This window comes from Hyperolius riggenbachi, chromosome 10 (assembly GCF_040937935.1).
Source record: "Hyperolius riggenbachi isolate aHypRig1 chromosome 10, aHypRig1.pri, whole genome shotgun sequence".
Classification (NCBI taxonomy): domain Eukaryota; kingdom Metazoa; phylum Chordata; class Amphibia; order Anura; family Hyperoliidae; genus Hyperolius; species Hyperolius riggenbachi.
The window spans coordinates 103839522-103978927 of record NC_090655.1 but is presented as its reverse complement, the minus strand read 5'-3'; the positions used below and the strand labels follow the sequence as shown (position 1 = coordinate 103978927).

The following is a 139406-nucleotide window of genomic DNA, read 5'->3' as shown; positions in this document are numbered from 1 at the left end:
GTCCGCTGCTCTTAGAGTATTATTATGTGGATGAATTACAGCTTATTTCCCAAACAGCAGACAAGGGATTCTGCTAATAGTGGAGAGAGGGGAAACCACTGAGATGTGAACACTATTCCTGTAACAGATGGATATCACTGAGACTCTAGGGGGAGCTGGGACAATGTACAGCAGTGCAATATTATAGTCAAAATGTCCTCTGCCTAAAAAAAAAAAGATTGGCCACATTACTAGGACTGCTAAAGCCCTGTATGCACCGGGGAATCTTCAGGGGATGTCTGTTGCTCGGCAGAGATTGGTACATGATCCCTTGGGTGAAAGAGCACTGCCAATGTTGTACAGATGCGTCACCAGCCTCCAGGCTAGCGACATGTCTGTTGCTATGCGGGGAGGTGGGTGAGTGGAGGGAAACAAAACATGATAGAGCGGATTCCTACATGTGGGGGAGAGGGATGAACAGTGCAATCGTGCAGTGCTCAGGCGTCAGAGATCGCTAAGGATCCAGTATGCTGGATCTTTAGCACACGTTGTGCAACAGCTGTGCGCGCTAGTCTGACTAATGATTTTTGGGCAAGGCGATCTTTATCATTAGCCACAGCTGAGGTCAAACCAGCGTGTGTACGTAGTTTACAAAATGGACTCCCTGGAGGCGGAGAGCGTTTCAGTGCTCATCTCCTCACAGAGGTTGTGACACCAGCAGATAAGACTGCAAACAATGCAGGAATGTTATCTGGATAACAGATGTTAGGCCTTGCACACACATACAAGACGTGTTACCCAGCAGGTAACAGGACTGGATCCCTCAGGCAACAGCTTGGGGGCTAGGCTGTACATACGCATTGCTAGCTCGCAAGTTAGCAATGCTTGTTGGCATAGAGGGAAGAGGAGGGATAACGTGCAATAGAGGACAGAGCGGTTTCCTGTGTGCGGAGTGAATGGGAAGAACAATGCACTTTGGGGTTGCTTGGGGATTGAAAAAGGTTCAGCATGCAATCCTCTTTTTACATGACAAGCAATGTAATGTCTCAGCGTGAATCTAGTCACACAGACAGAACAGGAAAAGTTGCATAGTGTGGTATGCATGCCCTGTGATGCATACAGTGAAGCATACAGCTGAAGGGGAACTGTAGTGAAAATAACGGAATGACTAAAATTGATTTTTAACAATATTAATTTATAGATTATTTAGTGTTTGCCCGCTGTGAAATCTTTAGTCACCCTAATTTAGATTCTGAAATGTATCACAGGTGGCAACATCTTCAGTCCTGTCAGGTGATGTCTGCGAAATGTTTGGTTACTGAGCCAGTACAAAATATACCTGGCATCCCAGAATGATCTAGTGGGGAAATTCCGCATAGCTAATCAGCCTAGGCTAAACATCACTAGGAGGGTGGTATACAGCAATATATAAATATAGGAAGGGTTTCTGATCCTGAAGGCAGAAAAATTCCCCTAAGTGGGTATCCTGAATAATTTACTGCATAATTGCATCAGGTTTGCTATGCTATTATATTGTCTGACAACGCACCACAAAACCCCAGTGTAAACCTAACGTTAAAGGATAATCTGCAGATTTACTTACATGGGGCTTCCTCTAGCCTCTAAAATTCTCAGTTTCCCTCGCCAGAGTTTTGCTGTCAGACACTCTTCTGGGTTCCCCACCACAGTGGCTGCCAACACAGTCGGCTTCTGCACATGCACGAGTGTGCCCATGCTCTGCCTGCGCTCCCGTGGGTGGGAGTGTTCCGCACAGGCAGCCGGGCCGGTGGCTGCTGCGGAGGGGACCCCATTAGATTGGCTGAGAGTCCAACTGCGGTGAGAGACAAGTACCCTCATGTATCCTTCAAATGTGGATAAAGCTGGTAATAGAGAACTCTTGTACTTATTTACTAGGTACAAGAGTATTAGTGCAACTTTTCCTCTCACCACTGTGTTATAAATAGATAATTTTATCTGTGATCTCAAGATGCCTGTATACCAGAAAGCAGGTGGCAAGCTAAAGGAAGCTCGCTTCCGCTTATAGCTTACTCCTCCCAGCCAGTAGTGGCACATTGCCATGGTAACAGCGGACGCATTATTTGGAAAATGACCCAAACTGTGTGACTTTCCACTGACCCGATATCAATGACAGTCACTGTGACGAAAGAGGTATCAGGCCAGTGGAAAGCCGCACAGTTTGGGTCCACTTCCAAATGAGGCATCAGCCATTGCTACGGCAACGCGTCACTATGAGCGAGAAAGCTGGGAGGAGTCAGCTATAAGTAGAAGACAGCTTCCTGTCGCTCGGAAGCTGTATTTATGACACAAAGTGGTGGGAGAGAAAAATGTTGCACTAATACTCTTGAACCTAGCAATAGGTAGAAGAGTTTTCGATAAGGGCCTTTTTACTTTTAATGTTTCAATGCATTGCTATGCGTTTTTTTCCCTCCATAACAGTGCATTGTGAAAAAGCTTCTGTTTTTCAGTGTGAAAGAGGCAATAAGGAAACATGGACACTACACATCAGTTGCCCTTTCAGTTACTACTGAGATCAACTGATATAGTGTAAAAGGACCCTAACTAGTTTCATCCCTCTGTAGAAGATGCCAGTGCTATCTAGATACACAATAATAATATTGGCTGCACACAAGAAAAGGGATGTGTGCTCAGACCAGTCAACTCCTGACTTAAATACTGGCTGCCTCAAGTCTGCTGACTAATTGAAATGGCAAAGCGTTTGCATATTGCATTCGCCTACCAGAATTTGCAGGATCTAAACTATCAACCTGCCTTCCTGCAGGAGTTGGCCTACGCAATATACATTGCATCTGAACAGGGGTGCCGCGTGTAGGCCTCCTTGTACCCCCAAGAAATGAAGGGCAGCGCAGACACCCCCACAAGGCATCCACTGCCCGGGAGCGCCGCAACTGCCCCCCTGGGAGGGGGGAGCGAGAGCACATGGCCAATTCACCCCCCAGACATGGCCTGGGTCCGGGAGGGACCACCCATGCAGCCCCCCAAAGGATAGATTCCCTACCTTGCGAATTTACTTACCTGTGGTGCAGATTGCATGTCCTGGGAGCAAACACACTGACAGTGGGGGCAGATGGGCTTACCCAGCGGTGGCAGCGTCTGGGAGGCTGGTCTGCGCCTCGCCCCCCCCCCCTCACCTTACCATTGGTGTGTTTGCTCCCAAACCATGCAATTGGCACCACAGGTAAGTAAATTTGCAAAGGTAGGGTAGCTATCCTTTGGGGGGACAGCATGGGTGGTCCCCCCTGGGCACAGGCCATGTCCGGGGGTGTGTGCTGGTCATGCTATCTCGCTCCCCCCTCCCTGAGGGGCAGTTGTGGCGCTCCCGGGCAGTGGATGCCTTGTGGGGGTGTCTGCACTGCCCTTCATTTCTTGGGGGTACAAGGAAGCCTACACGCGGCACCCCTGTTGAGATGCAAAATTTTGCGTGGGCCAACTCCTGCAGAAAGAATAGGTGGACAGGTTAGATCCTGCATATTCTGGTGGGCGAATGCAATTTGCAAACGCTTTGCCATTTTAATTCGTCAGATGACTTGAGCCAGCATTTAAGTCAGGAGTTGACTGGTCAGAGCACACATCTCTTTTTTTCTTCTGTGGAGCATACAATAATAATATTATTTAGAGATAGGAGAGCTAGTCTAGATTTACAGAACAATTCCAGTGTCCTATTCAGTCAAGCAGACGAGTATTTCTAGACAAATTGGGTGACATACAATCAAACACACAATATATTGGCAGATTCTAATTATTATTGATGCATTCCCTCAGATTCTATCAAACAGCATGAATTAAAATCAATGAGAACTCTCTGGATCTTTTATCTCCACTTCAAAAGAGTCACTGTCTTGCATAGGTCACACACAATGTCTTTTTTCACTTTTTGTTCAGTTCAGCAACAATTTAGTACATTTAGCCTTCAACATACATTGTATAACAAGTACGGTACACTTATGTTAAGTGATTCATCATCAGCACAGCTAACATCTGCACTGTTATAACCAATTTCAGCATCCACTGGCAATAAACATTAGGAGCGTGCCACTGTATTCTACTGTATATAACTGCAGTCCAGCAGAGATAGATGATCCTGGGTCCTGCCTAATAGCTTGTTTCCCCCTTGCTACCTCAGAGGCACTGACTGAGTCACAGGCTGGAGAGCAATTTCAGGTTATCCACACTGTTTTCAAAACCCTCCCTAAGGAGTTGCGCTACACACTTGTCTCATCCCCTACATGAAGTATTCTGTGTGCCTCCATGCAGTCACTGCATCGGCTTCATGTATTTATGCATCATTGCTCGACAACAGTGTCCACATTAGAAGGGAAATCTCCCGCGTCACACTGAGTGTGCAGCATCTGTTGTAATGTGTAAAGGGTGCCATAAAGAAGCAGTAGAATTTCACTAGTTTAATATATGACTGGGGAAAAAACATTCTACTACCAAACCACAGTCACTATACCTGCTAACTACAGAATTCCCTACAGCAGAGACAGAATATCATGAGCGTCCATTGCTTTCTTAAAGGGACTCCAAGCTCAAGTTAAAAAGGAAAATAGTACTCACCCGGGACTTTCTGCAGCCCAGTGCTGGTCGGGAGGTCCCACGACGGCGTCCTGGCTCCTCTCCTAGGCCCCGCTCCGGAATGGCTGCCCGGTGACACTGGGCCGAGTGTCGGGCTCCTTCTTCCGCGTATGACGCGGCTGACGTCACCACGCCGGCCACCTCGCGTCATCACGGCGGCCGGCGTGGTAGTACGGCGCATGCACGCTTTAATCGCGGATACGCAGTACTTTCACGCCGGCCGCCGTGATGACGCGAGGCGGCAGGCGTGGTGATGTCAGCCGCATCATACGCGGAAGAAGAAGCCCGACACTCGGCCCAGTGTCCCCGGGCTGCCGCCGGGCAGCCATTCCGGGGCAGGGCCTAGGAGAGGAGCCAGGACACCGTAGTGGGACCTCACCACCAGCACTGGGCTGCAGAAAGCCCCGGGTGAGTACTATTTTCCTTTTTAACTTGAGCTCGGAGTCCGAAGGACCACTGTCACAGAAATCTTACAATTTAAAATATATGTAAACACATACAAATAAGAAGCATGTTTCTGCCAGATTAAAACGAGCCATAAATTACTTTTCTCCTATGTTGCTGTCACTTACAGTAGGTAGTAGAAATCTGACATTACTGACAGGTTTTGGGTTAGTCCATCTCTCCATAGGCGATTCTCAGCATGGCTTTTATTCTTTATAAAGACATTCTGAACGGGATTTCCACTAGATCAGTGCGGAGCGTGGTGATCGGGCAGTACACGCAGCTAGCAAAGTGCTAGCTGTGTGTACAAAAAAAATTATGCAAATCGGCCCAGCAGGGCCTGAGAAATCCTCCTGCGCGGCATAGCCCGAGCTCAGCTCGGGCTTACCGCCAGGAAGGTTGAAGGCCCATTTACAGGGCACTGATCTACATACCGGTATCTATCCAGGCTACAGGAAACATGCCAGGTTGCTCCACTCATTAAAAAGGAACCTGAAGTGTGAGACCTATGGAAGCTGTCATATTTATTTCCTTTTAAACAATACCAGTTGCCTGGCAGTCCTGCTTATCTTTCTGGTCAGTAGGGTCTAAATCACACACCTGAAACAAGCATGCAGCAAATCTTGTCAGATCTGCATGGTTGTTCAGGGTCTGTGGCTTAAAGTATTGGCAAAGGATCAGCAGGACAGACAGGCAATGTGCATTATTAAAACTGAAATAAACGTGTCAGCCTCCATATCCCTCGCACCTCAGGTTCCATTTAAGACCACCTAACGCTCCTGTTATTGTTGCTCCTGTAATTCAGTCACCGGCTGTTGCCAGCGGCCAAATTACCTCGTTTTTTTTTTCTCATTTGGCAATCGCCGACACCCAAATTAGTTACAGAGCGCTGCTATAGCGTAATTCTCATTACGGCCCATGTCGGCACTCAAATGAGTGGCACAGTGCTGCACTGAAATTAGGTAACCTGCTTTGGTTTCCCTGAATTAACAGTACTTGCATGAGCACATAAGTGCATAGGCAGCATAGTCTATGCTACAGGTAACTTGTTCATTTACTCACCACAGTACTGTATCTGGTTGGAATATTTATCAAAATTACAAGCTGAGCAAAAAATTGCAGTGTTGAGATCTAGAAGGTTTAAATAATCTCACCCAGTATAGATGCTAAAGAAAAGGTGAGCAAGCCAGCTAGAAAAAGGCTGCACAGAGTAATACTATGAATATATTCACTATGTCAATAATAATATCAGAAAAAGGAATGAAACAACATTAAGAACTAAACACACACACCCTCTGCACATAATGGATGCGTCACAATAGAAGAAATGATAACCTGAACGAGCATAAACAAAGCTCCTCATCTCCTTATTTTACTGCCATTATAATAAGATGGAGGTTAATCAACTCCACAACAAAGAACTGAGAATCTACAGCGGCTGACAATTTAAATAGGGAATTGCATTACTAATATAATTATAAAAGGTTCAAGTGACAAACTTTATAACTAAAAAGAATAATTATAAAGCATCCAGGGCACTTCATATTTAACATTGTTAAAGCAAATCTATGTGTGAATCCTCCAGAGGGGGGAAAAACAATTATATTGCATTTGGTACTCTTTGCAATACCTGTGTGTGTTGCACATTTACTAATCATTTCCAACATTTTATGCAAATTAAAAAAATGATTAATCATCGTTGACACAGTCCCCTTTTCTGTTGCCTTTAATGGTGGCCACTAATGATCCAGCTTTTTTGTCCAATTTCACCAAATCTATGTAGTAGAAGGGTAAACAGAGTGAGTGTGTTGAATGGATACTTCAAGCAGTCCCTTATATTACATAGAAATGGTAAGATTGGACAAAAAACATTTGCATAATTAATGAGCAACTTTTAATCTTATTTCTTCCCCCGTGTTCCTAATGAGATACTGACAATTTCCATAAATGCTAAAAGGATTGAATAATCTCACCATATAGCACATTATCCTGAGCTGCAAAGCATTTTCCAGCCACTAGATGGTAATGTTGCACCATACACTACCCACTGTTTAAAGTGAACCTCCAGACTAAAAATCTACTCTGCAGCACTGAAAAGGCCTGGTGTTTCTTTAACAGTTTCTTTAACAGTTTCACAGCATCAGAACTTTGTTTCTCTCATACAAGCCTCATTTTTAGCTGCACAGAAGAATTTTCCCTCTGGTGCTGTGCAAAGCATGATGGGATTTCTGATGTTGTTCTCGTTCTGCTGTTTTGGTGCATTTTTTTTTCTTTTACATTTTGAATTTGACATTTGAAGCCTAGCGCATGCAGCTGGGAGGGGTGATCAGGACACAGGACAGTTGGAACTGTGTCTCCTGCTCCTTGTCACCTTCTTTCAACCAAAAAGATGGCTGCCCCCATGAAATCACAAACATTTGCCTGTTCTTTTAAAACAGGGTGGGTAAAAGATTATATTACCTATCTATTCTAATTAACATAACTAATGTAACTTAATAACAGTATGTTTGTTTAGGCTAAAGTTCCCCTTTAACGTGGACCTGAACTCTTGCGCAGGACAGAAGGAAAACATAGAGAAATGCACCCTGTATGTATTTAGAGCTTTTAGCCTGTCTAATAACGTATTTGATAACTCACTGAACTAGAAACTCCAGTGCATCCTTAGCTCTTGGATGTCTTAATGTTTTAAAGCTGTGCTCTTTTACAATGTTTGTCTGTCTCTGAAAGAAGCGGTCAAATAAGTCATGAAACTTGTGTCAGTGATTGAATGCACCAATATTATTAGACTTCATAGATGAATTACATGGTAAATGTGATTTCTATTGTTGTAATGAATCACTCTGTCTAAAGTGCCATTAAAAGTTATGTTTTAAAGTGAAAACAAGGTGAGAGGGATATGGAGGCTGCCATATTTATTTGCTTTTAAACCGTACCAGCAGCCCTGCTGATCTATGTGGCTACAGTAGTGTCTGAATTACACTAAAAACAAGCATGCAGCTAATATTGTCAGATCTGACAATAATGTCAGAAACACTTGATCTGATGCATGGTTGTTCGGGGTCTATGGCTGAAAGTATTAGAGGCAAAGGATCAGCAGGACTGCCAGGCAACTGGTATTGCTTAAAAGGACATAAATATGGCACTCTCACCTCAGGTTCACTTTAATGATAAATACTGGTTTTATCCCATAAACCCCCATTTCCTTTGCACGTGCAACCTGTCCCTTGGCTGGTATAGTAAGGGTGTAGATGTTACTGTAATACTTAAGTATAGAATTTAAACTTCCTTTCCAATCAAGTCAGCACCATCAGTAAATATAGCTCTTTATTGGTTTAAAATAGCAGCATGACAGTCATCCTGTTCAGCGACAGCCTCGCTGTTTCGGTCCTCAGACCTTTATCAAGCTGTGTAGAATCGTATCACACTTATACAATACACCACATGTTCTTATATAGTGGTCACTGAGCTCCAGCACCAATCAGGTGCAAGTGCCTTGTAGCCAATCAGCTCACAGCGGTGGTCAGGCGGACTGCATAGAAAACTGCAGTATCTAATATGTAAATGGGAAACATCCCATAATATTGCCAACCAGCCCCTATATGCATATAGACCACCCCCACAAAGCGGACCACGTAGGAAACCGCTCATTGTATATGTAGATATATGCGCAGTTGCGCAGCACTCACCAGGAGCCGACACTCTGCAAGACGGCAATGCGTCCTCCAACCCAGCCGCTTCCTGAATGAGTCATCATGACGTCTAGCGCCATGTGACTCCATCATGTGATGCCTGTGTCACCAGGGGGCGTCCACCCGACGCACCATCACCATGGTGACCATATACAAGCGCAGCCAGCTAGTAAGCCGGCTCTACGCTAAATAAATAAACATATATTAATAGCGAATGGGCTACAGAACTCACCACCGGCTCGCAGGTCCCACCACCTGTTAGAGTATCAAGAAGAGGGGGGGGGGGGGGGAAACATACAGACCACCGATGTTCGTCCCCAGCTCCCAAGGCACTAAAATAAAAGCATAAATACAATATTAGTTATAGATCCCACTCATTCCAATTTAAAGGCACAGCAAGTTCACCCTTATATTAAATACATGCTAGTAAGTCATATTCTTTATTCAGACCCCCCCTCCCCATGGTACCAAGTCTCCGAATCCAACTCGCTTCTTTCACTAGTAACGTTTTATTCCTATCCCCCCTTCTAGGATGTTGGGGTGCATGATCTATAACTTGCACCCTCAGCTGAGTGACAGAATGGCCATGTTGTTTAAAGTGCAAGGAAACTGCTTGATCCTCATCCCCCTTTCTAATTGCACTTTTGTGCGATGAAATTCTATCTTTTAATGGCTGCGTCGTTTTACCCACGTATCCAAGTCCACATGGACATTTTAAAAGGTATACGACAGACGTCGAGTCGCAATCAAAATAACCTCTCACATAGAATTTGCGTCCACTAGAGGGATGGGTAAAGCAGTTTCCTTTGTTTACTAGACTGCACATGTGACAATGGAGACAAGGGAAAGTACCACTTCTAATACCTCTCTCCCTAGGTTGTTCAAAGGTACTCATAACCTTGTCCCTAATAGTTGGGGGACGTTTGAAGGACATCAGGGGCGGGTGTCTAAACTCCTCAATATGAGGAAAGGCATCTTGCAGTAACTTCCAGTGTTTTCTAATAGCTGTACTAATTTGGTTACTCCAACTATTGTACATAGTAACAAACGGGATTCTCGGACCACTCGGTCGCCCATTATTTGGGGATTTTCGTTTTGTAAGGGTTTCTACTGGATACCCCCTTCTCTTAAATTTATCCTGCATTTGTTGGATCCTAATTCTTTTCTTCTCCGGATCAGCTACCAATCTCTCTACCCTAGTTAGTTGCCCACTAGGTATGTTATCTTTAATATGCCCTGGATGAAAACTGCCGTACTCCAAAATGGAATTACGGTCTGTTGGTTTGGTGTACAGGTCTGTGAGCAATCTATCACCAGACCTGTACACCACAGTATCTATTTCGATAAATTGACCACTAATTGTGTGTCTGTTGTGCCCTCTGGCGTAGATTCATCTTGTTTGTAGCTGCGTTGCCGGACTCTCTTTTTGCCTTTTATATTGGAACCTCTTTCCTCCTCTCCTTCTTGGTCTCCAGAATTAGGATCCAACAAATGCAGGATAAATTTAAGAGAAGGGGGTATCCAGTAGAAACCCTTACAAAGAGAAAATCCCCAAATAATGGGCGACCGAGTGGTCCGAGAATCCCGTTTGTTACTATGTACAATAGTTGGAGTAACCAAATTAGTACAGCTATTAGAAAACACTGGAAGTTACTGCAAGATGCCTTTCCTCATATTGAGGAGTTTAGACACCCGCCCCTGATGTCCTTCAAACGTCCCCCAACTATTAGGGACAAGGTTATGAACAACCTAGGGAGAGAGGTATTAGAAGTGGTACTTTCCCTTGTCTCCATTGTCACATGTGCAGTCTAGTAAACAAAGGAAACTGCTTTACCCATCCCTCTAGTGGACGCAAATTCTATGTGAGAGGTTATTTTGATTGCGACTCGACGTTTGTCGTATACCTTTTAAAATGTCCATGTGAACTTGGATACGTGGGTAAAACGACGCAGCCATTAAAAGATAGAATTTCATCGCACAAAAGTGCAATTAGAAAGGGGGATGAGGATCAAGCAGTTTCCTTGCACTTTAAACAACATGGCCATTCTGTCACTCAGCTGAGGGTGCAAGTTATAGATCATGCACCCCAACATCCTAGAAGGTGGGATAGGAATAAAACGTTACTAGTGAAAGAAGCGAGTTGGATTCGGAGACTTGGTACCATGGGGAGGGGGGGGTCTAAATAAAGAATATGACTTACTAGCATGTATTTAATATAAGGGTGAACTTGCTGTGCCTTTAAATTGGAATGAGCGGGATCTATAACTAATATTGTATTTATGCTTTTATTTTAGTGCCTTGGGAGCCGGGGACGAACATCGGTGGTCTGTATGTTTTTTCCCCCCCCCTCTTCTTGATACTCTAACAGGTGGTGGGACCTGCGAGCCGGTGGTGAGTTCTGTAGCCCATTCGCTATTAATATATGTTTATTTATTTAGCGCAGAGCCGGCTTACTAGCTGGCTGCGCTTGTATATGGTCACCATGGTGATGGTGCGTCGGGTGGACGCCCCCTGGTGACACAGGCATCACATGATGGAGTCACATGGCGCTAGACGTCACGATGACTCATTGAGGAAGCGGCTGGGTTGGAGGACGCATTGCAGTCTTGCAGAGTGTCGGCTCCTGGTGAGTGCTGCGCAACTGCGCATATATCTACATATACAATGAGCGGTTTCCTACGTGGTCCGCTTTGTGGGGGTGGTCTATATGCATATAGGGGCTGGTTGGCAATATTATGGGATGTTTCCCATTTACATATTAGATACTGCAGTTTTCTATGCAGTCCGCCTGACCACCGCTGTGAGCTGATTGGCTACAAGGCACTTGCACCTGATTGGTGCTGGAGCTCAGTGACCACTATATAAGAACATGTGGTGTATTGTATAAGTGTGATACGATTCTACACAGCTTGATAAAGGTCTGAGGACCGAAACAGCGAGGCTGTCGCTGAACAGGATGACTGTCATGCTGCTATTTTAAACCAATAAAGAGCTATATTTACTGATGGTGCTGACTTGATTGGAAAGGAAGTTTGGGAGCGTGTCCATTGGTGCAAGGCGCTGCAAGTCATAGCACATCGCAATTCCATTCCGTGGGTGCTTGCTTTACATTGAGATTAAGTATAGAATTTAAGAATTTATCACTCGTTTAATTCCACCAGACATTGGGATACATACAAATGAGAGCATGAATCTCCCCCTTTAACTCTTTGGGCTTGATTCACAAAGCCGTGCTAAACAGTTAGCACGTGAAGTGCCGTTCGCGGATATTTGCGCGCGCAAAGTGCCGCGATTGCGCTTATCGCGGCACTTTGCGTGCGCAAAAGTCTGCGTACGGCACTTCACGTGCTAACTGTTTAGCACGCCTGTGCTAAACAGTTAGCACGGCTTTGTGAATCAAGCCCTTTGTTTCTTTCATCTCACATCTGATGTGGGTGTAGGTTTGTATAGATATGCTTATTTATGGAAGGAACTGTATCTCACAGTACTTTCTTTAGAATAATAAAGGTGAGGGCTGAGCACTTTGACTCCGCCCATTGACTTCCCCCATAGCCATGTGGAGCAGCATGTTTGATGACAAGCAACCATATCCTGTGCAGCGGAAGTGTTATTATTCATCTCTCAGCACTGTCTCCTCCTCTATATCACTTTGATCGGTAACACACAGCAACCTGCAGTATCACTATACCCAAATGCAACATCAGCCTCAAAAATAGATACCAACCCTGCACACAGCTCTTTTTTATGACTGGGTTAAAACCAGGTGACCAGGTCAGAGAATAAGGTTACAGTCTTCTCACAAACGTGTGACTCCTCCCAGTCTGGTCCAAACAGCAGGATCATGCAAACAAAAACTAAAGTCCTGTCCATGGAGCCTGATGTTAACTCCTTCAGCTGGCTTAATTCAGGCCACCTAACTAAATTTTCCAAGCTTCAAAGACCACTTAAAAACACAGAAAACATCATAAGGAAATAGTAAAAAAAAAAAAAAAAATTAAGCCGTTTCCATGGGCAACAGTTATATGGCAGCTGTATCTTAAATTACAGCTGAAATATGTATTGATTTGCCACACTTATCAGAAAACCACACCAAACTTCCTCCCATAACGCACTACACACACACAAAAAAAAATCAAAAAAAAAATCAAGGTATTACTACCCCACGGCATTAGGACTATTCTCTTTCTCAATTCCTCATTTTACACTGGAAATCTGGTGAGTGCGTGCGTGCGTGTGTGTGTCTTGTGGAATACAGCTCACTCTGGCTGTTTTGAAGGATGCCCCGATGACTGCCTTACCGTTTCCATAATAATTTAAGAATATCAATACAGTATCAGTAACTATGGGAGTTCTGAGAGGCAGGTGATATAGCGGTTACCACTCCGGCTTGGGTACAGACACAGCATTGCGCAGTATCAGTAACTATGGGAGTTCTGAGAGGTAGATGATATAGCGGTTACCACTCCGGCTTGGTTACAGACACAGCATTGCGCAGTATCAGAAACTATGGGAGTTCTGAGAGGCAGGTGATATAGCGGTTACCACTCCAGCTTAGGTACAGACACAGCATTGCGCTGTATCAGTAACTATGGGAGTTCTGAGAGGCAGGTGATATAGCGGTTACCACTCCAGCTTAGGTACAGACACAGCATTGCGCTGTATCAGTAACTATGGGAGTTCTGAGAGGCAGGTGATATAGTGGTTACCACTCCAGCTTAGGTACAGACACAGCATTGCGCAGTATCAGTAACTATGGGAGTTCTGAGAGGCAGGTGATATAGCGGTTACCACTCCAGCTTAGGTACAGACACAGCATTGTGCAGTATCAGTAACTATGGGAGTTCTGAGAGGCAGGTGATATAGCGGTTACCACTCCAGCTTAGGTACAGACACAGCATTGCGCAGTATCAGTAACTATGGGAGTTCTGAGAGGCAGGTGATATAGCGGTTACCACTCCAGCTTAGGTACAGACACAGCATTGTGCAGTATCAGTAACTATGGGAGTTCTGAGAGGCAGGTGATATAGCGGTTACCACTCCAGCTTAGGTACAGACACAGCATTGCGCAGTATCAGTAACTATGGGAGTTCTGAGAGGCAGGTGATATAGCGGTTACCACTCCAGCTTGGGTACAGACACAGCATTGCGCAGTATCAGTAACTATGGGAGTTCTGAGAGGCAGGTGATATAGCGGTTACCACTCCAGCTTAGGTACAGACACAGCATTGTGCAGTATCAGTTACTATGGGAGTTCTGAGAGGCAGGTGATATAGCGGTTACCACTCCAGCTTAGGTACAGACACAGCATTGCGCAGTATCAGTAACTATGGGAGTTCTGAGAGGCAGGTGATATAGCGGTTACCACTCCAGCTTAGGTACAGACACAGCATTGCGCAGTATCAGTAACTATGGGAGTTCTGAGAGGCAGGTGATATAGCGGTTACCATTCCAGCTTAGGTACAGACACAGCATTGCGCTGAGGAATGATACCCCTGTGCTGGCTCATGTCCTCCAAATGACTGCTGCCAATCACATAAGTCAGAGTCCACCCCACAGCTGTGTGACATGTTCCATGCTTTCACAACATGTAATGTCCCTCTGCATATTTATACACAGGATGGAAGGATATTTTTACCTTAAAGGGGCACTACAGCGAAAAAAACTGTAAAATTTAATATATGTGCAAACATGTACATATAAGAAGTACGTTTCTTACAGAGTAAAATGAGCCATAAATTACTTTCCTCCTATGTTGCTGTCACTTACAGTAGGTAGTAGAAATCTGACAGAAGTGACAGGTTTTGGACTAGTCCATCTCTTTGTGGGGGCCACTAATGATACAATTTGCCGAACGATTGTTTATGAACGACTCTTCATATGAACGATCAGAAACGATCATTTGGGACCGCTGATGGACAAAACTCTTCTTACCAATCCGATTAGATTTCATTAATCTGATCATATTAGTTAGGAGATTTCCCATACGATCATTTCCGATCGTTTGGTAAATTGTATCGTTAGTGGCCACCTTAAATGTGAAAAACGGACAGTTCACATTTTTTAAAAGTTTTCCAAATAAGCCCTGTAGTGTTTCTGCTTAAACTTTACTTCTGAAAGCCTCTACAAGTGACCCAAACAAACAGCAGCGCACACATCCTACCCACCCTTTCAGCAATCCGAATCAAGCCATGCAGAGAAGGATAAACACAAACAGGGTGAACTTGATACTTTTTATATGTACGGTATATAAATAAACCATTTACAGCATAATTAACAATTAAAGTGCAAAATACTTACAACAAAGCTGAATATACAAACAAATAGCTAACTAAATACACACAAGTATAAAACAAGTCTTTCCCTTTCTCTCCACCAAATGCAGAGAGAGTAGTTTCTACTTCATATTTATAAACTGGGCATTTTTTCTAAAAGCAATTCCAAAAAACAAAATGACTCTTTCCCATTGCCATATCTTTCTATATTCACACAAACATATACATACTTCTAACCAGCTGTCTGACACATGCTATCTGAATGAGTAAGGCTAGAAGGATAAAAAGATTGCTTAGTCAGCAGCGCAAAAAATGTCAGGTTTATCCTTAAAGGAAAGCTGTAGTGAAAAAAGTGCACCAAATGGGTACATAAATATGTAGAGAGAAGCCTCTGGATCAGCTGGCTCCAGCATTGTAAAAACAGCGCAGGAGATATGGGCCCAGCTGGCGCCACCATAGGCCATGACAGGAATTACGGCTATAGCAGCGCTCAGTGAGTGATTTGGGCTCCATCAAAAGCCAGAGCACAAATTACTACAAAAACACTGTAATTCGACCGCCAGCAATAGCTAGAAGCAGAATTACATCTTTATCCCCACTATCCATGGCGGCCTGGAGGGGGAATAGTAATTAGCACCGCCAGGACTTGTGCAGGAGCAGGGTGAGCCGTATATCGGCTTTACCCTGCGCCCAAATCTTCCAAAGGCTGATTCATATCAGCCCCCGGACTGCCTCCACTTCATTCCAGCGCTGTATCCCTGAAAGCCTGTTGACAAAGGCTTGTCCATGGAGCTCAGTTGCACTGTGCAGACGGCTTGCACCCATGCACTAGCTCAAAGACAAGCCATCTCTGCTTTTTCCGCAGAGCGTTTAGCTGAGTTGAAATAAACTGATAGTCACAGAATCGAATGGATCCCATGCAAAGAAATAAGATCTGATCCTGTTGGTCAGTTTGGAATGGATCCACTCTTCAGACAAGCAGAATGCAAGTTGGGCTCCCGCACGACTTTTCCGCATTGGCTGAAGAAGGCGTTTAGATGAAGGAATTTGGTTCTGCATCTGATGTGTGCCACATTCTCTCCAAATTATTATTATTGTGACAAATCTGCCCCTTTATGTTATTTACATTTGGGAGGTCAGCGGCTGGTGGTCCATCACAATATCGCATGCCCCAGATTTTTCAGTGTACTCAATCAATACATTCAACCGAATTAGGCACGAAATCAGTCCAATCGCTGATTGGGCATGCTTGTTGCAGCAATGATTTTAATCCGGTTTAATAAAATGATCGACTCATCGATCGGGCTGCAAAATTGATGGAGGAAAATTAATAAAAGTATTTAAAGTGGCTACACATCTAACAGGACTGATAAAAAAAAAGAGCAGGGGAACGCTCTTTCCATATAATTACAAGCTGATGAGGTTACAGGAGAACAGCAGCAAGTTTAGCCCTTGTATAGGAGAAACTGCAAAGTAATTGGCTTTGCAAACAGCAACAATAAAAATGTGCGGCTTAAATAAAACTGAATGTAGCACATTACCTGTGAGAAAGAACAAGGGTACATTAGCAATATTTAGAAGGAAAAAACCCAAAACACAACATTCACACATTTCATTGCATACCATAACAAAATTACTTATCCAGTATTTACAAAAAAAAGTGCTATTGACTTATCAAAATATTAAGCTTTGGTATTAAACACACAGTCAGGAACTTGCATGGGTTCTGTAAGTGTTCCCATAAAACAAATGCTTTTAACAGTAAAGCTCCAGTATTTAAAGGTGCTCTGCAAGGATGAAGTAACAGAAAAGGCTACTACTAACATAAGGGGGCAGATTCAGCACAACTAGCGCAAGGAGAATTGGAGAGAATGTGGCACACATCAGGTGTAGTAGTGGAGCAGATGCTTACAGCAACCAGATTGCTTGATGTAAACATCTGCTGTATTTTTGCACCAATTCTGAGCCTGTTTTCCTTGCACTGGTTTTGATATCCTGTATCTGCCCCAGTGCCCTCTGACGCAGCCTTGCAATCCTCCCTTCATTGATCATCTACAAAATCAAGTTTGTAAGTTTGTAGTGAGCTGTACAGGATTTTGTATGTTATGTACTTCCTATTACAAGAGGAGGAAAATAGCATCAAACCCATCCAATCCAACTATACACTTATCACTGCACTGGAGCCATGGCTGGCTTAGTAATGTTATAAAAAAAAAAACAACAACACGAGACCTGATGCCACTCAAAGTGTATTTGATAATTTGTACCATAGCACGCCTCTAAATTGCAATACGACTCATATTCAGTTGCACAACCAGTTTAAAAATCCTGAACACTTGTTGCACGTAAGCCTGCTCTAGAGAGAACTTTCGTGCATCACAGTTCTTAGAATATTTATTTTGATAGAATATTACTCCAGTAGGAATGCATGTGGATATATAAATGTTGCACCTCAGCACCCCAAGGCATTAATGCAGACTTCAATTTGGGGGGATTCCTGTAGCCATTATCCCTGGATCCCTTCTAGTCATCACAGACTAATTTTAATAATGTCATGAAGATATTTGTAATATATGCATGGGGGCTGCTGAATTTTTTTCGGGGGGGAAGGGGGGTTCCCTGGGTCCCCCGTATCCAATGAGACAAGTCCAGGTTGAAATTATAATATGAGCTAAGTTTGGAGCGCAAGAAAATTTATAAAAATTGCACATTTATTGATATTCTGGAGGAAAATCAAGCTAATAGAGATTAGATTAAAAATCCACAAAATGGTGCTAGAGAGCAAAATGGTGTAAAATGACCTCAGAAATTAATATGCTTAAAGAGACTCTGAGGTGATTTTTTTGTTTTGCTTTGTCTACCTTTTAATTATCTTCAGAAGTCTCATCAGCGGTAAACCGCCGCATCCCCGCTGAAAAACGAGTGTTGCAGACCCCCAAATTCCCCGGGCAAACATCCACGACCAACTTGGTCGTGGATTGTGCTGCCCTGAGAGGCTGAGCTATGAGCTGTAGCTCAGCCTCTCCTGCCGTCAATCGCCATGCGGACTGCTGCCTCTCTCCGCCCCTATCTGTGAAGAAAGAGTGAGAGGGGCGGGGAGAGGCGGCGATCCGCCGCGATTGACATCAGAAGTGGCAGAGCTACAGCAGAGAGCTCTGCCTCTTCAGGAAGCGCCGGCCACATTCCCCCCGGGGATTTGGGGGGTCTGCAGCCCCCGTTTTTCAGCGGGGATGTGGCGTTTTGCGGCTGATGAGAGTTCTGAAGCGAATTAAAAGGTAAACATAGCAAAAAAAATTCACTTCAGACTCTCTTTAAGTGCAGAGTTTAAAAGCCCACAAGAGGGTGCTCAAGATGCAAAAGCCTTATGTCCTGATGAAACTTGCAACCAGCAAGTGAAATGCGTTAACTAATTTTCCAGGCAACAGGTCTGTGTTGGACCACGGAAGCCCGCAAATGCATGGATGCCACCCGCTGGAGCAGGTCGAAGCTTGAGGGTGTTTAACCAAGAGGTGGGGATGCCCATGATGGACTGTACTTTGCTCTGCAACAAGCATTAGAGGCTGGTATAGGGGTGCACTCAGGTTAGAGGCAGCAGCAACAGTGGCCCCACTGGAGATAGCGTGGAAGGGTCAGTGATGGGCGATGATGCAAGGACACTATCGGCTGGACATGTGAGTTGCGATTACAGGCTGGCCAGCGAAGTATATTGTAATGCGTACATATGGACACAGTTTCAGGACAAAACCTAGCAAAGGGAAAGGCAGTCCTTTCTAAGAACTGTGGTGAACAAAAGTTCTCTCTAGAGCAGGCTTGCATGCAACAAGTGCTCAATATTTTTAAACAGGGGTTGTGCAACTGAATATGGGTCATGTTGCAATTAAGAGGTGTGTGATGGTACAAAATATCCAATACACTTTATGGAATGGCATCAGGGCTCATGTTTTTTATAAGGTTCAATTACTGTGCTAGGCATTGAAATGTGGTTTTGATTATATGGCTTAATAATGTGCCAGGTGGGCTTAATTTGTAAACAAGCTGAGTTTTTGATCATCACTGCTCCTGAGTGATTACTCTACCTGGATACCAAAGTCTATTTAGTAATCCCGTCATTCACTCACAATGAATTCGGTGACATTGGAAGTCTTTTATGCTTGAAGAAATTACACTCTTTGTACATGGCTGGAACGTTCAAGCTGTGAGACAGAACCATGTCATTTGTTGTCAGTTAATAAAGCATTTTCCTGGGGGGCTTTGCTGATGCATTCTTGTGAACTTTGAGAGCTTGAGCTGTCGCACATAGGCTGCCAATAGTCGTGAAGCTTTCCCTGTATGAAATAACATATGCCATTAAAAGAGTAAGAAAAAAACCAAACTGATGCACAAAGCTTTCCTGTTGAATCATCTCACCTTACTTAACTCACAATTTATCTCTCTTCAAATGACTTAAAGTGGTCTGAAACTCAGCATTTCTACTTTGCTCTAAAATATTCCTTACAGCTTTAAAGCTACTATCACAGAAAAAAATTGTAGCAGATCATTATTCAATCAGTTAACCTCCTGGGGACCGCGTAATGTAAATCCTACCCCTATCACTTGTGGCTGTCCAACTCTGACGCAGCGAAGGACGTAGGATTTACGCCACCTGCTGCTTCCGCTCCAGACACCATCATGCGCACCCGAGAGAGGAGATTAAGCTGTCATATGACAGCTGACATCTCCCCCTCAGTGATCAGGAGCCATCGCGATTGGCTCCTGATCACGTGATTAATATAATCGCTGGCCGATCGTAGCGATCACTGTTGGCAGTGGCGGTCAGAGGGAAAGAAGAGGATGGAAACTCACCTTCCTGAAGTTCCCCCGCTCATTGCTTCCCCCTAGTTGGCATCCCCGCTCGCTCTGCCTTAAGTGTCGGGTTCCGATTCCGATTTCATGACGTCAAGCTGCGACCCGGAACTTAGCGGCAGTGCGAGCGGGGATGCCAGAGTGGAGGAGGCTAGAGCTGCTCATCGCTGGAGCCTGGGAGGTGAATAAAGGTTGCTGGCATTATGGGGGACACCTGGCAATACAGGGGACACCATGCCTAGCTATCTGTAGTGGGGATCCGGCTACCTGCCCCCCCCCATGCGCCCCCCTGTCCCCCCCCCCCACATGTAATATGGCCTGGTCCTTAAGGGTGAGTTAGGCAGCCGATCCCCAGAGGGTTACATTCCAATGTCAGATTTGTGTGTAACAACTGAAAACACTCTGAGAAGCTATCTGCTTCCAGTATACACACAGTGCAGAACAGCTCACTAGAAGATTTAATATATAATAAAAAGCAGCTGGAATAAAATGCAATGGCAGCTTTCAGGGCAGATAAACTACACTTTTGAAATGTGTAATTTGTAGACAGACAATATTACTTGTGCATAAAAGCAAATATGATAACTGTATGAGTAACAGAATGTAGGAAAACACATTTTTATTGAATTTTATGTCAGAGTTTCAGACCACTTTAACTCAGGATTTATCTCTCCTTATTTGTTATCTCATGCATTAGCTTTCCTTAGGTGAAGGCGCTGTACAAAGTAGGAAAACAAACAAATGGTACATAATGATAGAGACAATGATATACATAATGATAGAGACAATGATATACATAATATATGGCTACTGGTACTAAACACAGAACTGGTGATTACAATGACAGATGTAACATGATGAATAAAATGTATAACAGAGTGCAAGCTATAAAATGAATAACAAATTCCAAGACACAGGAGAGCCCTGCCCTTGCAAGCTGACAATGTAAAGGAATGGGGGGGGGACAAGGAACGTAGACAAGACAAGACAAATAATATTTATATTGCGCTTTTCTCCTTGCGGACTCAAAGCGCCAGAGCAGAGCAGCAGCCACTAGGGCGCTCTCTATTGGCAGTAGCAGTGTAAGGGAGACTTGCCAAAGGTCTCCTACTGAATTAGTGCTGGCTTACTGAACAGGCAGAGCCGAGATTCGAACCCTGGTCTCCTGTGTCAGAGGCAGAGCCCTTAACCATTACACCTTCAGCCAACTTAAGCTTTGTAAATCAACCACACAGAGTCATCTCAAGCTAACACACAAGGCCCTTATTCAATTCACTTTTTCTCCTAAGTTTTCTCCTAGGAGATAATTTTTTATCTGTTTTTCTGTTTAAATCTGTCAATTTAATGTGTAAAATATCTTTTCAGCACTCTGCAATTGAAAAAAAGTGCCAAAAAGTAGGTGAAAAAGTACTGTCAAAATTATTCTGAGAATTTTCTTCCTTGCAGTTGACTTAAAAGGCATTTTATTGCTAAGATGTGAAAATATCATCTAGGAGAAAACTCAGGAGAAAAAAGTGAATTGGATGGGGCCCACAGCACCCTCCCATTTATAAATCATAGTAGCAGAAGTGGAGTACTGTACCAGGTTAGCCATCTGTATAAGAAATACATTTTGAATCAGTGTGATACCATTTGTTGGCCAACTTATCCCGATTCCTGATGGTATTCAAAAATTATTAAATCATGAAATTGATTTGTATGTTTTGATGAAGGTTACATTTTTTTTTGTATTATATATTTGGCTACACTGCAAGGTAAAAAATAAAACTACATTTCACTCACCTGATTGGGACGAGAGTAAAGCAATAATTCTTGCCATCTGCCATGTATTCTGGCAACCAGATCCTTCACCTAGAAGAAAAATGGACATGTTAATCATGTTCCCATCTCTATGGCTTCCTGCAGGCTCAGCCATGACTAGCTTCATAAACTTCCTGATGATCAGCTTATCGACTGGTAGCACCTGGCCACAGCTTACGCTCTTAATCTCTATGTGAGCTGTAAGGGTGTACTTAAAATACCCCTGAACTGAGACTCAGTCTGTGCAGGCAAATATGTGTAAGTGATGGGAGAGTGTGACATATGTCACAGCACCCTTCTTACCTCTCTGCACCCCCCTCCCCCCAGATGCCCACAATTACTTTCCAAATTATTCAGTTGGGACCCCAGTGGGATATGGGTGAGGAGGATGAAGGCAGTCCTTCTCCTCTGTCTGCGCTCAGCCCCAGTCTGTCCTAACTAACTCCCCTTTCCTACCCAATTCACTTCCCCTTGCTGCCTAGTTGCCGCCCCTTCGCACTCACACCCAGTCATGAGCAAGCATTCAGTGCGTGTGAAAGCGCTGACCAGGAATCAGTTCTGAAGTCAGTGCCGTTTTTAAAAGGGAGGAGCCAGTTTTCTACCATGGACAGCAGCCGACCAGGACTAAGAAAGATTGGGACAGGATGCTGGGAACTCATTCTGCAGGAGGCGAGTATTTAGAAAAAAAAACAAAACTTTATTCCATAGATTTGTGTTTTGTTTTTCTTTGGTCAGGGGTTCTTTAATTGTTCAAATATTGCTCCTGTTAGATTTAGTCTTGGTTAAATAGATAAAAAAAAACCATGGTAGATATGTCATGTGCTTTTGTTCACCAAATTTTAAGACCTGCCAAGGACCACATTATCTTTTTATATCATTTTTTTATACACAAAACCTTGAAACTTAAGGAAGGTGTACTTTGTGTTCATCACAACTAATATTTAGAAGTTAAGTATTTAAACTTTTGAAGAAATTGCTCTGTTAAAGCGAGACTGAAGCGGAAAAAAATATATGATATAATGAATTGGTTGTGTAGTACGGACAATTACTAGAAGATTAGTAGCAAACAAAATATTCTCATATTTTTATTTTCAGTTATATAGTGTTTTTATAACATTGCATCATTCTCTAATATTTGCAGTTTACACACTACTCAGCATTCTAAATGTTTTTACAGAGCAGATTTGTGAACTATTGACCTCTCCTCTGAAGAGAAAAAGAAAATACTGTGACTGACAGTTGCGATAACAAGCTTTAGAAGACAGAACTCTCTGCGACATTGAAAGTCGTGGAGCTCAATGGCTTTTTTGCATACACAACAACTGGAGTTTCTTAACTATTCCCGTACTGGAAATATTAGACTTATGTCTCCGCTCCTAATGTTTTATTTTTTTAGCTGTACCACACATACAAATCATATCATTTTTTTTTGTTTCAGTGTCTCTTTAAAGAGACACTGAAGCGAAAAAAAAATATGATATAATGAATTGGTTGTGTACTATGAATAATTACTAGAAGATTAGCAGCAAAGAAAATATTCTCATATTTTTATTTTCAGGTATATAGTGTGTTTTCTAACATTGCATCATTCTCTAAGATGTGCAGATTACACAACACTCTGCATTCAAAATGATTCTTTCAGAGCAGTCTGTGAACTAATGACCTCTCCTCTGGCAGATAAAAAGAAAACTGTTTACTTACAGTTGAGATAATAAAAGTCAGAAGACAGCCCTCTCCACCACTTTGAAAGTCATAGAGATTAATGGCTTTTTTGCATAGAGATAACAGCTGGAGTTTCTTAACTCTTCCTGTACTGGAAACAATTACACTGATGTATCTGATCTTAATGTTTTATTTCTTAGCTGTGCTACACATACAAATCATATCATATTTTTTTTTTCGCTTCAGTGTCTCTTTAAATGTGATTTATGTAGACTTCTTTGGAGATGCTGCTTATTCACTGTCTACATTAAGGAAGTGAAAGTCAGAAAAAGCTGCACTTGGTAGTAAGACCATACCTTTGTCCGGTAGAAAAACCTTGCATCCTCCCGAATGTCACTCTTTATGTGCCTGTCCAGCTCACTGCATAGTTTCTGTAGGTATTTCTGTAAACAGAACATTGAAAGACATCCCAAGTTCAGGTTCTCTTTATGTTATGTTTCAACATTTATAACCCCCACAATTACCCTGAAATTAAATAAACGGGTAAGTAATTGCAAATACTGAAAACCTTACAGAATAGCAGAAGATTCATTTAATCTGCACTGCACTGTTTGCTTAATTCCCCAGTAGTAAGAAAACCACGGATGCCCCACAGACAGCCTTTGCATCTTAGGACTGAAGTGGTGAATCCAAGTATTTTCCATGTAGAGGTCATCTGGATTACACCAGGTTCTTGTGATAACCGACCACCAACCACCTGTTCTCATAGATTGTCAACATTTTTTACCTCTTTCCCCCCTCCCAAAACACCCCAATTGTATTGTGCCATATGCTTTTCTCCCTTGTATTTGACATCCCAATAGCCACAACCATGTCAAGGATCCTGCTGCCATTTTCGCTATTAGTCAATGAGTTTTTAAGGAACACTTAAGCCAGGAATAAAAAGGTCAGTTTAGACTTACCTGGTAATTATGTTTCTAAACATCTCAGTGTACGGCAGGAAAAGGAGAGACTCCATGCTCCTCCTCCAAGGGAAACACAATTGACAAGAAGTTTAAAAGGCCCCCACCCCCTGCTACCCTCAGTATATAGACAAGAAATCCGGCCAACGAGACACCCAAACGTGACCCAGACTCCTGTCTACGGCTCAATTCACACAAAAACAGTGCAAAAAAGTCAGGAAGAAAGGATAGAAGGCAGCATAGAGGGAGGGATGTAGTATGCCGTACACTGAGATGTTTAGAAACATAATTACCAGGTAAGTCTAAACTGACCTTTCTCTAACCATCTCAGTGTACGGCAGGAAAAGGAGAGATAGGCAAGTAACCCCCTACTCACATGAGGGAGGGACTGCTGCCTGAAGCACCTTTCGACCAAAAATGTTGGCCCTGACTGAAGAAGAGTCCCATCTATAATGCATATCTGGACCAATCAGTCTTTGGTTCTCCCAAAAAGCTTATTGCTTCAATTCTCTGTAGATTGAAGATTGAAAATAATGCAAGGCCTAACAAGCCCATGCGAAAGACGCAAGGCTACCAGGCCTCTGCGAAGGACCGCAAGGCTACCAGGCCTCTGCGAAGGACCGCAAGGCTACCAGGCCTCTGCGAAGGACCGCAAGGCTACCAGGCCTCTGCGAAGGACCGCAAGGCTACCAGGCCTCTGCGAAGGAACGCAAGGCTACCAGGCCTCTGCGAAGGAACGCAAGGCTACCAGGCCTCTGCGAAGGACCGCAAGGCTAACAGGCCTCTGCGAAGGACCGCAAGGCTACCAGGCCTCTGCGAAGGACCGCAAGGCTAACAGGCCTCTGCGAAGGAACGCAAGGCTACCAGGCCTCTGCGAAGGAACGCAAGGCTACCAGGCCTCTGCGAAGGAACGCAAGGCTACCAGGCCTCTGCGAAGGAACGCAAGGCTACCAGGCCTCTGCGAAGGAACGCAAGGCTACCAGGCCTCTGCGAAGGAACGCAAGGCTACCAGGCCTCTGCGAAGGAACGCAAGGCTACCAGGCCTCTGCGAAGGAACGCAAGGCTACCAGGCCTCTGCGAAGGAACGCAAGGCTACCAGGCCTCTGCGAAGGAACGCAAGGCTACCAGGCCTCTGCGAAGGAACGCAAGGCTACCAGGCCTCTGCGAAGGAACGCAAGGCTACCAGGCCTCTGCGAAGGAACGCAAGGCTACCAGGCCTCTGCGAAGGAACGCAAGGCTACCAGGCCTCTGCGAAGGAACGCAAGGCTACCAGGCCTCTGCGAAGGAACGCAAGGCTACCAGGCCTCTGCGAAGGAACGCAAGGCTACCAGGCCTCTGCGAAGGAACGCAAGGCTACCAGGCCTCTGCGAAGGAACGCAAGGCTACCAGGCCTCTGCGAAGGAACGCAAGGCTACCAGGCCTCTGCGAAGGAACGCAAGGCTACCAGGCCTCTGCGAAGGAACGCAAGGCTACCAGGCCTCTGCGAAGGAACGCAAGGCTACCAGGCCTCTGCGAAGGAACGCAAGGCTACCAGGCCTCTGCGAAGGAACGCAAGGCTACCAGGCCTCTGCGAAGGAACGCAAGGCTACCAGGCCTCTGCGAAGGAACGCAAGGCTCTCAGGCCTCTGCGAAGGAACGCAAGGCTCTCAGGCCTCTGCGAAGGAACGCAAGGCTCTCAGGCCTCTGCGAAGGAACGCAAGGCTCTCAGGCCTCTGCGAAGGAACGCAAGGCTCTCAGGCCTCTGCGAAGGAACGCAAGGCTCTCAGGCCTCTGCGAAGGAACGCAAGGCTCTCAGGCCTCTGCGAAGGAACGCAAGGCTCTCAGGCCTCTGCGAAGGAACGCAAGGCTCTCAGGCCTCTGCGAAGGAACGCAAGGCTCTCAGGCCTCTGCGAAGGAACGCAAGGCTCTCAGGCCTCTGCGAAGGAACGCAAGGCTCTCAGGCCTCTGCGAAGGAACGCAAGGCTCTCAGGCCTCTGCGAAGGAACGCAAGGCTCTCAGGCCTCTGCGAAGGAACGCAAGGCTCTCAGGCCTCTGCGAACGAAAGCAAAAGCTCTCAGGCCTCTGCGAACGAAAGCAAAAGCTCTCAAGCCTCTGCGAACGAAAGCAAAAGCTCTCAAGCCTCTGCGAACGAAAGCATCAAAAGCTCTCAAGCCTCTGCAAACGAAAGCATCAAAAGCTCTCAAGCCTCTGCAAATGAAAGCATCAAAAGCTCTCAAGCCTCTGCAAATGAAAGCAGCAAAAGCTCTCAAGCCTCTGCAAATGAAAGCAGCAAAAGCTCTCAAGCCTCTGCAAATGAAAGCAGCAAAAGCTCTCAAGCCTCTGCAAATGAAAGCAGCAAAAGCTCTCAAGCCTCTGCAAATGAAAGCAGCAAAAGCTCTCAAGCCTCTGCAAATGAAAGCAGCAAAAGCTCTCAAGCCTCTGCAAATGAAAGCAGCAAAAGCTCTCAAGCCTCTGCAAATGAAAGCAGCAAACGCTCTCAAGCCTCTGCAAATGAAAGCAGCAAACGCTCTCAAGCCTCTGCAAATGAAAGCAGCAAACGCTCTCAAGCCTCTGCAAATGAAAGCATCAAAAGCTCTCAAGCCTCTGCAAATGAAAGCATCAAAAGCTCTCAAGCCTCTGCAAATGAAAGCAGCAAAAGCTCTCAAGCCTCTGCAAATGAAAGCAGCAAAAGCTCTCAAGCCTCTGCAAATGAAAGCAGCAAAAGCTCTCAAGCCTCTGCAAATGAAAGCAGCAAAAGCTCTCAAGCCTCTGCAAATGAAAGCAAAGCTCTCAAGCCTCTGCAAATGAAAGCAAAGCTCTCAAGCCTCTGCAAATGAAAGCAAAGCTCTCAAGCCTCTGCAAATGAAAGCAAAGCTCTCAAGCCTCTGCAAATGAAAGCAAAGCTCTCAAGCCTCTGCAAATGAAAGCAAAGCTCTCAAGCCTCTGCAAATGAAAGCAAAGCTCTCAAGCCTCTGCAAATGAAAGCAAAGCTCTCAAGCCTCTGCAAATGAAAGCAAAGCTCTCAAGCCTCTGCAAATGAAAGTAAAGCTATCCAGCCTCTGCAAATGAAAGCAAAGCTATCAAGCCTCTGCAAATGAAAGCAAAGCTATCAAGCCTCTGCAAATGAAAGCAAGGCTAACAAGCCTCTGCAAATAAAAGCAAGGCTAACCAGCATATGCAAATGAATGCAAAGCTAGCAAGCATAGCAAAATAAATGGAAATGTTAACAAGCATATGCAAATAAATGCAGGGCTAACAGGCCTCTGCAAATGAAATCAAAACTAATAAGCGTATGCAAATGAAAGCAAGGCTATCAAGCATATGCAAATAAATGCTAATGAATGCAAATGAATGCAAGCCTCTGTAAATGAAAGCAAAGCTATCAAGCTTATGAAAATAAATGCAAAGCTGTCAAGCATATGCAAAACAATGCAAGGCTTAACAAGCTTCTGCAAAAGAAGTCAAGTCTTGTGAGCCTATGCACATGAAAGCAAGGTTAACAAGCATATGCAAATAAATGCTAATAAATGCAAATGAATGCAAGGCTGACAATCTTCTGTAAATTGAAGCAAAGCTATCATGCATATGAAAATAAAAGCAAAGCTGACAAATATATGCAAATAAATGCAAGGCTTAACAAGCCTCTGCAAAAGAAATCAAGTCTTGCAAGCCTATGCAAAATGAAAGCAAGGCTAACAAGCATATGCAAATAAAATCAAGGTTAACAAGCCTCAGCAAATAAATGCAGGGCTAACCAGCCTAAGCAAATTATAATCTGCACACAAATGCAAATCAGGGGACCACCTGAAATTATTCAGAGATTTGTTGGGTGAAAGTTTCTATATCCCTAATTCTGCCAATAAACTTTATTACTGTGCAGGCTTGACCAACTAATTTGTTATAATCCCGGGGAAGCCTATTGTTGCAATGGCAACATTCCACCTTCATCCAGTCCTGCATCTATTGCTTGCTTGTTTGGACACAGGAGAAGTAATAGAACAAAACATACAAGGGAAACCACTCTAATCTCAGTCCTGTGAATGCATTTCCCCAGCAAATAATTGTCAGTCCCCACAGCTAGCATGTAACAATCCTATGCAAATGCTAGCCTGAAAATTACTTCTGTAAACTCACAGGAATAGGATCAGGGGTAAGGGCTAGTAGCAATCCCTGAGCTCCATCTGGAGAAAGGAGAAACTTAGGGATTCTAATCTTTGTACTGTCCACCTCAGATCCCCCCCCCAAGCAAATACATGGTAAACGCTACATCACCGTGTTGTCTGCCGACAGAGGATCCGCCATGACTTGTAACAGCAACCGCTCAGCCGGCGTCTCTGTTTCCTCCATTATACTGGAGTAATCCGTAAGTACCACATCCTTAAGCTTCTGCTGTGATCACTTCCTACGGCTGCTGGAGGACGGCGTTGTCCATACACAAAAACTTGGCGCCGTCTCATCCTAGCCCTCTCCCCCTTGTCAGATGCTACTGTGCACCCGCGCGCACTCACCGCTCAAACTGCCCACCTGGCCGAGCTAAGTGAGATCATCAGCGACCCTTCAGGCTACCGAAGGGGGAGATTCCCAGCGTCATAACACACACAGACATGATGACCACCTGGGAACCGAAGCACTATGTCTAACTTTTGCAGGCTAGATAAACTTCCCAACGCCTGATCACAGGCCAGGATGGGATCTTATCCCAAACAAAACTGCTCTGCATAGCTACACAAAGTCGCCAAATAGATAAATAAACTACAGCTGTCAACTGTGTCCTCGGCAGGCCGGAAACACAAGATACTGAGGGTAGCAGGGGGTGGGGGCCTTTTAAACTTCTTGTCAATTGTGTTTCCCTTGGAGGAGGAGCCTGGAGTCTCTCCTTTTCCTGCCGTACACTGAGATGGTTAGAGAAAGTCAGTTTTACTTTCCTGAGGCTTCTACCAGCCCCCTCCAGCATAGTTGCTGCTATGTTATGCCTGAGACCTACTGATGCATCCTCATACACAGCAGTAGATTGAAAAAGCTACAACACAGCTTTATGGAGATCTAAGCTGAAGCGGCATAGTAACAACTCCTCCCCAATATAACAAAACAAAAAACTGCACCAGAGATTTAGCGAACACTTTCATTCCAGCGCAGGAGACTGGGCGCAGCAGTGAGTAACTTCAGCGCCGTCAGAAGACGGAGCTGAAGTTACTTATAAAACACTATAGTTCGGCCTCCAGCAATTGCTGGAAGCCAAATTATATCATTCCCCACCATCCATGGCGGCCTGGAGGGGGTATATTTAATTTAATTTATTTAATACGACCGGGACTTGTGCAGCGGCAGGATCAGCCATATACCGGCTGTATGCTGCGCCGATTCCTCTCGTACGCCGATTTAGGGCCCATTCACACCTAAGCGATTAGAAGGAGATTCCCGCTAATCGCTACAGCGCTTTTTAAAGTGCTAATATTGTATTACCCTATGGCAGTGTTCTCACTGCCACGATTGGCGCCGATCGCAAGCATTTTGCGATTATGCCAATCGCAAAATGTGTTTCCTGCAGCATTTTGCTGCGATGAAGGAGTGATCGCGGTGCAGTGCTTAAAAAAATGCTGACCGTGATCGCTCTAACTCGCGGAAGTGTCCAGTGATTTTACCGAGCTAAGCAAGGTAAAAATCACTTGTGCAAAATGTTAGCAATAAGCGCTAGTGTTTTGCTCTTTTTAGCTGTGAACGGGGCCTTTGGCATGCTGCTGCTGCTGCTACACACTTGACATAAGAATGCTAACATGACATAACTTTAAAAATAAATATTATTATCTGCACTTTAAATCAATTAAGTATTTATCAAACATTATTAAAAAAGTGTACTAGTGAATTTAAAAAGTACAAAAGATAGATCCCTTATTAGAAGGAAGCTTCTGGATAATTCAGCGGCTTGCTACATCCCCCTCAAGCACCATTCCAGCTCTGGGACCCCCTGATCCTATGCGACAATGTCTTGTGGAATAGGTTCGCCCGGCCGCGTTCCAGTCCATGTACAAGCGCGGGTGCACTGCGTAGGCACATGCGCAGTAGCATGCAGCCGCCCTTCCACAGGCAGCTCCGTGATATTGTGCTGCAACTCCTAATGTCTTCGCTTTAACGCACCACAATGTGCATTCCGTGCAATGGGAACGCATGTACGAAATTGCATTTGTGCAAGTTTTCTATAGAGTGTCATGCACGGCTTAGGATTCAGCTGCGTGTTGCATAAATCTGCAGTATGCCATAAAAATTTGCACTAAAGTTTGATTTGGATGGCAAGCCATGCTACAGATAGGCAGCATTTCCCCACGCTGATCGCATGCGGGGAAACACTGCGAATCTGTAGCTACTGGAAACGGGCTCTGAAAGCTAAAAAATTAAGTAGGTTTAAAGAGACTCTGTAACAAAAAAAAAGTTCCCCTGGGGGGTACTCACCTCGGGAGGGGGGAAGCCTCAGGGTCCCAATGAGGTTTCTCCCCTCTGCTGTAGCTGCAGTCAATCCAGCGCTGGCTCCCCCGTAGCGTCCCGTAATCCTGGCTCGACAAGCCTCACAAGGCTTGATATATTTACCTTCCCTGGCTCCGGCGGGTGACGCTGTTGCGACTCTCAGCATGGAGATAGGCGGAAATAGGCGATCTCTGTCTGGTCCGTTCTATTACGCAGGCGCAGGAGACTTGCACCTGCGCAGTGGAGCGGGCCAACAGCGATGGGCTATTTCCGCCCATCTCCTGCTGTTCGGAGGGGCACAACGAGACCGCCGTGGGACGGAGGAGGACTGGGGAAGCCTCGATAGGATCCGGAGGCTTTCCCCACCCGAGGTGAGTACCCCCCGGGGAACTTTTTTTACTTACAGGTTTTCTTTAATGTTTTACTGCCTCAGCTGAATGGCACAGTCTTACATTGTTCTAGAACCACAATCTCCTTTTTTTAAATCTATTACCTGCACTCAGCTGTTCTGTCAGGCAGGGAACACACTTGACTTTCAGTTTTCCGCGCGCGTTTTTCTGCATACTTTTTCTGCACACCAAGTGTGTTTCCATGCAGGAAAACGCACACGTTTTTTCATAGCAGCTGATGTAATGGATACAAAAAAACTGACAAAATGTGCAGAGTCATGATGCAGAATGTCAGTTTTTTTTCTGCGTGAACAAAATATTAAGTGTGTACTAGCCCATTGATTAACATGAGTTCTCAGTTTTTCTGTGCAGAAAACGCGCACGAAAACAGTGAAGTGTGCTCCCTGCCTCAGGCAAGAGTTGTATGGCTGCAGTTGGACATCAGTGAGAGTTATGCTGTAGCTGCTACAGTCTGACTAGCTCTAACTAGATTAACTGTCATTTGTATGCCTGAATTCTAAGGGTGGGTTTCCACTACTAAATGATGCGAATGCGCTACGTAGCCGCATCGCATCACTTCCGCATCTCCTGATGCAGAAGTCCATGGGGGAGATGGGACGCGGCTGCGGGCTGATGCGGCCCTGCGATAATCTGCAGCATGCAGATTCTCAGATCGCTTCTCACAACATGCACTCAGTGGAAACTCTTCCATTGCCGTGCATGTGTTTCAGGACTCCTAGTGGAAACGGGCCCTAATGCCTTTTGGCAGGAAAAAAAAAAAATACCACAACCCAGTTATATACAGGAATGACAAATCTTTATCTCATCAGGTCACATCAGTTCAGGTTCCCCTTGAAAACAACACTGATTCATGTAACTTCTCCCCTTGGAATTCCCTTTACAATCACTATTACAAAAATGTCTGTAGCGAAAATGTATTTACACTGATAGATGAACAAACTTACTCTCTGGGTGAAAGGAGACTCGTCAGAGGTACTTGCATCATTAACCAGGTGTAAAAGGCTGAAAGTCAAATAATATGCCTGAAAAGAAAAAAAAAAAATGTATAGAAAATAGCTAACTGATACATTTCATGCAGAGGTAACAGATATAAATTGTTCAGTAGCACATCCATGAGACAATAATCCAAGTTTATTCATTGGGAAGCCGTCTTCATTAGAATGCTGGTATCCTACAAGAGTCAAGTGTCTCATGGAAATCAAGTAATCAAATAGCGATAAGGAGGTGATTGTATAAATTTGCATACAATTAGCATAAAATCTATTTCAACCTGGAATTATTAGCATTTCATCGACTATCCCTAGCCACAATTCACTCTTAACGTTTAACTGTCAGGCATAAAATCAATTCTTTATTTTTATCTGGTAAACAAGTAATAAGGATGCTAACCAGGCAATCCAAAAGTTAAAAAATCACTATCGGATATTCCGGCGTATAAGACGACTTTTTAACACCTTAAAATCTTCTGAAAAGTCGGGGGTCGTCTTATACGCCGGGTGGCACTCCAAACTGATGGATGCTGGAATACGGAATTAGCCGATCGATTGCCTACCTATTGGTGCAGCAGCGGGGGGAGGTTGCACATGAAAGACCACTTTACTTACGGTAAAGTCTTTTCCAGTAGTCATGAGGACAGCACCCCTGGATGAGATGAGACCTGTCTCCCTCCCCACTGTGGACAGGAAACTGTTAAAAGAAGAATTTGCATAAGCAATAGGCACATATAAGATACTACACCTGACACAGTACCTCAGTTAATAAAAAGATGACACGGACATTTAATGATGCTTACACAAACTTATTTCTCTTTCCTACCCAAATAAGGGCGGGTTGCAGGGGTGCTGTCCTCATGACTACTGGAAAAGACTTTACCGTAAGTAAAGTGGTCTTTCCCAGAACGTCATTTCGGACAGCACCCCTGGATGAGACGATATACAAGAGTTAAAACCTTAGGGTGGGACCACAGCTTGCAAAACTTTCCTTCTGAAGGATAACCCTGCAGAGGCAGATACATTAAGGCGATAGTGCTTAACAAACGTATTGTGACTTGACCAGGTCGCAGCTCTGCAGATCTGATCTATAGAGGCCCCTGCCCTCTCTGCCCAGGAAGTCGAAATTCCTCTTGTGGAATGAGCCATGATAGAATTGAATTGCTTCCCCTGTGTCTGATATGCTAATGAAATAGCCCAAACAAATTTATAATCTGTGTAGGATTTAATTAAGGAAGATTTCTCCCAATTAATGATCCAACCTAGATCTTGTAGTAAGACTTGTCGTAACAATCTGATCTCTTACCGAATTGGGAGATGTCCACCAAAACAGAAAGTCAAGGTAACCCAAAATGTTAACCTTTCTCTGTCTAAGTGTAGCCAGAACCCCAGACATTACCTTCATAAACAACCCTGGAGCTGAGGATAATCGGAAGGGCAAAGCATTAAACTGATACATTCTTACCTCTTCCTCCATCTGGATGGCAAACCTTAAGCATTATTGAGAAGACAGATGCATCGGTAATTGAAGATACGCATCTTTTCAGTCTAGAAAGGCTAGGAAATCGTCCTTCTGTAAAAGATGAATAATAGATCAAATCCATCCTGAATTTTCTGTATTTTACCTTCTGGTTTAGACTCTTTAAATTTAGTATGAACCGATAATTTCCCTGTAGCTCCTTTACTAGAAAAAACACAGGGCAATAGAATCCCTGTCCTCTGACATTTCGGTACTTCTCGAATTACCCTTTTTTTCTAAACAGGGAAAGGACTTCCGATTGTAGGGCTGAAAACTTTATTTGGTCCTGCAAGCGGGGAGTAATGCAAAAGCTCTTAAAAGGAGGCTGGCTGCACTCTATTCTGTATCCCTCCAAAAAAAAACACCTTAAAGGCTCTTTCCCACTAAGACGTTGCGTTAGATGCGACGCTAAGGTCACATAACGTGCCCCCAGCGCAACGCATGTGAGCTTTGAAGTTGGATGCTATTTAGAGCCACGTTATGCGTCTCCTGATGGGTCTGTGATGCGTACTTTTTGACGCATACTATCGGACGAAAACGGCACATGCGGCAAAGACTGTGGAGACCACGTGATCGGAAAACTCCGCATCACGTGGTCCTGCCAGCCAATAAGCGGCCGCTCCAGGAAGTTAACACTGCAGTGCATATTAATAAGTCATGTGGATGGCCACAACAGCGGACTCTCCCCTCCTCTCCTGCAAGAAAAAACAAAAAACACACATTATTGAGCATATGCAAACAGTCTAATGCGGCTAAAACCGTGTATAACGCACAGCATGATGCACTTTCTTTAAACGTCCAGCGTTGGGGTGTAACACAACGTGGGCACTGTGAACAGCCCATTGATTTTTCATTACTGTGAGCTGGGCTGCGTTACAGGCTGCTCTAACCTGCGCCTGTAACGTCCCACTGTGAAAAGCCTAAATAACCAATATTTTGTGCACTGTAGTTGCCATGTTTTGAAATTTGCAATTCTCCATCTCACTGGAATACTAGCGTCATTGCTTATCTGACTTCTTAGTAAAAGTGAAGTTGGACTTAGGGCCGGTTCACATTACAAACGCGGACGGCCACGCATGCGGAACGCAACGCGTACGACGTTGCGTGGCTGATCCCATCACTGAAAAGTGAATGGGACAGCCGCGCGTTTTTTGCTAAATCTGCGTGCAGCATGCGTTCCCGGACCGCACAGGTCCGGAACTCATGCAGTGTGAACATCAGGCAGTGCACTCTATGCACTGTCTGATGTCGTGCGTGTTGGCCTTCTGCACGCGTTTCCAAAACGCAGCTGGAAACGTGTGCAGTCTGAACAGGCCCTTAGGCTTCTGTGACTTGTAGAGAGCCCATCTCCTGCCCTTAGAGGACTAGGGATCTGACTTATTCTTAGAAGGAGGGACGAAAGGACCGTTTACTTTGAAAAGGTCCTTTCTTAAAGGAATACTATCAATACCCAAGTGTTCTAAAATGACAGTGTGCAAATAATGTCTAAGTAGCTGTGTAAACATTTTCGTACTTTTCATGTTAAATATCAGAGGCAAAAGCTGTAATTTATTGAGGGTAGGATTTAGCTATATTGGGACAAATCAATTGCAGAAGGGATGTCTACTTCAATGCACAGCCAGAGTTGCATATCAGACTACAGGAAGCAAATATCAAACAAACTCTGAAAGTATTTTGCTAACAGTAAACAAAGAAGTTGCTACTAAAATGTATACACCAGTACTTAGCAACACTTCCCAAACAATTCCTGTGTCAATTGAAAATGTGAATCGATAGAATTCCTTTAACAGGAATCCTTTTTTTTTTTTTTTTAACATGTGTGTCTGCCGTTCTGTCTAGAGGGTTGTCTAACTGACTCAAACAGCAGACCCCCTTCACAAGGTACACCACATAACTTGATTTTGAAGAATTGTCATCATTCCAAGTTTTTACCCATACACCTCTTCTGGCCATAAGTTTAACCGTATCATCTGAAGCGTCCACTAGATAATTGGAAGCATTCCAAACTTTGGGGAAATCATTCAAAATTTCCCAGAAATCCTCAAAAAAGTAGGTCAGTTTTGTTTGATACCCTTGAAAAATATGGTTCTAATTTAGGTGGGGTTCCCAAAAACCCTGATCTTCAGGAGAAAAACAACATTTAGATAATGATCTGGGCCAAAAAAAAAAACCTTTTCCTAGGATTATCCCACTCCTTAATCCTAATCTTAAAAGTAGAATGGACTGGAATAAACCGAGAATGAGGATCCGCCAAACTCTCATACATTTGATCCAAAGGTGTCAAAGATTTCTGCTCAGACTTAATACCTATTAGTAAGTCTTTCATTAATTCAGGAAAAAACATTGCGGTTAGGGCTCTTTTCCACTATGAAATGCGATCGCAACAACATTTGCGATCCCAATCGTACTTCAATTTCCACTATGCGATTGCGCTATACTATACTTCTAGTACAGCTCAATTGCATACAATGCAGGAGGATGACGATTGTGCTTTGTCCAAATCGCATCGCAATCAGATTGCACTAATGGAAATTGCTGCTGCAGTTTCCATTAGTTTAACGTACCTCGTGATCAGAATCAAATCTTAACTCGCAGGGTAATGAAAAAAAGGCCCTTAGTCAGTTTTACTCAAATCTTCCTCCTAGTTTGATACATTTTCTCTGTGCAGAGAGAGTTACTATAAAGGAGGCAGCCCCAGCATTCCTTTACATGTGCATTTTTGTTTAAATTGCCTCTCCTTGCCCTGAATCTGTCTAGTTCTTTTAAACAATCTATTTAATTGCTGCAGCTTAGAAGAACTTCAAGAATGTTACACATGCAGGCTTTCTGATGTGAAATTTATCTGAAAACAGGTACCCAAGGGGTTAAAAACACAGCCTGGGTATTCTGGGATGCAGTTTGTTCTGCTCTCACTGCAGCTGCCCGGGAGGACTGTCTCTCTATTAGCTTGCCTGTTATTGCTGGCTTATCGCCTTCTCTAAACAGCCAGGGTTTCTCTGCTCACATTTGCCTGCTTTAATTTTTATGAATTAACCTTCAGTGACCTGTGTGATAATCTCCACACAAGGTGTTAATTTCCCGCACCTGCTCAGGAATTATAGATTTTCATGCGGACACAGGTTTTATGAATGCACACTTTACTAAATGGTGGGTAAAGTCAGCTGTTTTGAGCATTACCGCATGCAGGAATGCTCAATAAATAGAGGCCTATGTCTCTTGGAAGCAGGAGGCATAGTTAGAGGTGCAGACAACATAGGAGATGATGGATTAGCTATAACAGGTAGATAAGCCATAGCAGTACTAGTCCCAGGCCCATCTGAAGCAGCTGAGGCGGTAGAAGCAATAGCAGAATCTTTAATTTCCTATTGCTGTGGACCTTCTCTGTACAATACTGGCACCATTTCCATTCAGAGTTGCCAATCCATGCTGACTGGACTGAGTAGAAGATTTTTCAGACTTTTCAACCTTCTCAGTCTTATGTCTTTTGGGTATAAAACATAATAAACGATAGCCAGCCATTAGACAAATCCCTCTATATATAACATACATCCAGCCAAGCAGAAGAAACATAATCACATCTACTTGCCAGAGAGGGATCCTGGGCAGATTCAGCAGATTGTGCAGGAGCTGACCCAGAGGCGTCCTCCATGATCCCAGCCACAAACCAGAGTGCATCATGGACTCTACAAACTTATAGCTGTGCTGCTGATTTGATGCAGCTGATCCAATTATGCATGCGGCCCCTGCCGGCTAAGCATATGCTTAATCAGCTTCTTACCTTAAGGAATCAGCTGTATGCCGATTCCTAATCACCGCCGCGGCCCCTGCCGCCCGGCTCAGACTTCAGATCACGTGGGACGCCAGCGCGTGACTACTTCCGGTTCAACCGGAAGTGAACTCTCTCCAATGCACGCACATGCGCGCATAAAGTTGCTGCCTCCGATGGAGAAGCCTCCTCCACGCTGCAGGGCTCCTGACTGTTCACTGAACAGCGCTGCTTGGAGCCCTGGAAAACGCTGCCCCTGCCGCCTGACATGGATGGCACTCCTGGAGACCTCTCCCATGCATCCCGTCCGGGACAGGAAACTAAACTGAGGTACTGTGTCAGGTGTAGTATCTTATATGTGGCTGCCTATTGCTTATGCAAATTCTTCTTTTAACAGTTTCCTGTCCACAGTGGGGAGGGAGACAGGTCTCATCTCATCCAGGGGTGCTGTCCGAAATGACGTTCTGGGAAAAAATCCTTTAGCCAAAGCTTCCTGCACCACTAACCTCATGCGAGCAGCCGCTCGCAAGGGTAACACAGCAGCTTCCTGGTTCGGGGATCACATGACCGATGACGCGCACGCTGGTGACGTATGCATTCATGATGTAGATTGCCGGAGGAGGCACTCACTTCGCGCACTTGCGCTGGAGCACACCAGTCAGCGGTAATTGCGTTGGAGCGCACAAGTCATGTGACACAAAATCAGGAAGCTGCTCTGCTACTCACGCAAGCAGCTGCTGGCATAATGCTAATGCTTGTGCAGGAAACGTTGACTGTAAACGGATTTTTCTTTCCCCAATGGCTCCAGCACCGGTATGTGTAATAGCTAATGTGTAGGGATAACAGCGCTGCCAGTATGTGTCATATTGAAGTGTCGAGGGTGTTTACAAGGGTGTATCATGTTAAGTGCAGAGGGTGTTTAAAGGGTGTAAAAGAGGGGTGGTCTTATACGGCGAGTATACTTCAAACTCTATATTTTAAGTGGCAAAGTTGGGGGGTCGTCTTATACGCCCAGTCGCCTTATACGCCGGAATATACGGTATTACTTTTTTTTCTCCAAAAAACAACATTCCCCAGTTTTTCTGGCTCTTATTTGGTACATCTGCCGCACAAAGTTGCAGGGCATGCTAGGTTGTCTTTTTTTATTTCTTTACTTTCCCCTCAGACTTAACTAATTGCAGCCTGATTGGCTGAAGCCTCTTTTCCTCCCGTTTTCTACTCCCAAACCTCAGTTCCTCTCTGACTGGCCAAAATGTATCATACTGAGACAATGCACTTTGTATTGCAGAACTGGATGGGAGTGTCTGAAGACTGGGAGAAGGACGGGCAATGCATATATAATCACATAGAGGAGAGTAAGGGAGGAAATGACATCAGGATTGGCTTCAAGATAGACACAGTTAAAGGGACTCCGAGCTCAATAAAAAAAAAATGGCCTGATTACGTCACACGTGTCGTATGCGGAAGAGAGTGCCCGACACTCGGGCCAGTGTCGCCTGGAGCCGCCTGGAAGCCGCTGGCCAGCCATCTCTGGGAGAAGACCTGGGAGAAGAGCCAGGACGCCGTCGTGGGACCTCCCAACCTACACTGGGCTGCAGAAAGCCCAAGGTGAGTGCAATTTTCATTTTTTTTTTTTTTGAGCTCGGAGTCCCTTTAAAATGGAATCTTAAGAAGGATTTTCTTTCTTGACTATAGAAAAATCACTAAAATCAAAACATGGACAGTGCAATACATATGTTATGTAAGTAGAGCAAGTATTTATCTACTTACATATGTGTTTTTTTCTGAGTTAGTATGGGCTGACAGTTCCTCTTTAAAGTGTTGCTAGATGGGGGGCGTGGCCGGAGGCGCATGGAGTGAGGACGTGTGTTGGAGGAGCTCCCGCTCGGGCACTACATTATCCGACAAAAATACTTTTATTCTTTATCCGTGGGTGCACTAAATCATACCACAGACTGGTGCCTTCCCCCAGGAACGCCTAGAGCACAATATGTCCAAAAGACAATCGGAGGCAGTGGCAAAACTACAAAAGTTCCGTATGGAAACTCAGGAGCAAGATGGCGCTGAGGTGCAGACAGAAGAGGCACCGACTCCCACACTCGCACAAATCATGGAAGCTATCACTGGCTGCCAGAGTAGCTTAACCCTCATCACATCCAAGCTGGAGGAGGTAAAAACAGACGTTTCACTCCTAAGGCAAGACATGCACAACCTCCGGACCAGAGTCACGGCAGCTGAGTCACGCATTAGTACGCTGGAGGATGTAACCAGGCCCCTGCAACCTGCCCTTACCGTGGCTCAAACAGACATTAAACACATCAAAGAAAGGCAAGATGATCTGGAAAATCGCAATCGGCGATCAAACATCCGTATCGTGGGCCTTCCCGAGAAGCTTGAGGGGGACCACCCTGTGGAGTTTATTGAAGAACTACTTACAAACCTTTTTGGGCGCGAAACTTTTTCCGCTGTCTTTGTTGTGGAACGCGCACACCGAGTCTCTCCGAAAGTACCCCCTCCGGGTGCTCCACCCCGCACCTTTATCCTTAAGTTCCTTAACTATCGGGACAGGGATGCTCTACTGCAGGCCGCCCGCATCAAAGGAGACGTCACTTACCAAAATGCGCGCCTCTCCTTCTATCCTGATTATTCGCTTGAGGTCCAGAAACAGAGAGCGCACTTCATCGGAGTCAAGAAGCGCCTCCGTGATGCGGCCGTCCCATACTCCATGCTGTACCCGGCGAAACTCCGCGTTATCTCAGAGGGCCGCACTCACTTTTTCACCAGCCCTGCAGATGCCTCCAAGTGGCTAGATGAAAATCTTCCCGCTACCAGCAGGCGTAACTCTCCTAGTCGTGAAGACTCCTGAGAAGTTCCTAAATAATTTTTTTTTTTTTCTCTTTCTGCAATTTACTCCAATCTACACTACAGGTACTGTATAACTTGTTTTGCGAAAGCAGTGCTAGAGCTCCTATGTGACGATGGCTACATTAGCACTCGCCCATGAAAGACTCTGCTTGTCCCCACCTTAGTATTCGCCCGCGATGCTGCAATTTGTCATCACCCCCTCCCTTCTCACTATGCTATGTGTCTGGGCTGTATCTACGGTGTTTCAAGTCATGCGCCATGTTTTGCACGACCTTTCCCATCGAACTAGCGACTTTTGCAGCACCTTTATTTGCCTGTGTACTTTTGGAAAAGCTACTTTCACTTAGCTTCCAGGAGGTTGTTGTTCAGCTATGTGCACTCTCATACACGCATGCAGACAACTATGCTAACTCTCCACACTGATTCTAGTTACCGAATCCTATACTTGCTATCTACTTAGTATACGTGTGTATATGCTACATATGACTTGCCCCCTCCTTTTCTCTTTCCCCCCTCTCCCCTATCCCTTTCCCCTCTGGTTTCAATTATATGTTAACTATATGTACTGGGTCCAAATCGCTGATATTAGTCAGCGGTGTTCTGGCTTCTGTGTATACTGCTGGGTGGCGGGCCACGGTCACTACAATTCCATAAAACCCATATGTAAACCCTACATGCTCTGGCTCCCATAGCAAGATCCCCCTATGTCCAATAATTGTCATCACCACGCACCCTGTTCTCAATATAGTTTGGATGTGGCCGGCTGCCTGGGATGCGCAGAATCCGTACACCAGTTTTGCAGGTTGCACAATCTAAATATGTATAGAACCTTTAACTAAATGTGCCCGAGCGGTACGTTATCGAGCTACCCCTACACCTTAGTGGTGAATCCGCACTAACTGTGCTCTGTAAGTCTCTTTTTGTTCCCCTGGTTTCCCCCAAGTAGATGTGAATAACACTTTGGTGCACACATCTATTAACTACAATGGTGTTTATGTTGTTCTGGGTAAAAGTTCTGCTCGCTTTTGTAGCGGAACTGGGTGGGTTGGGTATTGGGTGTTTTAAGTTACAGTTTAAAGGCTTTATTGGTATAACTTATACACAATGCTTGATTGGTGTATCGCTGGAAGGTAGCTCTATGGTAAATGTATACTTTCTTAATATACTCTCCTTAAATTTAAATGGCGTCCCCACTTAAAATTATCTGCTGGAACGTTAGAGGTCTAAACGACAAAGTGAAACGTTCCACCACACTAAATTTTCTAAAGGGTTATAAACCTGATATAGTGTCCCTATCAGAAACTCATTTAACAGGTGGTAAGTTATTGGCTCTTCGTAGAAACTGGATTGGTTGGATGTACCACGCTCCCTATTCCCAGTACTCACGTGGGGTCTCCCTATTGATCAACAAAACTTTACAATTCAACCCACTTTTGGTAATAGCAGACACCATGGGCAGATATATATTTGTCCACTGTGAAGTAGCGGGCTTCCCTCTCCTAATACTAGCATTTTACATCCCGCCCCCCTACTCCTCTGCCCCGCTTAAGGAAGGCATTAAATTTATGTTACGCTTCCCAAACATCCCTTCGATTTGGTTGGGCGACTTCAACAACGTTTGTAACCCATTTTTTGATAGATATCCGCCGCAATTAAACAAACCCACTAACTTCTCAAATTTTATGGCACAGCTCCAACTGATTGACACATGGAGGCATGTTTACCCAGACACACAGGTATTCACCTGCACCTCTGGTACCCACAACACGATGTCTCGCATAGACCTCATCTTTACCTCTTCACATCTCCTCACACAGATTACGGACATTGTAACTCTCCCTAGACTCCTTTCAGACCATTCCCCTCTCCTCCTAACACTAAACTGGGGCCTTACTCCCCCTTTTAAATTCTGGAAATTTAATCCCTTCTGGTTAGAACTCATGAAAGCCGAAGACACCCTCCCCAAGCAAATTGAAGAGTTCTTCTTCAATCACAGAGAGGTGGAAAATAGGATGCTGGTTTGGGACACATTTAAGGCATACCTTAGAGGAGCCCTAATCAATGCAGTCGCAAAGCACAAGGGAGATACCAAAAACAGAGAACATGCACTTGCTGAAAAGATTAAAATTGCAGAGACCCAATATTTAAATAATCGTACAGAGGAGGCCGAGCAGCTTTGGAAGAAAACCCAATTAGAGCACCGCGAGATACTTGAAGAGGTAACCCTTAGCAAGCTCTTCTTTAATAAGCAACTGCAATATGAGCAAGGTGAGAAGGCGGGTACCTTGTTAGCGCACCTAGCTAAACCCTACACCTCTCCCCCAACCATAGCGAAAATAATGAATTCACAGGGGCAGATAGTCACTAAACCCCATGAAATCAACTCAGTGTTTCATGCATACTATGCTGACCTATACACTAGCAAAACGTTTGCTACACAAATAGACTCAGAAATCTACCTTTCCGAACTATCCTTGCCCCGTTTAACTGACTCTCAACGCTCCCAGTTAGAACAACCCATCTCCTTAGAAGAAATAGACTGCGCTATAGCAAGTTTTCCCAACAAAAAAGCGCCCGGCCTGGACGGTCTCCCTGCCGAAATATATAAAAAATACACGGATGAGCTGGCGCCTTCACTACTGGAAGTCTTCCAGCAGGCATTTGACCTTCAGGAACTCCCGCAGACAATGCGTGAGGCCCTGGTGGTGGTGCTACCCAAACCTGGCAAGGACCCTCTCCTCTGTGAGTCATATCGCCCAATCTCGCTACTTACTGCTGACGTTAAAATCTTAGCCAAAATACTTGCCATGCGTCTAAACACAGTTATCCTGTCCTTGGTACATGGGGACCAAACTGGTTTCATGCCAGGTAAAAACACCGCTATCAACATCAGGCGACTATTTTCCAATATACAATGCAATCACATAAATAAGGGTCAAAGAGTTATCGCCTCCCTAGATATGGCTAAGGCCTTTGACTCCGTGGAATGGCCCTTTTTATCCGCGGTCCTTGCCAGGTTTGGTTTTGGGGAAAATTTTTGTAAGTGGGTTAAAATTCTATATACAAACCCAACTGCACGCATATGCACAAACGCTTGGATATCAGATGCTTTTGTATTGGAACGTGGGACTAGGCAGGGCTGCCCTTTATCCCCTCTACTATACGCCCTAGTAGCAGAACCCTTGGCACACAGGCTTAGAATGCACCCTGATGTGATAGGCTTTCAAACTCAATGTACGGAAGATAAAGTCAGCATGTACGCGGACGACACAATTTTATACTTAGCAGATAGCGGTGCCTCTCTCTCCTCTGCACTAGAAATCATTGATGAGGCAAGCTATTATTCTGGCCTGTGTGTCAATAGATCTAAATCAGTATTAATGCTATTGGACACTCACCCCAACTCCTCCCCTCAAACTCACCTTCCTCTACAAACCGTAGAATCGTTTAAATATTTGGGCGTACAAGTAAATAGGGACCCTAAAAAATATCTTGCTCACAAAATCTATGGTCTAATCCCCCTTGTGCAGTCGCGATGTAAGGCCTGGTCTAAACTCCCCCTCTCTGTGATTGGTCGAACGAACCTAATTAAGATGGTACTGCTCCCAAAAATCTTATATATGCTACATCATTCACCCATATACATCCCACAGAGGTTCTTTAAACGCCTCAGGTCGGTGTTGCTCGCCTTCATCTGGAACAATGGCAGAGCCAAATTGCGTTGCTCCCTTCTACAAAACCCAAATGATCTGGGTGGGATATCTCTCCCGTCATTTCACAAATATTATCTAGCATCCCAACTACAACATATGGCTGCTTGGTTTGTGGTCCCCCATGCAGTTAATGCAGAGACGCTGAGCTATAACCCAGACCCCCATAAGGAAAGCCTGGTAATGGATATCCTAACGTCCTCATTTTCCAGGGAGAGACAGGGCAACACTATCCTGAGCCAAGCTAACGGAGTGTGGAAGTGTATACGCAAAGAATACAATCTTGAAGGATATGACTACCACACTCCCCTGTGGAACAACCCCTCCATGACAGAATTTCTTACTATACCGGATCCCAGATTCTGGATTAACAAAGGAATCATATTCCTAGGCCAGATCCTAATTAATGGTCAACTGCTTACCTTTGATTTAATGAAATCCAAATTCAAAGTCCCCCACAGACAGCAATTCAGATATATGCAGCTGCAGCATGCCTTCACGTGTCAATTCCAGCAATCCCCTCTCAGAACCTATACCCTCCCCATAATGGACATAATTTCAAAAGGGCCTAGCCCCCACCTTATAGGAACCCTATACAAAGAACTAATCAGTAATAAAGCTTTGGAGCGTACGGCTCCATCTAGACAAAGATGGGAGGCAATTGGCATTGAGATCACGGACGAAGACTGGGATGACGCCTTGATGGCAGTGAAAAAATCCACACCCTGTATACGTGACCGTGCTACACAGCTATATATCCTGCATCAAACATACCTCACACCAGCTAAGCTGCATAAATTCAATCCGTCCACGTCGGACACGTGTCCAAAGTGCTATTCTGCCTCTCCATCTTTTCTTCATTTAATTTGGAGTTGCCCACTCCTAACAAACTACTGGGCACAGGTCACAAAATTTCTTCATGACAAAATGGGTTGCCCTGTCCCGCTGGATCCTATACTGTGCTTACTGGGAGTCATACAAGATGAGGGTCTGGACCCTTCTTTAAAGACCCTCATGACTGAATCGCTGTTTATGGCTAGACAGGAGGTGGCGTGTAGATGGCTTTCGCCCGCGCCCCCTCTGGTCGCCAACTGGATTAAAAGAGTAAACAACTCCCTACCATACAAGAAACTTATTTATATCCACAGAGGCAGGGCTCCTAGGTTCCACCAAATTTGGGATAAATGGAAAAATTGATGTACCCTCATTCTCCCCCCCCGTATAACTACCTCACTGATACGTTGATACTCACTGATATCACTGCACAAGTACTTTGAACCTCTGCGTTATTTTACAACACCCATCAAGCACAAGCCTAATCGTCATGCCCTTACGGAACGCCTTCCAGTGTACACGGTTCTCCCCAAATACTGTATATGCTATACTGTTACCAGTAGTTAATCCCTCTGTGACACTTCTACATGTTGTGTTATTCTGTTAGTAGGTCAATTTGCAATGTTTAAACACATGACACTTCAGATCCACTCATATGTACATGTTATGCTACACCGCTGTATTACCTCCTTTGTATTCAATAAAGCCTTGTTTTGTTTAAAAAAAAAAAAAAAAAAAAAAAAAAAAAAAAAAAAAAAAGTGTTGCTAGATGGGGATATAAAAAAGATACATATCTGGGGCTTCCTCCAGCCCACTCCAGGCTTATCGCTCCCACGCCGTCCTCCTCCACCTCGTTTGCCCGCAACGGGGCCCAGTAAAATCGGCCAGTCGGCGCAATGTATGTTAACATTTGGCGGACACATTGATCCTTGTTTCTGTGGAGAGATACAGTATATCCCACATACTTATTTCCTAAACCTCATCTTCCATTAACCTGACAGGGTAACCATTAATTACCTCCTGATCCAAATCAAGGGCAGGTTTTGCTTCATTTTCTGGCAGTTGCTGCATTTTCTTCAGCAGTAATGACGGCTTCATTTGGGACATACACTTGCTCAGCAGCCTCATCTGTAATAATAATAATAATAATAATAAATTGTATTAGGCCAAATGAGACATCTCTCAACAGTAAATTGTGAGGTAACTAAACTGTGCAACTATGAAGAGCAATTCGGTACCCACCTGTTGTCCATAGTCCAGAGGAATTGTTTCACAGTCTCCATTCAGGATATTAGATATAAAAATGAGGCTGACGTGCCGTCTTACATCTCTAGAGTGAAAGGAAAATAAATGGTGAGAAATAACCCTTTCAGTATCTATTGGCTGCTCCATGACTTGGTTTAATGCATTGTATTGTCAAGTGAATGGGAAAATCAGAATCAACCTCTTCGAGTCAGGAGATGTACTAGCCATAAAACACTGCACCATTGTGTAGCAATATGGCTCTTTTTCGCAGTATCTTGACAAAGAACTTCCCCATACACAAACATTTCTAATAAAAACATCAAGAATGGACAGACTCTTAGGACATGTTGGTAATAGTAGCAGTGTGGTGTGGCACACGTTGCCCCACAACTAACATTGGTGTAAGTGGTGAAGTGGATCTATGAGATGTGAAACTGGGTGGTAATCTGCATCACGGCACATGTGAACAGACCCTTCGAGAATCAATTCTCCATTAAATCTATTGCATTGGCTCCCTATGAAGCAGTACACATTGGCTATCATTCATAAAGCGTTCCCGCATGCGGAAATGCTAAGAACAGCCGACTTTACTGAGCACTGAGCAAAATTTGTATTCATAAAGGCTGTTTTCGCATGCGAAGCGGACTTTTCCGAGCAGAGCGATAAATCACCGCATTATGCGGTGATTCTATGCAGAAATGTAACAAAATGTAAATTCATAAAAACTAACGCAGGCGGTATGCGGACGGGGATTACCGCTCCCCTGGATGTAATGATAAGCATGCGGAGTACATGCAAGTGAATGGGACAGACCTCCCAAGCAGCAGCAGAGAGAACACCGCACGGAGGGACTGGGCTAGCTTCTCCTGTTTCCGCATGCCTACCGACAGCCTACAGCGGGATATCTCCGCACTCCTATCGCAACAGGCAACATTTTTATGAATGACCACCCAGAAGGCTGAAATACCCACAGCGGTGTTTCCCCGCACGGATTTATTTTACAGCACTTTCATTAATGATAGCCATTGTATCAGTTTTTGTTTGTTTACTGTATATACTTGTCACAGGAGTCCTAGTGGCTGACCGCACTTAGCCTTCTAAACGGTGCCAGCGCACGGATCGTGCGAACTCTGGTCGCAGTCAATGCGCAGGAACCGTTAAGAATTAGCCGCAGACAACTCAGAAGGGAGCCTGTGAGACACGGGTAATTACAACGTCACCCACTGGTTCAGAGTAAACTGCCACCACCGCGGTTACCATGGGACCGTGGAGCCCACTAACTGACTGACTAGTCCTGCGAATAAAACGGTTAAACACACGGTATTCTGTCTAGCCAACAACAAACAAACAGTAGCGTATCTTCAGAGACCCGGGATCAGTTCTGTGTGTGCTGATAAGCAGGGTAGCGGACAGTGAATGACTTGGAGAAAGTCGTTTATTCACGCAATATAAATAATTAATATATACAGACAATTATTAAAATCACAATTATTAAGACAGTAATAGCCAGTATAAAAAATAAAAGAAGGGAGAAAAATACTTAGTTCCTGGAAAGATGTCCTTTTTGTGGGAAAATCAGAAAGTTCAAGCAAAACGGTTCAATCAAAGTTCAGCAGAATTCTTTGTTCCAGGTTACGGAAGATGGCCAATCAAGATGGCCGCCAGCACATGTTCCTTTGTTTCAGAGCTTCATTCAAAGTTCAGCAAAATGGCCACCAGCCCTATGTCCTCTGAGCTGGCAGCAGGATTTTCTCATATGGATGGAATGGGAGGACCCCTTTCCCAGGCAGCTTATTCACTTTTAATGGAGCTGAGATCAGAGGCGGGCTTCCAGAGTCGGCCCCCAGGCCGGACTATGGTAATCACATCTGGGCAGGGGCTTTAGCAACCTCATAATCATGACATGTTCCCTAGGCAGACCTGCGCGGCCGGCACACAAATAATAATTACATATTCTCGATCCCCAGAACCTACCGATTAATATGATATCAAACTTGGGCATGTTTGCATGCCCGGTTAAAAAACGGTGGAATTCCCAGAGTTCTGATTCTGCCAGTGGCCCCAATTTAATATCAAAATACTCACAAGATCCGGACCAGCAGAATGATATAACTTCCACAGCTCTCCGATGTATGGTACTTCTAAAACATGCATAAAGATCATAACTCTATGTTTCCCTATCCTGGCTGAATAGTTCCGCTAAGTCTGCCCCCTGCTGGGATTAGCTTCCTTGGCTTTGAAAAGACTCCTGGTTTGTTAATTAACATCTGAGTGTTACCCCTCTGGCTTCATTAGCAAGTCAAAAGAGCCATCCAGCCTTTAGGATGGTGCTCTCTCTCTCTCTGCTAAGAAAAGGACTTCAGCTGCCCCTACACACTCAACCCAGATTGTATCGATTTGAAGCGCAATCGATGCAGGGAATCGAGTGCGATCGCTTTTTCTTCACGGGCGGTTCCAAGACGCGCCTGCGGCCCCGCAACCGTCCGTGACAATACTCAACTATAAGTTTAGAAATTTAGGTCTGACTTGTCACCTGTTTTAGGAAAGCAAACTTTTGTTTTTCTTAACATCTTAGTAAGTCTGTATGCATGTTGGATTATTATGGCTCTGTACAAATTAACAAGCTGACACATCATTGCATTCCAGCGGTTCTGGAGGTGTGTTTAGCTTCTAAGGGTACAATGGTTAATTTGCATATTTTTAGCAGTGTTGCTCTGGGAGACATCTCAAGCTCACTCCAACCTGAATTATCGCAAATTCTTTTTGTTTTAGGAAAGCAAACTTTTGTTTTTCTTAACATCTTAGTAAGGGGGCTTTTAGGACCATTGTAGTCCCTTACACACTCCAATGAGTTCTGGGTCACCATGAGCTTGCTGGTTAGTCTGTACCCCTTGTTAAAGTAAATCATAGGAGGTGACTTAAACTTGGGTCAGACCTAAATTTATGACGTGTAGTCCTTTAAAATGCAGGTTCTACAGTGACAATTTGCACTAATAAACCCCTATTAGTGTGTCTTCTTGTCAGCGTTGTTGGTGCCCAAAGCATCTGACGGTTTCAGTGCAGGCAGAACAGCATAGCAGGTACCTTCATGTTCTGCTATATAGGGGTCTGCTTAAACAGTATTGTTAACTCAAACTGGTCATTTTTAGGCATCTAATTTGAGCACTGTTCTCGTTAACAGCACTGCTGCCACTCGTTTACGGCAGGATATACATGTCAGGGTTTGGTGAAGGGGAGAATGTGTTCCCCAAGCCAATCAAAGTGCCTGGAATGAATGAATTTGACCAAAATCTGGACCCATGTTCATCGATAATAATGAAAGTAAGACGTAAAGTAACAAAAAAAGATTGAACACTTCCTGGTAACCCAGGATAGTGTTTGCAGTGCCATCTAGTGGCCAAAAAGTGAAATCAAAATAAAAAAATAAAGTATTTCAATGTAATAGTTATTAATACCTTATTACAGTGTGCGGAGTAAATGGGTGACCAGTCTTTTCAGGATTAACCTTATAGTTTTCCTGTCCCGCGCATCGATCAATGGTTTTAGTAGGGTGGGATAGCTGGGTTGGTTTGGGAGCTCGTATTGACATGCAGCATGACTTTTGTAATCTTTCACACTTGCAGAGCATTTGTACAATTTTTCAGGAGACATTTTTTAACTCCCAGCCCATGCCTAACTATGTAAATGGGAAAAACGGACCACTCTGCTGTAAGTGGCAATAACTTTATATTTTTTTAGTGGCAGTCAGCACTAGGGTTGGAAAACCACTCCCAGAGAAAGGTCCATTAATTAACTATTTACTGCAAGGCAGATGGGCCGCCAATTGTGGAGGAGGGATATGCATATTTATCAGGGAGTGGCTTTACCAGTAACATTTTTAGAGTTAAATTTGTGCATTATAACAGAAGAAACTTACCTTCCCCGAGGATCAAATGTAGGAACGAGCTGTAGGACCTTAATGAAGTTATGATGGTGATCGGAAAGCTCACTCATTGCATACCATAGTTCCCGCATCTAAGATATAAACAAGCAGAGAAGAAATGACAACTATGCAGAAACAGAGCTCCATTGAGAGGGGCAGGCTTCAGTTTGTGCTATGTACTCACAATATTTCCCCAATCCTTGATGTTCTGAAGAAGACTTGCGACGAGGCAATGAAGATCCATGACAGGAAGGTCCTTCAGGTCTTTCTCCAGGTGTATTTTTAAAAGCATTACCAAAAGTGCCAAATTTTCACAGTCATGGAAAGTTTCTCTATAGATTGCAGTGCAGAAGTTCAGGAACTGTAGGTAGATAAAACATAAGCTGAAGACTAACTGATAAGTGTAATACAGAGGCTATTATATTGGTATACATCATAAGAAAAGTCATTTACTGGGCTGCTGTGCTGAAATATTGCACTAATGCCTGGCACACATCATGCAACTTCCCGTCAGATTTGGGATCAAATAGATAATTTCTGATAGGTCCGATCTGATTTCCGATTGATTATGTATAGAAGTGACTGGAAAATTGATCAGAATAACGATCAGAAATCACATAGGAACTGTCGGAAATTGTCTATTTCACCTATCTATCCGAAGGGAAATTGCATGGTATGCACCAGCCATTAGTGTTGTCTGAGTTGCACACCTGCAACAAGCATGCAGCTACAGGCATCAGACAGGTTTATAAACAAGATAAGTTTATAAAGTGGCTGTTTATTGCTGATTTATATGTCACAGCTTAGTATCTTGCCCCATATCACATTTATGGTAGGCTGATATTCTATTGTGAATTAAAGCACCGCGACATTGTACACTGTTGCTCCCATGACAGCTGCTTTTTCTGGTCACATGATGTTTGAAATCTCATGTGACCTAACAGACCAATGAGAGCGCAGGTGCACATAACACCCTCTTCTCTCTCTCTCTATGCATTCTCAGTGAGAAATGGCCAGGGAATTATCAAGGGAGGGGGGACTGTGTTCACTTGCCTCCACAAGCTTCTTTGCAGGCCTTTATATATGAATCGGGCTCTGTAAAGCTACTGTATATACTCGCATATAAGCCTAATTTTTCAGCACAAAACATGAGATGAAAAGTTACCCCCTCGGCTTATATGCAAGTCAGTGGAGCAGAACAGATAATGAAGCAGGTTTTGTTACTGGCAGAGGAGCATAAGGATCGTGCACTAGTGATCCTGCTCTTGCCAGCTGGCTTCTTGCTGTGTCTGTGCCCTCCATCCCCTGCAACATGGTGTGCAGAGTGCACTGCTCAAGACTTCTTGTGGAGCGGAGCATGCAAGCAATGTGTCAGAGGTGCAATGATTGGGGATTCTTCCTGTGTGTCAGTCTCATATCTATGACCCCATCTAGTGGCATCTTGAGACACAGCTTTATAATCCTTGGGGCACATCTGGCTATGGGGAGGGGGCTGACTTGTACTGGGGGCACACCTGGCTACTGTGGAGTGGGCTATACTGGGAAGGGGGCTTATACGCGAGTCAATCACTTTTTCTTGGTTTCTGAGGGTAAAGTGGGTACCTCGGCTTATACGTGGGTCGGCTTATATGCGAGTATATACGGTATTCTTGCAAGGACATGCAAAGCAGCAGAAAATATTTTATTTCTGACAAGTTTGGAAAAGATTCAGAACCTCCTTTGGGTTTTTACTGGTCTCCACACTCTTGTCTAGGACAGTTTACCTACAGTAAGTAAGTAAAACTATATAAGAGAAAAGGATATCCCGCTACACGTAGGGTTGATTGAAAGTCCAATGTTTATTGTGACAAACAGATTATAGCAATAATTCGTAAATATTTGTCTGTCTTGCGCTCAGCCACCAATCTTCATGCTGTTCTGTCCAAGTGCTGTGATTTTGCGGCTCGACGGCCTCCCATCCTTGGTTCTGGTCTTGCTCCAAGTCTTTTTCGATGGAAGGAAGGTTATACTCCTACCTGGCTTGCCACAAAGGGATCCTTCAGGTGTGGTTACATCAAAGGTAGGTACGGTCCTGTGCATGACCAGACGCAGGACATTGTTTCTCTGACCAACGGCAGGATTTTTAACATGAAACACCTTGTAAACTGCCAGACTAACAATGTTTATATGATTACATGCACTGTTTGCAATATGCAATAAATTGGCTGCACTACTCGTCCTTTACACAATCATATTTCCAAGCACTACAATGGCCCCAAGAGTCCTTTTCAGTAGTGCAAACATTACCAATCTTTCCAGTGTGTACAGACATTTTCTGCAGGTCCATAGTGGTGATATGATTTAATTTAGATTTCAAGGGGTGGAAAGGAAAATAAGGCCAGTTAGAGGGGGTGATCCATATAGAATTTTTCTCAAACGTGATGCTTTCTGGATCTTGCTATTAGGTACCCATGTACCTCTGGGGTTAAATAGGAGAAGGGGCCTGAGCCTCGTTTACAATAAATCCATATACCTTTTATTTTATGCCTCCCTTTTACTCCCCCTCCCCCCCCCGACTGATTTATAGCATTGTTTTATACATTATATATTACTGTTCCTTCATGGAGTGTACTCATAACTAGAGTGCTCTTTCTGCATATTTATTGTACAGAGACACTCCTTTTAATCTTATTCATAGGACGTCATTTTATATGTTTGTATTCATTTGTATCCATTTGTAAGCTGTATCACTTTAAGACAGGTGAGACCCCCCTTTCATGGCGGATCTCATCTATCTATATAAATGGTCAGTGTGCACTTATATGTAAGCTATGATTAAAGGGGCACTATGGCGAAAAATTATGTTTTATAGCCACTGTACTATGCCTAGCTGTTTGTAGAGCATAGTAGCTTACATGTAGTGAGGCACAGGGGCTTTTTTTTAAACACTGACATCACCTTGTATACATTTGCAGTCACGTCGGCAGAAGTACCTTTCCGACGCCACTTAGCCTGTTCCATGTAGTTGTAGGGAGGCATCTTTCCCTGTTGCTGTTACTGACGTTACAGTTTTCCCCTCTCTGCAGCGCTGGAAGGTTTGTTCTAAATTTCAACTGCATGATCGTGCAGTTATACTGATCCCCCATGCGCCGTAAAGAGTAGTAGCTGATGTGCTGTGCAGGGAGTAAAACGCACCCTCCCTCTTATGTGGGACGCAACTGCATGTGAGGAGGACTGTGGAGGAACGCATCATCATTACTGATGACGCTGCCCGGCAAGGACCCCTGTAGCGAAGCTGGCATTGAAACGGACACCTAATGTTGTCAGTTTCTATGGCTACCAGGCTTCGCTCTGTGAAGTGCGCAGACAGAGCGGCGGCGGCTTGCAGAGCAGACACAAGTGCTGTAGCTGTGTCCTGCTAATTGTACAGTAGTTGTGATTTTTGTTTTTTGTGGTGAATTTTTTTTTTTATAACCAATCGTTTTTTGTGCAAAGCTAATTGCAGGTAGTTATTCATTAACTACCTGCAATTAGCTTTACACAAAAAACTATTGGTTATAAAAAAAAAATTCACCACAAAAAACAAAAATCACAACTACTGTACAATTAGCAGGACACAGCTACAGCACTTGTGTCTGCTCTGCAAGCCACCACCGCTCTGTCTGCGCACTTCACAGAGCGAAGCCTGGTAGCCATAGAAACGGACAACATTAGGTGTCCGTTTCAATGCCAGCTTCGCTACAGGGGTCCTTGCCGGGCAGCGTCATCAGTAATGATGATGCGTTCCTCCACAGTCCTCCTCACATGCAGTTGCGTCCCACGTAAGAGGGAGGGTGCGTTCCACTCCCCGCACAGCACATCAGCTACTACTCTTTACGGCGCATGGGGGATCAGTATAACTGCACGATCATGCAGTTGAAATTTAGAACAAACCTTCCAGCGCTGCAGAGAGGGGAAAACTGTAACGTCAGTAACAGCAACAGGGAAAGATGCCTCCCTACAACTACATGGAACAGGCTAAGTGGCGTCGGAAAGGTACTTCTGCCGACGTGACTGCAAATGTTTACAAGGTGATGTCAGTGTTTAAAAAAAAAAGCCCCTGTGCCTCACTACATGTAAGCTACTATGCTCTACAAACAGCTAGGCATAGTACAGTGGCTATAAAACATAATTTTTCGCCATAGTGCCCCTTTAAGGAGCCATGTTTGCTCCGATACGCATTCGCTTTTTTTTCTGTGTTACCATAGATGTCACAATAAAAATTGAACTTTCAATCGACCCTACGGTGTAGCAGGATATCCTTTTGTCTACTAACAGTTGGTTGCAGATTCCCTGCTCCTGTATGGATAGTCGTTTGTATGGTGGTTGTATAGGGTCCCCTTTTCCATGTTTACACAATATAGGAGGAAACCAGTAAAAAATTAAAACTTGTTTTGAGAGCTGATCAGTACGCATCGAGTCATATGCATGCTTGGGGAGCCAAACAGGAGGATGCAGGAAAGCTGCTGGGAGCTGCAGGAAGTGTAGAAGATGGCGCCCAGTGGTTTGGTAAGTCGCTTTTGCTTCTGGGGGAGGATAGTGTTATTTTAGGGGTGGTTGGTTGACTTTTGAAGCTACTGGCAAAAACACATTTCCGGCATGAGGCAATCCCCGCCTGTGCCAGATATTAGGGATTCTATATGTAACGTCAAACAGATCACTAACTTAAATCCCATCAAATGACTTACCTTAATGACATGAGCTATATTAAATTCTGGAACATGAGAAAACAATGGTTGTGCACAAGCGGTCCCAGACACAGAAGATTGAATGGCAGATCTGTTAGTGTAACAGAATTAAATGGTCAGCTCAAGTTTACAAAAGGGACATGCTTAGCAATAATCTGTAATATTATCAATATTAGCAATATTATCCAAGGACTTAAACTGGCCATCACTTGAAGAAGACAGTACCTAGGAAGAGACAATACAAATCTAACTCTATAACACCACCCTCACAAGCTCTATATGGAGAGGCATTTCTAAACCATACTTTGCACTGATGAAGGTCAAAACAGCATGAAACAGCTGCTTGCGAGTTGGATTATATGATTTAAATAAATAGCTATAGGTGTGCTGCAAGCCAGTAGATCTGCCTTAAAAGGCACAAAGACATATTCCATGCACTGTGCTTAAATAATGTATTTTGGATGTAACTTCTTGTTATGGCCAGAACCCGAAGTCTGGCCACTTCGGGGTCTGGCTGGTCAGCGATCTGTGATAGCACCAGTTAGTCTTACCGGTAACGGTGTTTCTGTTCAGCAGCTGGGACACCCTCTGGAGGATTGGTCCCCGCCCAATCCTGGGGAAACACAAGAAACAAGTATAAAAAGCTCCCGCCCGCCCTCCCTTCAGCCTGCGCTCCAAGATCTCGCAGATCAAATCACTGAGGTGGAAAGGGAGTACCCAGATTCTTTTTTTATCATACTAGGGGATTTCAACAGTGCTAATCTTTCCAAAGAACTCCCCAAATACAGGCAACACGTCACAAGCGCAACTAGAGAAGGTAAGACACTTGATCACTGTTACACTACGACTAAGGACTCGTATCACTCTGTCAGCAGGGCAGCTTTGGGGAACTCTGATCATGCTGTTATACAGCTTATCCCAACATACATCCAAAGACTAAAAAACTGCCAAACCTGTAGTGACCACAGTTAAGAAATGGACTAGTGAAGCTGTAGAAAAACTGCAGAGCTGCTTTGATTTAACTGACTGGAATTTATTTGAAGAATCCTCCAGTGACCTAAATGAATACACTGACGCTGTGACATCATATATTACCTTTTGTGAAGAGTCCTGCATCCCCACAAAAAAGTGCACCAGGTACAATAACGATAAACCCTGGTTCACATCACATCTTAGAAAGCTGCGCCTCGATAAAGAAAGGGCATATCGTACAGGCGATAAAGTCCTCTACAAAGCTGCGAAATACAAACTGCAGAGAGCCATTATCCGCCCCAAAAAAATATTATTCTCAAAAACTTGAGGAAAATGTTTCTAACGCCGACTCATCCACAATATGGAAATCTCTACATGAAATTACCAGCTACAGGAAGAAATCTCCTCCCCCCTCACTACATAACCTGCAGCTTGCAGATGAACTGAATACATTTTATTGCAGGTTTGACACTACCAACAGAAGCCAAACACAACAAGTCAATTTGCATCTCTGCCACAGGCAAACTGAACACTCTTCCTGCCAGCCAACGTCTCCACCCCCTGCGGTGCCTCAGCAACTACGCAACACAGGAGGCCAGACACAATCTATTGACCTGTCCCCAGATGTGTATGCTCTAACAATATGCCAATCAGATGTAAATGGACTCTTTAAAAAACAAAACACCAGGAAAGCAATGGGACCAGACGTTGTGTCTGCGAAACGCTTGAATCTCTGTGCCGACCAATTAGCGCCTGTATTTACAGACATATTCAAAGCATCTCTAGAACTCTCAATTGTTCCTGCCTGTTTTAAAAGCGCAACTATTGTACCAATTCAAAAAAAAAAAAACCTACTTGTTTAAATGATTACAGGCCTGTTGCCCTGACATCACTGGTCATGAAAGCATTTGAAAAACTGATAATGACTTATCTGAAATCCATCACAGATCCCCTGCTGGACTCTTTGCAATTTGCCTACAGGCCTAACAGATCCGCAGACGATGCCGTGAACATGTGTATGCATTATGTACTACAGCATTTAGATATCCCAGGAACCTACACCAGGATTTTATTTATAGATTTCAGCTCTGCATTTAATACCATAATTCCATCACTGCTGCACAGCAAGCTCTCCCAGCTACACATACCTGAATCCCTCTGCAAATGGATAACCGACTTCTTAACCGACAGAAGACAGCGTGTTAGACTTGGTAAACTCACATCAAGCTCTCTGACAGTCAGTACTGGTGCACCCAAGGGCTGTGTGCTTTCCCCACTGCTGTACTCACTTTACACCAATGACTGCATCTCCACAGATCCATCTGTTAAGGTTCTGAAGTTTGCAGACAACACAACAGTTGTTGGTCTCATTCAAAATGGGGATGAGTCTGCATACAGGCATGTGGTGGGACAGCTTTCCTCCTGGTGCAGCAGCAACAACTTGGAACTAAATGCTCTCAAAACCATGGAGATGATAATAGACTTTAGGAGATCTCCCCCCCAGCACCTCCCCTTAACCATAAATGGATCCACAATAACCCAAGTAGAGTCATTCAAGTTTCTTGGGTCCACGATCTCAAACGACTTAAAATGGGACAACAACACCGCCACTATTGTCAAGAAAGCACAACAGAGAATGTACCATCTGCGGCAGCTGAAAAAGTTTGGCCTACCTCAAAATCTAATGGTGCAGTTCTACACTGCAATCATCAAATCCACCTTTAACATCATCCATGACTGTATGGTTCAGCTCCTGCTCAGCATTACAAAAGGGGAGGCTGCAGCGCATCATCCGATCAGCGGAAAGGATAATTGGCTGTAGCTTACCTTCCCTGCAGGATCTTTACACTAGCAGGTGCAGAAAGAGAGCATCCAAAATTGCCTCTGACCCCTCTCACCCAGCTCACTCCCTCTACCAGCGCATGCCTTCAGGAGTAAGATTCCGGTCAATCGCTACCAAAACCTCTAGACACAGGAACAGTTTTTTTCCTCAAGCGGTAGCCATACTTAATGCTGAACCACGTTAGAGCTGCTAGGACTGAAAGTAATCAGCACAGAACTAAACATGAACAATTCTCACATTGCTTACTGCCACTATACTTATAATGTCCATAACTTGTAATATTCACACTGTTTGTCCTTGTATTGTTTTTGTTTGTGTTTGTTAAGCAACTGCCAAGACAAATTCCTTGTAGGTGCAAACTTACTTGGCGAAAATAAATTGATTCTGATTCTGATTCATCCCCAGTGTATATAAAGTAAAAAGCCCGAACACTAAGGGAAAAAAAGGAAGAGCGAAGCACCTCCAAGTGACCCACTATATATAAAGAGATAGGTACAAGGAAATGCGACAGAATAGGGTAGGGTAATAGACGGTGTTCCAGCTGCTGAACAGAAACACCGTTACCGGTAAGACTAACTGGTGCTTTCTCCTATTCATCAGCTGGGACACCCTCTGGAGGGATACACAAGTAAATACCCACCTAGGGAGGGACTACAGCCTGAAGCACTTTCCTGCCAAAGGACAAATCCTGCTGCGAAAGAACGTCCACCCTGTAATGTTTGACGAAAGTGGAAGAACTCGCCCAAGTTGCCGCTTGACATATTTGCTGGACTGTAGCACCCGCTCTCTCCGCCCATGACGTTGACATCGATCGAGTGGAATGTGCTCTTATGTTGGTTGGTGGAGTGGAGTCTGAAGTCTTATAAGCTAGAGAAATAGCCTCACATATCCACCTAGCAATAGTTTGTTTTGAAGCTTGTTGTCCCTTATTCTTCCCCATAAATAAAACAAATAAATGAGAAGATTTTCTAAACTCTCTAGTTCTAGCTAGATAGGATAGAAGGGCTCTCCTGACGTCTACACAATGAAACTCTTGTTCCTTAGAAACAGGAAGGATTGTCACAAAACGAGGGAAGTACAATGTTTTGGGATCTATGAAAATCACTAGATACCTTTGGTAGGTAATAAGGGTCAAGCCGTAAAATGATTTTGTCTGGGAAAATAGTCAAAAACGGGTCCTTTATAGACAAAGCCTGTAGATCGCCCAACCTCCTGGCTGAAGTAATGGCGACTAAAAAGGCCACTTTAAGTGTCAAAAGTTTTAGATCAATTTCTTCAATAGGTTCAAAGGGGGTACCGGACAGAACATTGAGAACTAGTGACAAATCCCACTGAGGGACCACTTTTTGTTTCAGAGGAGTTGATCTCTGAACTGCCCGAAAAAAAATGCTTGACCAATTTTTCCTGTGCCAAGGGTATGTCTAAGAGAACTGATAGGGCCGAGCACTGCACCTTCAACGTACTTAAAGCCAGATTTATTTCGAGGCCTTCTTGTAAGATATCAAGAACAGCCCCGATCTCAGTCTGAATCAGATTATGTGTAGAACACCAAGATGTGTAAACTTTCCAAACCTTTCTATAGATCTTGTGCGTAATCGGTTTCCTGCACTTTAATAAAGTGTCAATGGTTTTGTCTGAAACTCCTTTACTCCTTAAAATCATCCTTTCAGGATCCAGGCCGCCAGATTGAATAGTTCTGGCTTGGGATGAAAAAGCGGCCCCTGACGAAGAAGGTCTGGCCTGATTGGAAGATTCAGAGGAGTTTGAACTGACAAATGTAGTAGAGTGGAGAACCAGATTATTTTGGGCCACGCAGGAGCTATGAGTATGAGACTTACTTTCTCCCTCTGAAGTTTGTCCAAGACATGAGGAATCAATTTGAGGGGTGGATATGTGTACCCCAGATTGAACGTCCACGGGACAGACAGTGCATCCAACCCCAGAGAACTCGCATTTCTGTGAAGAGAAAAACATTGAGGAATCTTGGCATTGACTGGTGAAGCAAAAAGATCGATGTCTGGGACACCCAATTTTTCTGTGACCCAGAGAAAAACCTCCTGGTTAAATTCCCATTCGGCATGGTCAAATTCGTGGCGGCTCAAAAAGTCCGCCTCCAGATTGAGAGATCCTTTTACATGAACAGCCTCGATTGACAAAAGATTGGCTTCTGCTCAAACAAAAATTTCCATCGACAGAAGAGAAAGACTCAGAGATCTGGAACCCCCCCCCCCCCCCCCGTTGAGATATGCTACCGTCGAAACATTGTCTGACAAAATCAGGACATGATTGAGTCAAATCAAGTCCTGAAACGCCAGAAGCGCCTCCTTCACTGCTGAAGGTCTCTGAAGTTGGAAGATTTTTGGGCAATCAACCTGGACCACCTCCCCTGGGAATGTTGGCCCATTGTTGTCGCCCCCCACCCCCAGGCGCTGGCGACCGTGTAAACTCTTATAGGGGATTCCTCTCTCCATACCCTGCCCTGTGTTAGATTGTGTGGTTGAAGCCACCAGTGAAAACTTCCTTTCACCTGCGCTGGAACATGAACCTGCGAGTCCAAAGACTCCTGGGTCTTGTCCCACACTTCCAATAACCAGTTTTGGAGAACTCGAGAGTGAAAATGTGCCCAAGTTACTGCTGAAATGGATGCTGTCATGAGACCTAAAATCCTCATAACTTCTCTTATTGACACTTCCTGGAGTAAAAGCAACTCTCTGACTTCCCTTTGTAATTTTTCTACTTTCCCTGGAGTCAAAAAAATCCTCTCCTGTATGGAATCTGTCACATACCCCAAAAACACAATCGACTGAGAGGGTACCAGACTTGATTTGGGGTAGTTTATGATCCATCCCATCCGAGAGAACCTGTATGACCATGTCCCTGTGGGCTCTGAGGTCCGTCTCTGTCCTGGAAAAAATAAGCAGATCGTCCAGGTATGGAATAATGCTTTTCTCAGTGGGACAGAAAATAAAGAAGTCTCCCCCCCACCGGCAACTCGTCATTTATTCCCTTTAGGGTCGGTTGGTTTCACAAGAGCAAATCCTCCGCGCCCTTTACCAGCTGGAAAGGACCATTTCCGCTGCTGGGCTGGTTGTTTGACCTGATTCTGTGCAGGCTTTTTGAACAACCCTGGTTTATTAGATTTAAATGATTTGCGTTTGTTAGGAAATTGCTTCCATCTTTCCACAAGACCTAGAGAGTACATTATGCAATTCTTTCCCAAATAATAAATTACCCTCAAAGGGAACTGCACATAGTCTGTTTTTAGAAGTCAAATCTCCATCCCAAGTCTTGAGCCAGAGAGCCCTTCACGCAGAATTAACTAAAGCGGTGGTACGTGCAGAAATGCGCACAAGCTCCACTGCTGCATCCGCTAAAAAGGCTACCGACTTCAAGACCACAAGCAGAGACCTAACATACATATTAAGATCAGAACCTGTTTTCACATGAGAAATTAAATTGTCCATCCAAACCCGTCAATTACGGGAAATGCAGGTGGCCGCTACTTCTGGTATAAACGCAAAAGAAGCGGATTCTTTAATAGAAGATCTATTTTCTTGTCCATTGCATCTTTCAATACCCCCGCGTCCTCAAAAGAGAGGTCCGCGTTTTTTGAATATTTGGATAAGGCTGCATCTAATTTTGGACATTTAGTAAACTCATCAATGTCAGAAGAAGAAAAAGGAAATGAACAATTTACGCTCCGGCTCCTGCCATTGTGACTTTATTATGTCCTTGATAGATTGATGGAAAGGAAACACTCTACCAGATTGTTGGGCCAAACCCGAATATACTTGGTCCTGAGCTGTAAGCTCTCTCTGAACCTCAGGGATCTGTTCCGTGGAATAAACTGCTTTCAGCAATTCATTTGTCTCCTCTGTACTAAAAAGGAATCTAGCCGCCTTTTTTAAATCGCTATCAGATTCCTCCTCTGAAGGAGCATTCTCCCCTTCTTTTATGTCCGAGACATCTTCTCTACCCTCCAATTCCTCCTCCTCCTCCCCTTCCTCCCCCAAGAGATCTACATTCAATGCATCCAGGGGCAACTGAACCTGAACCGAGTTGGAGACAGGGACAGAAATAGGGACAGAAGGATTTAAGGGAGGACCAACTGGTGCTGAAGAGGGACCTGGTACGGGACAGTCAGAAAAAAGAGATTCTTTAAATTTCCCTAGAGTCTCATCCATATCTTTCTTCACAGACCGCATTATATTTTTAAAAATGGAAGAGGATTCTGCAAAAATAACTGCATCAATACATGACTGACAAAGCGCTTTAGTATAGCTAGATGAAAGCTTAGCTAAACACTGACAGCATTTCTTTGATCTGGATCTACTACTAGAGGAAGAAGACCCAGACTCCACTCTAGCCTGTATAAACAAGAGAAGAGAAAAGACATACACAACCCAGTTAAAAAACCATATGCAATAAATCAACTGGGAGCATAACAGGGAGAACTCATCTCCCACTCACCACACCATCCGATTGCTGACTCTTAGTAGCAGATGCTGCAGCACTTGAGGAGGCAGTGGGAACAGTAGTGCCTTGACCCGCTGCTGCAGGAGCAGCAACAGCGGTGGCAGCACTCCGATTCTGTTCCTCCATCTTGCCGCCGCACGCACGCCCAATAGGCGCTTAAATCAGGAACCTCTCTGCACCTTCCGGTCTGCCTCCTCTGACGTCACCGGAAGTGACCTAAGCGCGCCGGCCAATAAGTTTAAGGCAGTGGCTCGCGCAGGAGGAAGGCGAAAGCTGAACAGCCCAATTCCACCCGTAGGCGTTCAGCAGTGATGACGGCAGCCTGCGTTACCAGGGACCCGGTGCTCTTGCGTCCTTCACCCCGCAAACTCCAGGTACTACCGCCGGACAAACACTCACCCTCTGGTGAGGATAAAAAATAACAAAATGGGAGCTGCATCTCCGTGTGTTCACCGGGCGGAAACACAAATAAAACTGGGGATGAAGGGAGGGCGGGAGCTTTTTATACTTGTTTCTTGTGTTTCCCCAGGATTGGGCAGGGACCAATCCTCCAGAGGGTGTCCCAGCTGATGAATGGGAGAAAAGATTATAAATATGTGCCAATGTCTACATCCACATATACTGTTAATATGTATAAAAAAAAACCTTAAGGGGCTGTGATGAAAGTAGGCCACCTCTCCAATAGCAACTACTAGGCCTTGTTTGTTTCTAGATGTCTCGTAAAAGTAGTGTGTCTTATACTCCAAATAATACATATTCGGACCAGTGTCATGTATGTAAAGCAGTCCCTTGTCCTCCTTCCTCGTGTGTCCTCTGTCCCTGTGCGCTCCAGTGTTCGGTGTCTCTGTGTCCTCTGTTCCTTGTCCCCTTGCTCTCTGTTCCCCAGTGTCCACCTACAGTCACGCTGCTCCGATCAATAGGAAGTAGCCGCACAGCTTTTAGGAGCCACCTACCGCCAATTACTGCACCAGACCACCAATCACGGCCGCTCACTACTCCCTGTCTTAAATAGAGCCAATGGTCTTGAGGGCGGGACCATGCTCCATCATTGGGGCCAATCACTGCACTCCCTGCCACTTATGGTCTTATAGTCCGAAAAATACGGTAAGGCACTTACACCAAATCAGCTGCAGTGAAGGAAGGCTGAATAAGTGGAAAAGGAAAAAGACTGCTAAAGTGAACTCCCATGTTAACAAACACAGTTGCTATATCCAGCAAAGTTGGAGTCCAGGGGGTTTCTTCTAGATTTGTAACTAGTAGAAAGAGGGGGGAAAAAAAAAAAAAAAAAAGATTTTTTTAAAATTTACTTCAACTGTTAAGACAACTGCCAAAACAATAAGAACTGCTAAATACTTACGATGGTTGCATGTTATTTCTATCAAGGTGTTAAGAAGTTTCATTGATATTGTATAAGACGGATGAACAGAAACCATCTGTAAGAAAATATTTTATATAAAAAAAAAATACAGTATGTTAAAATGATATATACATTTAAAGAGAAACACCAATGACATATAGTAGCTTGTAGTAAATAATTCAGGATATGCACTGCACGCATGCTGCAAAGCCACAGCCTTATTCGCTTAGCAGCGCCATGCACTGCTGTAGGGATTCAGATGTGCGCTGCGGGAAGCTGCAACATACCGCACAGAATCACACCGCAGTGCAATTCGGGCAGCAAGCTGTAGCAGGAATAGGAAGCATTTCCCACCCGAAATGCCTGCAGGGAAACACTGCAGATATGGGCCAGTTACAGCCTTAAAGGAAACAGGCCCCAAATGTCCTGTTGTGCAAGTATAGTTATGCTTTAATGCGCACCTAAAATGATATGATCATATAAACATAGATACATATAGTACTTGTCCTGCTAAGAAATTGTCTAAAGTTGCTTGATGTTTTCCTGTCCAAAACTAAAGCGCCTATCCATGCAAATAAGCTTGTTGAGCAGAGTGTCAATGCAGCCTGGTTTTCAGAAAAGTAAATAGAAGGCACATCATCTTTACCTGGCTGAGGAAAGGCTGCTGATAGAAGTAGTGGCTGTTTTCAGCACTGAAATGCTGTTTGTTTAGCAAATAAAAGACATCAGATTGTCATGGCTGCAGTTTACACCACGTTCCAAATGATATTTTCTCTGATTTTCCAAAATAGTAGATGCAAATAACAGTCAGCATCATTTTGAGTCATCAGCCATTAGTGCACGATTCAAATGTTACTGAACAAACATCCTAATGATAACAGTAGGTTTGTCAAAACCAGCTGTGCCCAACCTAAGGCCCGTGGGCCATTTGCAGCCCACGAAGCCAACTTTTGTGGCCCGCGGAAGTGTCCTGAGGAGGAGTATCGGGGACTGTGTCATACTATGTCATAGGTTTACACAGTAGTCACGTTCTCCGCAGTAGCGCTGTGATAGTAAGAGACCCTCGTCCATTGGTTGCTGCAGGAACCACCCTACAATAGGAATCAGCCTTATTCTTATTGGAGGGAGGTTCCTGCAGCAACCATTGGGCAAGAGTCTATCACAGCACTACTGCAAAGAACCAGAGAAACCTATAACGCAATCCCCGATCCTCCTCCTCAGCAAGAATTCTTGCTTTGGCTCTCCTCACGTGCTCCAGCTCTCCTTTCCCAGATGATTTGCCACTGCTCCGCCTCTCATCTCAGGGGACAGTGCGACATTACACCCTACCAGCCGGTCAAGCTACTAGGCCTTTCCTTTTCCAACACCATGTTAACTGTTACTAGAAAAATGTTAAAGCGTTTTATTTCAATTTTGTATGTATGTGTTCCGGTCCGCAAAATTTATCTTAACATGAAGTGCGGCCCTCGGGCAAAAAAAGGTTGGGCACCACTGGTCAAAACTAAAAAAAACAACTAAAAAATGCACTGTTTCAAATTATAATGGACAACAGAGTTTCAAAGCTTTCTGTTGGTAGGCTCTGATTGCTGCTGCCTTGTTTATTTTTATTTAAATAAATTTTGCTATTTTTACTTTTTTGTTAATCCCCTCCCTCCCCCCACCAGCCAATCAAAGCGATCGGCTCTTATAGGCATCAGCCTACAAGAGCCGATCGCTCCCTGTGCCTCCCAAGGGGACAGCCGAGTGACACGGCGGTCCCCAGTACAGCACTGCCGTAGAACGCAGCGCTGTACAATGTAAATACAGTAGACGGCTTAACAGTATCCTAAAGGCGATCGCCGCTGGGAGACTGATGACTGAGCGGAGCTCCGTCATTCAAGCAGGGATGCGTGTGCATCGGCACACGTGATCCCCTTCAAACCACGCCACCAGGACTTAACGCCAATTGGCGTTGCGTGGTCCTGGGGGAGCCACCGCGTTCACGCCAACTGGCGAGAGGCGGTCTTTAGGTAGTTAAAGGACACCCGTGGTGAAAATAAACTAATGAAATAAACAATTGGACCTATCCTCCTTCTCCTAAAACTGACTTTTTAAGATATTCCACAGTTTTATTTTATATTTAAATCTACTTTTTAAGTTGTTACTGTTTTATTGTTTTTGCTAGATGACACACTCATTGAACTATGCCAGAGCTAAAATCTATGAACTATTGGCCCTTTTTATCTCTTTCCTGCTCTCACAAGCCATTTTCTGTTAGGAAAGTGGTTTATAGTTGTAATTTCTTAACAGTTAATGGCACACTGAAGTCTGACCCAGTCCTGACTCAGACAGGAACTGCCACTTACATACCTGATGTTTAACTCTTTCAGGCAGAGAAAGAAAAAAAAGGAACACAGCAAAGTTATTTGTGTGCTAGGCACTGTACATACCCATGTCTATCTAATTTCACATGTCACCTCGGGTATCCTTTAAGTTTTCGTGAAATAAAAAGGTTTTCACACCTTGTCCAAGGCATTCAACAAATTTCACACTTTTCGGCAGCAAAGACATCATTTTTCTTTCTCATATTGCTTGAAAATGGTGGTCTGCCTAATAATGTGGAACACCTTTCTTTTTTTAGTAGTTTTTTCTTTAAATCGGGGTCACCTGGCAAACTAGTTATCAGAGGTGTCCAAGATTGATTTAAGTGATCAAAAGATCCTTGAGACACAATGCCATCCACAAGTTTAATTCAAAAACTAAATATTTAAATCTTTATGAGACTTAAATAAAAATGGGAAAATAATTTGGAACGCAGTGTAGAATTAAATCTTAAAATGAAGCCTTTATTTACGATAAATGCGGCACACGCAATTATCTCATCACTTTCTCATAAAATGTATTTTAACCTCAGGATTAAAGCACACTTGAATTGAGGTAACTTATTTTTTTTAAATTAGGTAGTTGGAATCTGAGGCTTCCAGAATCCAACAGTATGTGAGATATGTGGGGGTAAAGGACAGTTTTGTACCAATTTGTTTTTGAACTTGATGGACAGAAATATTTTTTTGGAGCCAAACTATGTTACAAATGTCTGAACTGCCCCCGATGAAGCCCGGCTCCAGGCATGAATAATGTTTCTTACCTGAAACATCCACTTCATTAATATCTCTGGGCATTTCTTGAACTGATACAAAGTAGTCACAAACCCTTCTGTGGCCAACATAAGCTGATTTTCTGGACTGCAGCTGCAAAAAAAAAATGTGCATTTAAAATTATTTAAAAACAATAAGTCAGGTAACTTTTCGCATTTCCTATGGTTACTTAAATCTCATGTAACTTCTTAAATTTCATCAACTTCTGGTCTGATTGATGGGAATAGGACGATTATTCCTGACCTGTCTGATGTGTTTCTGACTGATAAAGGGATCGATTTTGCTAAGTTATAATTGGAAAATTGACCCCATTATTGATGGGGAGCAGTTTGGACATGTGCACACTATACAACTTCCTATCATATAGTCAGTAGATTGGACAGGAAATTGCATTGTGTGTTCCTAGCATTAAGACTTTCTCCCAACATCCCCAAAAGATAAATCCCTCTTTGACATTTGTTCAGAGAGACACTTATCCGTGTTGCACATATATGACTTCCGCCCATAAATTGCTGCCACTCGCACAGTTGCAACCCCCAGGGCTTCTCCCCAGGGCCCTATGCGGATTATCAGCACAGCGAAGCGCTAAGACATTCACCTCTACAAGTGGTGTGCTCCTTTCCTCTGAGCTCCTGTCATCTCCCGGTGGCCATAGTGATCCACCGCCATTTACGCACTCACGTAATCCTGCGGGGGTCACTACAGGCAGTGGGAGAGGACGGTGGCAGAGAAGGGAGCGTGCCAGTTGGGGAGTCAAGTGTCAGAACGCTTCACTGTGCTACTGCTCATTTTAAACTGTATGGAGCACACCTTCATCTCGCATAGATACCACTGGGCCCAGCCCCTGATAAGGTATCAAAAAAAATGACATCCTGCTCGATCACTAATGTTGGTGGATTTCTTCTTCAATCAAAATTACAATTGGCCGACATGTTGGGGCAACAATTTTTTGGCAGTCGATCACAGTAATTGATATTGCCGAGGAACAGCTCAGTAGCTCTAGTGCAGGGGTGTCAAACTCAAATACAAAGTGGCTTGAAATTAAACACTGGGACCAAGCTGCAAGTCGACCTTAAATATCTAGTGTCCAACTCTCTCCTTTATAAAGTTCCCTGGTATCTAATGCCCCCCCCTCCCATACAGTTTCCTGGTGTCTAGTTATTCCCCTCCACTATAAAGTTCCCTGGTGTCTAGTGCTTTTCCCCTCCCTCCCCCATATGGCTTCCCTGGTAATCTAGGGCTTCACCTCCAATATAGCTTCTCTGGTGGTTTAGAGTGGGCAAAACAAAGCAAAGTAAGGAAACCGGGCCAGAGTTTGACATGTATGCTCTAGCAGTGTTCCCCAAGCCTGTCGGCAAGGCCCACCAACAGTGCATGTTTTGTGGAGATTCACAGAGGTAGTTAATCAGCTTTGCTGAGACACTAATTACTTCACCTGTGCATGTTTGTGGTTTTCTGACATGTACTGTGGTGGGCCTTGAGGACAGGGTTGGGGAACTCTGCTCTAGAGGATCTACAGTGTTGCTCCTGACATCACCATGGGGCAGCATTATTCTCAAATTTTCACAACTGTTCCCACTATCAAAGCTTTGCACAACTTTATAAAAGGCAATATTTTAATTCATTACGGACTACTGAGTTCCCTCCGATTCCATGTTTTCAGAGAAGAGCAGAAGGGAAACCATAAGCCCTCCTACTAAAAAGCAGCACACAGTGTAGTTTTCCTTCTTAAAGGGGTTCTGTGAAGCTTTAAAAACAAAAAAAAACAACCTGACACCTGAGGCTTCTATCGGCCCCCTTCAGCTGTCATGTCCCATGCAGTCCTCCAAAATCATCCGGTCCCCGCCGCCGGACCCGGTCTAATTATTCATCTAAGCAGACTGCAGCTGCGTGTCCTCGTGAGCTTACTGCGCAGGCGCAGTATGAGAAAACCTCGTACTGCGCCTGCGCAGTAAGCTCCCGGAGATGTGAGTGGGAGCAAGCATTATTCGCCTCGTTAGACGAATAATTAGACCAGACCGGTGGCGGGGAACGGAGGCTCATAGCAGGACATAACAGCTGCAGGGGGCTGATAGAAGCCCTAGGTAAGTGTTAGATTTGGGTTTTTTATGCCTTCACAGAACACCTTTAAAACAGAGGGCATTTGCAATGAGAGGAGGGCTTCTCTGTCTCTCTTAGGCCTCTATAATTTCCAAGTAGTTTTGGGTCACCCCGAGCTGCTTGGGCATTCTGTTGTAATGGTCCAAGCCTTCTGCCATAGAGCCATATCAATCCCTGCCATGCACTGAGGAGGACTAACAGTCCGAAACAGGCTGTCTGCATGTTGGGTTAATGTGGCTGTGTAAATTTTATAAGCTGTAGGTTTGCTGAACACCAGTGGTTCTGGATTGCAAATTTGGGAGTGATGCCTTGTAGGAGACCACAAGTCACTCACTTAAAACTGAATTATTGCAAATATCTTCTGTTTTAAAAAGGCAAACTACACCATACAACAGTAAATGACCGCAATTACTGAAGTCTAAAGATTATATTTTCGTTTTACTCAGATATGGTGGTTTTACTGAACACTATGCTTTTGGTGTATTACTGTACTGCAATCTTGATGTGTGCTGGCAGCAACTAGGTTTAAGTGCAGCCAGGATCAGAAGGTACATAAAAAAAAATAAAATTATATACCAACAGCCTAAACACTTTGAGAAGACCACGTTACTGTACTTAAGATACAAAATAGTGTTATTTACTTGAATAGGATTCTTTCTTGAGGGCTGTCAGCAGAGAAATTGGAATGCTGCAGGTTGAGGGTATGCTGGCTGAAGATTGCTCCTGATTCAGATAATTGAAAGATTGCTTCTCCAGGGGGGTGGTCCGGTATAGAATTTGTGTTGACTTTAAATTTATTTAAAAAGGCTCTATTAAATGGGGGGAAAAGAAAAAATGGATTTATTTTAATTTAATTGATTATCTGCGTAAAATTCTAGAAGAAAAAATAAAAGAAAAACGAGGAGATTTTATGTTAGTAAAAACAAAGTCTGCCACTGTAGCAGACATTCTTGTCCGACCCTGGCAGCTATAGCCGGCGCGACCCTGGCAGCTATAGCCGGCGCGACCCTGGCAGCTATAGCCGGCGCGACCCTGGCAGCTATAGCCGGCGCGACCCTGGCAGCTATAGCCGGCGCGACCCTGGCAGCTATAGCCGGCGCGACCCTGGCAGCTATAGCCGGCGCGACCCTGGCAGCTATAGCCAGCGCGACCCTGGCAGCTATAGCCAGCGCGACCCTGGCAGCTATAGCCAGCGCGACCCTGGCAGCTATAGCCAGCGCGATCCTGGCAGCTATAGCCAGCGCGATCCTGGCAGCTATAGCCAGCGCGACCCTGGCAACTATAGTCAGCGAGACCCTGGCAACTATAGTCAGCGAGACCCTGGCAGTTATAAACTCAGCAAATTACAGACAAAGCTTGAAGGAAGCTGCATGTTTGGAGCAAATGACACCATGTTGGCACTGTAATTACAGTAAATCTGTCTACCATGTTAACAAAATCTGCACGCTTATAAAGTTTTTTTTTTTTTTTTTAATATTTTGATCATGACCAAAGTAAACAACACAGTTGGCTTAAAGGGAAGGTTCAAGCAAAATAAAAAAAATGAGTTTCACTTACCTGGGGCTTCTACCAGCCCCATGCTGCCATCCTGTGCCCTTGTAGTCACTCACTGCTGCTCCAGTCCCCCGCTGGCAGCTTGCCGGCCTCGGAGGTCGGCAGGCCGCATTGCGTACATTTTTACGCATTCCCGCTATTGCAGGAACATTAACACATACATTTTTACGCATTACTGGTTCTATGACATATATTAAACCAGTAATGCGTAAAAATGTATGTTCCTGCACTAGCAAGAATGCGTAAAAATGTACGCAATGCGGCCCGCCAACCTCCGAGGTCGGCAAGCTGCCAGCGGGGGACTGGAGCAGCAGTGAGTGACTACGTGGGTACAGGATGGCTGCATGGGGCTGGTAGAAGCCCCAGGTAAGTGAAACTCATTTTTTTATTTTGCTTGAACCTTCCTTTTAAAGGCCTGAAGTGAGAATATGGAGGCTGACATTTTATAGTTAAATAGTTATTTGTGTTGAAAAAAGACATACGTCCATCGAGTTCAACCACAAAACAAAAATTTCCTTTTACACATTACCAGTTGCTTGGCTTCCTGCTGGTCTATCTGGCTGCAGTAGTGTCTGAATCACACCAGAAACAAGCATGCAGCCAAACGTATCAGATCTGACAATGTCAAAACATTCACTAAGAATTCCACACATGCAGTAATAGTAATTTACTGAAAAATATTGCTTCAAGTCCCACAGTTATAACCCCCCCCCCCCCCCCCCCCGAAAAAAAAAAATTCTTTGGTCTTTCACGATTAAAAGAAACCACACAGAGTATATGCCTTATTTCACTACTAGCTGGGCATGTGTCAAATCATTATCCCCAGCCTGTGCATCTATAGCGATTAGATGCAGAAGTTGGAGGGCCCCAGTGCTGTACAGATGCCCCACTAGGCCACGGCAAAGCAATGCATCTGTAGAGCATTGTGTCTCAGAACGATCTACAGGTGGCAATTATTAAAGGTGTATAGGTATTACATGGCCTCGATTCATAAATCTTGTCGGGAAAATACCGCACACGGTATTTTCCCGGTCTGTGTGCTAATTCATAAAGATTTCCCCAGCTGCCCTTGGAGGTTGGTAAATTACCGCAGCCCATTGAGCGGGAGAGTAGAGCAGTGTCTCGATTCTCTCTTTGCCCTGCAGAAATGAATCACACAGCCGCCTCTCTCCACTGATGACTCACACAGTCTTTCCCCTGCCTGCTAAATGACTCACACAGAGGGCTCTCTGGCTCTCTCCACTGATGACTCAAACAGACTTCGGATCTCTGCACTTTGGCATTCATCAGAGATGTCAGAGCTGTCGGTAACGTGTTAAGACCTCACTAGAGGTGTCGGTAACTACCGCCAGGCTTACCGCTTGTTGAAGGCTTTATGAATTGACATTTGATGACAATTTACTGACATGTGTTGTCGGTAACTGCAGCCAAGTCGGTAATTTAGCTCCCTGGTCGGTAATGTCAGCTTTTCATGCAGTAACAGCCTTTATGAATTGACATTTTGCTAAGTGGTCGGTAAAGTCTGCTGTTTTCAGCATTACCGCATGAGGTAATGCTTTATGAATCGAAGCCTATGTTTTATGATGACCTTACTGGCTAACTTAGTTAAGTGAAGGAGTAAGCTTTCGGGTAATACGCCTTCTTCATACTTTGTGCCTGATGGCTAACACGGTACAACAATATACAGATTCTACTTTGTAACCGTCTCACATAAATTTTTTTTAAACTTCTACTTTTTTTTTGCCTATTTTATTACCGTATATACTCACATATATGCCAGCCCACTTATAAGCCGAGATAACCACTTTTACTTCAGAAACCAGGAAAAAGTGATTGACTTGCGTATAATAATAATTGCAGTATTTGTATAGCGCCTTTCTCCTGTCGGACTCAAAGCGCTTGCGAGGCAACCACTAGAGCGCACTCAGTAGGCAGTAGCAGTGTTAGGGAGTCTCGCCCAAAGAACTCCTTACTGAATAGGTGCAGCTTACTGAATAGGAAGAGCATATAAGCCCCCTACCCAGTATAGCCCCTTCCACAGTAGCCAGATGTACCCCCAATACAAGCCATCCCCCCTCCCCATAGAAGTCTTGAGAAGCGCAGTCTGCATACCATTTTGCAGGGAGATGGACACAGTAAGGAGCTAGATGGGATCACTAGTGCACAATCCTTACGCTCCTCTGCCAGTAACAAAACCTACTCCACCATCCATTCTGCTCCACTGACTCGCATATAAGCAGAGGGGTAACTTTTCTTTTCAGCACATTTGTTGTGCTGAAAAATTAGGCTTATACTAATCTACATCCGAAAATGGGAAATAGTTAAAGCACTGGACGATCGGGGTGATGGATTTTTTCACAGATATAATACACAACTGGTTTCAATATTGGGAATACTGTACTTTGGATTCTTTAATACAGTGGATCTATTAAATACAACCTTTTCTTATGATCTAAATCATCTTATTCAACATTAACAGTCACACTGTAACAGCTTTTAGGTCTGGTTTACACTGCAGGAGCTTTATCAGCGCTAGTGATTTGAAAAAGCTCTTGCTAATGCAATGCTATGGAGGATTTTTATAAAATCAAATCACATCACTCCAGTGAGAACAAACTCACAGTGCAAGCGATTCAAAAAAGCTCTTGTAGTGCGCACCTACCTATAGTAGATAGGGGGACGTGCCAAGAACTTGGGGCCATAGGGGACGTGCCAAGAACTTGGGGCCATAGGGGACGTGCCAAGAACTTGGGGCCATAGGGGAAGTGCCAAGAACTTGGGGCCATAGGGGACGTGCCAAGAACTTGGGGCCATAGGGGACGTGCCAAGAACTTGGGGACATAGGGGACGTGCCAAGAACTTGGGCCCATAGGGGACGTGCCAAGAACTTGGGGACATACGGGACGTGCCAAGAACTTGGGGACATACGGGACGTGCCAAGAACTTGGGGACATAGGGGACGTGCCAAGAACTTGGGGACGTGCTAAGAACTTGGGGACATAGGGGATGTGCCAAGAACTTGGGGACATAGGGGACGTGCCAAGAACTTGGGGACATATCAAGAACTTGGGGACGTACCAAGAACTTAAAATGAGGCCAATATAAATATTGCCAGTATGATTCATAATTGATCAGAGCTTCATTTTAAGTTTAGCCTCTTTAAAGAAGATCAATTCTAACACTTAAATATCCCGATCCCCATTTGAAGAAAAAATATCTTGGAAGGCTGAACACAGATGAGAGGAGAATCGATCAGCCCTTGTAGTTACCTGTGCTCATCAGTGAGCTCTCCCTCCTCTCCACTGTCCATTACTTCATCAGCCATTCCCTTTCCCATCTCTAGGTCTCTCTGAAGTCGTCTCTCCATTTCATCTATTCTGTTATAGAATGAAAAGTCAATAATTTAAAATGCTTGCAGAGAAAAGAATGAGCTAGTCAGTGTGTGCCTCCCTATCAATAAACATGAAATGACCAGTCATATGCATGAGACATCATTGCTGACACTGGTTCACAGCCAGTTACACGATTACAACTGGATACAGCAACCTACACACTACACCGTATTCTGGATCACATGGGCCATAACATTGGTTGCTGCATGTTTTGCATTGGTTCGGGCTGCACAGGGGTGTGTTTATCACTGACTTACCTGTGTCTATATGGCTGTGCTCAATGGGTATGAACCCAGACTATACTGTATGCACTGCGGGGTATTATGGGAGAGGAGACGAATCCCAAATTTCCTTGAATCTTAATACAAAATTTTTTTTGATTTTCTCTAATCCTTCACATCTAAAAAATCCTGTACATAAGAATTGTGTGATCCGTGTATTATAAGTCTAACTATAATTCTTCCACGGATCACACAATTGTTATGTACAGGATTTGTTAGATTCAAAGGATTCCAGAAAATCGAGAATCTTTTTGGATTCAAATTTAAGGAAATTTGGGATTTGTCCCATTTTTAATTATTATTATTATTTATATTGCACCGACATCTTCCAAAGGAACTTAGAATACAGAGTATCCTAGCTAATAATATACAAGTGTCCTGCGTCCTGTCCATGTGTCAGTGCTTTTGCGCTACTGCGCATGTCCTGCACTGACAGCTGTTGGGACAGGAGGCAGGACAGTCCGGCCAGCCGTGTGCGCGTGCGGCGGTGACAGACCTACAACCAGTATTTAAACGGGCTTAGGTCACTAGTACGGTACATAATCATGTCACTAACTGTCCCTCAGAGGAACTTACAATCTAATCTCTACTACAGTCAAAAGTTCCAGTATATATCTATCATAGTCTAAGTCAATTTTATTTTTTTAAATGTGGGAGAACCCATGCAGACATGGGGAGAACACCTCTGTGCAGTTATTGTCCTGACTGGGAGTCAAACTGGTTCCCCAATGCTGCAAGCAGTGGCAAAGATGAGCAACTATGGGCCCCAGTGCAACTTTTACATAAGGAGTTTTTGGGCAAGGATCCCAATTGACCCTGGTTGCCTGTGGAGCGTGCCCTAAGTGGCTGCGTCCCTGAAGCGCTTTTGTTCTGTGTCTTGTCTCTGTTCACTCTGTTTATCCTTCTACTACTTAAGGTGATATCTATTTCGTAGTTGCGCTCCCCTGTTCCACCTTCACCCACTAACCATAGGTCTGCTGCAACTCTTTTCTACGCTACATGCATGTCCAGGTCAAACTCAAAGTTCTTTATAGAGTGCGCTACCCTTTCCCATAAAATATATATTAATCCTAAAAAAATCCCGGAACAGTGCTACTGTACTGATCCTCTGTATTGCGTCCTTTTCCACTTAGAAGCCACTGTTTATCCGGGTACTCTAACAGATCATCCAAGACACGGCACATAAAGGAGACAGAAAAGAAAAAACATAGTGCAATCTGTCTGGGTTAATTTCACACGGGGACCATCACCCTAGGGGGGCCCAGCAGTGCAGATTCTAGTTTGGGATCACCTCTGCCACCTCATACAATGAAACCGAATGGCCCGCTCACCTTGCTGCAAGGCTGCCCCGCTTCACAGACAGCAACTGCGCTTAAAGAGAACCTGTACTGAGTAAAAATATTTAAAACACATGAGGTAACTTCAAATGAACATTGCATAGTGACCTTGAATCAGTTCCTCTCAGAAGCTCACCATTTTCTTCTGACAATAATCCCTTCCAGTTCTGACAATATTTTGTCAGATCTGAAATATATCAGTTGCTGTCAGTAAAATATCAGTTGCGGTCAGTTATAGCTGAGAGGAAAACGGATGTACCAGGTAATGTCCATGTTTCCCTATGGCTCAAGTGGGCGATGTTACAGTTTAACTGTGTGCTGACCAGAAAGCTGTTATGGGTAATGGCTATTTTCAAAATGGAGGACGGAAAATTCCCTTGATCACAGTGAACAAATAGGACACGGGACAGGAGAAAGACACTGAGGAGTAGACTACATGGAAGTTAAGTATGACTTGTGTATGCTTATTTTGACTTTTAATTTTCAGTTCAGGTTTTCTTTAAGTTGTCACACTGGCTCCTCTCCCACACTCTGTGTGCATTCAATCTCAAACAAAACGATAATGAAACATCATGGTGCAGTATATCTTACAGCATAAAGTTCTCACAATCAACCACACCTATATATCTCCTGCTCACCCTCTAACTGCTGCCCACCCTTACAGACAGCTGTCTTAGCTTAAAGCCCCGTTCACACTTGCGGTTCGAGTCCGCAAGTGTCCGGGGGTCCGGTTCCCACAAAGAGACCGTACGGGTCTCTGCGGTGGCCACAAGGCGGCACAAGTTGAGGATCCGGAATGTATCACTTCCGGCTACAATAAAGTAGCCGGAACTAGATACATTGCAGTGCCAGAAAGGCACCGCAAGCATGGGGGATACCGGCGTGTAGTCCGGGCCCCCTAAGTGGCATAGGACCGGTGCTGGAAGCATAACGTGGGTCAGGATCCGGCCCGGGTGCATGGGCCGGATGACCGGACCCGAAAAATAGCGCATGTTGGAAAAGTGCCTGGAGTCCGGATCCGATCCGGCTCCGTTCTGTACGGAACAGACGCATGTGTATGTCCGCATAGACTTTGCATTGCTATGCGGAACGTACGTTCCGTTTGTACAGTAAACAAGTAAAGAGGATGCAGAGAGGCACACTTATCCTAGTTGCCACTTCGGGTGCATGACCTAGGATGTTAAGCGACATCCCACACAGTATCCAAGTAGTAGAAAGGTCGGTCAGCACACCAGCTTCTCAATGAGCATAGTTTAATCGATCACATGTCAACACTACGGTTAACAATTGTTTCGGGGCCACAAGGGGTCCCCTTCATCAGAACAGTGCAGACAAACAGTGTTATAGATAATGCACCAAATATATACACCTAGTGACATAACAGAACCACCCCTAATCATGATGAACACCCCCTCCCACATCACCATGTAAACATCACATACTTATCCCATAAGCAAGCAATCAGGGATCCCACGTATGCATATCAACAATATTCATAACACAGACAAATGAATGCCATAAAGCATAAGTAAATGTCAGAGCTTAACCCATACATATATCCCAATTGATGCTAAAGTATCACCTGTCAATCATATGTAGTTTTAAATCCATTGGCTTGCAGGATCGCGCCACACCGTCGTCTCCCACTCCTCCAGCCATTAACACCACCCGGTCTGCCTCCGTGAGTGGTTGCCAGCACAACCCATTACCCAGAAGGTCACGCACTACCTCTAAACCAATCGGCGCACCGCAAGCAGGAGACATCCCGCCCTACGTGTGCGTCACTGGCTGCGAGGACTATTCATGCGCACTATGGTTCGCGTCCGCATTGCTATAGAAACGACGCTATGCGAGTTGCAAAGGCAACTCATAAGTACTAAAATCCGCGTGGACACCGCCTCATAAGCGCGCAGCTAGCCGCATACCACGAACATTGTGCATTAAAAGTGCGCTCGGCTGTTGAACACAAAGCAGGGTGCTCCTTGGTGGCAACTTTGTGAGAGACTAGCAGGGAATTGCTGTTCTACTCACATTAAGGCTGGATGTAGTGGGTAAAGTTATATGTAGATCATATAGTGAGATAACCTATATAGGTCCATATGGACTCACCCTAGGGGGCAAAGGCCACTCCTGTGTAATGGTTATCTCAAAAGAGCCAATGGATGTAGCAAATACCTAGGGAAAAATTGTGATTAGTAGACACAGGAAGGGGAAAGGGGGGGGGGGGGGGGGGAGGAGGAGGATGGGGAGAAAAGGGAAGGTAAAATGGGCATAGGGAAGGGAAAGGAGGACAGGGGCATGATAAGCGGTGAGATAAATAATCGTGCAATTGCAAATATATGATTATGCATAATATAAGTAGAACCTATACTACAGTGATGAAGAAGACGAGTATCATACTCCTCAAGTTCATCCCATCCTAGTTATCAATCACCTATCTTCAAGATAACAGGAAAAGGAATTATATTGATTCAGCCCTCTGGGGGCAGCAGTGTCCAAGGTGTATATCTAAAAAGTCTCCTTGCGAAGCAATAGTTTATCTCGATTTCCACCTCTCCTTGGTTTTTTTACGTGGTCAATGACCAGGCCCCTCAGTTCGCTCACTCGGTGACCCATTTGAACAAAATGTACCGCTACTGGTTTAGATAAATCGAGTGGTTTACCTTCTCGTTCTGCTTCAATTGCTAATCGCACATCACTCCTATGTTTCTGGAATCTTACTTTAAACGCTCCAGTAGTCTTCCCTACATAGCCCCACGCACATGGACATTTAAGTAGGTAGACACAATATTCAGTGTTGCAATTAAAGTAATCCTTAATAGGAAATTTCTTACCAGTACTCGGGTGCACAAAGTGGGTACCTGAAATTAGAGAATTACATATAGTACAATTGTAGCATCTATAGCAGCCCTTCTTGTCAGAAAAAACAAATGGTTGTTTAATATATTTATCATATGGACCAGCTTGTACCAGAGTGTCTCTAAGGCTCCTACTTGATCTGTATGAAAACAGCGGTTTCTCTTTAAGCATCAGAATCAAATTTCTATCAGATTGTAAAATGGATATGTTTTTTTTCGACTGATTTCTTAATAGTTGTGGACATACAGTTAAAATCTTGAACAAAAGGGATTGCATGATTGCTTTTCTTAGATGCCTTGCCTTCAAAGATAGTATGTGCTCTCACAATTGCTTCTTGTAATATCTTATCCGGATACCCTCTCTCTTTAAACCTCTCGGACATAATATTAATCTCCATTTCTGCATCTCCAGAGTTCGTTCAAATCCTTAGCACTCTCAAAAATTGGGATATGGGTAGTCCATTCATCAGATGGTTCGGATGGGCACTGTTATACAAAAGTAAGGTGTTCCGATCTGTGGGTTTTCTATAGAGTGTAGTACTCAATTCCACATCAGTTATGTTCACCATCACATCCAGAAAAGGTACCGAGTGATCAAAGAGTGTCTTGAGGTAGTCAATACATTTTGTTAATGTGTCTCTGTCGCCCCTCCATATCAAGAATACGTCGTCAATGAACCTTGTCCACATGCTAACGTGTCCAAGAAACACTGACGATTTAAAGACAAATTCCTCCTCCAAATATCCAACAAATAGATTTGCATATGCAGGGGCAGCCGAGCTGCCCATAGCTGTTCCCCTGCATTGTCTATACCATTTCTGTTCAAATCTAAAACAGTTACATGTCAATATGAGTTCCATGCCTGCTATGATAAATTCTGATGGTAATATTTCACTATGTTGTTTTAACAAAAAATGTCTTACCGCTTTTAGACCATCACTGTTCGGAATGGACGTATATACAGATCCTATGTCCATGGTACACAACCATGTCTCTCCCTCTTCCATGGTGAATCCATTCAATTTGGTTAAGAAATGTTGTGTGTCCTTTAGGTAGGCTGGTAATGATTGAACTATTGGTTGGAGGTGGAAATCGATGAACTGTGTGATAGGCTGGGTCACCGAGTCAGTGCCTGAGATAATCGGGCGGTACTTCAATGGTGTAGTTCCCTTGTGTATCTTCGGCAATCCATACAAAACTGGTCTCTGAGGGTGGTCCGGTAGTAAAAAGTCGAATTCCTTTTCTGTAATTCACCTGCTTGATAGGGCTAATTGCAAAAGTTCCTTAAGTTTACCAGAGATGGATAGTGTGGGATCACCATGGATTTCGCTGTAGCTGCTCTGGTCACCAAGCATATCTTCCATTCCCCTTCTGTATTCAGAGTAATCCAGAACCACAATTGCTCCCCCTTTGTCCGCCGGCTTAATAATCATATTTTTGTTATTTCTCAATGATAACATCGCAGTCCTCTCCTTACTGGTAAGATTGTATTTCATAGGCACACCTTACTTTTGTATAACAGTGCCCATCCGAACCATCTGATGAATAAACTACCCATATCCCAATTTTTGAGAGTGCTAAGGATTTGCACGAACTCTGGAGATGCAGAAATGGAGATTAATATTATGTCCGAGAGGTTTAAAGAGAGAGGGTATCCGGATAAGATATTACAAGAAGCAATTGTGAGAGCACATACTATCTTTGAAGGCAAGGCATCTAAGAAAAGCAATCATGCAATCCCTTTTGTTCAAGATTTTAACTGTATGTCCACAACTATTAAGAAATCAGTCGAAAAAAACATCCATTTTACAATCTGATAGAAATTTGAATCTGATTCTTAAAGAGAAACCGCTGTTTTCATACAGATCAAGTAGGAGCCTTAGAGACACTCTGGTACAAGCTGATCCATATGATAAATATATTAAACAACCATTTGTTTTTTTCTGACAAGAAGGGCTGCTATAGATGCTACAATTGTAATATATGTAATTCTCTAATTTCAGATACCCACTTTGTGCACCCGAGTACTGGTAAGAAATTTCCTATTAAGGATTACTTTAATTGCAACACTGAATATTGTGTCTACCTACTTAAATGTCCATGTGCGTGGGGCTATGTAGGGAAGACTACTGGAGCGTTTAAAGTAAGATTCCAGAAACATAGGAGTGATGTGCGATTAGCAATTGAAGCAGAACGAGAAGGTAAACCACTCGATTTATCTAAACCAGTAGCGGTACATTTTGTTCAAATGGGTCACCGAGTGAGCGAACTGAGGGGCCTGGTCATTGACCACGTAAAAAAACCAAGGAGAGGTGGAAATCGAGATAAACTATTGCTTCGCAAGGAGACTTTTTAGATATACACCTTGGACACTGCTGCCCCCAGAGGGCTGAATCAATATAATTCCTTTTCCTGTTATCTTGAAGATAGGTGATTGATAACTAGGATGGGATGAACTTGAGGAGTATGATACTCTTGTCTTCTTCATCACTGTAGTATAGGTTCTACTTATATTATGCATAATCATATATTTGCAATTGCACGATTATTTATCTCACCGCTTATCATGCCCCTGTCCTCCTTTCCCTTCCCTATGCCCATTTTACCTTCCCTTTCCTCCCCATCCTCTTCCCCCCTTTCCCCTTCCTGTGTCTACTAATCACAATTTTTCCCTAGGTATTTGCTACATCCATTGGCTCTTTTGAGATAACCATTACACAGGAGTGGCCTTTGCCCCCCTAGGGTGAGTCCATGTGGACCTATATAGGTTATCTCACTATATGATATACATATAACTTTACCCACTACATCCAGTCTTAATGTGAGTAGAACAGCATTTTCCTGCTAGTCTCTCACAAAGTTGCCACCAAGGAGCACCCTGCTTTGTTTTCAGCAGCCGGGCGCACTTTTAATGCGCAATGCTCGCTTATGAGGCGGTGTCAACGCGGATTTTAGTACTTATGAGTTGCCTTTGCAACTCGCATAGCGTCGTTTCCATAGCAATGCGGACGCGAACCATAGTGCGCATGAAAAGTCCTCGCAGCCAGTGACGCACGCGTAGGGCGGGATGTCTCCTGCTTGCGGTGCGCCGATTGGTTTAGAGGTAGTGCGTGACCTTCTGGGTAATGGGTTGCGCTGGCAACCACTCACAGAGGCAGACCGGGTGGTGTTAACGGCTGGAGGAGTGGGAGACGGCGGTGTGGCGCGATCCTGGGAGCCAATGGATTTAAAACTACATATGATTGACAGGTGATACTTTAGCATCAATTGGGATATATGTATGGGTTAAGCTCTGACATTTACTTATGCTTTATGGCATTCATTTGTCTGTGTTATGAATATTGTTGATATGCATACGTGGGATCCCTGATTGCTTGCTTATGGGATAAGTATGTGATGTTTACATGGTGATGTGGGAGGGGGTGTTCATCATGATTAGGGGTGGTTCTGTTATGTCACTAGGTGTATATATTTGGTGCATTATCTATAACACTGTTTGTCTGCACTGTTCTGATGAAGGGGACCCCTTGTGGCCCCGAAACAACTGTTAACCTTAGTGTTGACATGTGATCGATTAAACTTTGCTCATTGAGAAGCTGGTGTGCTGACCGACCTTTCTACTACTTGGAGACCGTTTGTACAGTATACGGTCCGGATCCGATCAGGCGGATGCGGACAGCGAACGCTAATGTGAACCAGGCCTAACAGGTACACAGACCTCTCCACAATGCCTCCCGAGCAAGTGCTGCTGCTCCAAGGAATGTTTTTGTTTTAAAACAGAGTTGCTTGAAATTCTAGGGCTAAAAACACCTCCAATAGTGTAAAACCACTCCATTTATTCCATAAAAATCAGAAACGTACTCACAAACATGAGTTAAAAAGCGCATATCAAAGTTAAAAGGCTCAGGGGACGTCTCCTCCTGCTGCTGGTCGCTTCCCTTCCTTGCTTCGCCCCAACTTTCATTTCATTGTATGAGGTGGCAGAGGTGATCCCAAACTAGAATCTGCACTGCTGGGCCCCCCTAGGGCGATGGCCCCCGTGTGAAATTAACCCAGACAGATCGCATTACGTTTTTTCCTTTCTGTCTCCTTTATGTGCCGTGTCTTGGATGATCTTTTGGAGTACCCGGATAAACAGTGGCTTCTAAGTGGAAAAGGACACAATACAGAGGATCAGTACAGTCGAACTGTTCCGGGATTTTTTAGGATTAATATATGTTTTATGGGAAAGGGTAGCGCACTCTATAAAGAACTTTGAGTACTACTTAAGGTGGCCACACACCAAACAACTAAAAGATCCAATTTTACACCAATTTGATTATTACGATCAGTTGTCCACAAAAACAGCTTTTTTTTTTCATTGGTTTGAGAAATCTGATCAAATTTCCAGTTTTTGCTCAATAAAAAAGGTTGGGAGTGTTGGATTTTTTCATCAATTTTTATGAAAATTGTATGGTGTGCGGTAGATTGTCAATTACTTGTACAGACCTAAGCAATTTTTTCTGCGTTTTCAATCTTTTTTTTCATAATTGGGGAAAAATTGAACATGTGTGTAGTACATTGGTCAGATTCTTGAAATGTTGCAATCGGAGAGAAAAAAAAAAACACTGCTGCAATTTTCAGGCCATTATGACAGCACTCTTAAAGTGAACCAGAGATGGTTTACTAGCGCTTCTTTATGCTTACCCGGAGCTTCCTCCAGCCCCATTAGCAGCGCTGAGTCCCTCGCTGTCCGCCTCGGCCTCTCCATTAAGACGCTATGACTCCTAGTAATCCGCGGCATACTGCACATCTCGGCCGAGCGCACACCCCCCGTTGCGCTCCCGACCCCTGGAGCATTCTGCGCCTGCGAATTAATGCCCCAGGGGACAGGAACGCGGGCGAGGAGCACGGTGGGGGTGCGCAGGTAGCCAAACCACGCATGTGCAGAAGACCTTGACTGGCGGCGACTAACCGGATTATCGGCAGTCGTATCGGCAGAAGGGAGGGACAGAGGAGGGCGGTGAGAGACTCAGCGCTGCTCATGGAGCTGGAGAAAGTCCCAGGTAATTGTAAATTAAGCCTAGTGTACCATCTCTGGGCTTTTACTACCAGACAACTATGGAGGATAAAGGAAAAAAACTTCTTTACAAACTATCTCTGTCCTATAGTGCCCCCTACAGGCCCTCTTGATTAGTGAATTTTCTGAAAATCAACACAGATGAGCTGTTTATCTCAGGCATCATTTTAGGGTACATGATGAACCTTTTATTCTTACAGCTGTAATAGAAATAATCTGTTTCTCTACTTGTCTCCAGACTATAGGTCAAAAAGGTTAATTGGCCAGCTGGCTAGAGGGAAATAAGTAACTTTTGAAGGACAAATACATTTCCAACAGTTTTTCAATTTAATGACACTCCGTGGATTTCTAATCCACAGGTTCTATTGGTCACGTAGAGATGCCCCAGCTTTGGAGAACTCATGGAGAAGCACATCATCAGTTTGATCAGCTGACAGATTTGTAAGCCTCTGATTTGCTGAGATGACTTCCTGGTTTAACACATGATCATGACCAGCAAATCAGAGGCTTACAAATCTACCAGCTTATCAAACTGATCATGTGCTTCTCCATGAGTTCTCCAAGGCTGGGCCATCTCTATTGGTCATGGCCTGAAATAAAAATAAACTCCTGCTCCCTCCAGCCACTAGAGGTCCTTGCAGGATTGTGATGCAAACTGCCCTTTCAGAATGAAGTCCATCTTCTCAATAGCATACTGTAGAAGCCACAAAATCAAATTTCCATCAACAAGACTGGGATAAAACAGGTCTCACGCAATAGAACGTGATGCTGCTTCTCTGCCAATAACTAAAGGCTCTAATCTGGATATTGTTCCCCTCAACGTCTCAAGGGCTGGATTGATACTCAATTACTGTCTCCATGAACAAGAGATGCCGATTATTCTGGGTGACAGTGGTGGTTGTTTAACAATGGAGCACGATGAATCCGTAAAAGACGCTGTGAAACTCCTGTAATGACACTACATTTTCCCCATTTTCATGCGAGACAATAAGGAACAACCTCCTCGAGCAACAAAAACCAAGTATCTGTACATAGCATTAGTTGTAATTTGAACACATCATACATGCTGGTAGACAGTCACTGCCTGCACAAACCTTTCACTTTCCTCCTTTTCCTTTACAAGACACTCCAGGTTGTTATCATAAGAAGGAGTTGGTGGGAGCTGCTGTAATCTTTTGGCGACCTTGAAAATGAAAACAAAAAACAAAGTTAAACCATCTAATACTAAATATGCACATATAAACAAAGTCAGTCGCTAGTGTGACATCCCATAATGGATGGGCTTTTGAGCTGTGCTGTTTGATCCCTATTCTAAATGCAGATTTGGCTGCACACAAGCAAAATATATTGTGGAACCAACTAAATCAGAACTTAGATAACTTACAGAAACAAAAACTATAATCTTTCTACACACTTCCAAATGTTCACAATTTTAAGCATTCCTTCCTCACTTCAGGTTTGATACTTGCCCAAGCAGAAGGAGCATACACGTAATTGGCGCTATAAAATATTGCTAAATTTCGCAATATTCTACTACTGCATTTTGATAGTAAAACATTGGTTATGCATAATGATATTTTACTATGACTAAACCTAACCCAACTCTCCCACAGACCCCCTTCCCCTTGTAAAGTACATATACTGTTCTCCCCAGACTCTTTTATCCGGGTGCTCCACCAATCTAGTTTTGGGGAGCACCCGGCTGTCATAGGCTTACCTCCTATGCTGTAAGCAGAGTTGTGCAGAGAAGCGCCAACCCTGCATCCTCTCATCACGCCCCACCCCGGCTACTTTTTCATGCCACCCGGATGGAAAAACATTCTGTGGAGAACACTGACATAGGTTCTACAGCACTATGTAGTTGACAACTGCAGGAACTAACAAAAGCAAATACATGTAATAAGCAACTATGTTCACCCTGGCAACATGAGAACACTGCATGGGTCTATCTTTGTGACTGAATTTACACTTTAAACTTACAGGAGTATCAGGCAATGATGACTGGGATAAAGAAAGCATGGACAATTCTTCTTTCTGTGGAGTCGCTGGAAATGGCTGCTTTGCCATCTGTAGGATCTGATCTAGCGGTTGCAAAGTCTCCTCTGCTTCATCAGAAGATGAGTAACATATATGAAGCGATTCGTCATCACTGTCCAAGCTATCCCGCCACATTCGCTGTGATTTCTTCTTCTCAGACTTTTTTAAACCGTTGGTAGAAATATCCGGAGTGGAGAAGGCAGGGCTTGTATGGTCTGGAGGATTTGAAGTGACAAACCTTGGTAATTCATCGTTGCCTTCATCTTCTGAACCTGTCAATAGTGAGCAATGTCAGGGGAGAATATGGCTCTACCAAACAGTAACCCATATTCCCTTCTATAACAACAGGAGTGAGCTGTAATAGGAGTATTATATATGCATCAATAAATCTATAAACGGGAGAGGCTGTAAGTGGATCTAATCAGTTTCTGATTTTTCTACTTCTTATGTCATGTTGTCAGGAGGAAAGCAGGCCTTGTACTTTGCCAATACAACTGTGATGATGCCCTATGTTTTGCAGACAAGTACCTTTCCCTGTACTGAAAGCATTCTGCCCAGTCACTGGGCTTCTATACAGTGTCTGCTGCTTCTAACCTTGTGGACTTCAAGACTGCCAGGTAAACTGGCTGATGCATGGTGACTGCACAACCCTCTTCCTGAATGACTAGTGAGGATGGAATAATCTTCTGAGAAACAGCCTGACATCAAGGCAAGACCCGCAATGAGGCTCTTTTCAAAAGCATCAAGTACAGCTAGGAAAACAGTACACCTTGTATTAGAGAGCTGTGGAATCTGCCACCTTTACTGCCTTCCAAAAGCAAGTGCAACTTTCATTTTAATATATGTTTCTTATCCAACCAGACCACTCTGACTTCATATGCGTCTGTCTCTCGCACTACCTGAGTTACTGGCCCAGAATGATGCAGACTTCATATACAGTATACTATTGTTCTGCCTCTAGTACTACCTGAATTACTGACCCAGAATGATGCAAGGCACTTTGGCTTCATATGCACTGATGTTCTGCCTCTGGTACTACCTGAGTTACTGTCCAAGCTATCTTGCCACATTTGCTGTGATTTCTTCTTCTCAGACTTTTTTAAACCGTTGGTAGAAATATCCGGAGTGGAGCAGGCAGGGCTTGTATGGTCTGGAGGATTTGAAGTGACAAATCTTGGTAATTCATTGTTGCCTTCCTCTTCTGAACCTGTCAATAGTGAATAATATCAGGGGAGAATATGGCTCTACCCAACAGTAACCCATATTCCCCTCTCTGAGTGAGCTTTAATAGGAGTATTATATATGCATCAATAAATCTATAAACAGGAGAGGCTGTAAGTGGATCCGAGTAGTTTCTCAGAGGAAAGCAGGCCTTGTACTTTGCCAACACAACTGTGACAATGCCCTATGTTTTGCAGACAAGTACCTTTCCCTCTACTGAAAGCATTCTGCCCAGCCACATAGTGTCTGCTGCTTCTGACCTTGTGGACTGCCAGGAAAACTGGCTGTATGGTGACTGCACAACCCTCTTCCTGAATTACTAGCGAGGATGGAATAATCTGCTGAGTAACCGCCTGACTTCAAAGCAAGACCCACAATGAGGTGCTTTACAAAAGCACAAAGTACAGCTAGGAAAACAGTACACCTTGTATTAGAGAGCTGTGGAATCTGCCACCTTTACTGCCTTCCAAAAGCAAGTGCAACTTTCCTGGCTTTACTGCTGACCTTCTGGCTAGAATACTTCTGAGAATCATTCCCCTGCAGTCAGTGCTCTATATGGATCAGCTGTTCCAGCTTACCTTGCAAGCTTGTTTCAGGAGAATAACTGATTCTATGACTATGTATACAGTGTCATGCCACATTCTCAAAAAATAATCTGGTACACATGACTGATAAACCTTGTAATGTAATTTCATTTTAGTATATGTTTCTGTTTTCTTATCCAACCAGGCCACCCTTACTACATAGGAGTCTGCCTCTAGCACTGGCTGAGTTACTGACCCAAAATGATGCAGACTACACAGACTTCATATGTACTATTGCTATTACGACCCAGATTGATGCCGACCACTGTGACTTAGCTCTGCCTCTAGTACTACCTGAGTTACTGAACCAGAATGATGCAGACTTCATATACGGTATGTTATTGCTCTGCCTCTAGTACCACCTGAGTTACTGACCCAGAATGATGCAGACTTCATATACGGTATGTTATTGCTCTGCCTCTAGTACTACCTGAGTTACTGACCCAGAATGATGCAGACTTCATATACAGTATGTTATTGCTCTGCCTCTAGTACCACCTGAGTTACTGACCCAGAATGATGCAGACTTCATATACGGTATGTTATTGCTCTGCCTCTAGTACTACCTGAGTTACTGACCCAGAATGATGCAGACTTCATATACAGTATGTTATTGCTCTGCCTCTAGTACTACCTGAGTTACTGACCCAGAATGATGCAGACTTCATATACAGTATGTTATTGCTCTGCCTCTAGTACTACCTGAGTTACTGACCCAGAATGATGCAGACTTCATATACGGTATGTTATTGCTCTGCCTCTAGTACTACCTGAGTTACTGACCCAGAATGATGCAGACTTCATATACGGTATGTTATTGCTCTGCCTCTAGTACTACCTGAGTTACTGACCCAGAATGATGCAGACTTCATATACGGTATGTTATTGCTCTGCCTCTAGTACTACCTGAGTTACTGACCCAGAATGACGCAGACTACACAGACTTCATTTGCATTAATCTTCTGCTACCTAAGTAACTGCCCCAGAGAGTGTTCTGAATTTCTTATGTACTACTGCTCTGCCTCTGGTACTACCTGAGAAAGATGCAGAGTGCTCTGACCTCATATGCATGCACTATAATCTTCTACCTTTGGTACTACCCAAGTTACTGACCCAAAATGATGCACAGCACTCTGATATGCACTAATATTCTATCTCTAGTTCTTCTCGAGTTACTGACCCAGAATGACGCAGACTACGCAGACTTAATTTACGTTAAACTTCTGCCTCTAGTACCACCTGAGTAACTGACCCAGAATTATGCAGACCACTCAGACTTCATAAGTACTACCTGAGTTACTGACCAAGATTATGCGCAGCACTTACTCTATGTGCACATCTGGCAGATGTGTGACAATTACTGAAGCATAAACATCAGCACCACAGCCACATAATTAGCATTTTGTTTTCAAAGGAAATAAAGATGGCTGCCTTAACGTTCTGCCCACTTCAGATATTGTTAAACATATTCCCTAAGGTACAGGCAGGTACAGGTTGCTGAGGCACTAGGAATTCATGCAACAGGGATTGCTTTACTAATTTATGCTTGTGTTTTTATGGAATTCGGCAGATATAAACGGCATGATACCTGTGAGATCACTCAGGATTCATTCACCCTTCCCTGTGCTCCATTTCCCCTTCTTGTGGATAGAAGGAGTGCCAGGATAAATGTTATTATTATTATATGCTACAACCAGTTCTTCCTAATCACTCCCTACTACCCACAATTCCTCAATTATACTTTTCTGTACACCGTTTCCTCCAGAGATCCCCACTTGCAAGGGGGCACGTGGCATTCACAAATGCTTCCTTGTGTGCAAAACACTCATTTACATGATGCATGTAAGTGAGTGAGTGTGATAATAGCATGCTTACAGTCCAGCAGTCTGTATAAAGCCCAATCTACACGATACGATTCTTTATACGATTTTATTTACAATCCGATTAAATCCGACATGTCCGATTAGGATTCGATTCAATTCAATTCGAATTGCCATTGCAAAATAATGGCAAATTGAATTGAATCCTGATCGGACATGTCGGATTTAATCGGATCGTAAATAGAATCGTGTAAAGAATCGTATTGTGTAGATTGGGCTTAAAACCTAAATGGCCTAAGGGCAACATATGGTTCTGATATGGTTCTCAACACCAGTTCAGATACCTGGAATTAAATGTTTACTTACCTGAACTAGATAAGTCAACTGAAGTTACCTCATTTCTTACAGATGTTCCGTTTGTCTGTAAAAGTAATTAAACAGAGTCACCATGCATGTTCCCATATCAGTTATTAGACACAGATTAAGATGAAACAACGTAACACTGAACCCGCAAGCACACCAGCTAACACCGCAAATACTGAACTACTGACACGACATGAAATAAAACAAACCATTTTCAGCTATGTGGAGGTATTCTGGAACACAGGTGATTGTTAGTCTGGGTGAATTCCAGTAATAAAAGGAAAGGCTGAGTACAAAAGCCAAGCTGACACTCCTGTGAGGAAAACACCTCTTTCTGCTGTTATTTCCAAGAAAAGTCACCTGTCCGGGTCATTAGCCAATGAAAACACTGGTAACTAAGTGTCAGGAACGTAATCTCAGAAATCAGATGATAATTGGTTATTTTCAGAAATAATGGACAGAACGTCTCATATACAACTCACATAAGGCGATACTAATGCAATACCCAATCTGCCATGGATTCACAACCTGCGCTTGTTGATGTGATAGTTCACAACGATATGTAATGTAAGATGTGCCACACACAGCCTAAATAGCTGCTCTTTTAATTCACTTAATGGGGTGTACAGCCAAGCTCATTATACCTCAGCTGAAGAGGTGTATCTCAAGAAAGACACATTATGCAGGCAAATGCAAAGGCATTTTCTGACATGCTTTCCAGGTGCTACAAGAGATGCATCTTGGTGTTAGAACATAACATAGCACTTATCTGCCATGCACTTCATACAGGAATGGCTGGATTCAACTCAAATAATTACATTTTCTAATAGGCTGCTGGATTTCAGCCTGGCCATAAAGAAAGCTATGCAGTGCATGGCAATGAACTTTAATGTAGCATTAGTGAGTGCAGGTGCTTAAAACAAATCAGTTGTTGTCTTAGAGTGGCCACTAATGATACAATTTGCTGAACGATCGATTACGAACAATTCTTCCTGATCATTTGGGACCACTGATGGACAAAAATCTCCTAACCAATCCAATCAGATTCATAGAATAGATCCAAATTTCAGGTTGATTTCATTCCATCAATCTAATCAGATTATTATTTGTGGCCGCCTTTTTGTTCACTTTTCTATTTATTACTGGAATTATTAGCAGCCAAGGACCAATAGTTTGTTAATAGCTGTTGTAAACAGAAAATGGTTTCTAAGTACAAAAAACAACTCCAAATCTTTCCAAAAATAGTCAATCTAAAAAATAGAAGAAAAAAAAAAAAAAAAAGAGAAAAGAAAAACCACATCAGTCACAAAGCACACACACACAAAAAATAAAATGTAAAAAATGCCATGAGGCCACTAATACAACCATACCTTTGACCCATTTACAGTGGTTTGCCTTCTATTATTAAAACTTTTCTGATTACATGGAGATTTCCCAGACGCAGCCTGTGATCTCAAATGTCTAGACCGTAGACGGCGCTTTATGGATGGTGAACTTTCAATGGCTGCTTTTGTCTCATCAGAACATTTCTCAATCTCTCCTGTTAGGTTAAGCTGTGAGCTGATTGGCAATGTTAGTCTCTCAATCACCACCTTAGGAGACAGTAAACTCACGCCACACTTTGTACAAAAAACCTGCAAATTCCTTACAACTGCCTGATCATCGGTCATGCTCCGCTGAAAGACCTCCATGATGGGTCGGCCGCTGCTGGTTGAGGGCGACAAGCATGTTCTCCGGATCTTGGATGGGGGAGATCTCGGGGACGAGCTGGAGTTCACGTCTGCAGACTGTAGGCACTCCATGCCAACGGGAACTTTTGGTGCCAAGCTAAAAACATCTGAAAAGGTTTACGTAAGTACGCAGTAGTAAGAGGATATACATCATTTTGTGCAAACTGCTTAGTTGACAAATGAATCTAAAATACACACCTGGTTTGCAAGCTTGTTTGAAGAAATCAGTTATGTGATGGTTCCTGAAAGGAAAAGGAAACCTTGTTACACCCTAAAAAGAGAAGGATGTGATGCAGAAATCATAAGATTGTGTCACAAGTGATGTTTCATGATCTATTATGCTGCTTTAAACAAATTCACAAAACAAGATGAACCAGTTTATACATCACTGGTGGGTAAAGGGGGAGGGAGGGTCATACTAAAAAGCAAAAAGATAATTGATACAATAGCTGTCTCCCTATGGAAACGTGTAGAGAGCTTGCATCAGGGTAGGACCTGAGCCAAGATAATAATAATGAGAAATGAATATTACAATAGTACAGTGGAAAAATACTGTAATCCTATCTCTGCGTATAAGAAATTCTTGGTATTGCACAGCCAATAATCCTTACAGGTTCATAGCGGGTTTGAAGATACTTATGTAGAGTAGCTTGTGTTATTTGCAGGGCTGTGGAGTCGGTACAAAAATCTTCCGACTCCAACTCCAACTCCTCAGTTTATGAAAACACAGACTCAAACTCCGACTCCACAGCCCTGGTTATTTGAGTAAAGAGATTTTTTATTATGTGCTAGAGTCCCTTTAAAGTGAACTCCAAGGGACCAGGCAAGTAGTTTACTATACTATATAGTGCATCTTAATTCAGTCAATTTTTTCTTTTCAATGCTTCAGCAAGTGAGCACAGACCTTTGCCTAACCTAGCTCAAAACGTTCAGTGCTCAATATGCACGGATTTCGATGCAAAAAAAAATATCACAACGGCTTGTACAGAAAGCATAGGTCTCACCAGTTAATGCAGGTACATTTCTGTGCATCTTGGATGATACTTTAACGTTGCAGCCATGTACAAGCAAGTCACAGATAATAGGCAGTTCCCTCAGTAAAAAGGCTGCAACTTCCACAAGAAGCATAGGTCTCATTGGCTGGTGCTTTTTTTGGTAATGCATGCAGGCTCTGAGTAGTGTGCAGATAGCAAGCAGGCTACAAGTGGCTGCCAGCCTGCCCACCAACCACAGCTTACTGGTCTTCGACTGACGTATGACACATGCGATGGCCCACTTTCCACTATAGCCAGAATACTGCAGGGGCCCAAAAAAAAAAATCAGGTTTACTGTAACAGAAGTTCTTTTATATCCGGGTTTATTCCATGTGTTACTCCTGTTCAAGGAAAAGTATAATGGCACTTAGCCAGAACCTGGACATTTAGTTTACTATACCCGAAGTTTTACTATATCAGAATTTACTATAACAAGTATATACTGTAAATAGTGGTGAGGCTATCTAGTTACTGTATAGAACACCAAAACATTAAAAGAAATACAAGTTCAATAATGGGAGCAACCCACAAAATGGAGAACACAGGAGGAGAGAAGAACTCCGCAGAAAAGATACAAACCATTACATGGAAGTAGAGTAGAGAAACTGGGGGTTACAGGAGACCATGGGAAATGGGACTGTGGCTGTTTATTAATAACGGTTTAGGGCAGAATGAAAGTCAGGAAGGCCATTTTCAAGAGGTGAGTTTTGTAAGCATGTCTGAAGAGGTTAAAGTGACCCTGTAGTGCAATGAATATGAAAGCTGCCATATTCATTTCCTTTTAAACAATGCCAGTTGCCTGGCTGTCTTGCCTGAGCCACACACCACTTAAGACAAGCATGCTGAGAATGAGACCAGACTTTAAATCAGGACACAAGATCTGCACGCTAATTCCAAAACAAAATAAAAATGGTGATGCCTGTGTAACATACAATAATTTTTAACGAGCTTTTCTTCCATAGGACTAAGGGCCGGTTCACACTCGACGCTTTGCCCGCGATTGCGGGAAAAATCTTGCGGTTCAGAGCAATTTGCGCTTGTGATTCCTGTTCAGTAGAACGGGAATAAAAAAGCAATCGCCCCCAAAATGCTGCATGCAGCGCATTTGCGATTGATCGAAATCGCAACAACTGCAGTGTGAATGTATCCACAGGGATACATTGTAGCAGTGCTTTGCTGATCGCCGGCGATCAGCAAAGCACTGAAGAATCGCCCCAATGTGAACCAGCCCTTACCGGACATCCAAGGTGAAAAACCATTTGAGAAAAACAATTGTATCTATCCTCCTCCTAAAAATGACTTTTTTTTAGATATCCCTAAGTATTATTTTATATTTAAATCTAGTTGTTTCATTGTTTCTGCTCAATGACACCTTCACTGAAGTATGCTAGAGCACAAATCTATGAATTGTTTGTCCTTTGTATCTCTTTCCTGCTCTCAGAAGCCATTTACTGACAGGAAAGTATGTTATGGCTGTTACTACTTATCAGTGAGGGTTATGCTATAGCCTGATCCAGTCGGACCCGGTCAGAAACTGTCACTTTCATACCTGATGTTGAACTCTTTCAGGCTAAGAAAAAAAAAAGGAATACAGCCTAGTTATCTGTGTGCTTGGCACTGTACATACACATGTCTATCTCATCATGTCACATGTCACCTCAATTGTCCTTTAAACCTCATCATTGTAGAGATTTACTCTCAATTCCAGTCCTCTTGACTTTCATGGACCTTTGTATCTCTAATTAAAAAAAATAGTACCAGGTACTAGAATTGAAGTGTACACGTGGAATTAACATCCTTGTAATCTGTAAACATTACCAATGATCAGAATGTGTATAATATAATCCTATACGCTAAAGCTACATGCACACCTTGAATGTGCACAAGTTCATAATTGTTGGTGGCATAATTTCATGCAACTGGTTTATTCCAGACATGTCCAAGTCTGGCTTGGGGGCCAAATGTCACCCCTCCCCAGCAATTTCTGGTGGCCCCAAAAGCTCTCTACAGTTGTTAATTCCATTTGTTCCGCAGGCCATGGCTTCGGTGCCTCATGCAGGGGCCGGCAGCAGTAACAGCCACTGATTAGCAGCAGCCATTGTGCTAACTGCACACAGTATGTTGGTTATTTCCCGTGGAAATGTTTTATTTGACAAAATGTCACAGGCATAGTTTACCTAACAGCAATCAGTAAAAATTGTGTTTAATTTCCCTAGTTTGGCTTCCTGGCACTCTCGAGAATGATGCCATGGCCTGAAAAAGTTTGGACACCCCTGGTTTCTCCTGTAAATCCCCAGCGGATGTTACTGTTGTAGCCACAATGGAGCCCCTCTCTCTTTTGCACACTGCTCTGTTCACGGAACAAGGTTGCCGGGCCAGTAGTTGAGTTAATTGCAACAATCAACAACTTTCATGTGTCCTTAAAAAGGAACTCCAGTGAAATAATGTAATAAAAAAAAGTGCTTCATTTTTACAATAACTATGTATAAATGATTTAGTCAGTGTTTGCCCATTGTAAAAACTTTTAAATCCCTCATTTACATTCTGACATTTATTACATGGTGACATTTTTACTGTGGGCAGGTGATGTAGCTGCTGCATGCTTTTTTGGCAGTTGGAAACAGCTATAAACATCTATTTCCCACAATGCAGCAAGTTTCACAGACAGGAAACTGCCAAGAGTAAGTACTCAGAGTTTCTTGTGAGAGGGGTTTCACCACAATATCAGCCATACAGCACCCCCTGATGGTCTGTTTGTGAAAAGGAATAGATCTCATGTAAAAGGGGGTATCAGCTACTGATTGGGATAAAGTTCAATTCTTGGTCAGAGTTTCTCTTTAAGGGCTCTTTCACACTAAGACGTTGCGTTTGATGCGACATTAAAGTCGCATAACATGCCCCTAACGCAACGCATGTTAGCTTTAAAGTTGGACGTTACATTGAACTGCGCTATGCGTCTCTTAAAGCGTACTTTTTGACACATACTGATCGAACGAAAGCGGCGCATGCGGCTTTTTAAAAAATAAACAAACATTACTGAGCATGTGCAAACATTCTAACGCAGCGAAATACGAGTATAACGCACAGCATGCTGCACTTTCATTTAACGTGCTGAGTTATACTCCAACGCAACGTGGGCACTGTGAACAGCCAATTGATTTATCATTACTGTCAGTTGTTCTGCGTTAGGGGCTGCTGTAACGTGCAGCTGTAACGTCACACTGTGAAAGCAGCCTAAAAGTAAACATTTATTGGACAGTTTAAAAACAAACCACAGATTAAGAACATAACAAATAGCTGGCCATATGGCCAATACAAAACTATGACAATAATTAATACAATGTGCAATACCCAATGCCATCATTTACCTCTTAGTTATACCCTTGAGTTCTACAAAGGCATAAAAATTCCCTCCTGCACTTTAGCTTGAACAGTTATATAGAAGAGCAAACACTGTATTCCAGTGCTCAGACTTCAGTCAACTACTGTTATTTCTTTATAATGTACACCTACCTGAAACAGAGATGAATTACAGCAGTAGGATAAAGTAGAAGGAGCAGGGCGGGGGATGTTGAGAGGCACAAAATAAAGGTTAAGGAGTGGATGCAAAACACTATGTCGAAATAAAAATAGTCCACAAACAAGCTCTAATCCCAAAGGTCCAAAGTAATGACAGAACTGTAGAGGTAAAGCAGCTGTGCTAAACTGTAAAAGGCTGGGAGCAAGCTGTGCATTACCAAGAGACACCTTCAAGCACAGAAATGACAAGCATTCAAAATGTGATGTCAGAGAACAGGACATAACTTTCTAATCACCATCTTTCCTGATGTTTCACTTATAAGAAGTCTAGCTTCCAAAATGTTATTTCTAGCTTGGGCTGGGCTGGGCTCTGGACTTAGATGGACAAACTGTTTCAGCTGCAGTGCTTAATGGCATTTCCAATCAGAAAAAATGAACACTGTGCCTGCCCCCTTAATGCTGGGCATACACGGAGTTTCTTTTCCTTATCAATCGAGTCGCTGATAGCTCGATTGATAATATCCGACAGGTCAGATGACCCGCCTGATAGATTCCCCGCTCGATCCCCGCCGGCGGACAATAGCGGGGAATCGAGCGGCTGATATAGAGCGCCGGCGGATACGAGCGGGAATCGATGCACGCGCGGGGATGCGTCGGCATCAATCCGGCGCATAATTGCATCCGTGTATGCCCAGCATTAGGCTCTGTTCACAATGACAAACGAAACACAATCCCAACAGATGTGAACAGATCCTAGACTATTTAATAGGATCTGTTCACATTAGATAATTTAATCCGTTTGTTCTGTTTTGCTGAATGGAATGCAAATATAGGGAGCTTGTGATAATTCTAGATCAATGGATCCATCGCAATGGCCAATCGCAAACGTAATGGAAGTCACGGATCAAAAACTGATGCCCGATGTAAAAACTGACCCCACGGATGGACCAGTTTTTGATCCCTGAATTCCATTACGTTTGCGATCGGACGGCCAGTGCGATGGATCCCTTGATAAAGAATTATCGCAAATTCTCTATATTTGCGTCCCATTCTGCAAAATGGGGAAATAAAACAACACATACAGCACAAGCTGACAGTTCCCCCCTCAGTGTAGCAGCCTTGCTTGAGTTTTATAAGTGTTATCAATCACTTCTTATTTCAACGGCAGGTTATTATTGGATTTACACTGTTCTAACTGTACAACGGTTCTAGAAATTCATGCAATACTAGTGCAAAAGTCTTATTTTGTAACATGAGAATTTACTCTTAGAACACATGCAGATTACAACTGTGACAAAATAAGTAGGAATTAAGACAACTGCTTTGTTAAATCTGTCCCACTGACTTTAAGAACAGCCAGTGCCCTAAGGCCTTGTTCACATTATCACACGCAGATGGCCGTGCAATCGGAACGCAAAGCGTACGATCGCACGCCATCTGCGTTTGCATGCGTTGTGTGGCTGATCCCATTCACTTGTAGTGCAGTGTTCTCCCCAGGCTCTTTTAGCCGGGTGCTCCATCCGGCTAGTTTTGGTGAGCACCCAGCTCTCGTCAGCTCACCTCCTCCACTGCTGTAAGCAGCCCTGCATTCTCTCATCTCGCCCCACCCGGTACCTTTTTCATGCCACCCGGCTGGAAAAAAAATTCTGAGGAGAACACTGTAGTGAAAGGGTCAGCCACGCGTTTTGCTAAAAAAATGCATGCAGCATGCGATCGCGCACCGCACTGGTACGAAACACATGCAGTGTGAACATCTGATGTTCGTGCTATCTGCCTCCTACACGCGTAGCCAAAATACGGACAGCAACACGTGTAATGTAAGGCCTAAGGCAAGGTTTTCTTTCCTTCATTTTTTGTCACCTCAGAGTGCCTTTAAATTATATTTTATAGTATACCTGTTCATACTTCCTCCTACTGGTTTGACTGACACCCTCAGGAGGTAGAACAAAGGTGTTGTTTTTCTGCACCTGACATGGCTTTCAATAACAGCTGTTTGTAATTATCAGTTATCAAGTCTGGGGACTTCACTCTTGTTAGACACCTGTCCGATGTATAAGGGAGACTATGTTCATCTCACATTAACAGGTGCAAGTGCAGGTGTGACACCAAAGACTATTATTTCTAAATGTATTAAAGAGCATACTAAATATTTCTCACTGATCAGTCAGGCACAATATCTAATCCCCTTTCATTGCAGTTAATCAACCTATCAATATGTTTAGGATGTGGGTGATAACTGGACAGGACATCAAGTGCACAACTTTATCTAATGTTGCACACAGGGATAAGCTTATCAGGCAACAGTTCAGGGTAGTGTTCTGTACAAGCAAGTTGCTAACCTGTTGGGGGGGGGGGGGGGGGGGGGGGGGAGGAGAGAAAGGACACACAACACACAATGGCTATCATTCATAAAGGTGCAGTCGGTAGTGCGGGAAAACACCGTTCTTCTCCGCAATCGGTACTTAAAGGGAACCAGAGACGAAGCACCCTTGTGTATTTTACCATGTATATCAGTAAGAACATTAGAGAAAACACTTACCATGCTCTCTGTTTCCTCCTCACTGCTAAAAGTGTCTGTTAACAGCAGTCACAAGAATCCCAGACTGAGCAATTAAATCTGGCTTTGCTGGGAATGATTATAGCTGAGTCATTATAGCAAAGCCACAAGGGGGCAGGCTTGGGCTTGAAATAACACCACAGAATACAGACTTAGCTATAATCTTTCTGTAGCAAAGCTAGACGGAGCAGCCTGACTTCTCAGTCGGGGATTCTTATCAGACGTGATAACAGTCAGATTACACAGAGAACAATGAAACAAAGGGCAGATTAGGTGTTTACTGTCATGTTCCCACTGATTTATAAGGTAAAATACAAGAGGGTGCTTCATCTCTGGTTCTCTTTAAGACTTCAGGGTGGTCATTCATAAAAAACTTGCCTGTTGCGATACAAGTGCGGAGGTTTTCTGGAGAAAGCTGGCGGTAGCGTGGCGGAAGACATGCGGAAACATAAAAGATGCCCGATTCCCTCCGTGCGCTCCTCTGTCTGATGCTGCTTGGGAGGTCCGTCCCATTCATTCACAAGTAATCTGCCCGCCTATCGCTACTGTTGAGCAAGCGGTATTTTCCTTCCGCATACCGCTTGCTCTAATCTTTATGAATGGATGTGTTTGTTACTTTTTCTAGATTAATCTAGAAAAACTCCGCACAAGGCGGAAATGTATCGCTCTTCACGGGAATGTCAGCTTTTCATGCGGAAAGAGCCTTTATGAATGGGGATTTTGCTGAGTGTTCGGTAAAGTCAGCGGTATTAAGCATTTCCGCATGCGGAAATGCTTTATGAATGATAGCCAATGAAGCTGGAAAACAATGAGGTAGGCCAGGGTTCAAATGAGATAACCCAGCAGTCCAGACCTCTTAAGGTAGCCCATACACTGGTCGATTTGCCACCAGATCGACCAACAGATAGACCCCTCTCTGATCGAATCGGATCGTATGGCTGCCTTTACTGCAAACAGATTGTGAATCAATTTAAGCATGAAATCGGTTCACCATCTGTGAAGCCGATTGATTTCGGACGGACATTGATCGTTCTGTCAGCGTTTGCGCAACGATTTCACAGCAGGTTCGATCACAGTAATTAAATCTGCTGTATATCGGCGGGAATATAGTTAGGTGTATGGGCCCCTTTAAGGTGGCCATACATCAGGTGACTTGGCGGCCAACCGTTCAAAATCGATAATATTCAAATCCGATGAAAATCGGTGTCGCCAAGTCCATGCTCGATCGATGATGTGACCAATTGCGGGCCAAAAATTGGTTGCATTAATAAATCAGACATGCTGCAAGATGGTCGGATAGGTGTGCACCAGTAACATGCAATGTGCTCCCCAGTGCACTATGTTACCTGTCTGCCGCTGGCTCCGGGCACTGTCCTGCATCCATACACGCGCCCCACATGGCTGCCGAAGTTAACGCAGGTGCGTGTGACATCGCACACCTGGCCACGTTACTCTGGCAACCACGTGGGGTGCGTGTATCGATGGAGAAGCCTAGAGCCAGCGGCAGACGCGTTCAGGTAATGTATAGTGCACTGTGGCGATCACATTGACCATTAGGGGGACAACATCGGTCCGGCGAATGCTGCATCACACGGCCGATTCCGGATCAACTTCAGCATAAAAATTGATTGGAAATCGGCCTGTGGTGTATGGGCAGCTGACAGATCTCTCTCTAATCAGATTCGAATAGAGAGAGATTTGTCTCTTGGTCGATCTGCCCATACCTCATCTGATGTATGGGCACCTTTACTGATGCATCAGAGGGGATTGCTAAGAAAGCCTTACTGTGGAAGGGATCACAGTTCATTCTACTCCCGTTGCCAAGTAACTGTAGTTACTACTCACAAGCGTAGGTAGAGCTGGCACACTGTTGCAGATCTGGGTGCTTGCTAGTGTGATACAAGTAATATAATAATGTCACAAGAAAACACTAAGTACATGATAAAGGAGGACCCTGCTGGATTCTTGTGGTTCTAGGCACAATAAAGACTGTGCTTTAGGCTGCTTACACACCAAGACATTACAGGCGCACGTTAGTGCGCCTGTAACGCTCCCCCAACGCACAGCAATGTACACAAGTGGGCTGTTCACACAGCCCACGTTGCGTTACATGTAATGCTGCACGTTCTCCGCAAAGTGCAGCATGCTACGGCGTTGGAGCGGCTATAGCCGCGTTAGACTGTTTGCACATGCGCAGTGGGGGGCGGAGAGGAGGCGGGGAGAGCCAGCTACAGTAGCCGCGCACATGGCTACTTAATATTCACTGCACTGGCGGCAGCTGATTGGCCGGCGGGACCACGTGATGCGGAGTGTCTCGCTCCGCATCACGTGGTCCCGCTGGCCAATCAGCGCCACTCTGGGAGACATTATAGGAATCGAGCCGCCTAACGCGGCTCACTCTACCGTCGGCTCTTGCAACACCATACGTTGTGTTAGGTGCACGTTATGCGACCTTAACGTGGCACCTAACACAACGTCTTGGTGTGCAAGAAGCCTAAATGGAACAAAAACTGGTGTGCTGATGGACTTCAGACAAGGAACAAACATGACTGTTTCTTGCACATTTTATGCACAGAAAAACTAAGAACTCATGCTTATCAATGTGCTAGTTCACACTTAATGAGTTTTTCGCGTGCGCACAAAAAGAGCGGACATCCTGCAGGATAATTTTGCACATTTTGTCAGTTGTGTTTATCAATTACATTAGCTGCTTTGAAAAAATATACTTGTTTTCCTGCATACAAACAGAAATAGTGTGCAGAAAATTCATGCAGAAAAGCGTGCACAGAAAACCAAGGGTAGGAATACACTAGGCGGAAACGCTAATGTTGCAGAAAACGCTATGTTTGCGTTCTGCAATGTGTGTTTTTAAAGACGTTGAACTTGCTGCATATTTTTTCAAAACGCATCTAAAATGCACCTTATGTCAATGGTAATGCAGAGGTATAGCATTTTATTTTGTTTAGTATGAGGTTTTTTGTTTTTTTTTCTAAAACCAAGTTTGATGATGTATTTCTGCTTCCTGTTGATTTACTAGTAATTTGCATAAAATGCATATAAAAAGCGCACACATAACACACAAAAACACATGCAATTTTTATGTGCGAAATGCAAACGCAAGAAAAACACATGCGCAAAATGCAAACGCATATTCAGCAGAACGCAACCTTTCACGCAACACCTAGTGTGTTCCCAGCCTCAAAGACAAGTATGGTCTGCCTAAGGCCTCGTTCACATTAGGCAACGCGTATGGCCGTGCATTCGGGACACAAGCGCACACAATCACACACCATCTGCATTGCGCTGCTGATCCCATTCATTACAGTGAATGGGATCAGCAATGTGCTTTGGCAAAAATGCGTGCAGTAGTGCGATATCACTGAAATTTTTTTTTAAGCTTTCTTGACTCCTGTTGCGTGCAACAGGAGCCCGGAGTAAGCAGGGCTTTATGCCCATGCACGGAAAAAGTGGAAGTGCATAAACACCCCACAAAAACGTGCATGAGCAGCCCCGGGCCCTGCAAAAGCAGGGCTCTTTCCGGTGTTCCCCAAAGGGAACCTCCCCCTTTGCCTTCGGCGCAGGGGGCTTTTGGGTCCTTTAACACCCGAAGAATAGGAGGACCCCAACCTGCCCAGTGGTTACCCAAAGGGCCTGGCCATGTGGCCTCCTACATGGTCCAGGTGGCTCCCCCAAGAGGGAGCCGGGGTGGGGACCGAAGTCCCCGGTGCCAGCAAGCTGGCCCCGACCTTGCGGCTGGCGTTATAAAAATTCTGCACTCTCCCTAGCCAAAAGACCGGGGAGTTGCATTATTCGGCTATGCATATGGGCAGTACAGACCTAAGCACCTTACTCCACCATGGGGTTTTCCAGGCCCCAGGTTTTTCAGGTACTCCTGGGCAGTACGCCTAAGCAAAGCCCTCAGCCCTTCAGCTTCGATCATGGTAGATCCATTCAGTGAGCCTCTGGGGAGTTGATGAATCAGGACGGACACCTGTTATCGGAGGATCAGAGGTTCCCATCCCCCCTGATCTCTCCTTCCAGGTGTCCTTCACCCGGGTGACTAGGCCGGAGTTCCCAGTAACATGCCTCCCTGAGGGCCCTTTTCCACTAGCAATCGCTAGCGTTCACGCTGAACGCTAGCGATTGCTGAATCGAAAAAGCTAAAAATTTACCGGCGATTTCCCGACGTTTGCGGCCGCGATTTTGCTATGCTATGCACTGCATAGCAAAATCGCGGCAAAAGTCGCTCCGCGGCGCGATCGCGATCAAGTAAAAAACTAATCGCAGTAGTGGAAATTACCTACCGCGATTCCTATGTTAAAAAGCAAACCGTAGCGATTTTAAAATCACTAGCAGTTTGCGGTTTTGCGATTAAGCAGTCGCAAACGCCCTAGTGGAAAAGGGCCCTGAGACTGATAAGAACAGATACTACACTTGATCCTCCAGAGGCATTCCATGTCATCTTCAAGGCAACCACCACTCGGATCAGCTAAAAATAGCGCTAATAGATTTGGGGCGGCTATATTTCTAATGTTAATTATCGTTTTTGTAAATTTACACTCAATTTTGCATATGTTTGGGCGCAAGTGCCTAAAATCGATATTTTACGTAAATCGATAAAGTAAACTCGGTAATATTCGTAATTTTGTTGTGGAATTGGTAATATCGGTAATTTAAAGTTTATGATAATATATCAGAACGAATATCATAACGCTAAATAAAGAAAAACGATGTCAGTCATAATGATAACTTAAAAAGTCTTTTGGTGTAATAACGATAAATGAACATGTTTAATGATGGAATGTAAGCAAATTCTGTCCAAATACATATAATTTTGTAATTACGAAAATATAACATTCACTGTACAAATGTAATAACGATATTTGACATTTCTATTTACGATAATATATAAAGTAGTTACGATAATTTAGGGTTAGACATCACCAGGGGGTGGTTAGGGTTAGGCACCACCAGGGGAGTTTTAGAGTTAGGCACCACCAGGGGGGGGGGGGGGTGGTTAGGGTTAGGCACCACCAGGGGGGTGGTTAGGGTTAGGCACCACCAGGGGGGTGGTTAGGGTTAGGCACCACCAGGGGGGTGGTTAGGGTTAGGCACCACCAGGGGAGTTTTAAGGTTAGGCACCACCAGGGGGTAGGTTAGGATTAGGCACCACTAGGGGGGTCTAGGGGTTAGGGATAGGTACAGGGAGGGTTCTGTTTCAGAGTAGGGTTAGGTACATTTTGGGTTAGCCACCACCATGGGGGGTTAGGATTAGGCACCACCAGGGGAGTGGTTAGGGCTAGGCACCACCAAGGGAGGGTTCTGTGTGAGAGTAGGGTTGGGTTAAGCTGTGTTGTTGAATTACATTACGATATTTAACGTTATTATATTTTGGTTTTCATCTCACATCAGTTTAATACCTGTAATAATTATAATCAGAATTATCGATTTTACATTACAAATACGGTTAAATTATCGATATTTCTAAATTACGATATTTTTCTTTTCCCGATAAATCGCGCCTAAATTTGACCGCGACTTTTTTAAATGTACGCCCACCACTGCCCAGGACCCTGCAGCTTGCCCCGTTTCATGCAGTATGGCCTCACGTTTGTGCAAGTATGGCACGGCATGAAATTGCATAGGCGGCAAAGTGGTCACGCAAACACATGGCGGGAAGCTTAGCCACGTAAACGTATCCTCCGGGTGCGGCAACGATAAGGTTGAGGAGATGATAGGCAACCCATAAAAAAAAGGGAAAGTGTACCTGAGACGTAAAGATATAAAAGTTTTACACATACCTGGGACTCACTCCAGCCCCCTTCGCTCCCATGCTCATTAGGAGCCCCGATAGCTTGGCCAGTCGGTGCAGGCGCAGTTCGGCCATGCGTGCACCCCCTCTCGCTCCCGCGGCTGTGCAGGTGCTTCACTCTCCTGCCCACCGGAGCACGCGCATGTGGCCAGGCTGTGCATGCGCAGTGCACCCCGACTGGCCAAGCTAATGGGGCTTCTACCGGACAAACGAGGAGGCAGAGGAGGACGACGTGGAAGCGATTGGTGCGAAGGGTCTGGAGGAAGCCCTAAGTATGTGTAAAACTTATATTTTTACGTCTCAGGTTTCCTTTAAATTCTTACTTAGGTAGAGGCTTCTCTCTACCTAGGTGACTATCTTTCTCTATTTGTTTAGGTCAGTGTGTCAATTTATTCTTATCGAGGCAAGCTAAATCCCCATCTGCACATGTGCAATAACGTCCTGCTAATATCCCTCCACCGGCCTGTCGATAGGTATCCCATAGTAGGCAGGTTAGTGTTCGGAGGGCAGAGGTTAGTGTTAGCAGTTCAGGATTTTGTTTTAGGAGTGAAGAAGGGGGGAGGAGAGGTTAGCATCTGGCAGATGTCAGGAGGTAAGTTAGCAAAGGCGAGACCACAGGACCACCAAGGTATTCCCGTCACTACATCTAATCAGTAGTACTACCCGATAAGTAGTACTACCTGAGAATACTTTAACAAAGTATTACAACTAGACACATCACTGCCTTGGGTTCACTTTTAAAATTATTTCGGTACTTTTCAGTTAGCCGGGCGCATCCACTAGGTGGCGATAATTACTATTCCCCCTCCAGGCCGCCATGGATAGTAGGGAAAGATGTAATGCTGGTGGAGTTTTATCGCCACCTAGAGGATGCGCCCGGCTAACGGAAAAGTACCATTATTTATTTCGTATCAATTATTCGAGAAACTTCTATGCTAAAATAAACAAGCAATGTGACTACATGGACCTAGAAAAATATCTGAACCTGAACTGGGGAGAGCTCCCTCTGCTTTAAGATAAGCCCCAGCATAACATTCTTTAAAGAGAACCCGAGGTGGGTTTGAAGAATATTATCTGCATACAGAGGCTGGATCTGCCTATACAGCCCAGCCTCTGTTGCTATCCCAAACCCCCCTAAGGTCCCCCTGCACTCTGCAATCCCTCATAAATCACAGCCATGCTGCTGACAAACAGCTTGTCAGAGCTGGCTGTGTTTATCTCTATAGTGTCAGTCTGCTGCTCTCCCCGCCTCCTGCAGAACTCCAGTCCCCGCCTGCATCTCTTCCCTCCCTGCTGATTGGAGGGAAGGGACGGGGGCAGGGACCGGAGCTATGCAGGAGGCGGGGGAGCAGCTGAGACTGACACTACAGATGTAAACACAGCCTCACAGCACGGCTGTGATTTATGAGGGATTGCAGAGTGCAGGGGGACCTTAGTGGGGTTTGGGATAGCAACAGAGGCTGGGCTGTATAGGCAGATCCAGCCTCTGTATGCAGATAACATTCTTTAAACACACCTCGGGTTCTCTTTAAAGAAAATCAGGTACTATTCCGTTAGCCGGGCGCAATCACCAGGTGGCGTCAATTACTATTGCCCCTCCAGGCCACCATGGATAGTAGGGAAAGATGAAACTCTGGTGGAGTTTTATCGCCATCTAGTGGATGCGCCCGGCTAACGGAAAAGAACCGAAAATAATTTCTGTTACAGCTTAGAGAACTCTGGCAATAAGTCTGCAGTGTTTCTACTTCCTGGAAGCAGACATATTGTTAACATCCTATACTTTCAAATTAGCCGTGGCAGTCAGCTGACACAACTGAGGGATCAAATTACAACTTGTGATTGGGCACAGATGAGGGGGAATTAGACAGGCTAAACTCTCTAAATACATACAGGGTACATTTCTGTAAGTTTTCCTTCTGTACTGTGGTAAAGTTCAGGTGCACTTTATATAATACACGTGGGAGGACTACACTCACATATAACAGGAGGATGAACTAGGCTTTGAAGTCATAAACAGTCATTTATGAGCATCTACCCACAACTACCCTGACAGGCGCCCTCAGAATAGACAGCAGTCATCAGACAGCCCCTCTAGCTTCTCTATCCACCAGCTTGCTGACAGCTCACGTGACATGTTACCTATCGGCGGGTGCGGCTTCCAGCTGTCTGCGGTCGGCGCTCTCTTGAGGAGGGTGACACGGGAGCCTGCGCCGCGCCTTCCTCAGTTTCCCCACCATTCCCCGTGTTCTCTATCTCTCCTCAGTATTTCCCGCCATGTTTCCCCTGAGAGCTCCCTCAGCGTACTTCCTGCCCACAACACTGGCGCTCCAATCGCAAGAGCACAACACAGGCGCATCAATCGCACGCCTGCCGCATCCACCGCAAGGCTTTATAACACAGGCTGCTCAGTCGATCGCCTATCACATGGATCACGCCAGCAGATAATTGAAAGTACAGTCTGACGTCCAACGTAGTAGAGATGGGAAGTTCGGATCTTTTCAATGATCCGGATGATTCGAATCGGATCATTGAAGAGATCCGGATCTTTGATCCGAATCTCGGATCATTTTACTACCAGAAGCATTCGGGGGTGAAATGAACAGCAGGACAGGTCTGTGGACAGGAGAAGGGGAGGGGGGTGGACACACAGAGAAGGGGAGAAGATGGACAGAGGGCAGGGAGTGGACAGAGAAGGGAGGAGGGACGAGCAGAGAGCAGAAATGTTTGCACGTAATACCCACATGCTGAAGTCATATGCTTTACATATATTTCACCTATATGTTCATCTGTACACTTTGAAAGAAAAGGTCGCACAGTGAAAGAAAGCATTCTCAGAAGATAAGTGCAGCTGTTTAGTGCCGAGTGCAGGAGGATTATATTGCCTTTCAATCACAGTGTCTGCAAAGTTACTGAGCTGTGCTGAGCCAAAAGCTTCCAATGTGATCACTGTGCAGCACTACGGAACAGACAGCCTATAATGAGCAGCACATTTCAGCCAGTATGTGTGCTCTACACATATCTGGCAGAGGCACCCATGTCCCCTCTCTCTCATCTACCTGTCCCTGCAACGGCTGCCTCCCATCCAACAGAGCGATCCCTGCTTCCAGGACCGCCGCTGCCCGCTGAGAGGGGGCGTGTCGCTCCTGGCCCCGCCCCTTTTGCGATCCGAATCGTTCATTTTGATGATTCGGATGATCGACTCATAAAATAGATTCGGATCAAAGATCCGAATCGTTCATGATCCGGACAACACTACAACGTAGTACTGTACCATCCATTGTGCGCCACCTGGCTGTAACTGCCTGAGTGGGGTGTTTATTTATATTGGTATTGTATAGCAATACGTAAATAGCCATGCATAGATTGATTGATGCATTTTTCTATGTTTCTGCTTTTTTGTTTTACATTTATCTCTGAGCCCCTATAGTGCTTGTTCCCACAAAAATAGCCACTGCCTATTTCTAGGCACTTCTGTGCATTTGTCATTCGTCTTAGATTCGATGCCATTATTAATTATCATTTAGTATTTATATATGCTGACATCTTCTGCAGCACTTTATAAAGTATATACAGAGTATATATAGGCCTCGATTCATAAAACCTTTCCGCATGCGGTCAGGGACGGATCAAGACCAAGTTGCGCCTGGGCCAAGGTCAGGTTTTGGTGCCTAAAGGTCAGGTTTTGGCGCCTAAACTTCCATTCATTTTGCCGCCTTTTTAAGATTTCAACAAACTGCGCCTGGAGCAAGATACCCGCTTGCCCCCCCCCCCCCCCCCCCTAGATCCGTCCCTGCATGCGGTGTCATTATTTAGCGTATTTACCGCACGCGGATGTTGAAATTATCCATTCATAAAAATGTAAGCGCAGTTTATCCACTTGTTTTCCGCATGTGGAATTATGCGCGTAATTAAGGGCGGTATTTGGGTTGGTATGTATGTCGGTGAAATGCAGTGAAACAAATTCATAAAACTAAAAAGGGGGCGTAACCATGCGGAAATGTGCGCTCAGTTATCGGCTGCTTAGGGGCATGCGAAATGTATGTGAGGAGGAGATAAACAAGATGGAGCCTTTTGAGCTGAGCCTAATAGAATATTCAAGGATATAGAGGAGAAGAAGGGAAAGGAGAAGGGTGGTTATAATCTCTCCACGTTATTTTCAGCAGCGCACTGAGCTTGATAAGTTCAATGATCGAGAAGTGGTGGTGCGTTTTCGCCTGTCAAGAGAGATAATTATGCAGTTATACTCAGCAATAGAGCCACAATTACACAAGATAGATCAGCATGGCAGGCCTGTTTCTGGTTTGGTGAAGTTGCTATGTGCATTGCATTTCCTTGGAAAGGGTTCTTTTCAACAGGTGTGTGGCAAGATTATAGGTATTTCACAAGCCACCTGCTCCAGGTTTTTAACACAGGTAGATAAAACTATTTGTTCCATCGCACCGCAACATATCTACATGCCTAAAGAACGTTCAGAGTGGAACGAAGTAAAAACAAAATTCTACCATGTTGCAGGGATGCCTAATGTTTTGGGAGCAATAGATTGTACCCACACTCATCCCCCCTAAACTAAAAGAACACATCTACCGAAATCGTAAGAGCTATCATTCTACGAACATACAGGTAGTTGTTGATTCTGATATGCTCATAAGGAATGTGGTGACAGGATATCCTGGATGTGTCCACGACGCACATATCTTTCGCAACTGCCGCCTTTTCCAAGCATTTGAGGATGGAAGAATGCCTGCAGGTTGGCTCTTAGGTAAGGGTTTGACAGTGTATGGGTGGTGCTATGGAATATGTTACCGGTTTGTAACGTGTTGTTTTTTCACAGTCAACATGTTTTGTGTGTGACAGCACATACCCACATGTACAATTTTTATTGAAATAGATTGTGCACACTGCTGCTACCAGTGTGTTTGTGAAGTTATTTCAGCTGGGGCTATTAGTGGAATCACTATTATAGGCCTACATTATTTGTGGAGAGACCGTCTCCTTATACAAATACAGTGCCATCTGCAAATAAAGTGGTGATAACATTTGTTTCTGAAATGACGTATATGTTGTTAAAGTAGGTATTAGGCAATATTTACCTAAAGGAGTGGTACTTACCGGGTGCGTCCTTCAGCACCAAGCTCCCTGGACGTTCCTTGCTACAGCTCTGCCAGCAATCGTTCGTTGCAGCTACATTTCGCTCCACTACGATGAAGTCAGGGCGACCTAGGTATGTACCTGAATAGTCAGGTTCAGCCCACGTAGCGGTAATTCACAACGCTTAAAGCGAGGCTGCAGTATACGGCGACCAGGAGATCAACCTGACCTCATTGGCGAGTACTAGGTTGGAGCTGCAACGAACGGCTGCGGGCAGAGCTTCGGCAAAGAAACGTCCTAGTAGTTTTGGAATGAAGGAAGCACCTGGTAAGTAGGACTGATGTTTATAAATATTGCTTCATAACTACTTTCAATAAAACCTAGACTAGAATTTGGTGACCTCGATGCACGTAAGGTGTAAGTAGAACAATTGCAAGGTCCACCTAATGTTTAAACATCTAGCTGTTGATATTGTGCACGGGTGTGTTTCAATAAGCATTCAGTAATCATGTGCATTATTGCACACCTTTTGCAATGGTTGTCAGAAAGAACCGTCCTCAGATGAGAAAACAAACAGCAAGTAGCTGCTGCTTCTGCAACCTCCTGCTAGTTGGTCAGTGCCCTAGCCGCAGTCTCGCTGTAAGTTGTGCTGGCCAGTGGTAATGAAGTCGACTTTGGCCTTCGTGTTTTGTGTGTGATTCTGTGCATTTAACACCGGGTTGTTACGTTGTTCAAGTGTATTCATGTGGTCTGTACTGCGATTGTGCAGTAGTTCTGTGCCTGTGCATTACAGACGCAATGGCGTGCATACAATACGTGATCCCATGCCCTTCAATGCCCAAAAAAACCTCAATGCAGTCTACATGCGCAGTTACCTTCCTCACCGCTGGATGCTGGGAGGGTGAGGTGGTGCGGCTAGGACACCAATCGACTGCAAGGAGCTAAAAGAAGGAACAGTCACGTAGAGTTATTTTTCTATACTGTACACTGATCTGTTATTTAACCTATTATTCTTTATAATAAAAACAATAGTGCACAATGTGCATATAGCACCTTTAAAGTCAACAGGACCCCGTTACATAAAAAAAACAACCAAATATGACCTAATTACTTCAAAGTCTGAGGGTCCTAATGAGCCGTCCCTCTTCTCTCTCGTTGTCTGGTGCAGCGTTGATTTCCCTTTACCAGTTGTCGAGTACATCGGAGAAACACTGGTTTTTCAGCCGCCAAAAGGAGGGGTCATGACTTTTGTATGGTGTCTGAGTATTCAAGAACAAGGGCCACTGTACATTGCATACGCGTGATCGGTGCGTTCATACGTGTGCATTGTACATGCGCCCCATCGTCAGCAATGAAACGTCCTTTGGGCGGTTGAAATATCAGTATTTTCTCATATAATACTACTACTAGGGAGGCAGCCCTGCAATAGGCACTTGAACAGGAGAGGGACAGCTCAATAGGACTATCATACTTTGCATGTGATATGTAATATCTTGTTTTTCATATGTTAAACTGGATTCCATTTACATACTTACAACTTTCCTACAACTGTAGTAATACCAAAAATACGAGGACTGAACCATGCTAAGAATATTCTGAAGTACTTGAGCCACAGTTTGTAACGCTAGTGTAGGTTTTGAACACACAACATATAATTAAAAAATATGCGACAGCAATTATATATTGTGTTCCATTGTAAGCCTTGTCTAACTTTGAAGTGCATCAATTGCACTCATCTGAGACATTTTCTAAAATAACTTGCTGTTCTTCAACAACACGACAAGACGTAAAGCAAGAAATGAAGGTATTCAGCACTTCTTTCATTTCACTCATAAAAATAAGTAGTTGGTTGTTGTGCAATTGTAATGCAATGAATAATTGTCCTAAATTTTCATTGAGAGTCTTAAATTCCCGAGTGAGGCTATCCAATCTTTCCATCAGGGATTCACGATGAATTTTTTGAGCATTGTAAAACTTCTCTGACTGTTCTTTATCGAAAATAAATTGCTCCTGGTCTGCATTACGTGCACGACAAATTGTACGTGGACGTTTACCTGAAGTGCCACTGGGCCTGTTTCTTGTGTCACCTGTGCTTGAGTGTACATCTCTGGATTTTGGATGAGCAACAGCAGCAGTACTGGAATTATTATCCCCATTATCCTCAGTGCATTCATCAGAAACCACCTGTGAGTTATCCATATCTGGCATACTCACTAACTCATTAGTAGGGCTTTGTACGTCATCATTCTGTGTCAATTCCAAATCCTCTTCATTGGCAGGTTTGTCTGGGAAAAGCAGTAACGATTCAGCTGGTTCCTGCACCTGATACTCCGCAGCACCTGTTAAAAAACAAGCAGTCATCATTGATTATCAAAATCCATGCTGTTAACTAACTAAAACAATAAATTCAAATACAAGTAAACAGTCAATTGAAACGAAAAAAGGTCTGCACGATGCTCCTAAAATCCTATGTCTTTATTCATGGACGTATCCAAAAGGTCAACACATATCACCAGCTGACATGTTTCGGACCTACTGGTCCTTATTCATAGCTAGAATGCAAATAGCACAAGAGCCTCCTATATACCCTCCTTTGGTGGGGTGGGTGGTTCCCAAGGCCATGTCCAAGGAAACACCCCTAGCCCCACTCACAGGAAGGGATATGTACAATATAAAAAAGCAACACCTAGAAAAGCCAAACAGGCGATGCTAATTAATCCGTAACTAGATATAGAAACAAAAACAGGAGGCCTGCAGGCATAACGTACAAAAAAGATTATAAAAATATGTAGAAAATGTGAATTGTACAATTAAAACCATCAAAGAGCAGCATATATAGAGGAGCTATACACTAAGTTAGTAACGCCAGGTCCCAGCGGGAGTTCAGACCTTTTGGAAGTCTCGTACCCATTCTAAAAATCCACAGTGCCTCCCGGCTCTTTAGCCGTTTGGTTGTGTCTCCCCCTCTCTGTGCGGGCAAAACCTTTTCCAAGCCGTGGAAGGAAAAATAGGACATGTCACCTTGATGGACTTGGCGAAAATGTTTCGCCACGTTGGAGACGGTGCTAAGCCAGGCCGGACCGCAATAATGTTCCCCTATTCTAGCGCGTAACGGTCTTGTGGTGCATCCCACATACTGTAGGGCACAAGCCCCACAAGTAATGAGATACACCACATTCGACGTCCCGCAATTAATAAATTGCCTAATGGGGAAACTGCGTCCGTTCGCGGTCGACGTGGCAACCCGAGTTCGGGTATGGACCTTACAGTAGTGACATGTTCTCACTCCACACCTGTACGAGCCCAACAGATTCAACCAGGTAGAAGACCTGGTTCGGGACTCGTACAGACTAGGAGATAGTGATTGTGCCAAAGTGGGAGCACGCCTACTTGCAAAGCGCACCCCCTTTTGCAAGATACTGCGTAAATCCTCATCACCCTCCAAAACTGGGAGATACTTCTTGAGGATAGACACAATCTTATCAAATTCCTCACTATAAGTTGTTACAAAGGTGGGTTTGCAAACCCCCACATTCGCATCCAGGTCTCCTGTATTTTTGAGCAAAAGATCTCTGCTTTTAGAGTTGGCCCTGACCTGCGCTCTATTGATCATCCAGTCCGGGTACCCTCTCTCCTTCAATCTGGCCCCTACCGTTTTGAACTCCTCCCCAAGCCAAGACCCCCTCGAGCAGTTACGGCGGGCCCTGGTGAATTCCCCCACTGGGACCCCTCGTATAGTATGTTTCGGGTGACATCTAGTGGCCCGGAGGGTGGTATTCCCACTGCACGGCTTTCTGTAGGTCCTCGAATGCATCTTCCCCTCATCAGAATCTCCCACCAAAGTAACATCTAGATAATCTATAGAACCCAGCCCCCAATTGGAGGTAAACTGTAAATTTAGGGTATTGGTGTTCAATTCCCTCATGAATAAGGGGATGTCCTCTGGGTTGCCCCTCCACACCAGAAGAAGGTCATCAATGTACCTCCCGTTCCACGCAACATCCCCCAGACGGCGGCTCCCGCCCCCAAAGATGTGGCACTCCTCCCACCAGCCCATGTATAGGTTGGCTAGGGACGGAGAAAACTTAGCCCCCATGGAGGCGCCACACCTCTGGAGGTAGAAGCCGCCATCAAACATGAAATAATTGCGGGACAGGAGGTACTTGACGGCCAGACAAATGAAAGTTCTCAAATCCTCAGAATAGGCAGAATATTTTTCCAGATGATGTTCAATAGCCTGGATGGCTAAATTATGAGGTATACAAGAGTACAAAGCCTTAACATCAATTGTCACCCACACATAATGGTCATTCCAAGGTAAACCCTCTAAGCTTGCAAGTAAATGCTTGGTATCTCTGATAAAACCTGGAAGCCTCATCACAAGTGGCTGTAGAAGGGAATCAATCCACTCGCTCAGGCGCTCCCCCAGAGAGCCAATGCCAGCCACAATGGGCCTGCCCTCCGGGGGAGCGCCCGGCTTGTGGATTTTGGGAAGGTGGTGAAAAATCGGGGTAACAGGGTGGGTCACCGCCAAGTAGTCAAAGAGTTTCTGATCCAAAACCCCCAAATCTCGACCAAAAGACAGGAGATCAAAGAGCTCCATCTGGAAACCTCTCATGGGATCACCCTTGAGTCTTTGATAAACTGTGGGGTCCCCCAATTGTCTTAGAGCCTCCTTTTTGTAGCTATCGCTATCGAGAACGACAACGGCCCCCCCTTTATCTGCATTTCGAATAACAATGTTAGAATTATTCTTAAGATTCTGGAGGGCCTGTCGTTCACGATGCGACAAATTGGAGTTCCTGGAGCTACGAATACCCTCCAGTTCCACCAAGTCCCTCTCCACCAATTCCTGGAAGGTTTCTACATGGTGGGTTCTACTAGCTAGAGGGTAAAAGTCTGGGTTCCGGGCATGAATGGGCTTTACATCATCTAGGGAGACTAATCCTGAGTTTTCAGCCGCCAGACAGTCCAAAGCCCATCTGGCCCTAGTCTCCTCAAAATCTCCAATGTCAGTGGGACCAACCGTAGCCCTAGTATCGGAAATCTCACTCCTCTCACATTTTAGGAAATGTTTACGCAGAAGGATGGTTCTCACAAACCTATTAACATCCACAATAGTTGTGAATACATCCATATGATTAGTAGGTGCAAATGAGAGACCCTTCGCGAGAACATTTTTCTCCATGTCAGTGAGTTCGTATTTGGACAAATTGACTACATTGCAAGGTGTGACCCCCCCCTGGACTAGCTCTTTTGGACCTGTGTTTCACTCCCGCCCGTCTAGTCTTCCGTCTCCCCCTCTCCTGCCCTTCCTGCGACTCTTTCTGTGTCCTGTAGGGGGTGGCTTGGCCCTGGGGGTTTTTTGAGGTTGCAGAAATATTATCCATACCTCTCCTAGACTGGATTGATTTCCTGGGGTCTGAGGAATCGGAAAAATCCGACACCTCCGGAGAACTAAAGCTGACTCGTCTACCATGGTTTTTCCGGGAGCTGCGTAAAATGGGCCTGGGCGACCTAGGTGATCTGGCCATAGACTCCCACTTCCCCCATTCATAAACCACCTTACGCCTATAATCCTCGACATCCCTCAAATACTTGGTTCTTTTTGTTTCGGTAATGATAGACTGTAATTTGGCAATGTTCTCACGCATTCTATTGTGCAGTCTATCATACTGTTCAAATTTTTCAAATTTAACAATATTTGTCTCCAAATCAGTGATTTTAAACCTTAAATCCACCAATTTATTTTCTTCATAGGAGATAATAAGTCTCATCAAGGCCAGGGAACAGTCCGTGAGAATTCCATTCCATTCCACTATAAATTGTTCCGAGTACAATGTTGTGGGTACTTTTTTGATACGCAGTCCCCTTGGTATGATTTTTTCAGCTACATATTGCTTTAATGTGGTCAAATCCCACCAAACCTTAGTCTCCTTCTCAATAAGAGACTCCAATTGTGCAAAAGATGTCCTCAGACCTATTTCTGGTTCAATGTCCCCAACATACGGCTGCCTTGAGAACACGGCTGCAAACTTCTGACATCTAGTAGAATCATATGCCAAGTCCCCCAGACCTATGAGATGTTTATCAGTCTCACATGTTCCTTTATTATGGGAATCACAGTTATCAGCAGAAGTATTAGCCTCCTGGTTTAGGGATGTTACCGCTTGCATCTGTCTTGCAATCTCTGCAGTAGAGGGCCACTGCCATGTGGCCTCCCGCTCCTGCTGCAACAATGTGAACTCAGCAGGCTGGCTATCAGCATTAGGAAGGAGGGCTTCATGGGCCTGTAGTATCCCCGATTGAGAGTCAGACCCCACAAAAGTCACAGCTTCCCCCCTCCCTTCACTTTCAAATGCCTCCACGCTGCACTTATCTCCAAGCTTGTCTACTGAAAGAGTATCGTTTACCTCTTGTCTGGCCGCATCGTGGTTCCAGTCCTGCAGGAGACCTTTTACCAGCTGTCTGCAGTGCGGACGGGACTGGACGCTTTCACCATCTGCACCCGCCGCCATGACGCCAGCTTCTCCCGTTTGTTTGGGTCTGGCGCCGAGTGATGACATCACCAGAGCTGAATCTCGCGATGAGACCTCAGGTCCCATCGAGTGCCTTCTCCTCTGCTCCGTCAAGCCTCGAACACGGAAACCTGCCCGCTCCAGGGCAGCAACATGCAGGGCAACTCCGTCATTCTCCAGCAGCTGCGCTCGAATAGCGTCCGCCTCCAGAAATGAGTCCGTCCGCAACAAAGGGTCGCTCCCAGCAAACTCCCCCGCAGCCACAGCAGAAGGAGGTATGGACTTACATTTGTCAGTATTAATAAGCTCCCGCGGTGGAATCCCCGGCTGGGTGCTTATAATATCTTTATGTTTGGTTTTAACTATTATATCCCTGCTGGCAGAATTAGTGGATGGTGGTTTCACAGTCTTGGAGTAGGCCTCCAGTCTGGATCTAGGTGCATTGTTGTAGCCATCCTGTGCACCAGTGTTGCTCCTCAAAGTACGCTGCTCCTTTTGTGCCATAAGAACAAGATATGTAAGACTTAAAGGATTAGTCCTTATATTGTATCAGACGATTCCTTTGGGAATGGATCACTCGTGGGGGAGCTGGTGATCAAAAGCATATGAGATGAAAAAGGAAGGTGGAGGACCGCTCACCCCAGAAAGAGCAGTGCCAGACCAGGATAGCTAATCCTAGGATACACTTGAAACGAAAAAAGGTCCGCACGATGCTCCTAAAATCCTATGTCTTTATTCATGGACGTATCCAAAAGGTCAACACATATCACCAGCTGACATGTTTCGGACCTACTGGTCCTTATTCATAGCTAGAGTGCAAATAGCACAAGAGCCTCCTATATACCCTCCTTTGGTGGGGTGGGTGGTTCCCAAGGCCATGTCCAAGGAAACACCCCTAGCCCCACTCACAGGAAGGGATATGTACAATATAAAAAAAAAATAAACAGTCAATTAGCATAACTTATTTGCAGAGTTGCCCATCAATACACGTAGAGAATTAAATACCAATTAGGACCATTACATAACATGTACTAGATGCAATGTGAATGGAAATATTCTTAATAATTCATTTGTAAACGATAACCAAGGTTACATATAACCTGATCAGATGGACATGTATATGTACAGTGCTGTGCAAAACACACTAACAGCTATGCTTTTGCATTTCCAACAAGAGCTACGAAAGCAACGTGTATGCACGTTGCTTAATCATTACAGAATGAGCGATGTAGATATTATAGGTTTGCCTTAATGAATAAGAAAGAACCGTATGTACACCTTACATGGTGACAATTGTCCTTTTTTTCAATTGGTTACGGTTCACTTATTATAATTATATAATGATGAGAGTGACACTCGTCTCAGTTACTGAGTGAGTCAAGAATGAGTCTGCCACTGATATACCTAACTTCGAACGATTTCAGGAAGAGACAGGGAAATGGAAAAGAAGAAGATTGAGATCTGAAATCTACACTTCACATTGAAATCTGATTTTCACCACAGTTATTTGTATATGTCATAAAAATAATTGCGTATATTTGGCCTGTGTACAATCGTGTACAATCGTGTTTTGCTCTTATTCCCATCAAACATAAGTATCATCAAACATGCATGGGCCACACCAATCAGTGATCTTAAACTACTTTGTAATGATCATTTACAAAGCACCACAACTTAAAATAAATCCAAAGTGACTAGTGACATGAGGAGATAGAGATGTGTATGTACGGTGCCTAGCACAGAACTACGGTGTGGCCCTTTTATTTTTTTCTATTCAATTCTTAGTAAAATGTAAGGTATGTAAATGACACAGACACAAATTAAGTACTATTTGTTACGCAACTATGAAGTACTCCGAGTAATAACCACTTTGCTAGTAGAACTTGAATTCAGAGACATACAGAGATTGAAATGGGAATTTCTTATCAATGAGGGCCAAACTACCGAATTCTTGTCTGAGTTCAGGACACAGTCAGTCACTTAAATACCTGTTATTTAACTCTTTCAGTCAAACAAATGAAATAAAAAATGGACTTTTTGTGTGCTATGTCCTGTACTTACACATGTACATCTCATGTCACAAGTAAGTTGGAAAATCCATGAACAACACTTGCATGACTTAATATTACGTCTGCACGTACCTGATTATTGAGGCAATCCAACTTCTCCCCCCCATTTACACATGTCAGTAAAACACTCCACTACGCATAATCTAGTAACCGAGAGTCAGTGTGATACACGGTCTATTGCAGTGAGCTTATGCTGTAAGTAGTCACGTAACATTCATCTGTTATTACCTCCGTCTGATTCGTACATATCATCTCCTTCTTCTATTCCAGCAATCGAATCGTTGTCTAGATATGGTCTCAACAACCTCTCATAGTCCTTGAAATAAACGGACAGCCCGCAATTTCCAGTTTTCTTCCTGTGCAAACATGACAGTTTTCAAAACATCAAAATGCATGGCGAAGTTTTCATACACAGTGATGTCAAAAAATATTTGCCCCCTTGTTGATTTGTAATTCTTTACCATGTTTGTCACACTTAAATGTTTCTGCTCATCAAAAACCTTTAACTATTATTTAAAGATAACATAATTGAAGACAAAATGCAGCTGTAAATGATGATTATTATTGTTTTGGAAGCAAAAAAAATCTAAACCTACTGGGCCCTGTGATAAAAATAAATGACCCCCTGAACCTTTTAATTGGTTGGGCCACCCTTAGCAGCAATAACTCCAAGCAAGCCTTTCCGATAACTTGCAACTAGTCTTTTATAAATTGAACCGTAGTGTGATATGTGACGAACATTACGGAAAAGTCATGCGCTAGCGCCATCGACTTTCGCATGGTCGTGCACAGTTCCTGTCAGTCTTGGGTAAATGCACAATAGATGTCAATTTCCCTCTCTCTTACTGAGTACAGTAACCTTCCCCCCACATCCTGTGTCAGGAAAGAAAGTCACACGTGGCTAGCTTCCCTGCCGAGAAGCCATTTGGTTACATAGCTCATCTTTCCCCAAAAGGAAAACCAGCTCAAACTGGTTGAGATTCAAATTTCCCTCCAAGCGTATAGCTTCACACAATGGGAACATTTACTTTATTAATAATTCAAGATGGGTTTGGCACAGAAAGACAACAAACACATTTCCTGATACCCAGAAATCAGTTCTATCACTCACATGATTTATAATTTTCTGGCTATCAGGAATCAATAGAGAGACCACTTTATCCGGCCTACGTAGAGCGAGTGCGACAGACTAGGCGTGTATAGCCTCATTTAATACAGAGTCGCATGCTGCTTATGAATATGGTCTCGGATTTGCAATGCACCCATCTGGGGCGGAATTACACAAATTATTAATAATTTGTACATTCCTTGCTCCGAGTCTGTGGGTGGCAACCTGACTGCCAGGAGGTAACCCTGCCTCAAACACACCTACTTTCCAGGTAGTGACCGCCCCAAAACTCTGGTCAGTAAAAAGCGTTTGCAAGGAACTCCTCCTCAGTTCTTCAATTCCCATCTACCAGGAAGGTCTAGACATGTGCTCAAGGAGAACCCGGAGCATGTTGTGTACAAAGACTTTAACCTGAATGCCTACTTTAAACTGGACTATTTTCCTCATTCTTCAAATGGACTGCTCAGCTAACGAAGTAAGAATTTTCTGATTGTATCCTTTTTTTTTTTTTAAGCTCTGTGTATATGTTAATTGGTGTATATAACTGTATGTAATGCATTTTTGTTATTAAACGTTTTAAAAATCGTTTAGCGGTTATGACCTGTTGCTGAACATACACAATCGTACCTATTCTCCTGAACTCGCTACCCTGTGTTTAATAGAAGTATACATTTATAACCCATATGCGAGAACCCGGCCCAGACATAACGATCTGACCCAGATTCTTGCATACTGCTAAGGGTTAATAGAGCATTCTCGAAGTCCTAGTAAAATTACAGTAGCGGGCTGTGTAACTCGCTTGGTGGCAGATCTTTGAATTGTATATGTGTGTGGTGAGTCGGTGGGTATCAGAACGCTCCCTTCGCGCGTCAGTTCATCAAATTTCGAACGCGGGTTACCCTTCGTGATGAACAAATGACCGTGTGAGAGGATTTCTGACGCTGATCGATTTACCCCATCCGCAGACCGGCCTAGCGGTCTGTGACATGATACACCACTGTTAAGTTATTTTTTAACAAGGGGGCAAAGCTCTTTTTCACATAGGTCCGTGTAGATTGGAAGTTTTATTTTCTAACTACATAATAAGAAGCTTCATTTAAAAATGCATTGTGTGTTGAATTATGTTATATTTGAGTAATACTTAACGGGTCTTAATGAGCAGAAACATTGAAGTGTGACCACATGCCACACAGCATGAAAAAAGAAAGGGGGCAAATATTATTTCACATCACTCTACATACATGCAGACAAAGAATACACAACTAGGTACAGAGGAATAGTGTCAACAATGTACAAATCATTGTTCAATTAGTGTAGCTGTACAAAGGCAATAAGGCAATCAATGTACTGTGACAGAAACGAGGACTGTTTGTACATAGCGTTCAATGTTTAGTTGGCACCTAATTTTTAGCTCTTTTTTCTAATATTCCATCCTTCTGCTTTCACGGCTAATATTGTGAAGACCAATACATTTTTTCAAAGCTTTATCTTCCTCTACAAACGAAAAGATGGAATACCAATACACAATAATGTGTGACCAACATAGAGGGGGGAGGAATGGGAAGGGGTTGTTAAGTAAATAAAGGTTATAAGACCTCTCCAAATGTGTGAGACTATTGTGTTCAAAGTAACAGCTTCCCAATACAGCTTCCTCTACTACTGAGTCCATACCTGGTAAGCACAATTTCTCCAAGCCATTTCAATTCATCATTGACCAAAACACAGAGAGAGGGGACAGAGGACGAGTAAGGCTATTGGTGGTAATGAGCACCAGTCAACTATTATGGCGAGCAGCAAAGAACAACATAAGTAATTAAATTATAATAATGTGGGTGTGTAACTGATGTAACACTACTGTCATGGCAATATAGTAATTATTGCGTATAGCGTTTCAATCACAAGCTTGCTACATACTCTCAAAGCATAATTACTTCCACATACAACATCATCAACTAAGTTGAAGGCTATTAGGGAGTGAGGAAAACTGAGCATGCATTTCTATCTGAAAGATGAATGGTACAAAATTGCATGTGCCCAATTTTACTTACTTCTCTTTGACCTCCATTGTTATTTTCTTACGAACGTCCCTTTTAATGTCCTGTAAACGCTTTCTCACAGTACGCCAATCTCTTTTCATCTTGCCGACACTGTTCACAGCATTAGCTATTTGTTGCCATTTCAATTTCTTCCGATAATTGTCAGTGCTTGGTAATAGATGACCTTGCAGTCTGTCATAGTGAGGAATCAGATGTTCAACCAAAGCTAAGTTTTCATCAAAAGAGAAGCGTACATTTCTTTCTTGTGTTTGCCTTTTACTGTCAGGTGCTTTCAGTTGCTCTTATGGATCATCATTCATGTCTTCTTCTTGTTGTGTTTTTGTTTTTTCTTTTTCTTGCTTGTCTCAGTCTCTTGTATCTTGGCCTTGCGTTTTGTTTTGTGAGTTGGAGAATCTCTATTTTTCCTACCATTCTCTACTTGGGTGCCACCGTATCTTACTTTCAAATTCAGAAGAGCCATAAAACTGTTCCTCACATGGTACAGTCAATCCCTGCAGGCAACAAAGAACAAACACATGATAAAAAGAAACATGTCCAGGTATAATGTTAGTTTATATTCATTGATAGTATGGGATAGAAGCCTTAGTATTATATACCCTTTAATACAGAACCACCATTCTGTACGGATGCACTAACCTCCCTCCTAACCCTTTTGGAGATAATACACTTACCACTAGCTAACTCTGCTTTACTGCAACCTATGTATACAATATCCAGCAACAGTTTGATTGACACCATCCGCTATAAATTGATAATCCACCCAGGCCCCAATGTGGCTGTTACATACCTGGAAGTGTTTTAGCACCATTGGCTACTACAATAATTTTGTTCGCTTTCTTCTAAGACAATTAGGTGCCTATTTGTAATTTGCAAAGGCTTTCACTAATGAGTGAAAAATTTTTTTGACAAAACACTCTAGACTCCGGTACTTACATCCAGTTGCATGACCGCATTTTAAGAAGAAAAATTATCAAGATATCATGCATCTAAAAAAGCATAATTACAAACCTAATACATCACCTACATCACTACATTTGGATACTGCCATAGGTGCTCAACTGCATTTGTAATTTGTTTGCTGCTTATTCACAAGCATGACCTGGAGGAATAGTGGAGTTCTTTCAAAGACTTTTGTAACAGTTTCAAACTTTGGTATTCCCATTGACAATAGATCACTAATAGCAAGTAAAGTAGTATGCCATAATAGTAGTCAACCGCAGCTTTATGCAACAATTCCCTTTGCTATGCCAAATACATTTTACCTGGTTGTTTTTTGATGCCACTATTTTCACTACATTATGCTTTTCATGACCTCCTTCTTCAGGACAGTTGTGTTGCCTTGATGTGGCCAGATATTCTTCCCTCAAGGAATTTTTTTCTTCAGCTACAACGACACATATAGGTTCAATTGCATTCATACCAACATTTAAATTGCATATGGAGTATTGTGTATGTAGCTATGGGACTCATTCAGTATGTGCGTGTGTGTGTGCACGTGTGTGTGAGTGTGTGTGTGAGAGAGAGAGAGAGAGAGAGTGAGTGTGTGAGTGTGTGTGTGTTTGTGAGAGTGTGTAAGAAGCCCCGGTAGGAGAGACTGTGCAGGCAATGTGACCAGGGGGTCCTGGAGGATGAGGTCCACTTCCTGCTACACTGCAGCAAATATACACCGTTGGGGACCGCCCATTTCCAAAGACTCTCCGCCCACATCGCAGATTTCACCTCCACAGATAAGGAGAGGAAACTCTATATCCTACTGGGGGAAGAGGAAAAAACTGTGCAAGTAGCTGTCCGATATGTCACGGCCTGCCACCAACTGAGAGGAGCATGATATCCATGGACTGTATACCCCCTATACTCCCCTCCCCTATGGACTGTATGCCTATACCCCCCTCCCCTATGGACTATATATCCCATCCCCCCCCATACCATCCATTACATCCTCCACCCTCCTATGGACTGTATACCTATATCCTTTCCTTATTCCCACAATCCCCCCCCCCCCCATGTTAATGTTTTGTTTTGCTTTGGCAATGCTAAATGTATTTGGTCCTGCCAATAAAGCTTTTTTGGATTTGGAGAGAGAGAGAGAGAGAGAGTGTGTGTGTGAGTGAGTGTGTGTGTTTGTGAGAGAGTGTGTGTGTGTGTGTGTGTGTGTGTGAGAGAGAGAGTGAGAGAGAGTGAGAGAGAAAGTGTGTGTGAGAGAGAGAGAGAGTGTGTGTAAGAGAGAGAGTGTGAGAGAGAGAGAGTGTGTGCGAGAGAGAGAGAGTGTGTGTGTGTGTGTGTGTGTGTGTGTGTGTGTGTTTGTGAGAGTGTGTGTGTGAGAGAGAGAGAGTGTGAGTGTGTGTGTGTGTTTGTGAGAGTGTGTGTGTGAGAAAGTGTGAGTGAGTGTGTGTGTTTGTGAGAGTGTGTGTGAGAGAGAGAGTGTGAGTGTGTGTTTGTGAGAGAGTGTGTGAGTGTGTGTGTGTGTTTGTGAGAGTGTGTGTGAGTGAGTGTGTGTTTGTGAGAGTGTGTGTGAGAGAGAGAGAGTGTGTGTGAGTGTGTGTTTGTGAGAGTGTGTGTGAGAGAGAGAGAGAGAGAGTGAGTGTGTGTGTGTGAGAGAGCAGCCAGAGACAATGGCAGCACTGAACATGAGCTCCTGAAACTTTACCAATTTTACCTTGTAATGGGCAACTGAATGGACACAAAGGACACAACCAAGACACAGCCAAGACCAAGACATAACATGGAAACCAGAGGAGCCTATGGAAGTCTAAAGAATAAAAAGACTAAAGATTAAAAAGCTGAAGATAGACAAGCTGTGTCACTCAGAGGAAAAGCAACAAGCAGCAGCAGCCAGCTCCAGCCAACCAACAGATCCTAACACCAGCAGAGAGTAACCCCAGAACTGACCAAACCTGCAGAAAACAAGGTAAGGGCATTTCTGCTGAATATTACTTATAGAAATAAGAAAGTTTATCAAGGGATTCACAATGGAAACCTTGGAGCCAGCAGATCAAAAGGCAAGCCAGGATGCAGATAAGCCCAGCACATCTAGCAGCAGGCGGTCTGGCACTCGGGAGATTGTTTACTCTCCTGGCAATAAAAGCAATGATGCAAAGAAAGAAGAAAGATTGAAACTAACTAAAAGCATGCCAGAGACTCTGTTTGCTGACTATTCCTCTAACCCTAGAGTAAGAACAAACCTGATATTTTTTACACATGACACCCAAGCCTGGCATACTGCCATTTGTGAAAAATTTTAAAAAATCATTTAAAAAAATGGTATCACGAATGGGAGACAAATCAGAATAAAAGACAAGGAGGACCCAGATGTTACTACACTTACAGTAACTATATACCACAATGGCAGTGTCTTGATCCAGGGGGCAGAACGTTACTTAAATATATTTGAAAAGCTTTATCCTGATATTGAAAGACTTGCAATTAACTTTAAAGAAAACCAGACAAACTCTGTCAACACAAACAATGGTCGTAAATCATCTGCAAGGACTGTTCCCAGAGAGAAGGCTGAAGACCAATCTCCAAAACAACACAAACAGCCCCTCTCCAGAGACCAGACACCAGGCTTCTCACACCCCTCCCTGGAGACTCTCAGAGACTGTCTGTCCCAATTAGAAAGAGACTTCACCCTTTTCAGGGAAGAAAAGAAAAGCAGCCGAGGTGTGAAAAATGAAAATGATCAACTGAGAGAAGAAATAGCCAGGATGAAAGCTGAGCACACTGCAGCCTTGAATGATATCAACATTTCCCTACAAAAACTACAGGAGGAAAGCTCACAACTTAAAGAGGAGATCAGGAAATTAAAAATATTAAAACAGCCACAAAAGTTAGAGGAGACAACAAAAAGCACAAAGACCCCCACAAAACCTATGCCGACCAAAGACAGTGCTCCGCACAACACACAGGATGCAATAATCACCCAAGAGACCAGTGACAATCACAGTTATCCAGCCCCCTCTCCAAATACTGCCAACCCTGCCTCATTCAACAACCCACAGCCAAAGCCTAAACACCAAGCAAATCGCTCCTATAAACATCGCAGTCCTGACATTGTGCTGGTTATAGACTCTAATGGAAAATACCTGGACATAAGAAGACTCTTTCCAGGGATGCATGCCATCAAAATCATCACTTCAACTATTGAAAAAGTAACACAGGTCATTAATGATCCTCATTTCACCGACCCAAAACATCTCATCCTGCACACCGGCACCAATGACATTATACAAGAAAACACCACAGACCAAGAAACCATCACATACAAATTGTCACAACTGGTTAAAAGGGCACAGCAGAAATTCCCCAGCACAAAGATTATCCTCTCTTCCCTGCTCCCAAGAAAAGACATTCCTCACCAGACAATTAAACAGATCAATGCAGAGCTGGCCTCCCATCTCAGATCCTCACCAGACATACAACTGGCACAGCATACCACAATCACTACCGACCACCTGTACAACAACAAGCACCTTGACAAACAAGGAGTCAGCCGCCTAGCAAAGGAACTAAAGGACATGGTGCTAAATTGAACCCAGAGACTCCAAGGAAGCCCTAACTCAACAATCAGACAGCAAACCACAATGTCCCAACACCAGAGAGAGAGCCCAAAAGCATGGCAAACATGTAGGAAACCGCCTGCCCCACAATGGCAACACAAAGTAACAGAGGGTAGCATCATGGCGGAAATCAGAATTTTGCTTATCAACATACAAAGCAGATTGAGGTGACACCCACAACAGTGTCCACCCTCCCTCCTTTAACCTCTTGCCGACCGCGTCATGCCAGTAGGCGTGGCCGCGGCGGCAGCCCCAGGACCGCCTAACGCCAATTGGCGTAAAGTCCTGGGGCTCTGTTTTGCAGGAGATCGCGCGCAGGCTGCGCGCGCATCTCCTGCTTGGGGGGCGGAGCTCCGCCCCGCCTTCAGTCTCCGAGCGGCTATTGCCGCTCGGGAGACTGTTAGATGGCGTGATCGCCGTCTATTTACTCTGTGCAGCGCTGCGATCAGCAGCAGCGCTGCACTGGGGACAGCCGTGTGACACGGCTGTCCCCCTGGGGGACAAGAGAGCGATCGGCTCTCATAGGCAGAAGCCTATGACAGCCGATCGCCGTAATTGGCCGGCTGTGGGGAGGGAGGGAGCGAGGGAGGGAAGGGGGTTAAAGGAAGAGGGTTTTTTTTTTTAAAAAAGGCAACACAAATATTTATTTAAAAAAAAATAAACATGGGGGGAGCGATCAGACCCCACCAACAGAGAGCTCTGTTGGTGGGGAGAAAAGGGGGGGGGGGGGGGGAATCACTCGTGTGCTATGCTGTGCGGCCCTGCAGCTTGGCCTTAAAGCTGCAGTGGCCTTTTAAACTAAAAATTGCCTGGTCACTAGGGGGGTTTAGCCCTGCAGTCCTCAGGAGGTTAAAAAGAGACTTGAAAACATTGATATCCAAATCCTCCTGGAGATATGGACCCGGGCAGAGGATGAATCTTTCGTACCCATGGGGTACCGGGAATTCTCCATATCTGCCCAGAAAAACAGGAACATTAAACAGGGCCGCCGTTCAGGAGGCATACTAATCTGGTATAAGGAGGAGCTTACAGAGCACATCAAAGCAATCAAACGAGGAGACAGCCACATCTGGATCAAAATAAACAGCTCCATCCTCACCTCTCAGTCTGACATGTACCTGTGTGCAGCATACATCCCCCCAACAGAGTCCCCTTACTACAAACCTGACATCTATGAGGTCCTACAAAGAGAAGCCAGCCACTTCCAGTCTCAGGGCAGAGTGCTCATCTATGGAGACCTCAACGCCAGAACAGGCACAGAGAAGGACTATCTGACCTCTGAGTGAAACACATACATACTTGGAGGAGAGAGCTACTACCAGGAACAAATGCAGACAGCAAGAAATAGCTATGACAAGACAGTAAACAAAAGTGGGAAAGCCCTGCTGAACCTGTGCCGGAGCCTCGGCCTATACATAATGAATGGGCGAACTAGGGGCGACTCTCTTGGGAGATTTACTATGAACTCACATGTAGGCAGCAGTGTGGTAGATTATGCTGTCACAGACACAGACCCCATAAACATCAATGCCCTCATAGTCAACCCTGAAACACACCTGTCAGACCACAACCAAATCTTGCTGTACCTGAAATCCACCCATAAACCAACTGCACAGCAACCTCACCAGACCGGTCTCTACAAGCTGCCACCATCCTTCAAATGGCCCATGGAGTCTGCCATCAATTCACCAACATGACCAACACTGCCAAAATCCAAGAACTGCTGATAAACTTTCATACCAACCTATATGAACCAAACCAACAAGGTGTCAACCATGCAGTGAAGGGCTTCAGCAACATCTTATATAACATGGCAGTACTCGCCGGCCTCAAGCAGACCAACTTTAAGAGATCCACAAATAAACAGTCCCAAAAATGGTTTGACAGTGAGTGCAAGGCTCTAACCAAAAGCACAGAGACCCCAACAACCAGGACCTAAGGGAAGCCCATGACCACCTACAGAGACAATACAAGGACACCCTCAGGCGGAAAAAACAGAGCCACATCTCCCACAAACTCCAACAGCTGGAGGACTCCCTCCAAGACAACTCATTCCGGGAGACCTGGAACCACATTGGGACAAAAGCCAAGAAAAGCCCTCTACACATCCAAAATGGCCACATCTGGCTCCACTACTTCAGGGACCTCTACAAAGACATCCCAGAAAATGCCAAAACCCCGGAACAGAAACAAATAGCCGCAAAGCTGAAGGACATGGAGGAGACAATCAAGGACTTTCAAAACCCTCTGGATACACCAATCACGATGGAGGAAATAAGAGAAAGAACAAAGCTGATAAAATGTAAGAAGGCTAGCGGTACCGATGGCATCCTGCCAGAGATGATCAAATACAGCCCCCCGGACATACATGAGGCACTCGCAAGACTATTCAAACTTATCCTGAGTGCGGGCTCCTTTCCTCAGGCCTGGAGTGAAGGCGTCATAACACCCTTCTACAAGAATGAGGACAGATACGATCCAGCAAACTACAGAGGAATCTGTGTCAGCAGTACACTGGGGAAACTGTTTAACAGCATCATCAATAAAAGGATCCTCTCCTTCCTCACACAGCAGGACGTACTCAGCAAAAGCCAAGCTGGGTTCATGCCAATCCACCGCACAACCGACCACATCTACACACTGCACAGCCTTACCAAAGACCCATGTCCACAGCTCACGCTGCAAAGTACACACTTGCTTTGTGGATTTTAAGAAGGCGTTTGACTCGGTGTGGCACCCAGGCCTTTTCCTAAAACTCCTAGAGAGTGGAATAGGAGGTAGAATCTATGATGTCATCAAGAGTTCATATACTGGGAACCAATGCAGTGTGAAAGTGGACGGGAAAAGAAGCGCGTTCTTCAAGCAGGGTCGAGGAGTCAGGCAGGGCTGCAGTTTGAGCCCAACGCTCTTTAACATATACATTAACCAACTGGCTGTAGCCCTGGAATCCTCCTCAGCACCAGGCCTCCTCTTGCATGACCAAGAGGTGAAGTTCCTGCTGTATGCAGATGATCTCCTGCTGCTCTCCCCAACAGAAAGGTGCCTACAGGACAGCCTGGCAGTACTGGAGAGTTTCTGCACCACATGGGCACTGCCCATCAACCCAAAGAAGACAAAAGTGATGGTGTTCCAGAGAAAAAAATCTAAAAATGCCCACCTCCTCATTTATATTAAATGGCTGCCCACTGGAGACCACAAACAGTTACACCTACCTGGGGCTGGAAATAAACCAAACGGGGAGCTTTAAACCAGCAGTAGAGGCCCTGAAGGAAAAAGCCTGCAGAACGTTTTATGCCATCAGAAGGCAACTTTACCACCTAAAACCACCGGTGAGAGTCTGGGTAAAGATATTCAACAGCATCATCACCCCAATCCTGCTCTATAGCAGTGAGGTATGGGGCCCGGTCACCTACCCTGACCAATCAAAATGGGACTCCAGCCCAACAGAAATCTTCCATCTAGAGTTCTGCAAGTATCTTCTCCGAGTCCATCGCAGCACTTCGAACTCAGCTTGCCGGGCAGAACTAGGCAGATTCCCACTATGGCTGACTATCCAGCAGAGGGCGCTCTCATACTGGGCGCATATACAGAGCAGCAACCCCAGCACTTACCACCATAAAGCCTCACTGAGCCAGGGTGGGGAGGCCATACCACGCGCTTTGAAACAAAGCGTCAACAGCCAGCCCAGCCAAGACCACCAACACAGGCTGACAAAAGCCCAAATAAAAGGAATGATAGAAAGCTGCAAGGACCAATACCTAGAGGAATGGAGAAGTGACATAAAGAACTCCCAGAAACTCACTATCTACCAATCACTACAGAGGGAGTACACAATGGCTCCATATCTGGAGAGGCTACACCACCACAAAGATAGACAGGCCTTGAGCCTGTACCGTCTGAGCGCCCACAACCTGGAGATAGAGACAGGACGACACAGACAGACATGGAAGCCCCGGGAGGAGAGACTGTGCAGACAATGTGACCAGGGGTTTTTGGAGGATGAGGCCCACTTCCTGCTACACTGCAGCAAATATGCACTGCTGAGGACCACCCACTTCCAGAGACTCTCCGCCCACATCCCAGATTTCACCTCCACAGATGAGAAGAGGAAACTCTATATCCTACTGGGGGAAGAGGAAAAAACTGTGCAAATAGCAGCCCGATATATCACTGCCTGCCACCAACTGAGAGGAGCATGATATCACATGGACTGTATACCCCCATACTCCCCTCCCCTATGGACTGTATACCTATACCCCCCTCCCCTATGGACTATATATCTCACCCCCCCATACCATACATTCAGGGGCGGACATACGGCCGTGCAGGCCGTGCGACAGCACGAGGGCCCCTAAAGTTCCCTTTCCTTAGGGGCCCATAGTGTATCACATTGTTTTTTTGTTTGTTTTTCTTTTTTTTTTCTTTTTTGGGGGGGGAGTCCCCTGCACCCCAAACGAGACAACAAGATCACCGACACCCGACCACCTCGGCCCGCCCCCCCCCCCCGCTAATTTGTGCGCACCAAAATCGCGCACTCCCCCGCTCACTGCTCCATGTGGAAGGGCCCAGTTGCTAGGAGGAGGAGAGCGGAGATCCTCGCTGTGCCTGCCACGCCCCCTTCCTTGAGCGCTAAAGAGAGGAGGAGGATGATACCTGACAGGGACAGAAGATGGTGACTGCCAAACTGCAGGCCACGCCACACAGAGCCAGCCAGGCAGGACTCAGAGGATGAGGAGAACGGCAGGCAGAGGGGCAGACAGAGCCAGGCGAGATTCGGCCAGCTGCAGTCGCAGACCACTGAGCAGAGCCGCAGTAGAAGAGGAGATGCAGAGCGAGGAGAGGACACGTGACGACGACCCGACCCGGAGAGGAGAGAGGCAGAGTCAGGCCAGGCGAGGTACTGGGGGGCGGGGAGGGGGGTCCAGGAGCAGCAGCAGCAACGCCTATATAGCAGCAGCCAGTCAGCCATCCAGACCCAGCCAGAGAGCAGGCTGGCCCAGCCAGAGAGCAGGCTGGCCCAGCTCCAGCTAGAGAGCAGCCCACCCAGCCCCAGCCAGAGAACAGGCTGGCCCAGCCAGAGAGCAGGCTGGCCCAGCCCCAGCCAGACAGCAGCCCAGCCCCAGCTAGAGAGCAGCTCAGCCAGAGAGCAGGCTTGCCCAGCCAGAGAGCAGCCCAGCCAGAGAGCAGGGTTTCCCACCCCAGCTAGAGAGCAGCCCAGCCAGAGAGCAGGGTTGCCCACCCCTGCCAGAGAGCAGCCCAGCCAGAGAGCAGGTTTGCCCACCTCAGCCAGAGAGCAGCCTTGCCCAGCTCCAGCTAGAGAGCAGGCTTGCCCAGCTCCAGCTAGAGAGCAGGCTTGCTCAGCCCCAGCTAGAGAGCAGCCCAGCCAGAGAGCAGGCTTGCCCAGCCCAGCCAGAGAGCAGGCTTGCCCAGCTCCAGCTAGAGAGCAGCCCAGCCAGAGAGCAGGCTTGCTCATCCCCAGCTAGAGGGCAGCCCAGCTAGAGAGCAGGCTTGCTCAGCCCCAACTAGAGAGCAGGCTTGCCCAGCCCCAGCCAGAGAGCAGCCCAGCCAGAGAGCAGGCTAGCCCAGCCCCAGCCAGAGAGCAGCCCAGCCAGAGAGTAGGCTTGCCCAGCTCGAGAGCAGCCCAGCTAGAGAGCAGGCTTGCCCAGCCCCAGCTAGAGAGCAGGCTTGCCCAGCCCCAGCTAGAGAGCAGCCCAGCCAAAGAGCAGGTCCGCTCGCTCGCTCGCCCCAGCAAGCACTCTTGGTCTCTCTCTTGCTATGTAAGGTAAGCAGTGTAGCATAGCAGCACACTAAGAACACTGCTGCAGGCAGCTGCTGCTAGTGAAGTGTGTGTACTGACAATGGGATCTGGACTGCACTGTATGTTCTTGACTTGTATCATGACAATGTAATCTTGTGGCTTTTCTCTCATGTTGCTGGTCAGTGGTCATGTTGTTTTTAATTCAGCCAGCCCAGGGGCCCAGCCCCAGGCCCCTTTCAGACATGACAGTTGTTGTTAGAGAGAGAGGACTTTGTGGCGGTCGGTGGTGCTGCTTATCTAGTTAGCAAATTTTTATTTTATTTTTCTCTTGTGAAGTGTGTGAAAGTGAACTAGACTGTCTGCAATGGTGTTGGCGATTGGCATTGGGATTATTTTTTTTTTTAGACAACTGCTGCTGGCTGCCCTCTCTTCTTCTTTTACAGTCTGTCTCTGTATTGTTAGTATGTTAGTTTATAATGTAGCTCCCCGTTAAAAAAAGACCCAACAGTTCTTGTGCGGTGGGGAATGGTTATTATTTTCAATTCCAGTGTAGAGTACTAGGTTATTTAAGTTTGTTTTTTTTTCGTTTTTTTTTTTCCATGTTGGAATCGGATTATGTGCTGCTGAGCCGTGTGCAGGTTAATAAGTGTGCAGAGCGGACTGCTGCCTGCCATTTTGTTTTTCCTCATGTTAGAACTTGTGATGTTTTGGCTGCACTGAACATGAAGAAAAACAAAATGGCACTCAAGTCTGCTTAGCATGCTTATAGCAGGGGTATGAATAATTATGGGCACTGGGCATCACTGTGTATACAGTGGCAACCACACACACACTTATGTCTGCTTTCTTTCAAGCTACAAAATGTAAACTATACATTAGACTTCTTTTTTTTTTCTATACTACTAATGTCCTACAGGGAGCTACTTGCTCATGGGACTCCACGCCGCTCTAACTTACCAGCATGGCACGGGGATGTAAAAAGGCTTTGTCAACCTGCCTGGCATGCTGCCCGTGGTTCTTACCCGGGCCGCCACTGCATTTCCCCGTGTCCTTGGCTCAACACTCTTCCAACATCTGCTGAGCCTTGGTCTTTCATACAGGACTTTGCAACATTTCTGTACCTGATCCCAGCTGATTTATAGGTTGGTTGACTGACCTATGGAGTATGGATCATCCTCTGCATATACAGTACTACTAAATCAGGGTGTGATCCATCTTTGTGCTTATCGGCTTGAATCTGCATGGTTTTGCTTCTTCCATGCTACTTATGCTGTCTGTTGAAAGCTAATACAAACTATGACTTTTTTTATGGCTGATTAGACCAGATGCCCTTGGTCTGTGATATATATTGAGCTCTATGCAAGGAGTTTGAAAGCCAGTAGTTATCTGTATGCTTGGCATTGTACATATACTAATGTATCATGCCACGTCAGGTACACTTTAACAGGAAGACAGGATGCAGAGAAAGTGTAAAAGGCAGAGTGTGACAGAGGGTGTACAAGGTAGCAAGGTAATGCCTGAAGCAGATTATCTACATCTTTAGGTTCTTTTCTGCTTGACTTTGCAAGTTTTGACTGCTTTTGACAATGATCAAACTTTTGGATGAAACATAGCAATAGAATTTTAAGGTGCATTCCAGCTTGACTTTGGAGATGCTTTTTATTCCCTATATAGCCAGGGGCGTTTCTAGCCATCTTGTCACTCCAGGCAAGAAAACCTGTGGCGCCCCCACCCCTCTGTGCCGCCCCCCGCATAGCGCTAATCCTTATTCAACCCCCACCACCATGCCCCCCACCACGCACACACAAGCCAGTTACCGGATCTGATTGTGGACAAACGGAAGGCAATGGGATGACGGCGAGGGACTGGAGGAAGCTCCGGGTAAGTAAAAAAAAGTTGTAGTGTACCGTCTCTGGGTCTGCGTCTCTCTGTCTCTGACTAAGGCCAAGATTCAGCAGCAGCAATGCTGCAGCATCACCTCAGACAGCATGATTGCTCGCTGCTGATATCATCATCAGTGGTGCTGCAGCAGCTGCTGCGTCACTCAAACTTAAAGGGAACCTAAACTGAGAGGCATATGGATGTTTCCTTTTAAACCATACCAGTTGCCTGGCAGTCCTGCTGATCTCTTTGGCTGCAGTAGTGGCTGAATCACACACCTGAAACAATCATGCAGCTAATCCAGTCTGGCTTCAGTCAGAGCACCTGATCTGCTGCATGCTTGTTCAGGGGCTGTGGCTAAAAGTATTAGAGACACAGAATCAGCAGGAGAGTCCGGCAACTGCTATTATTTTAAAAGGAAAAATCCATCCTTCTCAGTTTAGGTTCCCTTTAGGACCCTTTTTCACTAGCAAATGCAGGTGATTTGCGCTTGCAATCTTGTGAGCTCCATCTTCCATTATGCGCGTTCCGCTTTACCATTGTCGGGAATGAGAATCGCGACGAGAATCGCGCTGGCCGGCAATCGCATTTCAGCAAAAACTGAACCAAGATTGATGCGTTGTAGTGGAAAACGAGCACCAGAATTTACATGCGGTGCTCTAGCAACTAGAAAAATGGCTGTGATCCGCTTTTTAAATTGGATTGCAGCCAGCGGAAAAGGGCCCTAACTACTCTGCCAGCATAGCTTGCTTCGCCCACCTAGTGACAGCCCAACTCAACAACCCCCCCCCCCCCCCCCCCCCCCCCCCCACACACACACACACACACACACACACACACACACACACACACATACACTGAGATCTATGCACAGTGTCAGTGTACTGAATAGATCAAGGCTTACTTTGGAGATTCCCAGCATTACACAGTTTGCATAAAATACATACACATAATTCTTACATTACTTGTTTAACATGTGCGCAGTGTGTAGGTAACATTTACATGCACTTCGTACGCACATACTGTACATTTTTACCATCCAATAATGAATATACCGGAACAGTTAAAGTAAACCTGAGCCGAAGCTCTGGTTCAGAAAGAGATACCTAGAGAGAGGGAAGCCTCTGGAACCTGTTGAGGCTTCCCTCGCTGTCCAATAGTCCCCTGCCGCTGAGCGCGGACCCACTTCCTGCACATTGGGGCTGTGCTCCTCTTTGTTACCAGCACAGTCATGCTGCTAGCTGCACAAGTACAGCTGCACTTGGTGACAAAAGAGGACTGTGACCCCAATTAGATGACCAACTAGCCCTTGTCAGCAATCGTCCGGGGGTCTGGGCTCAGCTACAAGGGACCAGAGGATCCAGAAGCTTCCCTATCTTTAGGTAAGTATCTTTGGCTCAGGAGTACTGTAGGGGGGGGGGAGGTTGGGGGAAAATGAGTTGAACTTACCCGGGGCTTCTAATAGTCCCCCGCAGACATCCTGTGCCCACGCAGCCACTCACCGATGCTCCGGCCCCGCCTCCGGTTCACTTCTGGAATTTCTGACTTTAAAGTCGGAAAACCACTGCGCCTGCGTTGCCGTGTCCTCGCTCTCGCTGATGTCACCGAGAGCGTATTGTGCAGGTCCAGTATGGTCTGTGCCTGCGCAGTACGCTCCTGGTGACGTCAGCAAGAGTGAGGACACGGCCGTGCAGGCACAGTGGTTTTTCGACATTAAAGTCAGAAATTCCAGAAGTGAACCGGAGCATCGGTGAGTGGCTGCGCGGGCACAGGACGCCTGCGGGTGATCACTAGAAGCCCCAGGTAAGTCTGTTTCCCCCCCCCCCCCCCCTTACAGTAGTCCTTTAAAATGGGCTCCTGACATGCCCGGTTATTAGGGTGCTGCCACAGGCTGCAATGCAACATCCCGCTATGGCGGCACTGAGTGCGTAATTTAGGTGCCAGCATTCTGCCATTGTATTGCCAATCTCAGGCTAGTTGTATGGGGATTTCAGAGAGGCACAGCAAAGATTTATCTGTAATAAGCCATCTGCTATATTATAGCCAAGCAATGTCCGGTGGTGTCAGTTTGGCAATCAGGAATGGGTGCTCAGCTATACTATAAATGAGCGCCAGGGGTTAGTTTGGGTTGGGAATGTGTGATAGGCTATAGTATAGCCAAGCACTTTTTGGCTGCATCGGTTTGGAGATCAGGGATTAGCATACTCAGATAAAAAGCTTGGTGTGCATGTGTGTGTGTGTACTCTGTGCATGTGTGTGTGTCTGTATACTATGCAAATGTGTGTGTATGTGTGTGTGCATCCCATCATACCTCTAGACTGTCTGCTTCTGAATGATCTCTGCAGGCTGTTGGTGGAATGTCCTACAGACAGTAATCAGATGAGAGTCTTTTCATTTGTCTTCTGCCATCCCCAGACCTGGCATATCACCTCTGGCTTCCCTTCAGTAGCTGTACTTCCATGGGGGAGGGGGGGGGGGGGGGGGGGGGAGTCAGCTCAGGACAGGCACACACAAGGGTCAATAGTTCAGGTAGAGCAGAGACATGGACAGCAGTATGTGTGTCTTCTGCATTCACGCTGTTTCCTGTGGTTCTATCAGTGTTTAGGACAGGGCAGGTGACCCACAGGGAGGAGGGAGGGTGGTGGGGGGTGCTGGAGACTACAGCTATTTCATGAACTAATGAAGTACTGCTAGTGCCAGGCAGCGTGCAGTGAGTGGAGACATGTGAGCAGCGCCCCCCCCCAGATGCTGTACCTGAGGACAGATGGAATCTTCCCCACCTTATGCCTCTGCATGTCTGGCAGCAGCAGCAGATCTCCTCCTGTAGGTTTAAACCTCGTGCTTGGCTGAGCAATGAGAAAGAGGCTGTGTGTGTGTGACACAGCCGGGGAGAGACAGGGGGCGGGGCAGCCAAGTGCCGAGCTCTGCAGCTGCTGATACATAGCAGAGACTCTGGCTCAGGGGTGCCTCTAGTCATTTTGTCACTCCAGGCGAGAAAACCTGTGGCGCCCCCCCCCCAAGCCCCTCCCCCCAGGAAAATAATCATAATGCAGCATCGTTTCACCAGAAAATAATCGTAATGTGGCAGTGTTTCACCAGAAAATACACTTATTGCAGCAGCAGTTCACCGGAAAATATTCGTAAGGTGGCAGCGTTTCACCAGAAAATACGCTTATTGCAGCAGCATTTCACCAGAAATTAATCCTAGGGCAGCAGCGTTTCACCAGAAAATAATCGTAATGGGGCAGTGTTGTCAGAAAATAATCGTAATGTGGAAGCGTTTCACCAGAAAATACACGTAATCCGAGCAGAGGGAAAGAGTAGAGAGGGAGAGGCAGAATAAGATGTAAGAGGGGGTAGAGGAACAGAGAGGGGGAGGGATAGACAGCATAAGATGGAAGAGGGTGCAGAGAAACAGAGGGGAGAGGGAGAGACAGCATAAGATGGAAGAGGGGGCAGAGGAACAGAGGGGAGAGGGAGAGACAGCATAAGATGGAAGAGGGGGCAAAGGAACAGAGAGGGGAGAGGGAGAAACAGCACAGCACTAAAGCACAGGTTTACAGCTTTACCAGCCTACAGCCTAACCAGCTTTTTTAAAGAAAACTCTAGTATCAAAAGAGTAGGGCACATTCTAGCAGTTATAACAGTACTGGGAGTCTGCACACAGGACAGGAAGTGTTCTTAGCAGCCTGCCTGCATACCTTCTCTTCTGCCTGTGCATGCAGCTTATCATCTCTGGAGTAGTGATGGGTCGTTTGCGAACGAGCCGGCTCTAAGAGCCGGCTCTTTGCTGCGAACGACAAGAGCCGGTTCTCAGTTTTGAAATAGCCGATGCCTCAGCCGCCCCACAGAGCTCTGCTTTGCTCTGCAATAAAGGGCGCTGAGGCATGTTGGGAGATGTAGTCCTCCTCTTGCAGCTTGTAGGAGTGTATGGGGTGGAGCAGAGCAGTAGCAGGAGGGATTGCCCCAGTCAGAGAAGCAGTCTGGAATTGTCATGGAGACTGGGGCGGGGCTTTTACTCCGATTCTGAGTGGTGTTTAGTGATATTTAATGAAGAGCCGATTCAGAGCCGTAAGAGTCGGCTCTTTAATGGGAGTCGATTCTCTGAAAAGAGCCGGAATTCGCATCACTACTCTGGAGCAGAAACTTCCCTTCTCCCGGGCTGTGTTGCTGTCTTGTGCGGGGGCGGGGCTCCAACACGGACACATCACATTCTTCTCTCTGTGACTGCATCTGTCCCCTGGCTGTCTCGCTCCAATGTCTGTGTGCAGCCAGTGACACAGGTGGGGGGTCAGACTGTCGGAGGCATAAGCTGGCTGGCCGCTGGCTCCTGGTTTGACTGGCGTGGGGCGGAGTTAAAGGCTGGGCCACACGAGGTAAACACTTTACCTATGTGGCTACTGAGAAGAAGGGGCACGGCTTTAAAGAAGGAGCCTGGCAGAGAAGAGCAGTATTGATTGCTCTATTGGCTGGGGAGAAGTGGAGGTGGAGGCACTGCTGAGCACATGGTAGCGTGCCGAGCACCGGGGACTGAGTCGGGAGGTAATATAATATTAAAAAAAACAAAACATGGTCACAGTAGCAGCGGCGGGGGAATGCGTCTCACCACCTCATGGCGCCCCAGGCAACCGCCTATACTTGCCTGGTGGGTGAGACGCCCCTGCTCTGGCTAGTAAATTAAAGCATTGGCTTCACTGCCAAAGCGCTCCCCAAGATGCTGTACCTGCAGACAGATGTCCCCCCCTCCCTATGCCTCTGTCGCTCTGAGTGAAGAGGGAAGGGGGCGGTCCAGTAGGCGGCACAGCTGAGCTGCCTGTCATAGAGGCGGCCAGCATGAAGGAAGAAAAACACACACACTGGCTGCATAAGCAGCTGCGGCGAGTGGCCTCCCTGCTTTGCGCCCTTCCCCCACCCATGCCGCTCTAGGCAAATATTTATAGTTGCCTAATGACTGAGACGGCTCTGTATATAGCCTTGATTAAATAAATGTTGTCCTGCTTGGGCGTAGGTTGAAATTCTTAAAGGGAATCTGATGTGAAAATAAACATATGAAATAATGAATTGTATGTGTAGTACAGCAAATAGAGAACATTAGTAGCACAGATGTAAGTATCATATTGTTTCCAGTTCATGAAGTGTTAAACTTCAGTTGTTATCTATGCAAAAGAGCTTATCTGAGCTCCACGACCAAATTGGTTGCTGATTTCTGCAGCATTATACATCAAAGAAACAGTGACGGACAGCTTCAGCTAAGGTTCAATGAGAAGGGAAGTTCAAAGGGTCATTAGCTCTGCAAACCACACTCTGTATTTTAAACTATAAGACAGAGCAAACTGCAAGTATGAAAATATCATGCAGTGCTATAAAAAAAAACACTATATAGCTAAAAATGAAACTAAATTATTTGCTACTTATGTTTCATTCCTTATCCATACTACACATAAAATTCATTATTACAAGTTTTTTTTTTCTGCTTCAGTGTCACTTTAAGCATAAAGTGTATATGTAAGCTAAAGGGGAAATGAAAAAAAAAATGTTCAGAGTAAATAGTAGAATGCAAAGGGGTGAAAAGAACGCATGGTGGCAAATAGTGCACCAGCTTGTAGAGACTGTAAGTTGGCATGATAACAGAACATTAGAGAGTAACAACAAGTTGTTTGAGGGAGTGAACAAGTCGCAGTGAGAGCAAAGTGGAGAAGATAAGAAGTAATGGAGAAGTTGAGGAACAGAGTAAAGCGTAGACAACGCACAAACCATACAAGGTGGCACACAACAGGTTGCAAGAGAAAGGGTGTTACAGGGACACATTGCAGTGCCCTACACCCATGTCCCCTTTGCCATCCTCATTCTATACTGTAGCCCTGTATTCCTCCCCCAACTTGTGCCACCTTGCACTGCCTTGGGCTACCACTTTGCTCACTTTATTACCTTTGACTTTTCTTCTTTGCTCCACATCCTCCACTGTCTTGCTCACTATCTCCAACACTTTGCTTTAGTTTGCTTCAAGATCATCTATACGTTTGAGCTAAATGCTAAACATTTTGCTAGCTTGGTATGTCTGCCACCTCTCATTTGATATTTTTTTTTTCTCCTTCTTCCATCATACGTTTGGCCCCCTCTATCTTAACCAATCTGTATGATCGCCTGCAGCCCACGTGTAAAGAATTATAACAGGTGCTAACCAGCATTGAGCGCTGTATTACCACCAGTTTCAATAGTCTAAATTTCCTTTTTAGCCTGTATTCTTAGCCTCTGTCATCCTACCAACTAAATTACAAAAGTATCAGAGGAAAGAACATATTGCATAGCCTAATTGGTCCATGATTTAATCACATGTGCAATATCCAAACCTTTCTGTTCAATACAATCAACATTTTCTTGTCATATAGATATGCATATTCTGTGTGGCAATTTTTGTTAACTGTTTTGGGGTAAATAGTCAAATTTCAAAGACTACCTGGATTACAATGCCTCATTTGTATTCTAGACTGTTTGGATTCAAGACAACAACCACATAACATCTAACTGCACAGACATGTTTCACCATAAAGCCCAATCTACACGATACGATTCTTTGTGTGATTCGATTACGATTCTATTTATGATACGATTAAATCTGACATGTCCAATCGGATTCGATTCAGTTTGATTTTCCATTGCAAA

At 44.6% G+C, this 139406-nt stretch overlaps 1 protein-coding gene across 5 annotated transcripts; it reads right to left on the bottom strand.

Annotated features, from left to right (window-relative positions):
* Positions 1-19122: 19122 nt before the first annotated feature.
* On the bottom strand, positions 19123-106847 carry SLF2 (SMC5-SMC6 complex localization factor 2). 5 transcript variants are annotated; one of them, XM_068255207.1, is made up of 21 exons: positions 106765-106847; positions 90985-91028; positions 90427-90893; positions 89060-89114; positions 86108-86275; positions 85012-85340; positions 84126-84214; positions 73374-73481; positions 69192-69359; positions 66441-66543; positions 63317-63392; positions 63077-63212; positions 54669-54759; positions 50147-50323; positions 49957-50054; positions 46038-46125; positions 45813-45923; positions 32057-32134; positions 23659-23745; positions 21623-21691; positions 19123-19323 (listed from the first exon to the last, which is right to left on the bottom strand). In XM_068255207.1, exons 1-21 carry the CDS (start codon positions 106788-106790, stop codon positions 19210-19212), a joined length of 2682 nt encoding a protein of 893 aa, XP_068111308.1. In that variant the 5' UTR covers positions 106791-106847; the 3' UTR covers positions 19123-19209. The 5 variants fall into 5 exon arrangements, with proteins under 5 accessions (XP_068111308.1, XP_068111309.1, XP_068111307.1 ...); XM_068255208.1 differs by lacking the exon at positions 106765-106847 and adding an exon at positions 106483-106504; XM_068255206.1 differs by lacking the exon at positions 106765-106847 and adding an exon at positions 105848-106073.
* Between the last annotated feature and the right edge of the window lie 32559 nt (positions 106848-139406).

Coding starts and splice junctions, on each gene's coding strand:
- SLF2 (XM_068255206.1), bottom strand. CDS start 105,945: ATGGTGGGGAAACTGAGGAAGGCGCGGCGCAGGCTCCCGTGTCACCCT. Junction 86,276..89,059: donor AGTTGACTTATCTAGTTCAG/GTAAGTAAACAT, acceptor CACTATTGACAG/GTTCAGAAGAGGAAGGCAAC. Junction 73,482..84,125: donor GAAAAGGAGGAAAGTGAAAG/GTTTGTGCAGGC, acceptor ATTCTATAACAG/AATAGATGAAATGGAGAGAC.